Source organism: Nelumbo nucifera, chromosome 6 (genome assembly GCF_055504915.1).
Source record: "Nelumbo nucifera cultivar China Antique chromosome 6, China Antique-T2T, whole genome shotgun sequence".
Lineage (NCBI taxonomy): Eukaryota > Viridiplantae > Streptophyta > Magnoliopsida > Proteales > Nelumbonaceae > Nelumbo > Nelumbo nucifera.
Window position 1 is genome coordinate 11,920,194 of NC_142654.1, and position 103,079 is coordinate 12,023,272.

A 103,079-nucleotide genomic window follows, 5' to 3' on the forward strand; every position below is an offset into this window, starting at 1 on the left:
CCTCAAATCTAACCCCCTTTAAAGTTTCTTAAAGACTCCCTATGGTACCCTCTTCTTTGAAACCAAGCTTCCAAACATACATTTTATCCTAAAAGGCCATTGTTTTCTCTTTGATCAAATCAAGATTTCAATTCAAGTCTCCCATTGGTAGAGACCTATGACCCCAACTCTACCTCCTTTCTTGACTTTATCCCTCAAAACTAATCCTAACCATTCAGGTTTCTTATCCCAAATGCATCACCAAGATTAAAACCTTTTTCTATTTGTTAACCCCTCAAATTGCTTAAACACCCCTAGACGTTGACCCTTCTCAAATCCACCAAACCCTACCTTTAAACATTAGACACCTTGAACCCATTGCACATTAAATTCCACCCTAAAACAATTCCCTTCCCCCTTTATTAAACAAAGATTCTATTTAAGCCTTTCTCATTGGTTGGAACCTCCAATCTCATATTTTGTCATCATGACACCACTCTTGATCCATTAGCCCTTTCTATTAGATTCTAGATCTCCAAAAAACCCTGCCCAAATTTCACATTAAAAGCCCTTCAATTAACCCCTGATCAACCCAAGATTCTATCCTATCCCCTCTCATTAATCAAAAGCAATCTAACATTAAGGTAGTGTTTGATAATATTTTTCATACCTTTGAAGTCTGAAAATGTTGCTTTTTGGACGCTAGAGGTGTTTGGAAGTGTATCTAAATTCGGGTTTGAAAATTATTTTTAGATCTGAAATAATAAGACATGGGCCAGGCGCTGAACATGTTCAAATGCATTTCAAACTTGGCCGAAAGTCCAAAATACCTTTGAAATGTTGCTTGCATTTCTCCCTCTCACTGCTCATCTTCTCCACTTGACACAATGTTGAACCAGTGATGACAAGTGACTCCTTCAGCAAACTAGCGGCGGTGAGTTCCGGCCTTCTTCTCTCGCCATTGTAACTCCTTCGGCAAACTAGTAGTGGCGAGTTCTAGCACTCTCTCTCTCTCTCTCTCCTTTCTTCTTCTTCTTCTTCTTCTTCTTCTCTCACCGCTACAATTCCTTCGGCAAACTAGTGGCGACGAGTTCCGGCCTCTCTCTTTCTTTCTCTCTCTCCTTTCTTCTTCTTCTGTTGCCGCTGTTACTGAATAGTCTAATTTAGGGGTAAAATAATAAAATTAGTGAATTTCAGATGTTGAAGGTTTTATCCAACACAAACAACCTTCTTTTTTCAGAGCCTCTAAAAAGTCAAAAAACAACTGTCTCTTTACAGATTTCAAACACTTCTAAACTTTTAATATCTTTTGAACTTTTAAGATTTAAAATTTTAGATTTATCAAATGCCACCTAAATCTCCATTCTCTTAATATTTCTAGACCAATTTGATGCCATCATCAAATTCATTGTCCTCAAAAACATGGATCCACCAAATTTTACTTAAAAACACTTCCATTTGCCCCCTTAACTACAAAGATCCATTTTAGTAATCTGATTGGCTAACCACCTTGCATCCTCATACTGTCATACACCACGTTATTGCATTGTAGCCATCTAAAAAGAATCATTGAAAATAGGGAATCTTTCTGCCTAAACTCTTCACCCTAAATTCCCATCCTCTTCTTTCACTCACAAGATTGTCCTTGTCCTACACCAACTTTAACTCTTTTGCACCTAAACTTTGTTAGAATGCCTAAAATACCCCTGAATTTACAATTATAAATGGGGAGGGGGGGAGGGCATTCATAAGATTATCAAGAAATGTCATCCCCCTTGGTTCTTATGGCCCCTAGTTGCCACATCACCCTCCTTCTTCCTTACTCTCCCCCCTTCCTTTTTAACATTGAAACCTCCTCTTCTTCACATATCTTTCAATCATTTTTTTCTCTTCCATTCTAAAATGTGAAGAAAATCCTCACCTTCATCAAAGGATGCCCATTGTCAAGAAACACATTTCTCTTTCAAATGTGTTTCAACTCCCTTTCTCTTCTTCTCTTATAGTGTTTTTACTATGTTTTGATTTTCAAATGTGAGGATTGCAAGGGGTATGGATACAGAGAGAGAGGGAGAGAGATTTCCAATTGATAAGGGCAGATTTGGCCCTCCACCGACATCATGACACATGGCATATCAGAACAGTTGGACTACATCCCAGCATCACCTAGGCGGCAACTTGCCTTAGCCAAAATGGGGTCCCAGTTGGTGACTTGCCCCTGCCGCCAACCTAGCGACCTACTTTTGCTACTGACCTGATGACCTGCCTCTGCCGCCGACCTAGAGACCTGACGACCTGCCTCTGTCGCTAACCTGGTGACCTGGCGATCTGCCTCTGTCACCCACCTAGCGACCTACCTCTCTAGAAGCTTGCCAGTTATCTCTGAACCTTTCGAGATCACGCCGCGTAACCGTAGGCCTTATTCTTATCCCGCCCGAATCGGAGGGAAATGGTAAGCTTTATTAATTGGCACGTTATCCTCCTTCCAAAGCGGAACGGACCCCTATGTCGTGGGCCGAGGATTCCGGGATCGTTTCGCGAGACCCACAACAACCCAACTATATAAGGGCGTCAACCCCTGAGACCCAGGTAGATGCGCAATTCAGTTTTCGCAGCTCTCCAGCTCTCTCACATTTAGCTATCTTAAAATCTCTGATTCGCTAACTTAAGCATCGGAGTGCCCACCATGGGTAAAGCAACCTGGGCACTCTAACATTGTTTCCTTGCAGGTCGCATCAAAGCCACCTCTCCAGCTCGTCACCACTCAGCTAGGCATCAGAGCCACCTCTCCAGCTCGTCACCACTCAGTTAGGCATCAGAGCCACCTTTCCATCTTGTCACCACTCAGTTAGGCATCAAAGCTACATCTCCATCTCGTCACCATTCAGTTAGGCATCAGAGCCACCTCTCCAGCTTGTCACCACTCAGTTAGGCATCAGAGCCACTTCTCCAGCTCGTCACCATTTAGTAAGGTATCAGAGCCGTCTCTCCAACTCGTCATCACTCAGTTAGGCATCAGAGCCACCTCTCCAGCTCGTCACCATTCAATTAGGCATCAGAGCCACTTCTCTAGCTCATCATCATTCAGCTCTTCACCATTCAGTTAGGCATTAGAACCACCTCTCCATCTTGTCACCATTCAGTTAGGCATCAAAGCCACCTCTCCAACTCGTCACCACTCAGCTAGGCATCAGAGCCAACTCTCCAGCTCGTCACCACTTAGTTAGGCATCAGAGCCACCTCTCTAGCTCGTCACCATTCAGTTAGGCATTAGAGCCACCTCTCCAACTCGTCACCATTCAGTTAGGCATCAGAGCCACCTCTCTAACTTATCACCACTCAACTAGGCATCAGTGTTACCTCTCCAGCTCATCACCACTCAGTTAGGCATCAGACCCACCTTTCCAGCTCGTCACCATTCAATTAGGCATCAGAGTCACCTCTCCAACTCGTCACTACTCAGTTAGGCATCAAAGCCACTTTTCCAGCTCGTCACCACTCATTTAGGCATCAGAGCCACCTCTCTACCTCGTCACCATTCAGCTAGGCATCAGAGCCACCTTCCAGGTAGGAGCCAATCAGCTAGGCATCCAAGCCACATTCCGGGTAGGGATTATTCAGGTAGGCATCCGAGTCACCTGCCAGCCAGGAGCTGCCAAAATGCGCATCATCACCAACCATGATTGGTGGTGATTTGCCTCACCAGGTCCAGTTGTTGGAGGGAATTCGGATTCAATCCTCACAAAATTATGTCAACACCATGCCCATAGCCTTTTGCAATGGTGCATTAGTAATATCCCCTTATAAATAAAGAAAATATAAGCAAAGAGATATTCCAAATGTTGGGTTATAAGTGTTGTGAGAACTAATTTCTTGAAGACGAAATCTGATCTATGTTGGAGAAGGGAGGTGCCAACAAAGTTGGAGGGAGGGAAGCATGACATCAGGTTAAAGAAAAAATAGGGTGTGGCAAAGTCACTTGTCTTTTGAAGAGATTGAGAGAGCAAGTTAGCTTGGAGAGTCCTAGTAGCAAAAGCGCAAGGAAGCTCTCACCTCATGGGGCATGTGTTAGCTTTCAAAATAGTCACCACTTAAGCCATTAGATGATATGGTCTACCAAGGACATCACAAGCTGATGTGTCGATTGGACTGGATTTGGTCCAATCCAATGTGAGTCCATTACAAATGGACCGGGTCCAATCCAGTCCAATGAATATTTTGTACCATTAAGGACTAGTCCAGTGACTACCCAATCTGTTCAAATTTTTATTAATTTAGATTGGTTTCAACTCAAACTTGGTCCATTGACACCTATGTTCTTATCTTTTATCAATGGAACAAATATTGGCTCAATCCAATATAAATTCATTATGGACAGACCAGGTCCAATCCAATATGTCATATTGGTCCGTCCAGTCCATCCAAATTCAATATGTCTTATTGGTTCATCCAATTCGTCCAAATGGATTTTGATTTGAACAGAGTGCAACCCAAAACCGGTCCATTAACACCCCTAGTTGCACTGAACCTTGGCAATTGATCGGGCCTTGACCAATGTATGCCACATCTCCTACCTTGCTCGAGACTTATGGCATCATCTAGCACTAGCTCACTAGTTGTATGGATGGGCTTTAGGTCACCGCTCCTCAACTCATCTAAGATTTTAACTATGTGGCGATCTTTTACCTGAACAGATGTAATTTTCCAATTGGCCACATGGTAGTTCAACCGGGGACTAGCCTAAACAAACGACATAGGCCATTTCAATTTCATACCCCTATTTCTACAAACCAAACAGACCCTTAGGCTATGTTTGGTTTGAAGGAAAAGATGGGGAAATGTAGCCATGTAGGGAAACCTTTACAAAAATTTCCCTTCATTTCTTGATGATGTGCGATCTGAAAGCTCCTAGCTGGAAGGTTGCCTAGACGTTGTTCGCGTGGCGAGCTGGATCAATCTGCAAAACGGAGATCAGAGAGACCGGGGTGGATGACCTAATGAGGTCGCTTCGATGCTTAAGTTACTATTCTTGATGTGGTTGTGAGCAAAAAGCTTGAATGCTAGAGAGCTTGAATGCAAATAATCACGCGTACCTGGGCCCTAGAGGGTTTTTGCCCTTATATAGTTGAGCTACTGTAGGTCTCACGAAATGATTTTGGGATCTTCAGCCTGAGTAGATGAGATCCGTTTCTGCTTTAGACAAGGAGTAACGTATCAGTCAATGAAGTCTATCGTTACCGCCCGATCCGAGTGGGTAAAGGATAAGGCTTGCCGTTGCCTGACATGATCCTGGGAGGTTCGAAGTCCACTAAGAAGCTTCTGGAGTCGATTACGTGTCACTTCGATTCCTGGGCCCCGAACTGGCTTAGGTGCCAAGGTGACTCTATGCCGAGGTGGCTTTGTACCAAGGTGACCGAACACCCGAGCTCTGAAAACTGTTGACTAGGCTCCTCTTGCTGAGTTGTCATCCTACTGACAGATCACGCCCATGTGACCTTTGCTTACTAGGTCGTGTCAAATTACCCCTCATTAATTGCTCCCCACTACTCGTGCCAGGGGTCCTAACCCGACACAGGGAGTTCATGACGAGCCTAGGTGGATTTGGCATGATGTCTAGGTGGTACGGAGGGCGGACCTTCGGTTGGACTTGTTCGACCATTTGGCTCGACCAGGAAGTGACCCAGATCGCGTATCAGGTACGCATGGATGTCAAGCTGATTATAAACTCTGCGGATGTCAAAACATGCGCTCAACTGATTGCAACCTTAGGTAGTGTGCAGTCGGTTTTCCTAGGAGTCGTTGGATCGCGCAAATCTCAACCATTGATCCCCAGATATAATGGCTATAAATAGGGGCCGAAGGGCCCATTTTATTCACCATAAACCGTGAATCTAAAGTCCTTGAGGTCACATTCAAGTATCCCAGATCGGTGTCAGCTATTCTCGAGTCAGAGGTCATCCTGCTTTCTTCAGTCTTCTTTAGTTAGTTCGTCTTCCTTTACTTTCGATTCCATTGTCCTTTCCATTAGCATGCCTAGTCTTAGTTTAGATAACCTTTTAGATGGGAGCGGTGAATCTGATGAGGCCAAGGTGGGTACCTCGGCACAAACCATGGAGCCTCATCCTGTCGAAGTGGGCACTTTGGCATAGGATGTGGACTCCAGCCCGTCCGAGGCGGACTCACCTCGGCGAGAGTGAGAAGCCTCTGGCAAGTCGACCTCCACCTCACACCGAGGTCGCCTACCGGACAGCTTTGGTCCGTCTACAATGACAACAAACAGGCTCCTATCTTTAGTAGCTCGGTACAGACTCCCTAATAACTTAGTATACAGTATTCCCTTAGGCAACTTTCCTTGGGATCATGGCCATGACGAGATCGTGGTCTTTGAGGAGCAACTCATAGTCGAGCTGCATCTTCCACTCCACCCTTTCATAGTCGAACTCGGTAAGTTTTTTTATATCGCCATAGACCAACTACATCCGAACTCCATCCGTAAGATCGTAGGTACCATTTCCCTTTTCCACGACTATAACTGACCTTTAGACCTCAACATCTTCTCTTCATCCTCTCCATCAAGAAGGACTCGACCTATGTTCTACCCAAGCACAGGTGAAGTTATTACATGTCTCCTTGCCCCAGGTACAAGTTGTTGCACGAGCTCCCAAACAAAGTCCCGACCTGGAAGAGATGTTACTTCGTGGTCTGTACACCGAGGGGAGACCATTCCCGACTCACTAGAGGGCAGCCATCCAGGACCCCAACGTCAGATTGGACCCAAAGACACAGGAGGGGGTCCGATCTTGGGCGAAGCTCGACCTAAAGTTTGAAAACTTTGTAACCGAGGAGAAGCTCGTACAAGCTAGTCTAAGTCCTGGTAGGTCGCCAACCATTGTACTTGTTTTCTTTGTTTTGTTTTACTTTGATGTTGCATCTAACTCGATTCGTCATCTTTTGCAATTGCCATGGCTGACATCCCTGCCGACGAGCTCTTCAGGAGCATGCAGAAGGGGAAGAAGAAGAAGAGGGCCTTCAAGAAGGCTTGCCTGCACACCGAGACCTCCACCTTCGACATCGGCGCCTTCGTCCCCGAGCACCCACCAGTCTCCGAACAGTCTCCTGTGATTGACTTGGTTGAGGAGGACTAAGGCAAGGCTACTCCGCCTCGTGTGACCGAGGAGACCACATCTTCAAAGTCCCAGCACGTGTAGGCGACCACCACTCCGCTGAGTAGTGATACTTCTACTCGAAGCATTTTGACTCCGAAGTTCGGCCTCCTCAAAAGCAAAGATGCGATATTCGCTGAGGAGGTCGCTCGTTGGGCTAACTTACCGGTCACTCAGCTCGGGGCCAGAGCGGCCACACACTGTATGGTGGTAGGTACTCAATCTTTGGGTTAAATTATAGTTAGATTTTTCTCCATACTTAGATTTTGGTTTTTCCTTTGGCAGGTCAACTCCTCGATCTATGCCCTAGCCTACCAGTCCGAGGTGAACTTGAAGCGAGCTGTCGAAGCCGAGGAGTCCTCCCAAAGTGCCCACTCTGAACTCAACTTAGCTCGCAATGAGATCAACCAGCTGAAGAATGACGCGCGACTTTGAAGAGAGAGCAAGAGGTGGAGAAGAAGGAGCTATTGACTCTACTAATGGTGGAGAAGAAAGAGCAAGAGGTGGAGAAGAAGGAGCTGGAGGAGCGCGAGGTGACTTTGAAGAGAGAGAATGAGAACCTTGAGGAGTTGGTATAGGAGCGGACTGAAATTCTAGTTCAGGCAATGGAGGATGCCAAGGTCAAGGTCGTCGAGGAATACAAGTCTTCGGCGGAATATCGCGAGAAGCTGGTCAAGGCCAGAACAGCAGGCTACCGCAAGGTGTTTAAGCTCAGTAGATGGTTGACCCGGTGTGAATTTCCCCACCTCGACCTCAGTGACATCACAACATTCAAGATCACCAAGGAGTTGGCCGTCGAAGCCACTAAGGACCCGGACTCCGAGGAAGAGAAAGACAACGACTTTCTCGACGATGAGACAGCTGGAGAGGGAGAGGGAGCTGATGCTGCCGAACCACATGGAGATAGATCTTTCCACCAACACCTCTATTGGGGATGAGGAGCCCCGAACTGACTAATGCCTCTTTTCTTGGACCCCCTTTGTAAATACTCGACATCCCGAGCCTCCGAGCTCGGATAAATAGTTGTAATCTTTTTGTTGTTGTTTTTTTATTATATACTCGAAGTGCTTTATCAATGGAATACAAGTATTTTGCAAAACACTGTGTGCAAAAAAAAAATTCTAAGTGTAGATTACTCCTGAGCTGACGAGCTTGACTCAAATAGGAATAATCTAATCGTCATTGTGCGCTGGGGTGAACAGACATTGTAGGGTACATGCCCGACCTATCTGTGCCCGGGCTACTTTGCCTTGCCCATGCCGAAGCAATTGGGTTTTAATGAGCCTATGCCGAAGAGGCGACTGAGTCTTAAGCTGCCTATGCCGAAGAGGTGACTAGGACTTCTCTGCCCATGCCGGAGAGGCAATTGGGTCATATATCATGCCGAGGTCTCTTGTCAGCTTGGCACCATAGCTTTTAGGCTTCTAGGAGTGATTTAAGGTCCTCTCTCCAATTCGTCATCCATAGGATCATCTCGGTGATCCTATGGACTTAGTCGTTTTTGCTTACATTGAGGTTTATAGAAAGTATCTCCTTATGTTGTTAATGTTCCAAGCTCGAGGTACCTATTTCCCTTCCATGGTCTTGAGCTCATAGGCTCCTTCTCCGAACACCCGTTTCACCCAGTAAGGTCCTTCCCAATTCAGACCAAGCTTACCCACGCCGGGCTTAGGTACCATTACCTTACGGAGGACCAGGTCGCCAACTCGGAATAGTCACTTCTTGACCCGGGTGTTATAATACTGAGCTACTCGCTGCTGATAAGTTGTAGTTCGAATGTGGGTCAGATCGTGTACCTCCTCAACGAGGTCCAAGTTAGTTCTGAACTCGCTATTGTTTGTCTCTTCGTTGTAAGCTTCGAGCCGCAATGTCGATACTTCAATCTCTACCGGGATCACGGCTTCCATCCCATATGTGAGGTTGAAGGGTGTCTCGTCGGTCGCAGTCTTGATGGTAATCTAGTAGGCCCAAAGGACACTAGGTAGCTCGTCCACCCACAACCTTTTAGCTTGCGCGAGGCGAGCTTTCAGTCCATGGAGGATAGCCCTGTTCATCACTTCGACCTATCTGTTTGCTTGTTGATGTGCTACTGAAGTGAAGTTTTGTTGAACCCCCATCTCGGCGCACCAGTTCTAGAATTTGATGTCCTCGAATTGCTTCCCGTTATCCGAAATCAAGACTTTGGGCAGTCTGAAACGGCACACAATGCTTTTCTAGAAGAAATTTTGCACATTCCAGGCTGTAATGCTTACCAACGGTTCAACTTCCACTCACTTTGTGAAGTAGTACACTACCACGACCAAGAACTTCCTCTACCCGGTTACCGGAGGAAAAGGACTGAGGATGTCAATTCCCCACTATGCAAAGGGCCACAGGCTAGTAAGATACTTCAAATCGGCAACAAGTTGATGGAGGATGTTGGCATGCCTCTAACATCTATCGCATTTCTTGACGAGCTCGAGTGCGTCTGCCTTCATTGTGGGCCAATAGTAGCCCTGCCTTTATGCTTTTTGGGTGAGGGCTCTACCCCCCAAGTGTCCCTCGCAAAATCCTTCATGGATATCGTGAAGTACGAACTCAGCTTCTGAGGGTCGTAGACAACGTAGGTAGGGGAGCGTGAAAGATCTCATGTACAACCATCCGTCTATAAAGACGTACCAAGCTGATTGATGCTCTACCCTTTGAGCTGCATTGCGTTCTGCAGATAGGGTCCCGTGGAGTAGATAATCAACGAGCGGGTTAATCCAACTCGGTTCCGCTTGCAACACGGGAGCAACCACTTCCGCCCCCTAAGAATGTTGGGCCAAGGCAGGTCCTCTATGTACATAGTTTGCATGGTGTTGTCGCTGGTACTTGATAGTCATGATAAGGCGTCGACCTCAGCATTCTCAGACCTCTGAATTTGCCTGATGAAACAAGAGTTGAAGCCTGGTAGGATCTCCCTGGCTTTGGTTAAGTAGGCCGCAATAGTCGAGTCACGTGTTTCGTAGTCACCATTGACTTGGTTAACTACCTGTTGTGAGTCACTGCACATGATGAGATGTTTTGTACCCATTTCCTTCGCTAAGTTTAGCCCGGTAATTAGTGCTTCATACTCTGCCTCGTTGTTCGATGCCTCGAATCCGAACAAAAGAGCATACTCCAACTTCACCTCGCTCGGGCCGTATAGTATTAGTCCAGCACCGCTTCCTCGCTGGTTGGACGAGCCATCTACGTGGAGGATCCATGGCTCCTCGTCCCACGTCAGTACTGCTCTGACTGGGATTGGTGCCGCGTTGGTTGATGCTTCTGACACGTTAGCGGGCTCAGTCGGTTCGGGGGCCGGTGTGCTGAACATACATTATGCTATGAAGTCCACCAAGACTTGGGATTTGATTGCTGGTCGTGGCTCGAACTGGATGTCGTACTCGCTAATTTCAATGGGTACAACTTCAACTCATCTTCTTACTCAGGTCGGGTCAAAACCGGGGCGGTAGTTAGGTACCTTTCCAGATCATAAAACACGAGCTGTCACACTTCAGTTGATTTGAAAGTTTCATTCTTCTTAATTGCCTTAAAAAAGGGGAGGCACCGACCTGCCAATTTAGACATAAATCGATTTAGTGCAGCTACCTGGCCAGTCAGCTGTTCTACCTCCGTGATTTCCTGGGGTGGTCGCATTTCTAAGATAGCATTGATTTTATCTGGGTTGGCTTCGATGCCATGTCGGTTCACTATGTAACTGAGGAATTTGCATGACGTGACCCCGAAAGCACACTTGTTTGGTTTTAACTTCATAGTGTATTTCCTTATAATTTGAAAAACAACATCTAAATCATTGAATAAAGATCTAGAAAATTGGGTCTTCACAACCATGTCATTAACGTAGCATTCCACTTTATTACCAATCAACGATTCAAAAATTTTGTTTACAAGTTGCTGGAAAGTTTCTCCAGCGTTTTTCAAACCAAAGGGCATAATTTTATAACAGTACAACCCGAGTTCGGTTACAAAAGCAGTTTTATCTTGGTCGGTTGTGTCCATCCTAATTTGGTCGTAGTCGGAGTAAGCGTCCATGAAACTCAGCAACTCATTCCCTGAGGTCGCATCAACAGGCGGTCTATTCTGGGCAAGGGGAAGAAATCCTTTGGATAGGCTCTATTTAGGTCGGTGTAGTCGATGCACATGTGCCACTTGCCATTAGCTTTCTTTATAAGCATGAGGTTGGTGACCCAACTCGGGTAATGGACCTCCTTGACGAAGTCTGCGGCGAAGAGCTTCTTGACCTCCTCATCGACTACCCTCCACCGCTCCGGGGCGAGGTTGTGTTTTCTTTGTCTATCTGGCTTGACTAAAGGGTGCACATTAAGCTTACGAGTTATCACACTAGGGTCGATTCCGAGTATTTCTACTGCAGACCAGGTGAAAACATATAAATTATTAAGTAAAAAACTTACTTGCTGTGTTCAGAGCGGTTCGCTTATCAATGCACCGATCTGGAGAGTCTTGGTCGGCTCGGTTTCAGAAACCAGTATGTGGATCATCTCTTCTATCGGGGCAGCTCGCTTCTTCGTGTAGTCTACTGGTTGCTCCAGTTCGATGTCTTCTACCAGTTTTGCCTTTCCCTTGAGGGCAGCCACGTAGCACTGACGGGATTTGAGCTGAACGCCTTGTATGACCCCTACTCTGTAATCTGCCAGAAACTTCATCACGAGATAGTAAGTCGATACTATCGTGCGTAAAGTGTGTGTAATGGGCCGACCTATAATTGTGTTGTAGGGGGACGGAGTTGTGACCACCAAGAATGTGTGCTCGAACCATACAATATTCAGCCACGTGCCCGCCTCTACTAGTATTGTGACCCAACCTATAGGCCTAACTTCTTCTCCGCTGAGCCCTATTAGTGGGGTATCCACTGGTTCAGATTGCTTTGCTATAATTGTAACTTGCCAAAGGTTCCTTTAAAGAGGATATCAGCCAAACTACTTGAGTTCACCAAGATCCGCTTCACCTTGAAGTCATTGATGATCAACTTTACGACTAGGGCATCATCATGAGGATACTGAATCTCATGAGCATCGTCCTAGGTAAAATAAATGGGTTCTTCAATCCGAGGTCGCTTGGGTGGGTTCTCTACCTTGTGCTCTAGTTCTCGGACTGAAGTCTTTACTGCTGCTGTTGTGCACCCCGCTACAATGGATCCTCCAGTAACCATATTGATCACCCCATGGATCGGTCTTTCTTCTGGTAGCGGGCAAGGTGGCTGCTCGTTTTTCTTGTTGGTTTCCGGGGTGTCTTTCTTCTGATCTCCCTGTCGGTCCCCCTGTCCTTTCTCCTCATACTAAATGTATTTCTTCAAGTACCCACGGAAGATGAGTTCCTCAATCTCATCGCGGAGGTTTCTGCAGTTCTCCGTGCTGTGACCATGGTCCTGATGAAAGTGACAATAAACATCCGGGTTCCTGGTCATTAGGTCTCCCAATAGCCTATGTGGCCATCTGACGATGGAGGAGTCTTTAATGGCCATCAAGTTCTCTCCTAACTTCGCATTAAGGGGAGCATAGTTGGTTCTCTCCACTGGTAGGGTTCTGGAATGCCGACCCGACCTATAAATTCGTGAGGGGGACTTACTCCTCAAGCTTGGGGACTTGCTCTTTTTCCTTTTCTACTTGTTGCTTGTTCCTTCTTCCTCTCTCTTTCTCTTTTCACCTTGTTGGTTGTCGGTCTTCTGGTTTATTTCCTCTTCTGTACTGATGAATTGATTGGCCAGCCTGAGGAACTCGGTGATGTTTTTCGGCTTGTTTGCCACGACGTGCCACTTGAACTCCTTATGAGTAATTCCTTTATGTGTTGCGGTGAGGCGTACTGCTGGATCAAGGTCTGATATCTATAGGCATGTCTCGTTGAAGTGCTTAATGTAGTTTCGAATTAATTTCCCTTCCCTCTGCACCACGTTCAGAAGGCTCTCCTACAACTTCAGGCATTTCTTACTGGTGATGAAGTGGGCCGTAAACATGTCTGCGAACTGCGCCCAGCTTCTGATGGAACCTGGCGTGAGGTTTCTATGCCAGGTCCGAACTACTCCTTTGAATGTGGTGGAGAAAGCCACACACATGCATGACTCGCCAGCCCCGCATTGGGGTCAAAAGACCTATCACACTTGTCTAGTGGTAGTACCTTGAAATCTTTTGGCATTGGGGCCGCCAGGAGTTCGGGTGACAGGGTGGATGGCTGGCTCAATAGAGCAGGCGCCATTCTCGTGGCCACCGAGCTTACCTCTTCTCTTTCTCAGCCTTGATCTACTGGATGACTGGGCTTCACTGGTGGACTATTCCTTGCTAAGGAACTGCGAGTCTTGCGACGTCGCCGTTGTTGCTTCTTTGGTGGTTCAGCGTTTGTATTGCTAGCCTCAGTGTTGTCAGGTATCTCGATCTTGCTTCAAATGGTGGGGCGAGGTGGTTCAGGGGTTTTTCTCGCCGCTTCTTCTTCACCGCATGTCCGATGTTGGCTGTCGTGGGGAACTGAGGGGTCTCCTCTCGAGCCCGCGCCTCAAGGCCCCGATCTGACGATTAACATTATCTTGACGTGGGAACTGCTATCCTTAGAGTTCTCTCTTTGGGAAGCAAGGAGAATACGCTAGTCACCTATATACCCCATGGCGGGGTCTGTCCCGAGGGAGGGACCGGTACCTGTAAAGTTCTCTCACTATGGGGAGGAGACTGGCAGACATTCTGATGAGCCCGGTGCTGATTCTGGTTTTGAGTCTGCCCTTGATGTTGATTTGTTGGCTGGTTCGGTTACAGTGCTGGGAACTGCTGCTAGTACTGTTGATAGAAATAATACTGCTGAAATTGCTGGAATTTGTGGATCTATTGCATTTGAATATGCATCGTCCGGACGCTTTGGACGAGGTCATTAAACTGGGAGTGCTCGACCCCGGGGGAATCACAGAAGGCTCCGAAAATGTAGTGCTCACTTGGGGGAGCGGGACACTCACCTGTTGGGTAGTGTGCGACACAGACAGTGATGGAACCCTGAAGACAGTCAGGGGGATGGTGAACTGGCCGATGGTCACCGAGGAACCCTTGGGAGTGACTGTTTGCTGCTCTTGCCCCGTAGTGACGTTCATGTCGCTCTTTCCGTTGTGGCTGGACGATGCCATTGAGGCTGAGATTGGGATTGAGATTGTGACTAGGATTGGGATGACCTTTCGATCGTTCCCACAGATAGTGCCAATTGATGATGTGCGATCTGAAAGCTCATAGCTGGAAGGTTGCCTAGACATTGTTCGCGTGGCGAGCTGGATCAAACTGCAAAATAGAGATAAGAGAGATCAGGGTGGATAACGTGGTGAGGTCGCTCCAATGCTTAAGTTAGTATTCTTGATATGGTTGCGAGCTAAAAGCTTGAATGCAAATAATCGCACGTACCTGGGCCCTGGAGGGGTTGATGCCCTTATATAGTTGAGCTACCGTGGGTCTCATGAAACAATTCTGGGATCTTCGGCCTGAGTAGATGAGATCCGTTTTCGCTTTAGACAGGGAGTAACCCAGTCAATGAAGTCTACCGTTATTGCCCGATCTGGGTGGGTAGAGGATAAGGCCTACTGTTGCCCGACGTGATCCCGAGAGATTTGGAGTCCGCTGAGAAGCTTTTGGAGTCGATTACGTGTCACTTCGATTCCTGGGCCCTGAACTGGCTTAGGTGCCGAGGTACCTCTATATTGAGGTGACTTTGTACTGAGGTGACCGAACACCCGAGCTCTGAAAACTGCTGACTAAACTCTTCTTACTGAGTTGTCATCTTACTTGCAGATCGCGTCCACGTGACCTTTGCTTAATAGGTCGTGCCAAATTATCCATCATTTCCTTACTTTTTTTCTTCAAACCAAACACAGCCTTAGTGTTTGATCATTCCGATCAACCGAGGAAAAGGCTTGTGGTTGGCGGTTGCCACACCCCGTTAGGATTCCAGCTTCCTAATCCTGGAGCGGACTGCGGACACCCATAAGGCTTCCTAACCATGTAGCGGGAACTAGAGCTATACTACATACACCACACCACCAATTGCTTTCAACGCGAATTTCCATGAATGGGTCCCATTCCTTCATAATTTCTCTAAAGATGAGACACGTGTTTATAATGCCAAATTTAGCACAGAAAAGAATACATCAGTAAACCACCGAAAACGTTAGGTGGCACGAACTACACGAGGACGTTACGTAACGCAGTGGTACATTTTAGCCAGGGCCAGTACAATTTATCCATCCTGTGCACCAAGGTGGGCAGTACCCTCCTCTCTCCTCTCCCAAACGCTCTCAGCCTATCAGATCCAACACCCTTCTCTCTTCGTCGGGCGTCTCTGAGGCTCTGACTCTTTCCTTTTTCCCTTTCTGGCTCTCATGTTTCCACGTCGTACAAACCCAACACCTTCATTGTACGATAAATAACACAAATAATGCATTCACTGGAAAACTCTACGATCACTCCACGTGGAATTTTCTTTCTGATCCGCGATTGTAAATACAAAGTCAGTCTTGCTGTCACTACATGCACACAGTACTGTATCGGACCGCTTGGGAGGTGAAGCGGTTTCCTATGTGGATGGCAAGGTTAACGTGGCGTGCTTGGGTAGATCGGGTTGGGAGGAGGCGAGGTTTAGTATGACGGGGATGACACGTGACAATCGAATAGGATATAGCTTATAGGTGCGATCAGTCGCATTTTTTCTTTCTCTTTTTTCCTCCTACGGTAGGAGGAGCGACTGAGCCAGAGCTTCTTCGCTTCTATTGCTTTTTTCGTCTACTTTTTATCACTCTTCACTGACTCTATCACTATCTCTCTTTGATGGCTTTGGAAGAGGAAGTGCAAAGGGATGAAATTGGGGTTCTGTTGCAGAGGGTAAGCTCTGACGTCGCGGAAGACAGATTATCCGGTTCTTGCTCATCGTCGTCGTCGTCGTCGGCGGCGGTGGCAGAGGCGGAGGCGGAGATGGAGAAGACGCATTCAGGTAACGGTTCAAAATGTAGAGTGGACCGGATGGTGAAGATTGAGCTCGATGCGGCGCGAGCTTTAGCAGATTTTGCGCATTTAGTGCGGCTTGAGAGCGAAAACCCTAGCGGTGAATCGGGCGGGAAGTGGGGGAATAAAGGGAGGAGGTCGAGGAAGAGAATTAAGAGTGAGCCTCCGGCGAGGGACTTGGGGAGCGTGAAGTTTCAGTATTCTAAGGTTAGGTATTTCGATCCTGTTCGGGTTTCGTCGGATCTTTTCCTTGGGCCTTCTTTGTTAAGTTCTTTTGATATGTTTTTAAACTGTTTTGATATGATTGGATTTGCTTTCTGTATATATTCACTATGGTTAAGTTGAAACTCTCGGACTTGTGCGATAGCTCTGATTTTGCAGGTTCTCTATATGTTCTGATGGAGATTCCGTGGTAGGTAATGAGAGGTAAAAATGGGTCCGGTTCTTGTTCTAGGCACGTACGCGGGGATGGGGAGATTGATCATGTGCGTGGAATTAATTCCATTTACCTTCTTTCCAATTTAGCTTGTTCCATGCTTTTTTTTGGTTCTCCTTTTTGTTTCGATGATAATGGAATTTCTTGTCTCCAATGTCCAATCCATGCTAATGTGCTTTGTTGTCTCGACCCAAGTAATTATTGAATGCTTGCTGGTATATTTGAGTGTGGGCTATGTGAGTTAGTGATTTAAGACTAGTGCATCAAATTGGCAGCCACTTGGGGAACATGCAGATTTTAGATGAAACCTAGACCAAAATGAGAGGACATTTTAATTATATTAGATTAGATATAATTGCCCATAACAGAAAAAGAAAGAAAGTTAACTCTAACTGGGTAACAAGTCCTTTTCTCCCGATATAACTGATCAAAAGAAACACAAACATGATACTGAGAGAAACGGAAAGTCTGGATTGGAAATTATCGAATGATATCATCCATGATTTTAGTTAAGAGTCCTAAGGGCACAGGGAGTTTAATTCCCTGTCCTTGATGGCTGCTGCTGTATCTTAGCGACTTGTGCTTATCACATTTTAACCACACACTGGGTTAGGCTGAATACGCAGAGAGAAAAAGAAGATTATACTCCTTAATCATTTACCATCATACATCAATGAGCAACTGTAACCAGAGTTCAGACAAGGGCGCAATTGGGGGATCCAGGCCCCAGGGCTCTGTTGTAAATCTGTAATTCCTGTTTTGTATGTTTCTTTTTTTGTCAGCATTATGCTGTTTTGTTTGTCGTGTTCCTGCTGCCTAGTTTGGAGTTTGGACAGGCAAGGATTCCTTCACTTTTTTAATAGAAATTCTGTTAATTCATCAAAAAAATGCAAGTGTATATGATATATTGAATGTAATTCACCAATATGCCTTATTGATAGTGTTGACGTAATCAATCCTCTTAGCTTGTATTTCTATGTATAGAATTGACATTATCTTTCTTTTATCACAGGATGATACTATGTTAGATCAGAGGCATCATACCCAAAATGCCATAATAGAAACAGTAGAAAGAGTGAAGGTTGAACAGGATACTGGAATACCTAGATCAAATGCTATATTGTCCACAGGTTGTGCATCATTTGTTAGAGGCAGGTCAAAGCGAAATTTGACTGAGGTACTGAATATTTCTAGTTCTCACACATGAAATTCTTCCAATATCCCATACTTTCGGCTGAAGCTAGCTCCATGCAGGCTGAAAAGGAAGCACGGAGATTACGTAGGGTATTAGCAAATAGGGAATCAGCTAGGCAGACCATTCGCCGTAGGCAGGTAGATATGTGCTCATTCAATAATAATATAATATTTATGCTCCTTTTAGGAATTTCTGTTTCGCTTGTTTGGTAGTATTTTGTTTTAATTTGGTAAATAAGGTAATGGTTTTTTTGATGAATAACTAACAGAAATGTTATTAGTACATGCATTAGGAAGAAATATACTCATGCCCCTTACAGAAATTTCTGTTTCACATGTTTGGTAGTATTTTGTTTTAACTTGGTAAATAAGGTAATGTTTTTTTTTTGGTTTTTTTATGAATAACTGACATAATTTTATTACTATATGCATTGGGAAGAAATATCCAATGGGATTGTTATCCACGACTAACATTACCAGATAAAAAAGAAACAGAAAAAAATAGCGAAATAGCAGTACAGTTACACCACCCGACTCCAAAACAACCTGTCCCTTGTGACCAAGGTTTAAAATTTCGATACGACACGCCCGATACAGGGCATATCATATCGTATCTTTGAAAAATCGATACAGGATATGCATGGAAATCGGATGTTTTGTCTTTTTTCATGCGTATCGGACCCGTATCGGGGGTGTATCGAGGCATATCGAGGGCGTATCGGTAGCGTATCGACGAAAAAGATACAACCAAAAACTAAAAAAAATTAAAGGGGGAAAGCAAGCTTCTTTTCCCCGAAATGAGCCTTCTTTCACCCCCAAGGCCCCAAATGACTCTAAAACTCCAAACTTCATTCCTTGAGTGCTAGATTTGCAAAAGTTTGCAAGAAACAAGTGTGAATCATTAATTTTTTAAAAAGATTTTTCAAGTTTTGAAAAAAAAATGGCAAAAATAGGTAAGTTTTATCAATCTTTTATAATATCCTGTGATTTCTTTTTTTTCTTGAATGTTTAAATTTATGTTGACCTACATTTCTTACATTCAAAATCACAATTTTTTTTTTGTGTTATCAGTAGATTTATGGAAATTTCATGAAGATATTTGGAGAAAATATTAACTAACAAAAAATTTGAAAATGTAAATTTTTCTCTGCCTATAAAGACTAAATATGTTTTAGATCTATGGATTTATCTATCATATCCATAGAGCAATTGAAATTTCTTCTTTAATATTTTTTTTTGATTTTTATATTTTTAGAATTAAAAAATAAATATTAATTAATTATATTTTTTCATTTGATCACAACAATTGAATATATTATAATTCTATGGATGATCTATCACATCCATAGACCAATTAAAATTTCTTCTTTAATAATTATTTTATTTTTATTTTTATATTTTTAGAATTATTTGATCACAATGATTGAATATATTATAATTCTATGGATGATCTATCATATCCACAAAACAATTGAAAATTTTTCTATAATACTATTTTTTTGAATATATTATTTAATGTTTATATATTTTTTATAATTTTTGGGAATAAATAATAAATAATAATTATTTAAATAATAAATACTTATTAATTATATTTTCACATAGAAGTTGTGCCAATGCATGTTTTATGGTTTGATAGGAGAGTTGAGTTTTTCTCATCCCGTAAAACATTAAAACTTAAAAATTATAATTTATAAATTATAGTTAAGCATAGGATTTTTAATGAAATTGTAATTAGCTATAATATATTTCTTCATAAAACCATTAAAATATATTAATTTAATGTATACACACCTCATTGAGGTCTTATATTTAGTGTTGTTGATGTATTTTTATGATTTATTAAAGTATTTATAGTGTTTCCAATATGCGTATCTTAGTTTTTCTCTGGTAAGCATGTGTATCCAAGGCGTATCCTGATACGTCTCTTAAAATTGCCTTTTCAATACACTTGGCGTTTCTAATACTTTGAACCTTTCTTGTGGCTCCATGTTTTACCAATACATCAGAGCAACCCATATGCAGATCTTGGAATCGATGATACAATTACTCCTAGATCTCTCTTTCTCTCTCTTACACACACACACACACACTAGTCACTACATATCTATACTTCAAAGGAACTGGTTCCCCCTAATCCAGCATACTACTACCTTGGAGTCCCTTTCAATGGTCAGATTTTTGAGATTCATGGCTTTGGCTTGTCTCACCCCATCCAAAACTACCCACATCTCTGATTTTCAGGGAGTCTCCAACTATGGAATCTGGGAACAAAGCCACAATATTTCCTTCATCATTTCTAAAAACCCCTCCAATGCCCACCAAGCCAGGGTTTCCTAGGTTGCAACTATCAAAGTTCAATTCCACGAACATGAACTTGGAGAAGTCCATCTAATAAGGGAGGAGTTTTAATTGTAGAAGAATAAGCCACTATGTTCCAATTTTTTATGATATCTTCTGTAGAGAAAGGAGAAAAAACTCCAATTACTTCACCCAATGTGCAACTTTGACTTATATATTGTTTAATAGACTTCTCCTTATTGTTGAACAATCAGGAGTTTTGTTCCTACCAAACCACCCATAGAACCACTGTTTTTATGCATCTCCACATGATTTTGCTTCATCTTTTGGGTGGACTAAAATGTGCATTCGAAAAAAGAGGCTTCTTAGATCTGTCGGTGCTGTCCATTTACATCCAAACTGTGAAAAAAGTTCCTCATAGCATTCACTAATTGGTAGGAGATTAGTAAGTGAAATGTTTTCTCCCCATTTGCTTTGCAGAGAAGACATTTGTATGGAGATAGGTACCAAAAAGACTTTTTCCTTTGCAAATTCTAACAAGTATTGATTCTATCATGGTAGACCTCTCAACAAAAGCCCTGATTTCAGGTTGGACAAGTCCTTTCCAGATGGATTCAAGAAGGAAGTTTTGGATTTCTAGAGAGGGCTTTGCAAAAGGAGGCACAAGAGAAAGAACACAATGGTTCTAAGGTCCAGATTTGTATACAGAGTGATAGGATCAACAAGAATATTTCCAAGTAAATTAATCAAGGGAATAATCTCCGAAGTTTGAAAGTCCCTGATTCCCCTTCTCAAACCCAAATTCCAAATCACACCATGAATAGACATGGAAAAGCAATTGGAGACCATATAATCTTTATTCAAGGCAAGAGAAAAAAATTGTTGGAAACAAATCTTTTATAGGTTGTTCCCCTCACCAAATCTTTCAAGTAAATTAACCAAGGTAATGGTTTATTAATTGAAGAAGAAAGTGGGTCCATGTACAAAAAGTATTGTATGCTGGTATCCACATGCACATGATAACCTATATAAAGAACATTTTATAGATCAAAGGAAACAACTCTGCCAAGCTCTCATGAATATGGATCTTGATTTGCCTTTTCGTGCTCATCTAAGGTGATGTAACCGTTTTTGGTCACGTACCATTTTTTGGGATGTGTAAAATTTTTTGGCTAAGTACCTCGTGTTTGACCTGGTGGTGACGTGCCTTGGTGATGAGCTACTTGGTGGCGAACTTCCCGGGGGAGAACTGCCTGGTGGCGAACTGCCTGGTGATGCTCCCTGGTGGCGAACTGCCTAGTGGCGAACTGCCTGGTGGCGAACTGCCCGATGGCGAACTGCCTGGTGGCGAACTGCCTGGTGGCGCTGCCTGATGGCGAACTGCCTGGTGACGAACTACCTGATGGCGAACTGCCTGGTGACGAACTACCTGATGGCGAACTGCCTGGTGGCGAACTGCCCGGCAGTGCTCCCTGGTGGCGAACTGCCTGATGGCGAACTGCCTGGTGACGAACTGCCTGGTGATGAACTGCCTGATGGCGAACTGCCTGATGGCGAACTGCCTGGTGGCGAACCGCCCAGTAGTGCTCCCTGGTGGCAAACTGCCTGGTAGTGCTCCCTGATGGCGAACTACCTGGTAGTGCTCCCTGATGGCGAACTCATCACTTGACTTGCTCCTAGGCGGTCTGCAACTCAGAGGATGGTGGAGCTCCCTAGTGCAGCGCTACCCGACTACCCCCCGCGTGAGGTGATTTTCTCTCCTTTGTAGACGGCGAGAGTTGAGGGACCTGCGGGAACTGAATCAGAGGACCCGGGGGTATTTTCTCGGCAGGGACTCTCCGACGCCTAAGTTAGCATTCTGATTACAGAGGGCTTGGAGAGAAATGAGAGAGCTAGAGAGCGGGGGTTACCATACTCTTTTCTCCTTCTCTTGGTTTTGGGGGTCGGAGTCCTTATATAGTGGTGCCCTCGCGGGTTAGGTGGGTGAAAAGCCTTCAAATGGTAAGACGTCATATCCCGTCAGAACCGGGGTACAGTGATGAACTCCTCGAGGTTGTCAGGCTGGCGCTTGTGCCAGGCGTCCAGGTCGGTGCCTGGGCCAGGTCGTCAGGTTGGCGCCTGTCAGTCGACGGGTTGGTGTCCGGGCCAGGTTGCCAGGCCGGCGCCTGTCTGTCGGCGGGTCGGTGTCCGGGCCAGGTTGCCAGGTCGGCGCCTGTGTCAGTCGGCGGGTCGGTGTCCGGGCCAGGTTGCCAGGTCGGCGCCTGTGTCAGTCGGCAGGTCGGTGTACGGGCCAGGTTGCCAGGTCGGCGCCTGTCAGTCGGCGGGTCGGTGTCCGGCCAGGTTGCCAGGTCGGCGCCTGTTCCAGGTCAGGTCATCAGGTCGGCGCCTGTGTCCGGGTCATGTTGTCAGGTTGGCGCCTGTGTTCGGGCCAGATTGCCAGGTCGGCGCCTGTGTCCGGGCCAGGTTGCCAGGTCGCCGCATGTGGCAGGCTGATCCGGCCAAGTCGCGCAGGTCGCGCGCAGGTCGTGCACAGTTCGCGCGCAGGCCGTGCTCAGGTCGCGCGTAGGTCGTGCCAGGTCGCGCGCAGGCCGCGCCAGGTCGCGCCCAGGTCGCGCCAGGTTGCGAGGTGCCACGTGTCGCAATTTCACTGGAGGGCCAAATCTGCCCTCATCAATTGCCCCCCACTCCCGAGCTGAGAGTAACTCAGCGAAGGGAGTAGATTTCTTTTGGCCCGTAAGTCGACGAGCTAGTAAGTTTTGATCCAATTCCTTAGGCTTTGGGAGCTGCCTGTATGTGGCGAGCTGCCAGTAAGACGAGGGGGTCTCTGCCGGTTTCAGTAGTGTAGCCCTTAGGCTCTGGGGCAACTTATAGTTCACTTTTGCTGATTTTGTTCCTGCTGAGAAAGCGATTGGATATTTAGCAATAGTGTGGCCCGCAGGCTTTGGGAGTGACTCATAGTCTACTCTTTTTGATCTTCGCCCGTGCCGGAGAGGCGACTGGGTCTTAAGCAGTAATGTGGCCCGTAGGCTTTTGGGAGTGACTCGTAGTCTACTCTTTTTTGACTTTTGCCCGTGCCGGAGGGGCGACCGGGTCTTAAGCAGTAATGTGGCCTGTAGGCTTTTGGGAGTGACTCGTGGTCTACTCTTTTTTGACTTTGCCCGCGCCGGAGAGGCGACCGGGTCTTAAGCAGTAATGTGGCCTGTAGGCTTTTGGGAGTGACCCGTGGTCTACTCTTTTTTGACTTTGCCCGTGCCGGAGAGGCGACCGGGTCTTAAGCAGTAATGTGGCTCGTAGGCTTTGCTTGTGAGGTGTCGAGCTATGATTGTGTTGCATCAGCTTCGTAATGCTGGTCACCCACTCCTACAAGAAGCTACTAGGGGCTCGACCTTCGGGGGTAGCACTACTAACTTTAGGTTGCCAGCTCACACGGGAGCCTTGGAAGGCTCGACCGGTAAGGGCGCCTATGTAGTTTGTTGGCTGTCAACTCCCGCGGAAGCCACGAAGAGCTCATCTTTGTAGGGGGACCTTGCGGAGAGGACTGATGAGGCATCATCTGAATCGAAAGTAAGGTTGGTAGAGCTACTTAGTCTGTTAGCCCCCTGCATAGTTTTTGAGTTCATAAAAAATGTAAACTATAAAGTGATATCTTCAAAAAAGTGAGGACTTAGCTTTGGTAGGATGAGAACTTAGCTTTTGTAGGATGAGAACTTAGCTTTTCGTAGCGTATTCCCACTGACGGCGCCAATTGATGTAACCGTTTTTGGTCACGTACCATTTTTTGGGATGTGTAAAATTTTTTGGCTAAGTACCTCGTGTTTGACCTGGTGGTGACGTGCCTTGGTGATGAGCTACTTGGTGGCGAACTTCCCGGGGGAGAACTGCCTGGTGGCGAACTGCCTGGTGATGCTCCCTGGTGGCGAACTACCTGGTGGCGAACTGCCCGGTGGCGAACTGCCTGATGGCGAACTGCCTGGTGGCGAACTGCCTGGTGGCGTTGCCTGATGGCGAACTGCCTGGTGACGAACTGCTTGATGGCGAACTGCCTGGTGGCGAACTGCCCGGCAGTGCTCCCTGGTGGCGAACTGCCTGATGGCGAACTGCCTGGTGACGAACTACCTGGTGATGAACTGCCTGATGGCGAACTGCCTGGTGGCGAACTGCCCGACAGTGCTCCCTGGTGGCGAACTGCCTGGTGGTGAACTACCTGGTAGTGCTCCCTGATGGCGAACTCGTCACTTGACTTGCTCCTAGGCGGTCTGCAACTCAGAGGATGGTGGAGCTCCCTGGTGCAGCGCTACCCGACTACCCCCCGCGTGAGGTGATTTTCTCTCCTTTGTAGACGGCGAGAGCTGAGGGACCTGCGGGAACTGAATCAGAGGACCCGGGGGTATTTTCCCGGCGGGGACTCTCCGACGCCTAAGTTAGCATTCTGATTACAGAGGGCTTGGAGAGAAATGAGAGAGCTAGAGAGCGGGGGTTACCATACTCTTTTCTCCTTCTTCTCTTGGTTTTAGGGGTCGGAGTCCTTATATAGTGGTGCCCTCACGGGTTAGGTGGGTGAAAAGCCTTCAAATGGTAAGACGTCATATCCCGTCAGAACCGGGGTACGGTGATGAACTCCTCGAGGTTGTCAGGCTGGCGCTTGTGCCAGGCGTCCAGGTCGGCGCCTGGGCCAGGTCGTCAGGTTGGCGCTTGTCAGTCGACGGGTCGGTGTCCGGGCCAGGTTGCTAGGCCGGCGCCTGTCTGTCGGCGGGTCGGTGTCCGGGCCAGGTTGCCAGGTCGGCACCTGTGTCAGTCGGCGGGTCGGTGTCCGGGCCAGGTTGCCAGGTCGGCGCCTGTGTCCGGGTCATGTTGTCAGGTTGGCGCCTGTGTTCGGGCTAGATTGCCAGGTCGGCGCCTGTGTCCGGGCCAGATTGCCAGGTCGCGCGCAGGCCGTGCCAGGTCGCGAGGTGCCACGTGTCGCAATTTCACTGGAGGGCCAAATCTGCCTTCATCATAAGGCATTCTCCAAAAATGACGAATTGCACCCTAAGCCAAGGATCAAAGTATCAGTATCGGGTATCGTATCGGACAGTTTGGATATGGATACGGATACAAATATGGATATGCTTTGGAAATGCATGGATACGGACGAAAGATATGAAAACACATGGATACACTAGGAAAATAATACATATTTTGTAAATACATCAATTACACTAATTTTAAAAGTCAAAATAGTCACAAATAAAGCATAAATACATAAAGAAATATATTACTAATACAACAAGATACATAAATATCATACAAATTTGTTGATAATCCAACAATCAAGAGTCCAAGACTCATATTATATAGTTTTTACAAAGTAAAACATGCACAAAACCATTATTATGTTAAATTCTATAAGTCCGAGATACAAAACATATGGAATTGGTTCTCTTCTTTGTTTGGTTACAGATAGAACCCCCCCTTAGGTGTGCTGAACCTTTTTTACTCTAGCTTCTTCCGACAACCAAGGAAAAGGGGCAGGGTAATGTGGAGAATAACAAGAGCTGCCATCCTATGGTCAATTTGGGAAGAGAGAAACAATAGGATCTTCCTAGGGCAAGAAAAATCCAAGGAAGCACTTGTTGAGGTTGTCACCATCAAGGTTATGCATTGGCTGAAAGTACATCATCTCTTCAAGGATTTCTCCTCAGCGGACTTAATTAGAAATTGGAGTGTTATAGCTATATCCTCGCCTTCCTCCCTTGTCGTACAATATTGTTGGGTACCACCGCCTCAGTTCAAGGTGAAACTAAACTTTGATGAAGCTCCTTGGGTAATCCAGGTTAGTTGGGAGTTGGGGGTGTGTACAAAAACGAGGAAGGAAAAGTCTTGACCCTTTACTCGGGCCCAATTGGGGTGGGAGATTCATTAAGGGCAGAAGTAATGGCCTTACTTCAAGATTTGAAACTGGCAAAACAATGGGGCATGCAACAATTAGAAGTGGAAGGAGACTCCAAGCTGGTAATAGGGTGGATGCAAACTGGAAACCTGGGAGTGTGGTCTCTTAGACAGCCTCTAAGAGAGGTTATTAGCTTAGCAAGGGAGATTGGGGTGCACTTTAATTGGGTAAGAAGGTCAGCAAATGGAATGGCTGACACTTTAGCTAAGCAAGGAGTTACTAGGGAGGCTTTGTTTTGGGCCTGTTTGTAAGTTTTTGATTTTCTTTTTCCATCCATTTTGTGGGTGGTAAGCCTGTAATCTTTTCAATTATCTAATGAAAGTTACCGTTTCCTATAAAAAATTATTATATTTTAATTACTATAGCAATTATTTTTTTTGATGAATGAAAATAATTTATTAAATCAGAATATAAGGCAATATAGGAAACCCATGAAGAGGCACGGGCTGTTACTTCTTCTAACAAAGTATTACATCACTTAAGAACCGGATAAGCAGAAATAAAATTACATAGCAGCCCAAAACAAATGATCCCTTGAAACCCCTTGCTTAGCTAGTCCATCCACTAAGGAATTTGCTGATCTTTCTACCCAAAGAGAGGTAACTGTCATAATTCTTGTGAGCCAATTGACTTTCCTTAATAAATCTCTATATTGCCATATAGCTGAAGCTGGCTTTGTCAGCCATTCCACAACAATTCTAGAGTTTCCTTCAACTATCAAGTGTTGAACTCCTAACTGTTCAGCAATCTGGATGCCTTGTACAGCCGCTAAGATCTCTGCTTTATTTGAGTCTCCTATTCCCACAGGGCCTGAAAACAAAGCTAGGATGTTGCTCTTTCTATCTCTTAGCACCCCTCCCATCCCTGAAGGGCCTGGGTTTCCTTGGCTACTACCATCAAAATTCAGCTTTGCCCAACCTTCAGGCGGAGGCTTCCACACTACATCTGCCTTGTCCCTCCTAGTATGACTAGTGGCTACTGCCTTCCAGTTACTCCAAATGTCATCAAAGGAAAACGTATGAAATAAGTCCAAAGTTCTTAGCCAATGAATGGCTCTAGTCAATATACAATCCTCAACAATTTGTAAGCTTCTTTCCTTTTCTTTGAACACCCTAAGCATTCCTTTCTTCCCAAACTGTCCACAAAGCTGCTGTAGTACATCTCCACATCGTTTTTCCTTTTTTTGTAGGCCACACAAAACAAGAAGGATCGAACAACTGACTTAATTCTAAGGATAGATTCCACCTGCATCCAAACAAAGAAAAGATCCAACTCCAAATAGCTATAGAAAAGGAACAAGATACAAATAAGTGGGAGCAATCCTCACCACTAGCCCTGCAAAGTACACACCAGTTAGGGGACAAGCACATGAAAGGCCTTTTCTTCTTCAAGCAATCCAGAGTATTGATTTTTCTATAAAACACCTCCCAACAGAATATTATAATTTTAGGAGGAACAGGTTTGAACCAAATCTCCTTAGCAGGGAAACCCAACTGTCCCATGGAAGGGCAAAGGGACTTGAAAAAGGAAGCACAAGTGAAAAAACCTTTTGGATGAGGGGACCAAAGTCTCACATCCGAGCGAAGAGGGTCTAGAAAGACACTGCCAAGAAGAGACAACAATTCTGAAGCACTATTAAGTTCAACATCCCTCAAACCTCTCCTAAAACCAAAGTCCCAGCTTAAGGAAGAGGGTGAAGTAATAGAAGGAAGAAAATGAGAAACAATTTTTTCCTTGTAAAGGGAAAGAGAATAGAGAGCCTGGAATTTGTCCTTAAGGGCAATGGTACCCACTCAAGTATCTTCTCAAAATAAAACAGAGTCACCAGAGTTGACATCATACTTGACCAAGTTGAGAAACCGAGGGAAGACACTCTGAATTGCTTTCCAAGGAGATGCCAACATAGCTTGACGTGATACACCCGCATCCCAACCATTTTCCCGTCTTCCATGTATACTAGCTATCACTTCATGCCACTATCTCTCCCTTTCTCTAGGCCACCTCCACAACCACTTTCCTAATAATGCTTTATTCCTTTGAGCTAACCTTCCTACTCCCAGTCCACCCTCCTCTTTACTCCTACAAACTATTTCCCAATTGATTAGATGATCTTTCTTTTCCTCCCCAGGCTCCTACAGAAAAGATCTCATTATCCTCTCCAACTTCTTAGCTTCCCTAATAGGAATCCTAAAGATAGAGAGAAAATAAACCGATAAATTTGTTAGGTAGCTCTCAATAAAGTCACTCGATCCCCTATGGAAATGTAGTTCTTTTTCCAAGAAGCTAATATTCTCTCAAACTTTTCCAGAATTGGGGTCCAAAATCTACTCTCCTTTGGGTTAGCCCCTAGAGGGAGACCTGGATACTGCAAGGGCCAAGAAGAAATGGGACAACCTAAACAATCTGCCACAAACTGCAAAGTATTTTCATTCAGATTAACCCCTACCACACAACTCTTATCCAGGTTTATCTTCAAATTGGAGACATTCTCAAAGTGTTGTAACAATGCTTTGAGATTTCTCACTTCCCGCTTGTCACCCCCTTCACAAAAAATTATGATATCATCGACAAACTGCAGGTGGGTTACCCGGGCATTGTTCCTTCCAATCCTCCAGCCTCTAACTTCCTCTTCCCTTTCTGCTTTAGAGATTAATCTACTGAAGACATCTGCAACTAGGGTAAAAAGAAAAGGGGAGAGAGGGTCACCTTGTCTAAGGCCTCTACAAGCTGGGAAAAAGTCTTTCACCACCCCATTAACCAAAACAGAGTAATGGTAGGAACTAATACAACCCTTTACTCAATTGCACCATCTAGCTCCAAACCTACAACACCCTAGGATCTCTAGTAAAAAACTCCAATCCATAAGATCATAAGCCTTCTCCAAATCTAGTTTACAAACGAAACCTATATGAAATTTATAGCAATTATTTTCTATTTTTACTTTTCAACATTAACAAAAAAAGCCAATTAAGTATTAAATTTTGAAATATTTGATAATACCAAAATTACTATCATATGAAATTTTTAATTTTTCTAAGATACATATATTATTATCATATTTTTACTTTTAATCTTAACTAAAAGTATATCAAAATTATTAAAATTTCTAAGATACATATCATATGAAATTCATAATTTTTAATTATTAAAGTAACGATTCCATTGTTAACATTTTTATTTTCTTTAGTTTTTTTTTCTGAAATAACAAATCATTTTTTATATAAATTTAAATTAGTGGATTTGATTAGTTCAATTTAATATTATATTCTTGAATATTTTTTAACAAAATTTTTTATTTTTGTAAATAATAAATGCATTATATTTTAGTCTAAATTAAAATATCAATGAATAATTTATAGACAAATATTAAAATTTGAAGATACATATAATGTACAAATTTATGAAATTTAAAAACTAAAATAATTATCTATTATTAATATTTTTATTTGTATAAATTTATTGAGAGTAAAAAATAAATTTTGATATAAATGTAAATTTGGTAAACTGTTTACTTCATTAATGTTTATAAAATAGTAATTTTTAATAATATTTTTTATTTTAAGTTAGAATTATTGAACATAAACATATATGTCTTTGTCTAGGTTCATGTTAATGTTAAAGTTAATAAAGTGTATTTTGTTTCACTTAGTATCACAAGTTGAATGATGACATAGTGGCTTAGAATGGTAGCGTGAAGTGGCATGGGTGCCGAGACTTGAGTTCAAATCTTCATCAGAACATTTTATGAACAACACAAGAGATGCGCGCGTATCAGCGTGTATCGGTCTGTATCAGCCAATACGGTGCAATACACACTGATACTGGTCTGTATCTTGGCGATACGCACGTCTGGACATGTATCGTACCGGTCGTAGCATATCCCGTATCCGATCTTACCAATACCGATACGATACGCCCGATACAGGGCTTATCGTATCGATATTTTAATCCCTGCCCTAAGTGTAGTGTTAAGTGGGCAAGGGTTTGCTAGGATGGTTCTCGTAAGGGACTTGCCATGGCAACACCCGACCATGGGTGTCAAATAGACAAGGGCTTCCACATCATTTTGAATGGGGGTGGGTAAAGAAGCTAATCCAAGAAACATGACTTTGTTTAGCCATTTGGAATGTAATAGGAAAAACTATGGAATTAGTAGACACTATAAATAGGAGAAGGGTTAATATTGCATGCCTACAAGAAACTAAATGGAAGGGTTAAAAGGCTAAAGAAATTGATGGCTACAAATTATGATATATGGGAGAGGTGAATAATAGAAATGGTGTAGCGATAATTGTAGATAAGGGCTTAAAAAATGAAACTGTAAATGTTAAAAGAATTGGGGATAGAACAATTTTAATTAGACTTGTTTTAGGTGAGAAAGTCATTAACATAATTAGTGTTTATGCACACCAAGTGGGTTTAGAAGAGAACATTAAAAAGGAAATTTTGGGAAAATTTAGAAGGATTAATCCAAGAAATTTCAAAGGAATAGAAGTTTTTTATAGGAGGAGACTTAGATGGGCATGAAAAGAAAGAAGTATAGGATGTGATATGGTTACATGGAGGATTTGGATTTGGGGAGAGGAATAAATCAAGAGGTGTAATATTAGATTCTGCAGTAGCTTATAATATGGCAATTTTAAACACATTTTTCCAAAAGAAGGATGAACACTTGATAACATTTAAAAGTGGATCAAACATAAGTCAAATTGATTTTTTTCCTTAGTAGGAGAACATAACGAATGATGTGTAAAGATTGCAATGTTATTCCGAGAGAAAGCTCAACAATACAATATAGATTAATGATGGTAGATGTGTGCATTAGGAAATGGAAGCAAAATAGGGAAGAAAATAGGTGTCCAAGAATTAGGTGGGAAAACCTAAAAGGAGAAAAGCTATCTCAATTTTGAAACAATTTGATAATAGAAGGGAATTGGAATTTAGATGTAAAGATTATAATGATATTTGGCTTGAAATGACAAACAATATGAAGAAAGTAGCAAAGGAGGTCTTAGGAGAATTTAGAGGGAGATAGAAAAGTACTAAAGAAACTTGGTGGTGGAATGAAGAGATTCAAAATATAATCATACAAAAACGAGCATGCTACAAAGAATGGCAAAAAGATAAAAAATGCAAAAAATTGGGTAAAACATAAAACCATAAGGAAGTCAAAAGAAAATGGATGAAGCTAAATGTAGGGCTTATGATGGGCTTTATCATAAATTGGGCACTAAAGAGGGAGAAAAAAGAATGTATAAACTAGCAAAGCTGTGATAGAGGTTATAACCTTAATGGTGACATTGGGTGAAAAATTAAAGCTCTTTGCTGACTTTAAGGTTGAAGATTCCTTCAGCTCGTAGGGACTAATAGTTTACTGTTCCTCTAGAAGACAAAAAGTACATGAGGCCTGGTCACCTCCATGTGCTGGATGGAAGTTGAACTTTGATGGTAGCTGCATGGTCAATCCTGGAGCATTGGGTATTTGTGGGGTAATCAGGGAAGAAAATGGATACATTCCAGCCATGCATTCAGGCCCTGTTCAAAATGGAGACGTGGTGAGATCAAAGTAGAGAAAGCTAAAGAAATGGGAATGACAGCCTGATTATTGAAGGTGATTCAAAAATAGTTGTGGGTTGGCTGAAAAAGGGGGAAGGAGTAATATGGCAGGTAAGAAATGAGTTCAGGTGCTTCAAACAGATATCTAAAGACATGGTGATCCAAATAAAGTGGATTAGGAGATCTGCAAACAGTATGGCTGATGGTTTAACTAAACAAGGAATTCAGAGACAATCCGTGTTTTGGGCTGTTTTGTAAATATTGGGATAGTCTTCTTGGGATTGTTATCTTCGCCCATAACTTGTTGTTGTATATCTTCATTTTAAAATTAATTGAATAATTTTTTGTGGTGCTGATAAAAAAAGCAAAGCTGAGGGAAAGGAAAGGCAAAGATTTAAACCATGTTAGGTGCATTAAAGATGAAGAACAAAGATTCTTGGTAAAAGATGAGGAAATCAAACAAAAACTATTTTGAAAAATTATTAAATGAACAACAATAAGTGGGTGCTAATGGTGGAGAAGCTAGCAATACTAATAGTGTTAAAGATAATACATACCCTTTGTAGAGTTAGACCTACTGAAATAAAAGAAGCACTAAATAAGATGGAGGGAAAGACTTTAGGATTGGATGGGATTCCAATAGAAGTGTGGAAAGGTATGAGAGAGGTAGGATTATTATGGCTAACTATGCTATTTAATAAGCTAGTAAGAGAAAATAGGATGCTTGATGATTGGAAAAGTAGTAGTATGGTGTCTATATTTAAGAACAATGGTGACATACAAATTTGTAATAATTATCATGGGATTAAACTCATGAGCAACACTATAAAACTTTGGGAGAGAATAATTGAACAAAGATTATGACTTTAAACAAGTGTAGCGGAGAACCAATTTGGCTTTATAGCAGGGAGATCGACCATGGAAGTTATATTTCTTTTTAGACGATTGATAGAAAAGTTTAGAGAGAAAAGGAAAGATCTTTATATAGTGTTCATTGATCTAGAAAAGGCTTATGATAGAGTTCCTAGAGAGATCATATGGTGGGCCTTAGAAAAGAAAGGGGTTCAAAATAGGTATATAGACCTAATTAAAGATATGTATGAGGGAGCAATAACCAATGTTAGAACACTAGTGGGAGAGACTTCAGATTTTACAGTTATGATGGGTCTTCACAAAGGTTCTACACTTGGCCCTTATCTATTTGCACTAATCATAGATGAATTAATTAAACATGTTCAAGAAGAGGTTCCATATTGCATGTTGTTTGCAGATGACATTGTTTTAATTGATGAAATTAATGAAGGATTAAATGCAAAATTTAGCTTATGGACAAATGTCCTAGAAACAAGAGGTTTTAAAATAAGTAGGACTAAATAGAGTATATGACACGTAAATTTAGTAATAATATGAGTGTAAATCAGATTTAATTGCTGATGGGTTAGCCAAGCAAGGGGTGAATGGGGGATCTTTCTTTTGGGTTCATTTCTAATCTTGTAGTTTTTGTTTTGCTAAAATGGGGGAGTTAAGAAAGTTATCCCCCCCCCTCTTGTAAGTAAAGTTTCTTGTTCTTAATAAATTCTGCCGTTATTGATAAAAGAAAATATGAGTGTAAATCAGGAAACACTTTGGATTGGAAACCAAGAGATAACTAAATGTGACCATTTCTGGTACCTTGGTTCAATACTTCATAACAAGGGAGAGATCGAGGAGGATGTCACCCAGAGAATTAGAGCAAGTTGGGAAAAATGGAGGGGTGCATCTGGACTTTTGTGTGATAGGAGGAATACTGCTTAGATTAAATGTAAAATTTTATAAAACAGTTACAAGGCTAGCTATGTTGTCTGGATAGGGTGAAGAATCGTATCTTCATATTCCTGAACTAATATGTACAAGAGAAGGACCTCCTTAACCACACTTGCTACTTAGAGAAGTGTAACTCCTAATTGAACCAGCACCAGACCATCTTACGCTATTTTAAACATATATCAACTTAGATCAAACAAATGGCTTTCATAAGCACCTTTTTAATTTTCATACATTTTCTTTAATCTAGGTAATGCTTTGTTTCCTATGTCCTTTTTTTGTTCTATTCCTATATTTTGTGGATAATGCAAATTAGGTTCAGTATATTCATTTGAGCCTGAATTCTGTGCCTTTGTGCCTTTGGCATATCTTGGTTACATAATTTTCATGATGTACTATTGTGTGATAATATGTTTTCAGGATATTCATATTACTATTACCACAAGTGTGTTTGCCTTTCTATGAAGGCAAAGTAATTTATTTTTTAAAGGACTGATGATTACCTGTGATCAAGGTTCAAAGAATCAATACACCCTGATATGGTGGAAGGGGTGTATTGGTACTTTGAACCCCATACTTATTTTTTTTTTCTCAAAACCTTTTCAGAGGGGTTGGTTTAAGGCATGCCTATCCCTTGAAATGGGGTTTGAACCCAAAAGATGTGTATTTCACGTATCAACAAGCCACCGATACGATATGATGTACCTGATATGGGACATACCATGTTGAAATTTTGAACCTTGCCTGTGATTGCAGCCTTATGGAACAAACTGATGATGTGAATGCAAGAAAGATAAAATAGAAAAAAACTATATATTACTAGAATATATTAAATTATAGAATGAGGAATATGATGAAAAGCTGGATAGAGTGATTTAGTAGCTAATAGTTGCTCCAATTTTAAGCAAATTGCAGAAATCTGGCCTCAAAAGAAAAAGAAGTTTCTTTTTCTCAATCACTCCATAATATATGGATGGTTGATCGAGTTGGATGTTAAATTCCTATTCTAGGAAATAAAAAAGATCTCTTGGGAGTTTATTATGCTATTTGTTCTTGATCTGATTTACTCGAGTAATGAGCCAGATAAGTTTTCCAGGAAGCATTGTGATCTGCAGGTAGAGCAACGGATTGGAATGAGAATATCAATGTTATCTTCAGGATATCTGTCAACCAATTAAATGAATATGTTATTAACATTTTATATATTTGGTCTGTTATCCATACATGATAGACATAGAAATGGAACTTGGCAAAAAGTTTGTTAATTTGATTGGTCAACAATGGTACAAGTAATATCCTTTTCCTTTTTGTGGAATAATTATATGAGATAAATCAGAGAATCTAATACACTGTTATTTCATTTTTCATGTCTTTTTTTTTAGTAAAGGTATTTCATTTTCTATGCCAATAAATATAATCTGAAATTTGTGTTAAATGCCTATTTTACTTTTTTATATTATCTATGAGATCGCATTATTTGTTTTAATATAATTAGATTCTCCTTATGTTCATAATTTTTCAGTCCTTGTGATCATTCTCTTATCCCAGGCCATGTGTGAGGAGTTGACAAGAAAAGCTGATGATCTAGCACGGGCCAATGAGAACATGAAGCGGGTATGTGGTCCTGTTAATTCAGTATATCCTTATCAGAAGCATTTCTATTTTATGGGCATGATAAACAAAATTCGGAGAATTAACCAAGTATTTCTATTCTTTGCACCACATTTCAGAGCTTTGCTCTACCCCTTTTTTCTCAATCCATATTGTCCTTGAATTCCTTTCCTAGGTTAACGTCACGACCATTTACTGAACCCATTCACATTTTTGTGACACTTTTACTGAGAGAAGGAAAAGGATTTGGCTGTGAAAGAATATAAGTTGCTGAAAGAAAGAAATGAACAGTTAAAATCACGGGTAAAACTTCCACCTGATGCTGTATATAATGTCTATTTTTTCAACATTATAATAATTCTTATAGCTGATCCCTTGCATTCTGCAGATAGCCAAGAAAGTAAAGGCTGCAGTGCAAGGAACACCAGAAGAAACTGCATCAACCCATGTTGAGATACCAGCACCTTCAGCTTCAGAGCTGCCATTTCTCATCTACAATGGGCTCCCATTTCCACCTTTTATTTGCCCCTCCATCATCCAAGCGTTTAATCCTGTCCAAATGCAACCTGTTCATGCTACCATGCTGCAAGATCAAGTGCATCCCATCTCATCACATGAACAAGGAAACACCCCATTTCCTAACGAGCCAAGAACTCCCTTTTATCTATTGCCATGTCCATGGTACTTCCCTCTTCCTGACCATAGAAACCACCCCCAGCCTCACCCCATGGCCTCATCTGGTTCGAGGGATAAACAAGAAGATGCTTCTAACAATGACCAGCGTGATGGGGAATCTTCAAAAGAAATATTAAATGTAGATAGCAACAACCCATCTTTAAACATGGAAGTCAAAATAGATGTTTCAAGTTCTACAGAAGCAAACTCTGGGAACAATCCTCCTGAAATTGAATTCCCGACAGCTGGAGGTCAGACATTGGGACCTTATCCTCAGGGAGCAATACATATGCCTTCGCTTCATAGATGCACCAGACGTGCTTCTGCTGCCAAGGGTGAGAAAGAGGTCCATCCGCATTCTACTTGCACAGATGAACCTGTTTCTTCAACAGCTAGTCATGCTGCAAGTCCTTTGCGAGAAAAGATACATGCACCTACAATGCACTCGAGTAAGAGACTGGTGGATGTGGCTGTTGCAGCTGCGGCTCGAAAGAGGAGGAAGGAACTCACAAAGCAAAAAAACCTCTGTGAGAAAGAGGTCCATCTACTTTCTACTTGCGCAGATGAACCTGTTTCTTCCACAGCTAGTCATGTTGCAAGCCCTTCACAAGAAAAGATGCCGGTACCTACAATGCACTCGAGTAGCAGACTGGTGGATGCAGCTGTTGCAGCTGAGGCTCGAAAGAAGAGGAAGGAACTCACAAAGCGAAAAAACCTCCTCTGTAAGAAAGAGGTCCGTCCACATTCTACTTGCGCAGATGAACCTGTTTTTTCCACAGCCAGTCATGTTGCAAGCCCTTCAGGAGAAGAGATGCATGCACCTACAATGCACTTGAGTAAGAGCCTGGTGGATGTGGCCGTTGCAGCTGAGGCTCGAATGAGGAGGAAGGAACTCACAAAGCAAAAGAACCTTTGTAAGAAAGAGGTCCATGTCCATCCACATTCTACTTGTGCAGAGGAACCTGTTTTTTCTACAGTTAGTCATGTTGCAAGCCCTTCGCAAGAAGAGATGCATGTACTTACAATGTACTCGAGTAGGAGATTGGTGGATGCGGCTGTTGCAGCTGAGGCTCAAAAGAGGAGGAAGGAACTCACAAGGGAAAAAAGCCATTGTGAGAAGGAGGTCCATCCACATTCTGCTTGCGGAGATGAACCTGTTTCTTCGATAGCTAGTCATGTTGCAAGCCCTGTGCGAGAAAAGATGCATGCGCCTACAATGCACTTGAGCAAGAGACTGGTGGATGCAGCTATTGCAGCTGTGGCTCGAAAGAGGAGGAAGGAACTCACAAAGCTAAAAAACCGTTCTGAGAAAGAGGTCCATCCTCATTCTATTTGTGCAGATGAACCTCTTTCTTCCACAGCTAGTCATGTTGCAAGCCCTTTGCAAGAAAAGATGCATGCACCTGTTAGACTGGTGGATGCTGCTGTTGCAGCTCTCGCTCGAAAGAGGAGGAAGGAACTCACAAAGCAAAAAAATCTTCATGGTCGGCAAGAAAAAGTGCATGTACCTACTAGACTGGTGGATGCTGCTGTTGCAGCTGTGGCTCGAAAGAGGAGGAAGGAACTCACAAAACAAAAAAACCTTCATGGTCGGCAACTACGGCTACACTGTTGAGGGCTTACAACAACCTGTTTCTTGGAGCTTGATTTGTGATCAGCATCTGGATCTGAAGTGACTTATAGATTTGATTCTAGTGAACAAGTGTGTCACTAGAATTTTAAGAGATTGTAGAATACAGCACGAGTCGAAGATTTTAATGGAACAGCGGAGATTTTGGTTACTTCGAATGCATGTGAATTGACCGTATAGTTTATACTTTACCCGTGGAGGCATCAATTTTTTGAAGGAGGCTGTTGTTCACTGTAACAGAGCGTATCGCCATTTTGTAAGGCTTCAAAATGGAGTTGGGAAAGGGATTAGATGGGAAGATCCGAAGATTTAAAGGAATGATCTCTGCATATCTTCAACCTTCCAAGTTCCAACAGCTGTTGTGTAATTTTTTGTGGGAACTACAACTTTTTTATTAATTTGCAGTTCTGAATGATTCCAAGTTTTGCCTGAGCTATTCTGGTTTCCTATGGCGTTCATCAGTTCTGCAACCGAGCATGGTCATATCTCTTGCATTGCATTGTATGGGCCCTCGCTATTTTTGGTAGCAGCCAGCAGCCTCACCCAGGCTCCGAGTTGGACAGAAGACACGTCAATCTGGTTCTGGTGTGGGACCAGATTTGAGTCATTGGAAGTGTTCACCTATCGGGGCTGGGGGATAATTCTGGGTTAATGGGGTTTAAGGTGGCAGCGGGTCAACTGGTTCTGGACCTTCTGGTAGGTAGGACTGGGGTAGCCTGGCGCTTCCAGTTTCTGTTAAGTTATCAGTCTTAAATCCTTGGAAAATTTGAAGAGCAAAAAGTCGTAATCTTTGAATTTATTATTTTATGATGAATCTTAAGGGTCAGTTTGGAAGGAGTATAAATGCAAACATGAACAGTGCAAACATATACAAAATATAAGGTTTTGCATTCGTTTTCTTCCAAACTGAGCCTAGGAGTTCATATTGTTTTTGGACCAAGTGACAGGAAATGTCTCAAAGACGTCAAACAAAGAACAAACGAGAAACTTAGAACACTTGGTTCAATGTAAGAATGCTATTCCGCTTTCCAAAAAAAGGTAAATTACAAAGACCCCCTGTACTATAGGTTCTGTGATAAAGGCCCTCTGTACTTTGTTTTGCTACAAAGACCCCCTGTACTATGACCGTCAGGCAAAGACACTCTTCCTTACTTTTCCATTGAAATCCACCGTTTTAATCTCCATACTTGCATTGTAATAAATATTCTAACAATTGGAAGAAAAACACTGTTGATCTCACCTGACCTCAGAATACACGAACAAACCCCAATTCTTGCTTCTCAAGCCTTCAAGGTGCCCTTACCGAGCTCTGTTTCCAAGATCAGTGACCTTAGGACATGGCTCAGCGTGGCAATCACAAATGAGCAGTCCTGCTTAGACGGGCTACAAGAGTTGAACAGCACCACCTCTGCAACAGTGCTTGAAGAGTTGAGGGTAGCAATGAAGAACTCGACCGCTGCAACAGTGCTTCCAATCCATCGGAAGCTATTGGATGTGGGGTCTGACTCTGATGAGTTTCCGGCGTGAATGCACCCTGGTGACCGGAGACTGCTGTAGGAGACGATTCCGTGGATCCGATTGGTCATACATGCACACACACACAATCTGTACTCTCTTTTCTTGTCTTTGTTCATGGACTGTTGTTGTAGGCTGGAATTGCATTACCAACAGTACGAGTTGTCCTTATGGATGTACTCCAAGTATTCGAGATGGCGCTCGGTTGGGCTGGACAGAGTAAATTAAGTAAGATATTTCGTCTTGCCAGCAGGGAAGAACCCCGGGTCTGGTTGAGATGGAGAGATGAGCCTGGAATCCTGAGCTGGATTCAGTAGGGGACCATCACCACTTGCCTGAAGTACGCGGCGGCGGAAGACCATTCCTTGAAGCTGAGGTGGTCGACGTATAAAGTGGACCAGGAGCAAATCCCAAAACCAAGGTCAATATCACCCCACCTTTCAATTTCGTTTCTTCCCTCAACGAGCGCCAAGCGGAGCGGCGGCCATTGCAAGAACCACAGAACCATGATAACATTTGAACGGTTGAAAGAGTTGGTGCTCTCTGTTTGTTGGTTTTGATTCTTCAACAACAAGGTATGTATGACCAATCGGATCCACAGAACCATCTCTTGCAGCAGTCTCCGGTCACCAGGGTGCATGGACGAATTGATCTATGGCGTCTTCAAACTGGGTTTGGCAATCACACAGCGTGGCCACGAGAAGAGGATCGCCGTTGACCTTGGGGATAAGCTTCGTGGGTAAAGAAGCGAGCTTTGAGAGCTCGGTAAGGGCAACTTGGAGGGAGAACTTGAAGAGCTCATTTGGATCTGTTGTTTTCTGGGCAACCAGTGAAGAAAGGCTTGAGGAGCAGGAATTGAGGTATTGTTTGTGTATCTGAGCAAGGGAAGATCAACAGTGCTTTTTGAATATTTATTATAAGGGTAGTTTGGAGATTAAAACGGCGGATTTCGACGAAAAACTAACGGAATTGTCGCAAAACAAAAGTACAGAGGGTCTTTGTGACTGATCCCACAGTACAGGGGGTCTTTATAATTTACCCAAACAAAACAATCTGTCTATTCTTAAGTGGTGTTTGGTATTGTTGTGAGCTGTGCTGTTTGCTTTTCGAGGCAGGACAATGACACATACACAACTGACAACACCACACCCGTTGAAGTGTTGCAAAGAGAAATTACTGATCCAGTGTATCAGGGGTACATATGAATGGATGGGCTATTCCAATCGGATGTTTCAGATTATTTCCAGTGTACCAAGCACATTCGACTGACTAAGCACAAGGTTAGCTTCATGTTAATAAGGGTTCCTTCTCTGGCAAACTTGTTACCTGGAGCTGGAAGAAGCTTAGGATTAAGCACATGAACTCTGTTTCAGATTATGTGCTCAAGATCCAGTTATTCTCCAAGAGTTATATATTAACAAAAATAAGTTAAAATACTCATTCCACTTTGATGCAATAACTTTTTGATACATTATCACTTGTTGAAAACGATATTCATTGCACATGAGGGTTGTTGCAGTCTGAATCTGAATCTGGATAATAAATAAAGAGAAGGAAAGAAGATGAACCGAGGCAAGCGACAAATTGAGCTACTTCAAGTAATGTCCTCTTTTATTCTTGATAAGTCAATGTCAGACCTATTTTGCCAGGCTTCCTTGAAACTATGGTATATTTTCTTGAATTTGGGTAGAATACTAATAACCTCTGTAAAGGTGTATCATTTCAGTCTTGGCTTATAGGTATATTCTTTTGAGTCTTTTCCAATACCATGAATCAAATGACTTTTTTCTAGGTAGGGGTGCAATTCGGATTGGCCCAAGTTAACATTTTACACTAGGGCATGGGCTTGGCTTCAGGTCAGGTCTATTCAAATTTTGATAAAATCTCAACCTTAACCTGTCCAAGTTGCACCTCTACTTCTAAGTCTTAAAAAAACCTTTTCTCTTAGAAAACCTATATATTACTTAGTTTCAGTCCTCATTAAATCTACCCTTTTCCATCCACAAACCCCTTGTTCATCATTGTTTTGGCTAAACTATTCAAATAACAGTCAAAATATATATTTTTAAACTAAACAAATTTCACACATATGAAATCATAACTCATTTATAGAACAAAAATCATATGTTTTTAAACTACGAGAGTTGGGCATGTAGTTCAAGGACATACCAAAAGAATTTGAGGCTTGGTGTCTGTATGGAAAATGCCAATGCTACAATGTTTAGGCCAATGCCCTGTATATCTGCCACATCCAAACTCAAAATTAGAATCCTGAGAAATAAGTTTTCACAACATTATATTATTTCTAGTCTAGGAGAAAAAGTAAGGTTATTACAAGAAACTTACAAGTAAATCCCTTATAAAAAGTAAAACCAAAATGGAGAATGCAAAAGGGAACAATAGCAAGATAAAAACACAATCTTTGGGGTATTGAAGAAATATAATCACAGAAAAGGAAAAAGGGTGGGTGGAAATTATGGCGAAATGACTTAAACCTCACACAACCACTGGTGTCTTTCTCAATAGTGGGAAGACTGAGGACTTGTTCATTTCCTCTTAACTCTTATCTCTTAAGAGGAATTTTACAACTTTAAGAGAAGAATGGGTGTTCTTTCCTCTTATCTCCTATGTCTTAAAGAGAAATCTTACAACTTTTTGTTTTTCAATGATACTCCCAAAATACAAACAATAATTCTCATTTATGAGGTTAAAATGGACATTTGACAATTTTCAAAATTTCAGAATTCAGAACAACATTCTTTGCATTTAGAGTTGAGAGGAAATAAATTTTATAAATACCAATATACCTCTTAATGTAATTAGTGCACTTTCAGATGTCAAATATTAGAAAAAACAAATAGGCCCTGAGATTTAATAGATCATTCCCAACCATGTGGATCATTTGTGGTTGCCAAAAAATTTGGATTGATGTGAAAACCCACATTCATGTCCCTTAATCTCTTTGAACCTGATCTATCAGGTTCTCACTGCTCTCAACCTTAAGCAAAACCAAGAAAAAAATTAAACAAATCTAACAGAACTGAACCGATCAAAATCAACAGACCATAAAACTACCAGCAGTTCACGTTTGTGGTTGGGTTAGACCCCAAGCAGCCACTGGTGTCTTCCTTTGTAGGAGCAAGAAGACATCTAGTCATATCGTCATCCCCAAACCATATGAACGGCAATGCCCTCCAAGCTAAAGGACCATAAATAAAACGAGATAAAAGAAAGAATGAAAAAACCGCTTTTGAGGTAGGGTTGAAGGTCAACCCAAGACCAATCCCAAAGGTGCAAATCTTGTGTTTGAGTCTGACCCATTTTGAGGTCATTCCTGAGTATATCAACTAGGCCCAACCTATGCTTAATTCAACATAAGTGGGGTTGGGTTGAGCTGGGTCGGGTGGGTTGATCAGGTTTGAAAGAAAATATGATTACACTTTTATATGATTATCATTTAGTGAGATTTATGGCGTAATTTAAGAATAAATTTGGTTGAAAATATGCATTCACAAATGTACATATGCATATTTTATACACATATAATGTATATACAATTAGAAAATTATGATTTTATATAAATATAATGCATCTATGTAGCGGTGGCAATTGGGCGGGTTGAGCTCAACTCATCTAACCCGCCAACCCATTAATGATCCAGTTATATAAAATTAAATGGTTTAAGTTCAACCCAAACCCGCTTTAACCCAATTCAATCCGCCCAAACTCTCTCTCTCTTAACAAATAAGTTGGTCATAACTCATAGCTTGGTGGTAATTGTAGTTACTATTTACACAAGCATTGAAGGTTCAAATCACATTACATGCATGTTATTTTTACACAAGCAGCGAAACCATTTGACTATGTTTGGATTTCAGGTTTGATCGAGCCACTCAGGTTCAAACCGGTCAGACCAACTTGAACTATCTAATTGGATTATCTTCGAGCTAATCACATCAAGGGTGGTTGAACCTTTAGATCTGGATCAATCTGGTCAAACCGGACCGGATCGGTTCAGTCAATGGTGGATTGACTTGGACCATACCATATCAGGTTTGTGAGGTTTGGGACCGAACCAACTGACCCGAAGCTGGTCAACGTAAGTAAATCGAGTCAGTCCAGATTCGGGTAGGGTTGTGTGGATATTGGTCGTCCGGATGATCTAGACTAGGCAAAGCACGTGGACACCGAACCATCCTGCCCGAAATCATTTCAGATTCGAGTCGACCTGGATCGGGCCGGGCTATGTGAATATTGGTTGGACCAAACGACTCAAACCGGGCAGAGCAAGCGGTACCAAACCATCCTGCCCGGTGTCTATTTCGAATTCGAGTCGACCGATCGGTATATGCTGAATCAAGTCAGGCCGCGTTGAACTGATTCGGACTCGGGTCAAATTGATTTAGATTTATGTTGGATGAAGTGTGTTGATTCAAGACAAAACTAAATTTAGTCAATAATTAATAGAAAATTAATGCATTAATTATAAATTATTTAATTCAAATGAAGAAAATAAAAAAAAGGCTAAAGAATTACTACTTATATTTGTAATGGTTAATCCAATGGTTACCCACAACCCAATCCAACCCAACCCATTTAAATGGACAGGTTGGATGATCAACCCATTTCCAAACCGCCAAGTAAATGGGCGAATTGGGTGGATTCAGTGGGTTGGGTGAAAAATTGCCACCCCTACATCTATGTATGTATTTATTCGAGTGGGCTCAGGTTAGGTATGACATGGGTTGGATTGGGCCAAGTTAGGGTTGGGCTTGGATTACTTGAGGCCTCAACCCAAGTTTAGGCTAGGCCTGAGTTTTTGGTCGAGGCCCAACCTACAACGCAAAAATGCTGTAGCCCTACCAAAAGAATAGTAATTGCTAGCTAGTTTATTTGAACCAACTAGTTGCAGATCTGTTCAAACTACTGAACAAACAATAGTTATTGTAGATCTGATGCCAAAGCCCGATCCGACCTAGCCTACAACCTAGCCTACGATCAGCCCTAGTTAAGAGGGATTTAAGGGGAAAAGAAGAATATAGGACCTGAGAGGTTTTTTACTTTTTTTTTTTTTATTTCAACTTTTTATATCTTTTTATAATTTAGTTTAAGTATGAATAAGTATAAGCACATGTGTGACAAATGAGAGAAGGATTTTTCTGTGAGCATTGAGGTAAGAGGACTCTTGGCCTCCCTCTTTCCTCTATGTGTCATAGGTATAGATTCGATAGACACATGCCAAGAGATATATATGGAGAGAGAGAGAGACTCCTGAGCAGGTAGGTTTGTTCTTTGTATCACCACTTGCCAAAAAAGTTATGACTTGTGAGACAATATGGCTCTTTTTCATTGTGAAGGTACGTAAACTGGTACTTCTTTACTGAAATAATCATTTATTTTATTCCTTTACAACTTATTTAGATATCATAATCAGATATATTACTGGTGAAAGAGTCCAAATACGACCCCCCCTTCCATGATGAAAAGAAGAAAAAAATCAAAGTCACCTTTTGAATTTATTATTGGATTTCTTTGTTAATAACCAAACAAAGCTCTTGACCAGATCAACTGATGGCCTGGTGACTCAGTTGGTAGGGTCTCTAGCTAGGGCTGTAAGTTGAGTTGGCACCGATTAACATTTTATACTTGTTCAGGCTTACCCATTCAAATTTTTGGGAAAAGCCCAACCCAAAACCTACCCAAGTTCCACCCGTAATGGAAGCAGAGACTCGGGATCAAATCTAGTTGGCTTGGGGCTACTCCCATTGTCTAGCCCCATGAGGCTACATCAGGGCATGGATTATAAAAAAAAAAAGAAATTAAAAAACAATTAAAACCTCTTTGCCAGAGATTATCATAGGTCCTTAAGACAGGTGAACCTAATTTAATTCAAAATCCAGAACTTAAAGTTTAGTAGTTACTGTGATATTTCAGTGAGATCAGAGTTTATGAACAAATTCATTCTTGGGCATTTAAAGGGACTGAAACATGTTACAAGTAATACCATAAACATGCTATCTGAAACTTTTCTTTCGTATTTTCGAGGACTATGTTGCTGGTTTAATGAAGTTTTTGTTTATTTTTTTATTTTTTATTTTCCCTTCTCGGCCTACTGTTCAGTAATTAACCATTATCAAGCATTGCCCAAATCAAGGAAATTTGTAAATTCTAATTAGAGGGGGAGTTTTCTAATGTTTACATATTCATATATCATCCGAATTGAATGATGATCCCATGCAGCGTTACTCCATGGGGCTGGGGCATCTGCATCTCCACATGGAATGGAGCATACGTTTTTGGCGGTCTGAACCATTGGATATATCACAAAGGGCCCACCTTGGTAGAAGTTTTCTTGACTGGTAAAAATGTCAGCTCTGACCATTTAGCCACATAGCAAGTTATATAGTCTGATTTCTCCACATCAAACTTGAGTATTTTTTTTTTCAAAAAGCCCTTGAGACTTGAGTAGTAATTCACTACAGACACCACAAAGAGCTGACATTATGAGACGACTCTCCGACTCATATCTTGGTCTTTGATTGCAAGTAATTGTACAGACTACAGATGACATGTCGCTCGTCGTTTTCCTTGTGAAGGGAACACATTACTTCTTTACTGAAATTAATTATATCATTTATTTTATTCCTTTACTTTGCATATCAACTTGTTTAGATGTATATCAGCTAACTATTATAGTAAGATATATATTATTGGTGAAAGAGTCCTTATACGACATTCTTCCCAAGAAAATGAAAAAAAAAAAAGAAATTGGAAGCCTCCCCTTGAATCCATCATTGGACTTCTTTGTTAATAATCAAGCCAAGTAAATGCTCTTGACCCGAGATCATCCTAGGACAAGTCTATGACTCTCTGTCTCTACGTTGGGCAATGTAACAATTTAATCCTAAAAAAAACCCAAGTGGGCCGGTTAATAATTTAATTACCTGACAATCCAATAGGACTTCAAGTTGAGTTGGTTCAGGAACTTAAACCACTAGCCAGATGGAGACTAAACCATGTATTTACCATATATCTGAAGATGAATTATACATTATCAGTGTTTGTGCATCTTTATAGGATCGAAAGGTTAATGGAGATCCATTATATTTTATGAACAACTTCTTTCTGGGGTATTTCTTAATTGGGCATTTCTTGGACTAATTAAGACAAGTGATAAGTTCGGGGAGTCACTTGATTTAATTAATTTTCTTCCTTTAATTATAGGTTGCATATATATGGGGAGTGAAATCTCTCTGGTATTAATTGGTGGTATTTCTTGTATGCATAGAGTTTCTCCCTAGATCTGAATCCAGTATTTTAGTACCGTCCATGAAAATGTACACATTCACGCAAAGGCAGCAAGCAAGAAAGCTAAGCAAAGCAACAATAAAGAGATACATTGAATTGAAGAAGACCACGTGAAGTTAGGGGGCTCTCTAAGCCCACATGCCAAGTTGCATCTCTTTCACTCAACATAGACTACCCGCCCCTCTACAGTCTACAGTCTACACCTTATGATTTGTATAAAAGGGGGGGTGAAGGGAACCAACCATCAACACAAAGCAGCTGATATTCTAACCAAAGTTGCTACTGAGAAAGTGATCATTCTAATATATAGCTAAATAAATGGCTCGAGCCATGGTGCGCCTTGTTGTTTGTCTTTTCCTCGTTTTCATGGTTGTTTTGGCCGAGGTAGCAAATGGCCAAGGCAATGGGAATGGGAATGGGAATGGGAATGGGAATGGGAATAGAAATGGAAATGGAAATGGAAATGGGAATGGAAATGGAAATGGGAATGGGAATGGCAACGGCAATCAGGTCGCCAAGGCAAAATGCAAGGTGAAGTACTCGGCCTGCTACAATCAGCAGTTCCCATGCCCTGCCAGTTGCCCCTACTCATGCTTTGTTGACTGTGTTACCTGCAAACCTGTTTGCAGTAAGTCCGCTTTATCATTCTCTCTCCCTTAGTCCCTTTCATCATATAAACCCTTAATTATGATATTGGACTTGAGCATAGGGATTGAAAGTTGGGCTGGTTCAAACATCGGTTTGAGATTGGTTCTCTTTTCTATAGAAAAGGGTCCGACCAAATTAGACAGTCAATCGACCTTTGGGTCTAGGCCTTTTAATTTGTATTCTTCGAGAATTTAACACTTTTGAGTGTTCATGTCATGCACAACAGGTTGCGACATTCCGGGGGCTGTGTGTCAGGACCCCAGATTCATAGGCGGAGATGGAATTACCTTCTACTTCCATGGCAAGAAAGATCGTGACTTCTGTCTTGTTTCTGACTCCAACCTCCACATCAATGCCCACTTCATTGGCCGTCGGAACCCCAACTTGCACCGGGACTTCACCTGGGTTCAGTCCCTCGGTGTTCTCTTTGACACCCACCAAATCTCTGTTGGTGCCCTCAAGACCTCTACATGGGACGATGCTGTCGATCGTCTCTTCATTACTTTCAATGGTGAACCCATCTTCCTTCCGGAAGGTGAAGGTGTTAAGTGGCAATCAACCGTGGCACCAGGTGTTTCTATCACTAGAACCAAGGACACCAACGCTATCAGCGTTGAAGTCCAAGGGAACTTCAAAATCACAGCAACAGTTGTCCCCATCACCGAAGAAGAATCCCGAATTCACAACTATGGCATCACCAAGGATGATTGCTTTGCTCATCTCGAGCTTGGCTTCAAATTCTATTCACTCAGTGATGACGTGAACGGTGTGTTGGGTCAGACATACAGGAGAGACTACACCAGCAGGGTCAAGATATCAGCTGCAATGCCGGTGATGGGTGGTGTGCGTGAATTCTCCTCAACCGATCTCTTCTCCACTGATTGCTCAGTGGCTCGCTTCCGACGAGGACAGTTGCCAATAATCGGTGCTTCGGAATATGCCAGTATGGAGTGTGGAAGTGGCATAAGTGGTCGCGGAATTGTTTGCAAGAAGTAGAGAAAAGAAGAGATGGATTAATATGAAACTGCTGGTACAAACCGATATAAGTGTGTGAGCGTGTGTTGCTGTTCGTGTTTGCTGTTTTGTGTGTTTATGTTTGTGTTCATGTGCTTCTGTTTGCTAGTTAATAATAAAGCAGAAACATGCATGTAGTAAGTAGCCCTTACAGTACCAAAAAAGAAAAAAAGGGTAGTGCCTAGCTAGCTGGTTCAAATGATTGAGCCAGCAGCACATATACTATTGAAGACCTGATGTAAGAGATGTGCATTCTAGACCAAAAATGCATCTACATTGGCTACTTCATACTATCAAATAAATGGATGGTTTCCTAAGAATACAATTAATTATTCTTGCTTAATTTTGGACCATTCAAAAGTAATTCAATCTTGTTTTCTAGATTCTTTCTTTGGGTTTTCATTCTTTGAGAGAAGAGTCATTTCCTTGGGGTTTTAGAGGTTGGTGGCATGGGTGGGTAGCAGAGGCCTTGTCATCATGATTTAAATAAAATGGAATTGAGTCAGGAATGGGGGATTATGTAAAAGCCTTAGCCAGATTGACTGGACGATGCATTATGATCAGTAGTAAATCAAATCAAGCTCTGGCATGGTATAGTCATTAATTCGTTTGGCAATTATATTTACTTATTTACCCCTTCTGCATTTGTTCCAATAGGCTCCATTTGTGTGAAGTGCAACTTTATTTGCAATAGTACAAATGCCTGAGAGTACAAATGAAAGAAATGTAAATTCTGGTTTACTCTGGATTTGGATTTCACTTTACTTTGCTTCAGGTTTTATTTCACTACATTTACAATGCAAATATAAGTCAACAGTTGAAACAAAAATATATCAGGATGTGCATTATTCAAAGCATTTGCAGTCCCATACTTTTTCGCCAGAACAAATGAAATTGCACTTGCAAACCAATCAACCCCGAATTAATTATCCTTATCCATTCTCCCCTTTAAAACCATGCGTGCATGTTGAGTTAAAGCACGTTTCTTATTCTTTACATCAATATTTTTTATTTTGTTCTTTGCATTCAAACAATTGATAGAATTAATGTGTTGAATCTTGCTTTCAGCTAGTATACTACTTACCATCCTGGATATATATCATTTATTCCCTCATGAAGGTTGAAATCCCATCCATTTGATTGGTGCCTGCAGGTTGAGTAGCTATGTTTGGTTTGAAGAAAAAGGTGGGGAAAGGAAAAGTTAAGAAATTCATATAAGGTTTGTAAAGGTTTCTCTACCTTTTCTTTCCTTTCCCTACTTTTTCCTTCAAACCAAACACAGATTTTGCTATTTATCAGTTCGGAGTTTCATGCTTTACCAATAAAACAAGTTCAGTACTCGATGATGAGTTGAGAAAAAGCCTTTTCTTTTTTTTTTTTCCAAGTTGACTGGTCCAAAGGATGAGTTTTGAATTGAAAAAGAAGAGGGAAAATGAAACTATTTTTTTGTCGATCCAAATTTCAAAAATAATGAGAGTTGATTGCGGATCTGCGGTGAATACACCAAGCACAAGCAGATCATGAAACCTATATATATATAGAGAGAGAGACCTACTGAAACTGAAAGCTAGACCCTTGATCAAACACCAATATATAGAGCACCACTTTCTACTCTTGGACTGCCCAAAAGCTTAGAAAGAAACTTCTGTTACCCCTAAAGCAAGTCACCACCAAAAAAAAAAGGGTCGTCTAAACATCCTTCCCCTTCCATCTCTTCCTCTACCGTCGAAGTGAACATCAACCTTCAAATCGACCGGAGAGATTATAATATACACGGTTTTCACTTCATCTAACTCTTCATGTATACTATATATGACTTGACTGTTACGAAGTGATGGTGGTGGTCAAGAGTTCCCACACTCCACACGGAGCTTCTATCTTTTCTTTTCAGTTAAAGGAAGTTGAATTAAGAGGTTGTTTGGTGAAGCTGGCTGGTGCATCAAAAAATAGGAGATCCAGACTCGTTCTGAGTTAGGTCGAAGAGATGAAGCTGGAAGGACAAAAAGGTTCATTCGATCCATGGAGCCTGCATCTTTTTGTTTAATTTGTTGGAAATTGAGATCACGGAAATTTGGAGGAGAAGCTCTGAAGCGTGTCTAAAGACATTGTCTTTAGAGCATTATTTTCCCCCACTTAGTTATATTGAGTTTGTTGTTGGGTTATAAGCAAATTTGTTTTCAAGATACAACATAGCTTTGGGTGAGAATTTGCAATCAGCAGTGTTGAAGAATCTCCGAAAAAACCTTTTGTGAAACAGTAGCTGATCGAACTGAGAGAGACAATAGTGATTTTCGAAAACTTATATTCATTTGCTTTATTCATGCTACTTATATAATTTCTGAAGAGTTGTGGAGAAAAGGAGGGTGCTGGTTCAGAAAAGGCTTTGTGAACAATCACAATTTCAAACCTTGTGATTGTTAAAAATGTAATTAATAGTTAATGATTGTTAACTTTAAAAGTGCGAGCAAAATGCACCTCTAAAGTGTCTCATTGTGTCGCGTGTACGCACGCATTGCGTGATAGCAAGACTCCATACTCTCCTTTTATTATTCTAAAGAAATGTAAACAAGCTCCTATTAAAAAACTCAAAACATGTTTAATAATTTTTCCAATGTTGAACAGGTTGAAAACTGATTTTAGTATAAAAAAACTATTTTCCAAAATACATGTACAGATGTATTTTTTCCATGTAATTAACCAATCAAACCTCATTAAATTTAATATCTAATGAGATTAAAATCCAACATAATTAAAAAGATAACCACCGGTTTAGCATTACTTCTCGATGAAAGGTGGTAGCTAGGATGTGAGTTAAAAAGAGGAGAGTTCAAATTTCTAGGCTTCTTTTGTCCAAATCCCTAAGAATATTTACTTTACTGTGTAAAAAAAATAAAAAAACTACTTTATGTTCCATGTCAAACGGTTATAATCTCTACAACTATATAACCCTCACATATAGTTGTTTATCGACTTTTGTAACCTCACTATCTATTACCCATTAATAAAAATGAGAATGGTTCATTATTTGTCGTCAAAAGACTTTGATTTGACATATCCCTTTTTACCCATATTATCAAAAGAAATTTTCATTTTTACCCATAAGAGCTATAGTTTTGTTCCTTCTACTTTAAGTTTGATGATAATAAAAGAGCCGATTATGCCAAGTCAATCAGTTTTGTTCCTTTCTCATCAAAATCGATTTTGCCAGAAGGGATAGTTGAATGATTTTCGATCAGGTAGGACAAATAAGATGCCATTAACATGGTTCAGGCATTCCAACAACATATTAATCTAGCAGTAAAGTACTTCTACCTAATTCATTTTTAATTTTAATTATAACTTTTTCTCTAAAAATAAAAGATGTTGTAGAACCCATCGGATTAAACTTAGTCATGCATGTTTTTCTTTTCTTAAACAAATCCAGTTTGAATGCAAGACATTTTCCTTCAGTTCTGATAACATTCTTTTTAGAGGACAAACTCTATATGTTAATGAGTTTGTTCAATTTACTAACTGAAAAATCTATATGAGGTGTGGATTGGGTGGTTACTAAAACGTACTCCATGTGTTTGGTTGATTGCTCCATAGACATTTTGCCATCAATTACTAAAATTTGCTTAAGATATCTAAGAGTCATATGAACCCATGGTTTCCTTAGCCCCAAGTAGATCATAGATGATCATTTACCCTTTACATTTGATGCATTGAGATAACTCCTTCCATTCAAGTTTTTATCCAAGGGATCTCCTATGATGAATCCATTATTCCAAGGAAGATGAGAGCACTTCTCATGGATTAATCACCTATAGTCCAATAAATACAAAAAAGACAACAATGTGGCAAAACAGAATTATTTTCTTCAAAGGTCTAACCCCAAATATCAATCCTCCAAGTTTTGGTAAAATCTACTTTTGTTAACCAATTGGCACCTAACAATTTTCATCTGCTGAAACATCATAAAAATAGAACTTTACAAGTTTTGAAATGAATTTCAATCTCCTATGTGGCCCATGTTTTACAAGTCTAATATTCAAAGGATTAGCTTTAGGGATTTATTTTTGCTCTATGGGGCTATGCAATGGAGGGTAGCCCATTGTGATTTTTACACGTGACTCACCTATGATGCCAATTGTGGTTATTACTCCAAGGACGATGGCTGTACAAAACTTATCTTCAAGTATGATAACAACTGTAAGTAGGTTAGAGGAATATATAGTAGTACTATGGAGAAAGTTACTAAAAGGGTAGGGTGTTGAGATATATCCTTCATAGATATAATCTATCATTTTGCTACTAAGGTCTACTTTGAAATTTATATTATTTGACTTTGTAGATTTTAGGGGGTTGTAGTCTTCTATTTTGTGAAACAAGGGATGAACAGAACCTAATTGGTTGTTGCATTTAAATTAATATTATCTATTTGAGTATGTGGATTTTAGGACAGTTTTGACTTCAACTCTTTGAATTGCTTACTTGAACTTTATATTATTTGAGTTTGTGGATTTTAGGAGACTATAATATCCTATTTTGTGAAACTTGGTATGAATTGATATTTCAGCATTCAAATTTATATTATATTATTTTTCATTGACTACATGATTTTATCATTGCTCTTTAATTGCTATCTTGATTTCAGGTTGAAAAGGTTAGAAAGATTCTTTGGCCTGTATTTTAATTTTTTTTTCATTTATTCAATTAATGTGGACATTTTCTTTAATGGTTATTTCTTTCTTTATAGGATCCAATAGGCCACTTAGCATTTATTTAATTTGTTTTCCATTATAACTAATATGATTTAACTAGTCTTTATTTCTTTTATTTAATTTAGTTGTTTTTATGGTTATCGGTTCATTACAAATATGTTGGGTCACTTAAATTACATAGTTTCTTCAGAAGAATCTTTTTTAGTTTCTACTAATTTGTATAATTTGGTTGGCCCCACAAAAGTTATGTTTTTCTTATATTTTGAAGATGAAATAAGAAACCAATTATGGAAAAATAATGCATGCATGTGCCCATTAATTACTTATACAAGTTGTTATACCCATGCATATATAGATGGGTCCTAGCATTACCAATGAAATTGGAGATCACATTTGGTGTTTTAGATGCATTCTTGACATAAAATAGATTTTGGTGATGGAGTTAGGTTTGAACCCATTTATCTTTTTTGCCTTTTTGCCTTGATATCTAATTTCATAGGGCTTCATTTAGAATACTTGCATTATGTGTAAGGAATTGTTTGATTACAGTTGAAGTAGTTGAATTGATGAATGGTTTAATAATCTGTCTTGTAGTGAATAAGTCCAGGAGGTTGCAAGCTCCTCCATGGGTGAAGTTGAGGTGGTATTGATTACTAATTTCTATACCCTCAGATTTTTTTATTATTTGGTAATGTATCCATACAAATCAATAAGTCATTTAGTTCATCCATTTAAGTTCCTCTATGTGTGTGTGTGTGCACGTGAAAGTGAAGTAATGCATATTGTATTCAAAAGTCAAAATGTCTCTATACAATAGAGTGCTACACACTAGGTGTATACATTTCATGACATCATGCGATTAATCCATGACAGGTTTACAAAAGGGAAACTACAATTAAGGAAAAAAAATTAATCGGTCTGCGTTTAAATAGCCTGTTAGTTGTCAACTAATAATTAATTGAACTGATAAATAATCTTTTTCTCTTTTTACCCCAAAATTTTAGCTATATGATATCTTCCTTTTTCTATTTATTTTCTAGGTCATTATTTTCACATTTATGATGATGTTTCTTATGCCAATTTAACAGGTGCTTGCTATCAACTAAGAATTATATGAGCTTGAAAGATCCTCTTTGACCAAAGGTGTGTTTTCATGATCTCAATCCATAGTTTATTTCTCTTGTAGTTTTCAAATATTTGGTTCTCAGGCATGTATTAGGACTTTGTGTTGTTGGTGTTGGGATCCCATCGTGTGCTTTGGATGGTTTAGATGCTAGAAACCAAACAAAATGAACATTTTGATGATTGGCTTAACACCACTTGTCAACATTTATTATGAAATGGTTAATTGATGGATACCCATTGGACAACAAATAGTGATATGTTTGTGCTTTACATGCATTGATAGTTAAAAGGTGTGGCAACATAATTACATTGGTTAAAAAAGGTCACTTTCCAGAATCAAGTATGTTTCAAACCAGTTTAGAGGTGGTTTGATAATGGCTAAAATAACTGAACCAATTTCTGTTGAAAATTAAGAAAAAAGTCTATACATTTTTAAATTTGACCAAAGACAAGCTAAGAAAAGGATTTCAAATTCTATTAAACAAAATGCTTCAAGAAAAATCAGATATGAAATTTATTTGGGCAATTCAAGACTTGTACAATTCTATGTTGGATTGAGGAACCAGTGTTTGCAAAAACCATGGCATCATCACAAAGCAACAGTTGAAAATGTACTCAAGATATCTAAACTCCAAGAGATTCCTTGAAGGGGGTAGCCCATCCCCCAAATCTACTTTGAGGTTACATTCATCTTTCATTTATTTGAGTTATTTGTTCTAAATGGAGAGTGGAATACAATAGTAATAATCTGAATATCTTACTTGCAGCCACACCAATAAAAAAATCATATAGTTATGGATTGCCCTCTAATGGATTCTTAATCAAAATATTTAGCATAGATTAATCAAATCAAAATATGTTTAGAAGATTTAACTAATCTTGCTTGCTTCGTGGACAACCTTTTCTTTATTGAATATGGCTATTGTTTTGAACTGTAATCGATTTTTTTAGTGGCCTCCCTTCTCATTCAAGATCTCTTTTTATGATTATCTTAAATAAAAACTCACTAGCTGAGAAGTAGCTAGAGTTACTAATTTCTTCCACACACTAAAACCCAATCTAAAGAACACAAGCCTTGCATATTTAGTTCAAAGGAACTTAAAATCAATTGGTACATACCTGAAAAAGGTTAAATCCTTAAATTCAAAGGCCCTACTAGGAGTCAAGTCACCATAAGTGCTTTTAAGTGGCTTTTTAGACTTCGGATTTGTTTCACTATCAAGATTTGCAGTTTGTGGTAAAGGAGAAAAAACATGATATGGCATACATACGTAGAGATATTCTTCGATTTTTTTTAGGTAATTAGTGTAACAGAGATGGAAGAAAAAGCTTAGTATAACAGACATTATTTGGATTTGTTCTTGCAAGGAACAACATATCTACAGGAAAGAAGCCATCATGCTTAACCAACAATGATGCAATATGCAGCTAAGATCTTATGAAATGCATGCCCCAAGAGAAATTTTATGAAATTAAAAATAGAGATATTATTTACCTTTCTCGTTCCTTTGAATATAAATTTATGGAATTAGAAAATTGATCCTAGAATTTGGCATCCTTGATCTCCTAATCAAGTCAAACTAAATTTTGATGGTTACAGTTATGGAAAGAACACATTGGGTACACGCCCCTTGGATCAGTGCAAGGTTCAAAGTATCGTTATGTATCGGCCGATACATATCTCTCTGGAATTCTTCTGATACGCCCCTACAGTGGGTGTATCGTGGGTCTGACCGGTTCAGGGGATGGAGGGGTCCTAGACCGGTTCCTTTGGACCAGTTTTGAAAAAAAAAATAAAAAAGGTAAAAAAACGAGTATCGAAACGCCCGATACACCCCTACCAGCGTATCGGGCGTATCAATATTTTGAACCTTGGATCAGTGTGTTATTTTTATATATCCATTGGACCTGATTGTGTAATGTAGGAAGAGTGGGAATAGACTTGATCTATTTCTAACTTCAAACTCTTTCCCTTTCATGCTTATTGTTAGTTAAAAAGATTTATGCTAAATGCTTGTTTGGTTCTTGAGAAAATTGCTGCTCATCATTTTAAAAGACAAGAACAAGTTTATGGTGAACTTGCACGTGCAACACACGTGCCCCACCACTAGTTATATAAATGATAATATTCAAATTCAGAGGCCTCATGGTGAATGAGTGAGAGGCCTTTCTTTTAATTTTCTTTGCTTCCTGTTTAATTCACTTGGTATCAGAGCTATAACGGCATCTAAAAACTCAATCCTTAATTTGCTTCGCTTTGATCAATAACACAAGTTCCAACTCGATCACTAGACACAACAACATTAATATATAATTGGAAAGTCCAGTTTTACCCGATCCTCCCTAATTAAACACTTACAAATCAGTGTGGCCAACAATATTCCTCAAGCTGTAGGTCTCAATACATTTAGTTGTTACATGTAGTATGGAGTATACTTGCTTGACCCTATTATATATGGGTCTCCTTACAAATCAGTGTGGCCAACAATATTCCTCAAGTTGTAGGTCTCAATACATTAGTTGTTACATGTAGTATGGAGCATACTTGCTTGTTCCTATTATATATGTGTTTCCTTCTTGAGCCTGTTGTCTTCTCTAATTAGTAATTACAGCTCCAACTTCAACAATTAGTGAGAAAGGGCTCCTCTCCTCTCCACTATCAATCTATACATATATAATAAAATTGGACAATCCATGTAAGCATATCTCTCTTTTGAGAGAAGCTATTTATCTATTTTCTCAAATTGTTGCATTTTTGCTATTTTTTTTGTTTTAAAAATATAAAAAAATAATCATTGCCTACTTTGATTACATTAATAAAACTACACACTAAGAGAGAGAGAGAGGTCATTGGGTTTTCCAATGCCTCTTATTTCAATGCATGTTATTATTACATTTAAGAGAGAGAGAGAGAGGGGGGAGGGGAGGGAGTTATAACAATTACTGTATTTTAAAATTTATAGTATTAATAATAATTACAATAATTTTAATAATTAACAGTATTAAGTATTAATCGTATTTATTAAAAATAATGTATTTATTAATTAATAGTATTTTTAAATAATTATAGTATTTGCTCAAAAATAGTATTAAATAATGTATTTATTAATTAATATAATATAAGTTATAATTTATTAAAAAACTATATTAACAAATACAATATTTATTAATTAATAGTAATTAAATAATTACATTATTTTATTAATTAACACTATTAGTTGTACTTTTAATTAATACAGTATTATTAATTAATTGAAAGTATTTATTAAAATACTGAATTTATTAATTAACAGTATTTTTAATTAATATAGTACTTTTAATAATTATAGTTTTTTAACAAATCAACATTATTTATTAAAAACAATGTATTTTTATTAATAGTTTTTAATAATTACAATATTAATAATGTATCATATTTTACAGTATCTTCAATTATTGCAATATTATTAATTACAGTATTTATAAATTTACAGTGTTTATTAAAATACTGTATTTATTAAAAAATATTAATATTTTTTATTAATTCATTGATTAACAGTTTTTTAAATTGTTAGTTAATTTAAATTGTATTTTAAATAATATTTGAAACTATAAGTAATATAATTAAATTTTAAACTATAATTAAAAGTAATTATATTTAGATTATTTATTTAAATATAATTTAAGCTATAAATAGTAGAAAATTACATTTAATGAACAAAAATTAGCCAGAAAATAACCAAAAATAAAGTACCAATAATTTTGTCATAATTATGAAAAATTATCCAAGAAATTATCAAAAATGGATTAACATGATTTCCAATAAATATGATAAATTACCAAAAATTAAAAAATATAACCATTAAAATTAATTTTTGAAAATATGTACTAATTATCAATAATCTTCAAGAAATAAATGTAAATAGTTCATACTGTTTTGAAGTACATTTATTTTTTTGTATAAATTATAAAATATATAATTTAAACATTATAGTCTTTGGCTATGATGATATTAATTCATAGTATTACAATGAAAAATAAAAAAAAAAATGTATTTACTATTATATATTTTCATTATTGCACGAATCCCTGTTAGTGGATATGTTTATATATAAAAGGCAAGGAATATTGCCAATTGGCTTGCACCGGCATCAGAGATCAAGTATCTACTAATGATATGATCTTGTGCATATATACAACTCCATCTATGGACTGGGACCCGAGTACAACTCTTTAATTAATTTGTAACTTCTATCATCACTACCTATATCCGTTCAGTGCTGATCGAACATATTACAGTGGATGTGGATGATTATCACGTACGGTCTATTACCAATGAGCCATTAGATCTGGTTTCAATATATAGCAGCATTAACATTAAAATTGGAGTTCAAATCAACCCCCCACAAGATTGCTCCTGACTACGTCGCATAGCATATTTTCACCGTGTATTAAAAACATCTTCCGATAATGATATCATCATTTTTGATATTATCATTGAGAGATGTTTTCGATGTACGGCAGGGATATGATGTGGGACGTTATAGAGGGCAATCTTGTGGGAGTTGATTTGATGTCCATTAATCCTGCACCTGTGGAATCCATGACCCCTGCTGCTGCTGGTTCTGTTTATTAACGCACATACTTCTGGGCCTACATCTCCAGCTGGGTCCACTACCACTAATAGCTGTTTAAGTGGACAGTCTGAACCATTTCACATGCATATGGACCCATGGCACCAATTGAGCCCACTAATACCTCTTCAAGTGTCAGTCCACTGTCCACCTCCCTGGCTGTGGGGCTGTGGGCTGTGGGCTGTGGCTGGCCTCCATTGATGAAGTATTGCAGCAGCGTGCCCCCATCGTTCCTCCATCTGATTCACCTCTGCATCCTGGCCACGACATCCTCCTCCTCTGAACCCAGTTCATTCTCAAACTGTCGATAAGTTTCTACAATGGCGTCACGTCAACCCATATATACCATGCGGGATGAGTTTAATGCCCATCCCCGTGGCCATGTTAACATCGTGGGCTGCAAGTGGATTTTCGAACTCAAGAGACACTCTCACGGATCACTTCAGTTGCTATCTACAAATAGGGTTGTGGGTATCCTTTTGAAACCAACCAAACCAATGTTTATATTTCTGTATTGTTCCAAATTAAATCAATTGCTTAACTGATTGATATGTTCGATTATTCAAAATTTCAGCGTTTTATATATTTATAATATATATTATAAATAGTTATATATATATATATATATACATATATATATTAAAATTGGTCTGTCCACGTCACCATATCTCTCCTTGCTTCAAACCCCCTTTCTAATTTTCTGTTTTTTTGATTTTTTTAATTCCACATAATTACCCATTAAACCAATAAGTAAATCACATATGTTTAAGTATTTCTAACAACCATAAAGAAAGAGGGATTTGCTTTTCTAATGTTTAGCCAAGTGACACCACTTTCCCCCACTTCCTCCTAAATTGTCTCTAATTCCTATTTATCTCCTAAATTATCTCCAACTCCTATTTGTCTCTTAAATTTTCTCTAATTTAGTAGACAGATTCTCTCCTAAACTATCTAATTCCTATTTATCCTCTCCCCCACTTTTTATCTAGATCTATCTAAAAAAAAATTCAAATAAAAAAATTCAGAGCTATTTAAATGCTATAAGGAAATTATATGATAAATTTAAAATATTTATTCAAAACACAAAAAATTAATAGATTTAATAATATTCATATTATTAATAATTCAATATTTTTCCAAAATTCATCATGAAATTATGTAGTAACAATATTAATTATGATTTTACAAATTATTCAATTTAATTGTTATTCAAATAATAAAAATTTAACATTAAAAAATAAAACATTATTTATTTATTTAATTAACTAAAAATATAAAATTAAAAAATTAAAAAGCTAAATAATATAACAAAATATTTAATATCACATAATAACATTAAAATAAATTAAATTCAAATAATGAAAAATTTTAAATAGTTACAAAATTAATAATGAATTATTTAATAATTCTACAATTATAATTTTATGGATTATTAAATTCAATAAATAATTAACATTTTAAGAATTTAAATAACAATATTATTTCAATTACTAAATAATATTGTAAATAACTATTTCACTTATATCAATTAATAATTATAGAAAATAACTATCGACAAAGTTATATTTATTAGTAATAATTTTACTATAATAGTGTATATTCATTATATATTTATATATACTATAATTAATATTTATTTTATTTTCAGTAATTACTTATTGTTTTTCATAAATATGCTTTCAATAATTATTTATAAATATATTTTTATTTTTTTATTCAATAGAAAATTATCAATAATTATTGGACATTAAAAAACTATTATTTAACTTTTGATATTTAATTTATCATATTTATTGTATTTTTGTTATAAATTTATTTTTAGTAGTTATATGTTTTTTATAATTTATAGATTAATACTTATTAGAGATTAAACTATTATTTGAGATTACACTATTTATTGACTAATTTAGTATATTTTCAATATTTATTATATTTTTGTAATTATTGTATTTTATTATATAAAATCTATTATATTTTCATTATAAACTTATTTTCAATGATTGTGTACATTTGCTATAAATTTTCAATAATTATTGGAGATTAAACTATTGTTATTTATTAGAGATCAGACTATAAATTTGGTTGAAATTAGGAGTGTTCAATGATTGGTTCAGTTCAGTTGTAGGCTGTTTCGCCAACCAAATCAATCTAGTCAAGTCAGCAATTTGTCTCTCGAAACTGATTGACCATTAATGAAAAGCCACCAACTCGGGTTGTATCGATTTGGGTCTATTTTTAGTTTAGTTTGTTAGTTCAAAAGAATTAAACTTAAAAATTCACTTTAAATTTCATAAATTACAATGATATTATTAAAAAATAAATTACAAAAATTAAATCTATAAAGGACTTTAATATATATTTATTAAATCAAAGCCGATCTAAAGTGCTAGAAAACCGACCAACTCGAGTTGAGTTTGATCGGATTTTTATTAAAAAATTAAAATATAAAACAATTATATACTCTTATATATTTCTATTGTTTAACTTTCGGATAACAAAGCCCTTTCATCGCACGGGTCCCGTCACCATGCCTCTCCTTACTCCGTTATCCCCACCTTGCATTCTTTTCGACTTTCTCTCATCTCCCCTTCCCACCACTCCCATTAAGCCATGTCACCCAACTACCTTAAGATATTCCTATAATCTCTTTCCTAAGGTATATCATTTAAACCAATAGGAAAGTATCATGTTACCCCACTCCCTAATCAATTCCTAAAATGCATCCCCCCAATCTATATCCATTCTCCCTCATTTAAAATATTCATATTAATTAAGAAATAGTTAAATACGGTTAATATTTAATCCCACCCATATTCAATGAGTATTAAATAGTGTTATTACCAAAAGCTACAGTAAATTACCAAAAATTAATAAATATTGCTATTAATTAACTCATTAACAACATGTTATAGTAATTGAAAACTCTTTAACTATTTTTTTTATAAAATTGAGAATTATATTTAACAATTATCAAAAAGTATAAAATTTTATTTATTGTTATTATTATAATTAATAACCAAATACAAATGGGGGAACAAAATATTATAATGTTAGAAAATGAAATTATTAATTAATTTATATTGAAAAATAAAAGATAAATTAGTGTATTTTTATTAGTAAACTACCAAATAAAAATTTAAATTTTTTTTTCAATAAATCCCCATAGTTGCACAAATGTAATAATTTTTTCAAAAATTTTCATAAAACTACATTTACGTAAAATAACATTTTTGAAATTAAAAGATATAATGTATTTAAAAGTTTATTTAAAATGCATAATTAGAATATTTTGAAAATTTTAGGAAAATTTATTACATTTGATAGATTTTGGAAAACCATTGAAAAATTATGTAATTTTCATTGAAAAATATTAAAGATAAATGACTATGGGAAATGTAAAACTATAATTTGAACAAACAATTACAAAAATTATTAAGATAACTTAGTATAATATTGGAAAAAGGAAATTTTTGGTTAGTTTGTATTAAAAATTATAAGATAATTTAGAATAATTTTGTAAGTAAACTATTTAAAAAGAAAATAAATTATTTTATAAAAATTAAAAAAAAATTGAATAAGTTTTCAAAATTACACAAGAACAATAAATTTTCCAATGTTTTCATAAAATTATATTTTTGAATATTAAAGACAATTTAGTGTACTTTTAGAAATGAATCATGTGGTTGATACTCAATATAACATTTTGATCATTACTATCATCAAATTGAATATTGGGTTGATGGGGACACTGTTTTCAAAACTGGATCAAACCAGATGGTTAGACCAGAAAAATTGAGAACTAGACACTATTTCACCTCAAAGCCGCCTTTTGTCCAAAAACCGTTTTTTTCGTTAGCAAACTGTTGACCTAGGTGGTCGAATCGTCAACTTGGACAATAGTTTTTTGCCTTTTTTTGTTTTTCTAATTTATTTTCGTCAAAGCGGGTCGTCCGTTTGGACTGAACAGTCGGACCATTCGACCCCAAAATGGTTCCCTATCCAGTCCAATTTTAAAAACCTTGGACGGGGAGTAGGTGCCTTGCCTTGAGCTTGGATTGGTGTGTGGCATGGCCTGGTCCATGGACCACCCCGACCCACGACACGTCACGGGCCTGTGCAAGCTCGGGCTATGGGCCATGCCGAACCGACCCCCAAATTATCCTAGAGGAAGGAGGCATGGCTCGGGACGCTTCGTGGGCCAACACAACACGACTTGCACTTTGTGCGAGCCACATGTGGGTCGTGTTGTGCTGACCCAGCATGACCTAATTTACACCCCTACTTGAACCCGCCCAATACTAGGGACGGGGCAGGGAAATTCGAGGATTCTCCACCCTTGTTGAGGAGTGGGGTGGCTTGCCCCTGAACTCGCCTAGCATTGAGGAGTGGTTACCTTGCCCTGAACTTGCGTGACACTAGGGACAGGGTGGGGATGGGGTAGATTGTCTTGACTTATAGGGCAGGGAAAGGGATGAGGTGCCCTACCCTGAACCCACCCCATTGTCATTCCTATATAATTATTAATTATTAGTGGAATTAATAAAAATGTTAGCGTTTATAATTATTAATTTTTATTTATTTAAAATTAATCAAAATTTTATTTAAAAATAATAAAAGAACAAAAATTATTAAAATTACTACAAATTAGTAATAAAACCAAATTTATTAAAAAACATTTGTTCATGTTCAATTAATAATAATTATTGTTTATAAATCAACATTAAATGGAAAATAAAATTATTAAATCTTTCAGATTTTTTCGTGCATCACACGAGTCCCTGCTAGTATATATATATAAAGTAGAGCTTGTCATGTCATTAGTCCTACGAGTTGTCTATAGGGGTGTAAGATTCCCTCTAAGCACTAGGAGTTGCCATCTAGCATGGCTTATCTCCTTTTTTTCCTCTCCTTTTTATTAGGAAACTATCTCCCACTGTCTCCTAAATTATCTCTAATTCCTATTTATCCCCCCCCCACCCCCCACACCACTTTTCATCTATATCTATCTAAAGAAAGTTTCAACTAAAACATTTAACAAATATTTAAATATTATAATAAAATTATGTTAATAACTTTAAAATCTTTATTAAAAACACAAAAATAATTATAATAGGTTTAATAATATTCATATTATTAATAATTTTATACTTTTATGAAATTCATAATGAAATTATGTAATAAAAATGTAAATTATAATTTTATGGATTATTCGATTTAATAACAAAATAATTATGAAACAAAATATTTAAAATTACATAATAACTTTAAATAAACGAAATTAAATAACAAAAAAGATAAAATATTTAAATAATGAAATATTTAACATAACTAAATTATAAATAGATAAAATAATAAATTTTAAAAATATTTCTTAAGAGTAGAATAATAATTATAATATATTTCATAACTAAGGTAATAATAGTTTAAATTATAATTTCATGGATTATTAAATTTAATAAATATTTATTATTTTAAAAATTTAAATAATGGTATTATTTAAATAATATTAATAATTAAGTTATATATTATATATAATAACTAAATAATATTAAAGAAAACTTGCCCCATTTGGGGTGGGGCATGGTATTATTTATGTTTTATATACTATTTTTGAATAAATTTTAAATGTTTTCAATATAAAAAATTGAATATTAAATCATATTTTAAGCATTATTTAAAAACAAAAAATAGATTAAATAAAAATTTTTGTAGTAGTTTTAATAAGAATATAAAATATAAATTAATGAAAAATAAATATTATTGAAATAGTGGAAGCAGATTAAATAAATGAGAGGTATTAAAGCTTTTTATTAGTTATTTATTGTATTTTCATTATAAATATATTGTGAACAATTGTGTATTTTCTCTATAAATTTTCATTAATTATTGGAGATTAAACTGTTGTTATATGTTAGAGATTAAACTATTAATTTAGCTGAAATTAGGAGTGTTCAGTAGGCAATTCAGTTTGGTTGGAGATTGTTTGGCTAGCCAAACTGATTTGGTCATGTTAGGGAGTTTGTCACTCAAAACCAACCAAGCATTATTGAAAATTAACCATTGGTTAATTAATAAATGTTTAAATTTTTAATATTTAGCATAATTTACATTAATCATTGTAATTTAATAATTTTTCATTAAATTTTTATAACAATCATTTATTCATAAAAGATGTTACTAATTGGTGTAATTTATTAATTTCTATAAATCAATAATTATATTTAACAATTATCAAATAATCTAAGGAAACTCTTTAACTAATAATATATCAATTTTAAAATAAATAATAATTAAAAAAATAGGAAATTAATCTACAAAAAAATAGTCTCCAAAACTATTTAAATAATAGTCCATTATTATTATTCAACTAAATAATATTTTGGAAAATTAAATTAGGAAATTAATCTATCAGAAATTGTTTCGTATTTATTTACATAACAATCCAATATTATTATTTTAATAAATAATTATTAAATAATTTAGGAAAATTATTAAATCTATCCACACCGGTCTAGGCCACGTGGTTGACTTCAACCACTCTTGGTTTTACATTAATTAACAATAAATGATTTACTTTTAATTAAAATTAGTGTAATTTACCATAATTACATTAATTTACTATAATTATATCACATTGATTAATAGTAAATAATTTTGGCTTAAAAAGTAAATAATTTACATTAAATAGCAATCCAGTATTATTATTTTAATAAATAATTATGAAATAATTTAGAAAAATTATTAAATCTATCCACACAGGTCTAGACCACTTGGTTGACTTTAACCACTCTTGGTATATATTAATTAACAATAAATGATTTACTTTTAATTAAAATTAATATAATTAACCATAATTACATAACTTTACTATATTTACCTCACATTGATTAATAGTAAATAATTTAGGCTTAAAAAGTAAATAATTTACATTAATTCACATTAATTTATTGTTATTGTAAATAACTAATTTACTATACATTTTTGCTAATCAATAACAATTTCAATAATTTTTCAAAATTATCATAAAATATTGTAATTTAATTTATTGTTAATTAATTAGTTATAGAAAATTAGTAGAATTGTAGGGATGTCAATTTTCTCTGTAAAACTAGGGCCCTACCTTGCCCCACCCTGAATGGGGCAAGTTTTCTTGAATTTTAAATAGGGATGGTGAAGAGAAGGTGGGGACAGGGAAAATATTTTTCTCCAAATCAGGGATGGGGTTTGTATATAATTCCCCAAACCCATTGGTAAATTAGTAAAATATCAATAGATTTAATATTTATTTTTAAAATCTTTCTAAGTTTTCCTCATATTCTTATAATCCTAGTATCCCAAAATTCCATTTATATAATATCCCCAATTTGTCATAATCCAATTCCTAAAATACACCAAATTCCCATAATCCTATTTGTAAAACATCCACAAATTAGATTATTTTTAGGTGCTTGCCTTTGGATGGGGAAAATTTGGGGATTCCCCATCCCTAACAAGGAATGGGTGCCTCGCCTCAAACCCACCCCACCACCAGGGATGGGGCATGGATGGGGTAGAGTGCCTTAACTACGGGGGTGGGTGAGGACAGCTTGGACAAGGAAGACTGCCCCATTCCGTGCACCGCATGGGCCCCACTAGTATAGATTAAAACAAGGAAGTCTAGAAATTTTCTCTTTTTTTTGAATTTTTTATTTTTTTAATCCATGTCATTTTTGAAACTACCAAATAGAAACTTTACTTTTCCCAAAAAAATCTTCCTAAAATCTCTCTCTCTCTCTCTCTCTCTCCCCCCCTTCCCTCCTAAATTATCACTAATTCTTATTTATCTTCTCCCCCTACTTTTTATTTGCATCTATTTAAAGAAAGTTTGAATTAAAAAATTTAAGAATTATTTAAATATTCTAAAAAAATTATATAATAACTTTAAAATATTTATTAAAAATATGAAAACAATTATAATCTATTTAATAATATTCATATTATTAATAATTATATATTTTTACAAAATTCATCATGAAATTATGTACAAACAATATAAATTATGATTATCTGGATTATTCAATCTAAATGTTATTCAAATATAAAAAATCTAACATTAAGAAAGAAATGTTATTTAAATATTTCAATAACTAAATATCTTAAATAACAAAATATTAAAATTAATATTTTAAATCAATTAATAATATACTTTAAATAGTTACTGAATAACTTTCAATTATAATAAATAGATTAAGATTTTAAATATTTAATTAAATAAAGAAATATTTTAAATATGAAATAATTAACATAACTAGATTTTAAATAGTTAAAAGAACAAAATTATGTATTAATAGTACTACAATTTTATGGATTATAAAATTCAACAAGTAATTAATATTTTAAAATTTAAATAATGATATTACTTAAATAAATAAATAATATTATAAATAACTAGTTTCATTTATACCAATTAATAATTCTAGAAAATAACTTTCAAAAAATTATTTTTTATTAATAATAATTTAAAGAATTAATCTATATATACTAAAATTAATATTTATTGTATTTCAGTAATTACTTATTATTTTTTGTGATAAATATATTTTCAATAATTATATATAAATCTATTTTTGTTTTATTATTTAATAGAAAATTTTCAATAATGATTGGAGTTTAAACTACTGTTATTTAACTTTTAAAATTTAATTTAGTATGTATTTTCGCTATAAATTTTTAATAATTATTGGAGATTAAACTATTGTTCACAGGTTGATTTGGTTATGTTATAAGTTGCTTGGCTAACCAAATCAACCTAGTCAAGTTGGGGAGTTGGTCACTCAGGTTATATCGGTTTGGGTCAATTTTTAGTTTGGTTGGTCGGTTTAAAAGGTTTAAACTTAAAAAATTAAATTTAAGAATTAAGTTTAAATTAAAAAAAATTACAATGGCATTATTAAAAAATAAATTAAAAAGTTAAATTTATGATATAAAATATTTTAGCGTAAGAAATATTAGAATTTTTCCACTTTCTTGTATTAAAAAAATATATTTAAAATATAAATATTAATATATCTATGGTCGGGTGGTTCGATTTTAGTCAGTTTACAAATGACCAAAGCGAAACTGATCCAGCCAAGTCGGGTTGGGAAGTTGTTGAACCAAAGCCGACTGGAAATATTTGAAATCAGGTTGGTCAGTTTCATTAGTTTAATCAGGAATGACAACGGGGTGGGGCAGGGATGAGAAGCCTCTCCCCATCCACGTCCCTATCTCCATCCCCGCTAATGAGGACAAAGTTATCACCATCCCCATTTCCACGGGGATCTCCACTCCTTGTGATTCTTTATAATGTCAACCCAAGGTTTTAAATTTTGCAACGTATCGGCCAATACGTATCGTTTCAGAAGAGTTCCGATATACGAAACATGTATAATTACGTGATTTTGTATTTTTCCGTCCGTATCGGACCGATATGGGTCTGCATTGCCTTTGTATCGGATTATTTCGGGTATGTATCGGCCGATACAACCCGAAATGTGTCGATACATATCCAAAACGGGCCAATATGCATTATGTATGAGCCAAATTTAATTTCCCTCTTCTTTTTAAATTTAAATTTAAATTATCTCTTCTCTCTCTCATTAATATCAATTTTAATTAAGTCTTAAAGTTTGAAACGTCACTAAATGCTAATATAATTTAATTAAGTGATCATTTAAGTTACCTTTGATTACAACATTTAATATGTCATTAAATGCTATTTAAGTGAAATAACTTGTTAAAAATCACAAACCAAAGGTAACAAGTTTCGAACCCAAGTCATTTGCTTATAACAATAATTAATTAATTGTTATGCCAACCTTAGTTACTTATTAAAATGATATGCTTTTTATACTTAAAGTAACCTTTCTTGTCTTGGTGGATGTTTCCCAACAAATGCTATAAATTTGATTATTAGTATTTATATAACAATAAGATGAATACAAGTTATATTTATTTATTAAAAATTAAGGTATATATTAACTTGTATACATAATAAATATTATCTAAATCTATATATAATAAATATTAACTAATAAATGATTTCAAAAAAATATTAACTAATAAATATTAGTATATATATACACGCATTTTAGTTTTTCTATTATTTTTCAATGGTTACTAATTTTATCCCGATACTTTATATAAATCATTAAAGAATGGTTTTTATGTTTAAATAAATTAGTTATACTCACATAAAACTCATTTTTATTATTGTTCATATTTTTAAGGAATTTTTTTTTTGGATTTTCTAGTGTATCCAAAGTGTATCTATACGTTTTTATTATTATTGTTCACATAAAACTCATATTTTTCGTTTGTATCTATACGTTTCCAAAGTGTATCTCGATATGTCTCTTAAAATTAACTTTCCGGTACACCTTGCGTTTCCGATACTTTGAACCTTGTGTCAATCATTACATTTTTATTTTTTTTAAATAAAAAATAAAATAATTAAAATTTACAATCCTATTAGAAAAGATTCAAACATATTCAACCATATTTTTAAAAGTATTAACATATAGACGTATGTGTACATATATACATATATAAACACATGTGCATATATACATTTATATTAGTGGGGATCCCATGGGGCGGGGATCAGGGTCCCTGTGTGACAGGGAGTGCTCTCCCCATCCCTGCACTGTCCCCACCAACGGGGAGGAAAATTTCCCATCTCCGTCTCCACGGGAGGAAAATCATCCCATGGAGATTGGGGAAATGAGGAAAATTGGCATCCCTAAGTTTGATAAACAACACTATCTAAAATGAATTATTGTTATTTTTGCATTATAAAAATTATTAAAAGTAGTATATAAAATATAAATAATTATTAAATATTATATAAAAGAATTGTGTACTCTTACATGTTCTATTGTTTATATTTAATTTAAGAAATCCCTTACATCGCATGGTCCCTTCTAATATTATATATAACCGATAGATTTTTCAATTTAGTTTCTTCGGTTCAATTTTTTTTTATGGGCACCCATAGGTATAAATCCCGTTTATTTGTTAAAGGCTTGACCCAATAACCTGGGGGCTTGACTACACCAAATATGAAATATATAGAGTTGAATCGTTAAGTTAGTCACAATACGCGCCATTTTCAATAATGGCCATCCAACCAATCTAGATCACCTGCCAACAAAACATGTTCCAATCCTCTATCAATATGATCTTACACCACACATCTCTTAAATGGCGGGTCTCATTTTTATGATGGGTATCAATATCATTGTGAGATATGCAGTGTTAGATGAAATTGGTAAGGATTGGAATGTGTTTTAGTGGTAGAAGATCTCAACTCCATTCAACCAACTTGATGTATAAAATACTTTTCTTGATGTTGATGCCGTTATTGGAGAAGGCATCGACATGGTCCAGTTGCCACCTGCCAGACTCTGCGGACCCCACACTTCCTCGCTTCGTGTGTAAATTGCGGAAAGCCCTTTATGGGCTCAAACAGGCCCCATGGGCCTGGTTTTTTCACTTAATTATAGGCTTTATCTTATTCAGATGAGGATTTAAAAAAGGATCCATCTCAGACCTTTTTCTCTTTATTCTGAATGATGGCCCCAATGTTTTAACCCTATACCACCCCCAAAACCTAGGCGGGAAGCAGGAGACCTTACCAGTTACCAACCAACCAGTTAATGTAGCGTTTGCTTGTTAATAAGGTACGCCAATGCCTTCTTGCATGCACCTACAAACCATCGTACCGTGCCTATGATAATTAATGGGTACTATCTCTCATGGTTTGGTTTGGTTCTTTGGATGTCTTTTGATGATTGCCAGATGATTGAAGCTCCACAAGTGTGTTTGGTCAAGGTAGCATACTATGGCACGTCTTAGCATTGATGAGCTACTGTGGCCGTTCATGTTTGGATCTGCTACCCACACATCACAACAGCTAAAAATTGAAAACATCTCTCATGTAATTGCATATTATCATTTATGGGGAGATGCTCCCATTGCCCTTTGGATTGGGCACGTTTTACATTCCCCCCATTGTCACTGTGATAACACTTGTGCTCTATATTTTGCTGCTAATGTACAAATTATTCGTGATATGGTTCTCATCCGCTAACTGAATGTAGGGGGTGTCAAATGGATTCGATTTAGTCTAATCTGATCTAGTCCGATGTGAGTCCATTATAAATGGACCAGGTCCAATTCAATCCAATTAATCTTTTGGATCGGTCCAATTCAACGTCTGGACCATCCAATCTATTCAAATTTGTTTTAATTCTATCAACGGATCAGATATTGGCTCAATCCAACCCAATCTAATATAAATTAATTACAGATGGACCATATCCTATCTAATGTTTCAATTATTCTTGGTTTTAAGAAACACTAGTAATTAAGCATGTGTGTTGCACGCATGATTTTTTTTTTCATATTAATTACTTAAATTTAAGATATATCATAGTTGGGATAGAAATTGAAAATTAATAAAAGTAACAATATGGCTAAAAATAAACTTAATACTTGTTTGTAGTAAATGTGCACCTACAGAAAATTTAAATTACAATAACAATTATTATTATTATTATTATCTTTTGTCTTCTATCTTTTTTTAAATATTTATTATTCAATTATGACATCATGACTTTCTTTGAAAAGTTGGATCATTGACCCACCGTTTAAATAAGAAAATAGCTTTGCTTTCGAATCAATTTTAAATTATATATTTCATCTACATTATATACACATTTTTTACTTATCACACTTAATTTTTGTTTGACATAATTAATATATAATTTTTTTATATATTCTTTTGATTACTTGTACTTTTATATTATTTTTTAAATATTTATTATTTAACTATTATATCATCGATTAATCCATTTGACCCAAACCATTAATTCATGACCTAAAAAGAAAAATAATTTGATTTCTAGATTGATATTAAATTTTGTATTACATTTCCATTATTGATAAAATTATATCTTATGTATAATATTTATTTTTGTTCAATATAATGAATGTATAATATTACATACGTATCCATAATTTTATTTTTATAATTATATAACATTATATCTTATGTATAATATTTATTTTTGTGATTCTTTGTATTTTCTTATTTATGATTCTTTGTATTTTTTATAATTATATAACATTATATCTTATGTATTTTCTCATTGTGTATAATGAGAAAAAACAAAGAAGCCTTAAATATATGATTCAATGAAGATGAATGCAAATTAATACCTTAAGTGTTGGATTTAATGAGAGATAATTGAATGCATTGAATATCTTAAAATTAACTCTTTTCAATTCATTTAATATCAATAACTAATTATCCTATTTGCCCTTATTTTTACTCAACAAATTTAAATATAAAGGGGTAAATTTTGTCCTAAAAAATTCCAAAAATATTATATATGCCATTAATGCTTTTTAAGGTAGTATAGATATATCCAATGCAGCGTTATTCCATGGTGCTGGGGCCTCTCCACATGAAGCATACGTGTGTGGGGTTTTAACCATTTGATGGATCAGAAAGGGCCCATCATGGTATAAGATTGGCTCTGACCATTTAGACTGCATTTGGCATTCCTTATTTTAAGGATTTATATCCTTTTTTGCTGTTAAAAACTCAGGTCCCATTTGGTTCATGGGAATAGGGGTATGGAATCGGTTTATTCTGATTCCAACTGTTTGGTTGGGCAGAATCGTAGTCCCACTCCTATTGATAATAATTTTCATTCCCATTCCTTTCTGAACCAAACAGATTATGAGAATGGACCTTTCCGATTCTGATTCTGAAGGATTTCGATTCCAATTTCGACTACAAACCAAACGGACCCTCAGTAATCCTGAATGCATTTTAACTGTAAAAAAGAGATAAATCCTTAAAAGAAGCAATGCCAAATATAGCCTTAGCAAATACCTAGACAGGCTGATTCTTTTCATCAGACTTGCTTGAGTAGTAATTTACTACATAAGCACTGCAAATAACTGTTATTAATTTATTTCTCATATCTTTCTTCATTCAGAGCATCAGATGGAACAATGGTGAACCCATTTTCTCTTTCTATCACCACATGCCAAGCAAGTTATGAGACGATTCCCCGCCTCATATCTTGATCAATTGCAAGTCATTGTACAGACATGTCAGCTCGTTTTCCTTGCGAAGGGAACATAATAATTCTTAACCGAAATAATGTCATTTATTTTATTCCTTTACTTAATTTGTAAATCAACTCACTATTTTAATCTGATTTGTTATTGCCTTGTTGGTGAAAGAGTCCATATACGACCCCCTCCCAAAAAATGAAAAGAGAAAGCCTCCCATTGAATCCATCCCCAGGATTACTTCTCTGTTAATAAGTAATGTAATCAAGCCAAGAAAATGCTCTTGGCCACAGTAATCCTACGACAGGTCTATGTTTCAACATTGGGTAATGTAATAAATTGAATCCAAAACACCAGGTGGGTTAATATTAATTACTTCAAAAATTCAGTACTCCAAGTTGAGTTGGTCCGATCAGGAACTTGAATAACCACTATATATCTAGATGAAACCCCATATATATTAGGGATTATTATCTCTACTTGTGCATGCTTATGTGAAAGCTAAGGTTGATATAATGGAAATTCATGTTGTGAACAAATTCTTTTTTGGGTATTTCTTGGACGACTGAAACAGCGAGGTGAGAATCAAGTTCAGGCAGTCACCTGATAATTCCATCTTTCTGTGATATATTAATTGATAGTATTTGCTATAGATATATGCATGGATGCAGTGCTTTAGTACCCGTCCATGAACATGTAGACATCCACGCTGACAGCTGCAATCAAGAAAACTAGGCAAAGGAAAGCAAGAATAAAAGAGAAACATTGAAGAACCACGTGAAGATAGAAGCTGTGTACGTACGCCCCCACATGCTAAGTTGAACCCTTTTTCACTCAACATATATAGAGCTTCTACGTACAGTCATCACCAAATCACATCTATAAAAGGGGATGAAGGGCACCCACCATCAACACAAAGCAGCTAGCTAATATTGTATCTCAGTTCCTACTGAGAAATTAATAGTAATAATCATTTCTAATATATATATAGGCATACAAGGCAACATGCAAGGTTGAGAAGTACTCCTCCTGCTACAATCAGCAATTCCCTTGCCCTGCTACTTGCCCCTACTATTGTTTTATTGACTGTGTTACCTGCAAACCTGTTTGCAGTAAGTCCGCTAGCTTTACCATTCTCTCTCCCTTTCATCATAATCCCTTAATTATGATATTGGACTTGATCAGCAAAGGTATTGAAAGTTGGGCTGCTAGCTTCAACCTCGGTTTGAGTTTGGTTCTCTTTTCTATAGAAAAGGGTCCGACCAAATTAGGCAGTCGATCGACCTTTGGGTCTAGGCCTTTTGTATTAATTCTTCGAGAATTTAACACTTAATTTGAGTGTTCATGTCATGTACAACAGGTTGCGACATTCCGGGGGCTGTGTGTCAGGACCCCAGATTCATAGGCGGAGATGGAATTACCTTCTACTTCCATGGCAAGAAAGATCGTGACTTCTGTCTTGTTTCTGACTCCAACCTCCACATCAATGCCCACTTCATTGGCCTTCGGAACCCCAACTTGCACCGGGACTTCACCTGGGTTCAGTCCATCGGTGTTCTCTTTGACACCCACCAAATCTCTGTTGGTGCCCTCAAGACCTCTACATGAGTCGATGCTGTCGATCGTCTCTTCATTACTTTCAACGCTGAACCCATCTTCCTTCCGGAAGGTGAAGGTGTTAAGTGGCAATCAACCGTGGCACCAGGTGTTTCTATCACTAGAACCAAGGACACCAATGCTATCAGCGTTGAAGTCCAAGGGAACTTCAAAATCATAGCAAGAGTTGTCCCTATCACCGAAGAAGAATCCCGAATTCACAACTATGGCATCACCAAGGATGACTGCTTTGCTCATCTCGAACTTGGCTTCAAATTCTATTCACTCAGTGATAACGTGAACGGTGTGTTGGGTCAGACATACCGGAGAGACTACACCAGCAGGGTTAAGATATCAGCTGCAATGCCGGTGATGGGTGGTGTGCGTGAATTCTCCTCAGCCGATCTCTTCTCCACTGATTGCTCAGTGGCTCGCTTCCGACGAGGACAGTTGCCAATAGTCGGTGCTTCGGAATATGCCAGCATGGAGTGTGGAAGTGGCATAAGTGGTCGCGGAATTGTTTGCAAGAAGTAGAGAAAAGAAGAGACGAGATGGATTAATATGAACAAAGCAAGTGCGAGTGCGAGTGCGAGTGCGTGTGTTCCTGTTCGTGTTTGTTATGTTGTGTGTTTATGTGTGCTCATGTCCTTCCTTTTGCTACGTAAATAATAAATGGAGAAACATGAAGTAGCCCTAGCATTACCAAGAGAGTGGTAGTGGCTAGCTAGTTTATTTGAGACAACTGGTTCCAGATCTATTCAAACTATTGAACAATAGATATATTGTAGACCTGATGTAAGAGAAAAATACATCTCGATTGGCTGCATCTTACTATCAAATAAATGGATTGTTTCTTAAAGAATTCAGTTCTTGTTTTTGAATCATTCAAATGTAACCCAATCTTGTTTTCTTCATTGGGTCCATTTTCTGGGAAGAGTCATTTCATTTTCCTGCTGGGGATTTGGGGGTTGGTGGGTGGGCAGCAGAGGGCTTTTATGATTTAAATTAAACGGAATTGATGCAGTAATGGGAGATCTGGTGAAAGCCTTAGTTCAAGCTTATGTCAGGTTGACTGGAAGATGCATTTTGATCGATCAGTAAATCAAATCAAGATCTGACATGGCCATTAATTAGTTTCAAGGTAATCTTTTGGCAAGAATTTCTTAGCCTCTCTGCATTTGTTCCCAAAGCTCCATTTGTTTGAAGTGCAATTTTATTTGCAATATATAGCACCAATGCATGAGAGTGCAAATTAATGAGAAAAATGTAAGTTCGATCTTGTTCATTTTGGATTTGGGTTTCACCTTACTTTGCTTCGTGTTTTATTTTTCTTCATTTGAAATGGAAGCAAATAAAATTAAGTCAAAAATTGAAACAAAAATAAATTAGAACATGCACTCAAAGCATTGGAACTCCCATACTTCTGCACCAGAGCAAATGAAATTGCAGGAAAACCAAGCCCAATATCCTTGTCCATTCTCCCCGTTTGAACCTTCAATAATTTCCCTGTCGAATTAAAGCACATTTCTTATTCTTTACATCAAATAATTTTATTTTTCTCTATCTTAAGCATCCTATACTTTTATATTGAAACCACTTCCCTGCGTTCAAGCAATCGATAGAGTTCATGCTTTGTATCTTGCTTTAAGCTAGTATACATGCCTATCTTCATTTCAAGATCTTAAATACAATTTGAACATTGAATCACCACACAAAGTACAAGATATAAAGAAATGATCCTGAAAGAATATATATATTATTAATGGGATTCCATCTGATCTTCAAAATGCCTTGAACATGTGGGATTGGACTGGCACGAGATTTTATGCTCCAGAATGGTCTGAAATGCTCAAAAAAACACGCTACCGAACACCCCATTAAGGGCACATTAAAAGGATTCATGTAGCAGATCCCATATTGTTAGGACAAGGTTTAGTTTAGGGTTGACTACCAACTTAGTATCTGAATATCATTCTCTCGTGGAGGTTTAAATTCCAGCCATTTTGATTGGGGCCTGTAAGGTCTAAGCTTTGGTATAAATCTTGCTCTTTAAGAAAAAGATCAGTACTTTAAAGATGAGGAGTGGAGAAATTTTTTTTTTCTTGCAAGATGGCTGGATGAGTTTTTAGTTGAAAGAAAAAGAAAATGGAACTATTTTTCTTATCATTATCAAGACTTCAAAAAATAACTACAATTAATCATCAACATTTCCATAAGGATGTCAATAGGTCGGGTTGATATGGGTTTTTCCCAACCCAAACCCACCCACCCCGACTAAAAAGAGAAGGAATATTGAACCTGACCCAACCCCGACTAAAAAGAGAAGGAATATTCTGTTTTGCTGTGCTTAATTAAACAATAAAGGAAGTATTTGTTTAACTCGAGAGTCTGGAAGTAGAACATCAACCTTCAGATGGATCGATCACTTCTCTCCTGGATCTGTGGATTATAAATCAATGTGGTTTATACTTTTACTGGGCTGTGCTTTTATCTTGGACTTAAAATTGGGCTTGGGCTTGAAAGTTTTGGTTTCGGTTGGGCCATGGACGGCAGCCAAAGTTCGACCCAACCCAGTTAGATAACGTAGTGGTTGCAATTGCTCGGGCTTTATGTAAAGTTGGCAATAACGTGAAAGGGCCAATATGCCCAGTGCAATTCCACCTGGATTAGTGGGAAAGGATTAGCTGACCTGAACCTGGGAAATTGGGTTCGTTCAACCCAAGGCTTGGGCTCTAGCTTAAAAGGGTTCCGTCAAGTTAGTTCAAGATTAATTATACACGGACAAGAAATAAATTAGCTTGGTTGGTTAACCAATTTAGATTATGAAAAAAAAAAAAAAAAAAAAAGAAGAGAAGAGAAGATGAAGAAAAAAAATAACAGTTTAGATCAATCTGTTTATCACTCTTTCAAACTTGATGGTAGAGTGGCCATAGGCCCTTGTTTGATCCTCAACATGTTAGACTATCCAATGATTATGTGACAAGACACATGTTGATGAAAGATGATTATTTTATGGTTATCTCTATGCAATACTTTCACACACAATCATTCACTTCTTTTTCTCAAATTATTATCTATTTATTTATTTTTTATAAAAAAAAATTTCTTTGATTGTTTACTTGAAAATGTTTTATGCATAGAGATAGGAATGTTATTGGATTGCTCTGGATCCTAATTCCAGCTCTAAATGGGTCAATGGATATCTATTTGACTTGGTCTAAGCTGGATGACCAAGTGGTCTTCCCTCAAACGTTCAAATTTGTTAAGATTCCACCTCAAAAATAAGGAAGGGAACGTTGGGTGAAAACCTCTATATAAGGCTATCTCATAATGATACTTTGGAACCACCTCAAAAATAAAATGTATGAGTTGGATCTATGCAACCAATACATCGTATTCAATACTTGGGTTGTTTTTTGATGCCATTGCCATTTCAGGCTCAATTTTAAAGAAAGAATGACATTTTATGTCAAAACTTATTTAGTTGGTACTTATGCTGTCTAGGTGTAGGTGTCGAATAAGTGTTTTGAGCAGTATTCTGTTTGGTATTGGCATTGCTATCTAAATCGTTTATATGAAATATCACTCTACTATACCGATTCTCACCAAATTGTCAAATTTAAAAATAAATAAAATCTTTTCTGATGATTGATTCATTAGCACACGTAGTTAACATTTAGATACAGATCTAATGGTTCTAGGAACATGAAACCAAAAACAGAACTTTTGTTTGGAGATAGGATTTATGGGTATTTAATGGTATATCTATCCATCTTTGTTAGTATGCAATGCACTAGAATATATTTCTACACTGCCACGTAGAATGCCAACAGAGAGCCATGTCATTGGACTGTTTCTATAAAGGGGCAGATGAAGGAGGAAACGCCAATTTGATGTTTCTCCCAACACCCCTAATTTATGTTTCTAATAGAAATTAACATTTTAGGACTTTTTTAACTTAAAATAGTCTCAACCAAGCAGAAAATTGATGTTTGTTATTCAAAAAAAAAAAAAAATCCTATGTGGCAGCTTTTCAAGCTGAAACAAGATAATCTACGAAACATCACATTCCCCATGTATTCACTGGAATACCATTTTATCATCAATGGATTGGACAACTAGTCTAGTTGTTAAAATGTATTTTTGGGCCAGATTGTGATGGGCAGGACAACTAGTCTAGTTCTTCTCAACCGATCTCTTGAATGTTAACTGATTGCTCAGTCACTTGCTTCCAAAGCAAATTCAATAATTTGCAGGCCGGTACGGGGCTGGTGGGGCCAGAAGAGGGCCTAACAGTGCTTGGACAGAAAACTTAGGCCCAGGCCCAAAAAATTTGACTTGGCTAGAAAAGATAACCCCTAGTTTGAACTATTTTCAACACTCTTGCAACCTCACATAGAATCCAGCTGCACAAGAATATCTCCCATACAAGTATGTTAAATTTATGAGGAAATGTATGCAGCTGGATTCCCATGCTTTCAAACACATGCATTGTTTTCTGAAACAAAGCCAATTCTGCTTCTAAGATTTTTTTTTTGTTGCTGATGTTAACATTCACCTTATAGAACACCCTTTAAATTGTCAAACACAGTACACTCTTACGATGGGCCTCTTCAAATTCCAATGGGCTAATCTCAACCCAGGACCTAGATCCCTCTTAATGCAAAATGCTTAGAAATTGGAAGTATGAAGAAACTATGCTGTCAGAAACACATGATACCTGAAGAGCTTTGATCAATCAAAAGCCTCATGAATTTTGATAAGTATCACCTTATTCGTTATCACTTCTATGATACCTGTTGATTGGTTACAATTTTTTTTTAGTATTATAATAGAAAACTAAATATTTGATTTTGTTTTGACGGTTTAAGGCCAAATGCATTAATTAATTTGAATTGCTCAGTGTACAATCAGATTACAGTGGTTGAGAAAGAAAATTTGAAGTTGTAGAGGATGTAAACACGGAGTCAATGGAACTACTTTTTAGGCCTAATAAACCAATAACATGTACTGGGTTGGAATTGACAAATGAAGAAACAGAATTTATCAGGGAATGTCATTGTAACTAGACCTGTTGATGGGCCGGGTAGCCCGATGGCCCGGCCCAGCCCGGCTCACACCCTGATCAGGCTTGGTTATGTCATTAGGCCCGCGGGCCTAACCTTGGGCCTAAAACAGTAAGCTCAATTGTGTTTCGGGCTGGGTTCGGGATTTGTCAAAAAAGTCTAGCCTAAGTCTGGCTTGACCCAATCCGACTCAGCATTATATATTTTATAAAATATATAATATGTATTTTATATATTATATAAAATATATAAATAATATAATATTTATTGAAATATATATTTATAATTTAATATATACATTTTTTATTCTTTTCTTTATAATTTCCCTCTCTCTCTCTCTCTCTCTCTCTCTTTCTCTATTCAGCCACTTCAGCAGTAGTAACAGTATGGGCTAAATTTCGGGCTTGGGCTCAGGCCCAAGCCCGAGCTTCGAGCTTTTTATGAGGGCCGGGCTCGGCCCCAAGTTGTAGGCCCGATGATTGGACCAGACTCGGGCTCGTGCCTTAGAAAAATCTATTAATATAGAGTGAAAGCCCAATCCGACCCGGCCCATGAACTGGTCTAATTGTAAATGAGCCATAGCTTTCAGGAGACTGTGTGGATAGAAAATTGTGGGCTTGTGGGTGGACAAATCCACATGTAAATTAAAGTAATTGCTGTCCAAATTAATACTTAAAGGAAGCTGGCCCAAAGCAATTTGGAGCACTTAAAGATGAATTCAGGACCAGGTCTTGGTAAAAGCCTGACCAGCCCTAGTTCATGTACTGATCCCAAGTCAAATCCTTGGCATGTGATTGTCATCTATTCTTTTTCGGCTTGATAATATTAATTTTTTCCCATAAATTAAGTATAGACAGGCCTAATGCAGATTTCTGATTTTCACAGTAGAGTTATAAATATTCAAAATGTTAATAATTCATATTCTATGTATTAACGCTCGTCCGTGAATTGACATCAATTCCGAATTGACACCTATCCCAATAATACTTTGTGCATATAAATTCTGACCCAGGGCTGAACCGTCTCTCCCTAAATTAAATAAGATGTCCATTACCCATTGTTCTACCTATTAGGACCTAATCTGATTCAAATTGGCATGTAATTAGGTCAGATTCAAATTGGATTCTGTTACATTTGAATCCCATCCGACTACTCAAATATCGGACTCGGACTTAATCTCATTCCACCGTATTGTCACTAAATATGTATATAAATATATAATATCTATATACACATTAATATATTATATATAATTAGGCTCGAATTTTTATTTTATCAGATGGGTTAAATCCGCATCCAATCCAATTACCAAGCAGATGCAGGTCTTGTCATCCAGATACAAGTAGTTAATTTGGACGTTGGATCAGATATTGGATTTGAAAGACTGGACAGAGCCAAATCAACAAATAATTGATCACATGGAAAATAGCTTTCCTCTAAATCTAACCATTCGTTTGATTTCGCTTTCTACACACATGTTAACCTAACCTAAAACAAACAAAACCCTTGTAAGTGCAAAAGTTGGGCACCAGATAGAATCGTCCACCTAAATAGTGAAGCTTAAGACAAAACTCCATTAATTTGAACACCAAATTTGATTCTTAATCTCTTACCTAACACAGAAGCCTTGAATGCTTAAAAAGCTTTTGGCACTAATGATCAGTAGCCCACCTACATACCAAGTTGGTATCAATACTTAAATCAATAAAACATTTGCCTTCTGCTTTACCAAGGGCTGAACCCCCTGCTGGTTTCAACTTTCAAAGGCATCCCACACATTATAGAGTGAAATATTCATGTTAGGTAACAGTGGCTATGTGTCTATCCTTATCAATGCATTATGCGTAGATAACCAATACCGCTTGCTATAAAATACTATTCCATTATAATATTGGAAAAAAGAAAGAAGAAGTGGATAGAGATTCTCGGTTGAAATTAATTTGAGATAACATCGATCGGCTAGCTAGAAGATATATAGTTCCAGTTGGATGATTTGGACCTATCTTTGATCCTTCAAATGAATTGTATCAGATATCGTAGGTCTGCATCAAACAGCTGGATTGATTTGCCCCTGGCTTTTCATTTATAATATGTTGGACAACACAAGGGTAAGTATCAACAGATGATTTATTTAACCATTTTACCTACCACCAAAACCCCCAACTAATAATAGGCTTCAATTTGCAATTGATTTCATAATCAATTCAAATTGCATCAATAGATCTAGTCAGTTCATGATCACAACAACCTCCCTTCCGACCCCTCAATGCACTGAAGATTTCAGAAGTTGTGTGATCTCACACATGTGATAATAAACAAAAGTTTTTCTTAGCTTTTGGTAAAAACTCAAAAGTCTGATCAACTCCAGCAGCATATTAAACTCAGGGTTCACTTAATTTGGCATATAATCTTGTCTTGTGGGTTGTTTTACATTGCTTCCCTCCCTTAATTATATGTCTTCAATCTTCAATTATGTTCCATTTAGATATGTTTTATCTGTCCTCTTGGGTTGCTAATATGCTTGATCATTAGCATTTAAGGCTTGCCCATTAATTTTGTTCTGATAAATTAAAACAAAGCTTCAGGAGCATCTCAATATGGGAGGTTCTTATCAAGGGGAGCTTGAAGACAAGCGGTTGTACCTACAAATTAACAATATTTCACTCTTTAGGTGAACTGTTTCATCGGGGAAAACCACATAGAAAACTCAAAAAACTGGTCTAGAATCAAAACGAACCCAAGAGCACACTGGGCAATTGTGTCATAATTGGCCTCCTTTAATTTTCCATTTAAATGGGAATAATAATAGATCAAGGGTTCCTACTTCCTAGATGAAGATTTCCCTCCAAAGTTTTTAATTAAGCAACTGATGATATTCACGGTCCATTTGGGAAGGCTTTAATTAATACCAGTTTCACAGGGAAGTAAATTTCTTTATAGAATGAATTGAAAGTATATATATACATATAGAAACAATCCAGGTTAATTGTTTTGGTTAATGCCGAGCAATCAGTTAGGGCACAACTAATTACAAACAAAAAAAGTAAGTATAGAAACATTTTCTCTCATTCCAAAAGAGATCCCAACTGGTCTGGGGTTCCACGTTATTATCTGAACGAATTGTTGGTTGAAAATAGTTTTCTTTCTTTCTGTTTCTCTTCTTCTGTTAGGGAAGTTGGTTGAAAATTATGTTTTCCTTTTATTGTTTTATTTATACATGTTCTGTGGGGTGGTGTTTGGATGGAGATACTCTGGATATGAGATACCTTATCCTTCACCAAACAATACCCTATAAGAATCTTGTCACAGATGAATAATTTATTACCATTGGAATTTCGATCTGATTCCAAAGACAGGGTCTCAACAACCATTGTAGCCATAATATATCATCAACATCTCTATTCTAGGGTTGGAGTCATAATTTTTTTTTTTTTTTTTATTAGAATTGGGTCAAAAGCTAATGGATTGGAGGACCAAAAGTTAACAAGTATGGATAGGGCTAAAATATAAATGGGAGTTATCAGAATTTTTAAGGCATATTGGGAGGGCCATGGTTCTCCTCTGCCACCCCTAGCTCCGACCCTAAACAATGTTATCATGAAGGACAAGGGACATGTTTCTAAATTCTAATGTATGGCGGAAATGACTGTTAGGATTATATTGATTGTTGGGACCCAATCAGATCTTGTTTTCACGGTGTTGCTTTCCTACATGTGTGGTGTTGTATTCTCGTATCTTCTAAGTCATGTTTGGTTGGATAAACACTACTCACAAATGCGCCATGTGCAGCTGCTGTATTGTACTTCTTGCAGTTGTGCAGTCTTTTGTAAGCACTTATCTGTTTAATTAAAATTATAATAATTTATTATTTATTGTATTATGTGCCAAAACATTTCATTCTCTCCAACCCAATGTTAAAAAATTAATTAGTATAAATAAGAAACTTAAATGGTAATCTTATTCCAATGCCAATTTTTTAGACCATTAAAATTCCAATTCTAAATTCTGATTTCGACTCCAAGTCAAATGGGCCCTTAATTTTTAAATTTGATAACAAAGTTGAGAAGTTGAAAATAATATAATAAAAATTAAAAGATTTTCAAAATTTAACTACGGAAAAGTAAGGATGAGATTTCTGATTCACACTGTTGTTTTCATTTTTTTTACCCGTACGGCCGTACCCACCCATGAAAGGTAAATATACCTAATATTTGAGTATTTGATTGTTACCCTCCACCTCAGTTCCATTCTGCGCAGAGTAATAAGCACAACGGGCCACCAAGAAGTTAAGAAGGCAAGAAATAGAATCAATAAAGAAACAGAACCCCATAGGTCTGTTTCCAGATTGAGCCACAGGAGAAATGAGAAATGGGAAGAACATTCAAAAGTACAACTTAATAGGTTCATGCAGAAACTGCCTCTGGCATGACAGAGATCATAAAAAATAAAATAAAGACTATTGTCCATCTTATTTACACCTGGCCATGGCCATGCATCTATCACACTTGCCCACTGACACGAGATACTCATGCATGCATGGATGCTCGTCGTTCAGACTCGTCCATGGAAGCCTTACTCCTTGCATTTCTTCTTAATCTTTCTGGTGGATTACAGTTTAGCTCCTCCGCCTTCTCTGACGAACCAGAACGGGTAGACCGCCGCTGACGGTAGCGGTGAGCCCCGGGGCAAACCTCGGTGAATTGTCGGGCTCATCCACTTCGATCTCGAACCCTCGAATCACGGCAAGCATGACGCTTTTTATCTCCACCAATGCCAAATCTTTGCCTAAACAGACCCGAAATCCAGCTTGAAAAACTGGGTACTTAAATGGACTCTCCGGCCAGAAAATACCCTTCTTCAACCACCGCTCCGGCTTGAATTCAAGACAGTCGGGACCCCATACCTCTTCCATCCGCCCCATTGCATAAGGATGGTAGGTCACCCTCGTTCCTCTCTTCACGACTGTACCATCTGGGAGGACATCATCCTCCTGAGGGAATTTGGAGTCGAATTGAACCGGTGGATACAGCCGCATACTCTCATAAACCGTTGCTTGTAAATAATGCATATCTCGTAGTTGTTGGAAAGTCGCAAGCTCCTGGGTTGGTCCCATAACTCGGTCCGACTCTTCCAGGATTGCCGTTGTGACTTCTGGATGCTTTGCCATCAACCAAAAAATGCTGGTCAGTGCAGCAGCCACTGTGTCACGACCGGCCAATAAAAAGCTCACCACGATGTCTCTCAAGTACGCGTCGTCGTTCACGGTACCCATGAACCTCGACAGAAGGTCCAAATGAGTGGAGAATCCTAGTTTACGCCGCTGCTTAATCACCTCATCCGCGAGGATGTTGATTAATCTGATGGCCTTCTTCAGCTTCTTCTCCGACCCCAAATTCAGCAGCCGCTTTGCCTTCCAGACCAACGGCGACAGAGATAACGCCCGCTTGGCGCACAGTCTGGACGCTAGATCAAACGCCATGGCAAACTCCGACATGGGAAGCGATAACTCGAGGCACCCGGGGTCTAACCCAAAAGAGAACCGGCAAATGTTATCGAACGTAAATCGTTGAAACACGTCCTGTAAATCCAACACGCGGTCTTGTTCATCACTCGCAGTGGATGACAAGAACGGCAGAAGCCGGTGCTTGATCTCGCTGGTCACTATCTCGAAGGCGAACGATCTTATTGAGACGCTGCCAAGCTCCAGACTGGCCATTTTCCGCTGAAACTTCCACGTATCACCGTCGACGTTGAAGATGCCACGGCCCAAGAGGTCGCCCAAGATGGCGGAGAAAGGCTTCCCTTTTGGATAATTGTCGAACCTCGTCTTGAGCATGTACTCGACGTTGTCTGGGTTAGCGGTGATGGTGTTTCCGAGCACATGAATATGGATCGTCCGGCTGGGGGAGTTCTTGAGGAGATGGGTATACCAATCGCAGAGATTATCGAATTCAGTCGACCAGCTGGAGGTGACATAACCACGACAGACATCACACTTACACCAGGCCTTCAGTCTCACCAAGTAAGGCAAGAAAGAGAAGATGGAGAAGCAAAGAGCGAAGGAGAAAAAGAAGTAGCAGAAAGAGGACTGCAGGGATTGCAACAAAAAGGAAGCTTCGTACTCCATTATTGATCGATGGATGACCAAAAACCAACACAGACAGTCTTTTTATATCCAGTCCGATGTGTGCATCGTCGACAAAGTTATTTTTCAGTGCTTTTTTCTCGCTCACTTCCCACCCAAACGAGACATTCAGGAATAAAATAAAATAAAATAAAAAGAGAAGGCAGATAACACGTGCTCTTAATACCAAAGTCGGTTAACTGATGAATCTGTTTTTCAATCCATACATCAGGGCCCAAAGTTGTTCACGTGCTCTTATCGTTAGTTTGGGTTGGACTTTGGACTTTTGGAGTGACCGAGTGAACGTTTCCTTTCTGAGGAAGAAAATTGAAAATTCCAAAGAAAATGTTGCTTAGCTCTGTTTGGAGCTAGGAAACAAACGATTATTTTTTTATTTTTTTGAGGATAATAAATATTTAAATTAATTCTTTTTGACTAGCTAACTTAATCAATTTCAATTCTTTTTCTACAAAGTTTGTCCGAGCTTCATGCATGTTTCTCGTTTTTCTCGTTCTGTTTGATGTCATTAAAACCCACGTGGCATATTGCATGGTAATGATGTGGACACAATTTTTGGGTTAAAAAAAAAACAGTTTGTACTTTTTCATTAGATGAGTTTGACATTCACTGTTAATTGATCCGTTTCCTCTTTTTCTTTTATTGTGGTAGCCAAATCAGCTTTCATTCGGTAAGTCTTCTGTCTAATAGAGATTATTAATTAGAGATCTAGTATGATTCAGTCACAACAATCCCCTAGTAGCCAGTAGAAATAAGTGGGTTGAAGGGACTTCTCTTTTAACTAATTGAGCACTAGAAAAATTTAAAGAGGGCACCTCTACTTAATTGAGCATTAGAAAATAGGCTAAAGCTTAATTATTCTCCTATCAAATCCTCCTTAATTATATATTACTATTTAATGGTATATTTTTCTTTATACTTGATTATTTAGATCATAGTTTACAATGAAGATGACTTTCATAAATAAAGGTTTTGATTTTCTAAAGATTTGTTCAGTTCTAATTATTATAATGTTTAAGGAAATATGAGATGAATAATTGTTAGGATTAGGAGTCCGATCAGTGTATTATCTTATCCTTTCGTTATCACGAATAGTTCACATAGGATAAGGAAATATATGTTTGAGTCCCTGTAAACTTAGGAGTTCTAGTTGCCATAAGCTTAAGAGGTTTGGTGGTTGTATTCATGTGTATATATATTTGAATTCTCAATGAATAAAAGACAGAAAAGAATAAACCAGAAAAGCTTTGGTTTTACATGGTATCAGAGCCACGAAACAGGAGCAAGAGGTTTGCGTTCCAAGACCTCTGGAGATCAGTGGCGGCAACAACGATTGTTCGGCGCTGGCAAAGGACAAGCTTTGAACTCCAGATTCAGTTCGATACTGTGCTTTTCGCAGGGTTCTTCCGATCTTCGCATTTGGTATTCTCTTGGACGGTTCTTCTTGTGCGAGTAATAGAGAACTCGTTCTCCTTCAACAGAAGTTCAAATCTTCGCCTTTGGTTTTCTCTTGGACGGTTCTTCTTGTGCGAGTAATAGAGAACTCGGTCTCCTTCTACAGAAGTTCCAACCTTCGCCTTCGGTCTTCTCTTGGATAGTTCTTCTTGTGCGAGTAACAGAGAACTCGGGGGTTCGTTCTCGAACGCACTGATTTTTGACAAGTCTTTGGCATGTTTTAGGGAGATCCTGAGATCGGTTCTTTGTCTCTTGTGGCACCGATCGTGGGCTTTCAGACACAATAGTCGGCATGACTGAAAACTGAGAAAAAGAGCAGGGCGACAGTCAATGGACAAGGAACGTGATCTCACCCTACCTTCTATCAACCAATGACAATCCAGGTAGCATTATCACACAGATCCAGCTTAGAGGTGACAACTATGATGAATGGGCTCGAGCGATAAGAACGGCGCTGCGAGCCAAGAAGAAATTCAGCTTCATCGATGGATCGGTGAAACAACCTTCAGACGATTTGGAGAAATTGGAAGATTGGTGGATGGTGAATTCCATGCTTGTGTCATGGATTCTGAATACGATTGAACCTAATTTGCGTTCAACCGTAACATACACTGAGATTGCGAAGACGCTCTGGGACGACATAAAGGAGTGATTTTTTATTGCTAATGGACCACGAGTTCAACAACTCAAATCAGAGCTGACGAATTGCAAACAAAGAGTTATGACGATTCTGAATTACTATGGCAAACTCGAGATGATTTGGGAGGAATTGGGAAATTATGAGCAATATCCCACTTGTTAATGTGGTAAGTGCAACTGCAACATAAGCAGGTCATGGGATAAGAAGCGAGATGAAGAGAAGCTTCATCAATTTTTGATGGGGCTAGATGACACGGTCTATGGAGGTGTGCGTTCACATATACTAAGTACAGAACCCTTGCCAAGTTTGAATCGAGCCTATGCCATAGTGATTCAAGAGGAGCAAGTCCAAACCATGACTCGCACAAAGGAAGAGAAGATTGAAGCTGTGGCCTTCGCAGCCCACACAGGGAAGAGGCAAAGCGAAGGCAGAGACAAGAGCGTGGTGGACAGAAATAAGGAGCAGGGGCAGGAGGAAAAGGTCGTGGCAGCCCAGTCAAGGCCAATACAGCCAAAGCCTCTACGTAAGGCAATGCGTCTCAAGGAGAATCAATTGATGCAGCCAAGACTAGGTTAAATGAACTGAGTAGTGAGCAGTAGAACATGTTACTCAACTTTTTTGAACACACAGAAAGAGGGGAGTCAACGACTAAGTGGTAAGAAAAAATTGTCAAAATGGATAATAGACATAGGGGCCTCTCATCATATGATAGGAAGCCTCGAGTCGATGAGATACATAAAGAATGTCATTCCGTGCTCTGTTGGGCTAACAGACGGGAAAGCGACAATAGCAGAGAAAGAAGGCACAGTTGCACTAGACGATCATCTGAAACTGACTAGTGTTTTACATGTGCCTAGTTTGAATTGCAATTTACTTTCTGTATCGCAATTGATTGAGGAATCGAATTGTATTGTCCAGTTCACTAATAAATTCTGTGTGATACAGGACCGCACTACGGGGATGCTGATTGGAGCGGGTGAGCAGCGAAAGGAACTCTATTATTTCCGGAGCATTGCATCAACAAGAGCAATGAAGACTACAGAGAGCAGGACGTGCGATATTTGGCATCAAAGGTTAGGGCATCCTTCTTATAGAGTTGTTAAGTTGCTGCCTTTTATTAGTACTAAGAATAATAATGATGACAGTATTAAGGGTTATGATGTATGCTTCCGAGCTAAACAATGTCGAGAAGAGTTTGTTTTTAGTAATAATAAAACATCCGATATTTTTGAGTTAATTCATTGTGATTTGTAGGGTTCTTATAGAACTGCAGCTTCTTGTGGTGTTCACTATTTCTTGACCATAGTAGACGATTTTTCTAGAGGCGTTTGGATTTATCTTCTGGTTGACAAGACAGAAGTGGGACGAGTTCTTTGAATTTTTTTTTGCTATGGTTCAAAGGCAATTTAACAAACCTGTAAAGGTGATCCGTACTGATAATGGGACTGAGTTTGTTTGCTTGGCTAGTTATTTTGCTGAAAATGGTATTATTCATCAAACCACTTGTGTCGGGACCTCTTAACAAAACGGGAGGGTTGAACGCAAGCACCGCCACATACTCAATGTTGCCCGAGCCCTATGCTTTCGAGCTAGCTTGCCTATTGATTTTTGGGGGGAATGTGTCATGACCGATGTTATTTGATCAATCGGACACCGTCCATTCTGTTGAAGGGAAAAACTCCCTATGAAATGTTATTTGGGTGACCTCCTTCTTATGATAATATGTGAGTTTTTTGTTGCTTAGCATATGTGCACAATCATGGACATGGAGGGGATAAATTTGTTAGTCGAATCAGACAGTGTGTTTTTGTTGGGTATCCTTTTGGAAAGAAATGATGGAGCTTGTATGATTTAAAGTCCGGCATGTTCTTTGCATCAAGAGATGCTAATTTTTTAGAGCATGAATTCCCGTATGCACAGCCAAACAAAAGTACAAGGCCAATTTAATTGTGGAATAGGTGGGGCAGATGAGGTGTTGGTACCATCCACTTATTTATCTTGACTAGCAAATGACGAGATGGAGGCTAACCAGCAAGGTGCACTCACTGAAGAAGGAGTCCGTGTAGAAGAAGGAACCCGCGTAGACCCAAATGCAAATGCTGGTGAACCCATGCATTCTTGTGACGCCACTACAGAAAATGCAAGCGAAGACAGTCCTGATGTCAAGGGGGGAGGCGATGTTGAGCAACAGTAGCACTCTGAATTTCAACAACAGCACTACGAATTTCATTTGGGGTGTGGGCATCGACAGAAACAGCAGTCCACAAGGTTGAGAGATTATGTGCTTCACACCACACAACGCTTAAGTCCCTATCCACGTCCCTTAGCTCACTCGATCAATCACACTCTGCATGTAGTCCTTATCCCATAAATAACTATGTAAACTGTAACAATTTTTCTCGTCAACATCCATAAAATTTGATATCGAAACATTACTATTTGCCATAACTAGAAGATTGGACATAGTACCAAACACTACAAACGCCTTGTAATCCAACCGTGGAGTAATTATTAATTTCAAGAGAAGAATATATGCATGACAGCTTTAGCGAATATAACCGGTGGTCTTAGTTGCCATCATTATCATCATCTAAACTTGTCCCAACCATATGGGCCGGGTTGGCCACATGTTCAACCCTGTCCATTCCATCAGTACGTACCATATGATGTTTAATTAATCCTGGCCACATGATTAATTAGTCGACGTCCCTCCAACTTGTTAAACAGATCACTTCTTGTCTAAAGGCCCTCATCTATCTAAACATCCCCGTATGAATGAATGGAATCAAATATAGGATCGATGCATCCAATCAAATCAATTCCATCTAAATTTTTTATGGTTTATTTTGTATGTTCATCATTCTGATAAAAGAGCACATGTATAAATAGCCCAGGAAACTTAGCTTCCATGTATTTATGTGCGGTTGGGCCTAAAGAGACTCCGGTGATTGCACTCGCCAGTCGCCATCCTGCGGTAGAGAGGTTCAAACTGGTCCAGTTGTTAAGATCTCTAGCTGGTTATGGATCGAACATGGATGGAATCCAATTCAAGGGCACGGACGGGGACGGGGTGGCCACAGTTAATTTCATATCGCGTAAAGTGAACAGTATACCTAGAGGCTATCTCTTTGAAAATGTCGAAGTGGTCAAATTTAAAACAAGATAACACACATGAAATGATTATAACTATTTAATCGGTGGGTTCGACTATGATAACGGAAAAACTTGAAACCAATTAATCCATATCATAAAACTAGTGCCTGATCACATCGGTCAGATGATATTTGTCAAAATTCACGGCGAGATTTTTGATGGGTCAAAGCCTTTTCAATATCATGTACATCAAAACATATGGTCACAGTTCCACTTCACATCATATAAAGTGAATAGTATTCCTAAATCTTGGAAATGCTGACGTGGTCAAACTTAAACCAAGAAAATGCACATGATATTATTATAATTATTTAACAGATACATCAATGCAGTATACTAACAGTTCACTTCACATCATATAAAGTGCACAGTATTCTTAGCTAGAGTTAGGCAGCATTTGCCTTGTTTATTTCGTGGAAAGGTGTAGAGGTGGTCAAACTTAAATCAGGCAATACCCATGAGATGATTATAAGTATTTAACTGGCATGGAATGAGTCTGAACAATCATAATGTCAAACATTGTAACGTATCCCCTTCGTCATGCACCATTACAAATCACATCATGAAAATGATGAATTTTATTTAGGCAAATTAACACCTCCATTAGTATTTCATTAAGGCAACGTTTGGTTAGGGTGGAAAATCGAATTGGGGCAAATTTTATACTTCGATTTGATTTTATACATGTTTGGAAATAGTGTAATTTTACACCGTAAATCGGTGTAAAATTCATTTTTAAAAATTTTTACATCTATAATTGATGTAAAATATATATTGAAATTGTCGGTGTAAAAATAATGTCTCTTTTTTGTCGTTTTTTCTGTTGTTGGCGTAGATGCATCTCCGTCAAACATCCAGAGGAAAAACCCAACACGGCAACGGCAGTATGAGATTTCTCTCTCCCAGGGCAGCAGCGGTAAAACCCAATTGCAGCGGCAGTATGATCTCTCTCTCTCTCTCTCTCTCGCTACAACCAGTTGCAACGGAAAATCTATGAACACACCTCCGACCTTTTTCTCTCCATCTATCTCTCTTTTGTTCTCTCTCTTTCTCTCTTATCCTCCTCCTTTTTCTTCTTCTTCTTCCTCTGCTTCCCTCCTTTTGTGTCGACTACAATAGCTCCCATCTCACTGAATTTACACCTTGACAACCAAACATAATCGGTGTAAATTTTCAAAATCTACCGGTCCCAATTTCCATTGGTGTAAAACTGAATTTACACCTAAAACAAGTGCAGCCTAAGAAAATGGATGGAAAATGTCTCCTTTATTTCACAATTTAACTCGGGCCATTTGAGTCAGCCATGTTTTGGGGGCCAAGTCCCCTTTGTAGCCTAGGCCTGGATTCCCATGCCATCCTGCCACTGGCCCAGCCCACATTACAACTCTAACAAATTCAATTAGAACTTAAATACTTAATGTGTTGTTTGATAAATCTTTTAAGAAGATCTTTTGAGATGACCAAAAGACATACCAAGCTTTTGAGGTCTTATCTTTAAAGATCAAGATCAATTGATAAGATTGTTAAATGAAAGATGTTAGATGTGGAAGGACAAGAAGTTTCATTTGAAGCTTTTTGATTTTTGGTCATTTTGGGTTTTCATGAGTTTTTGGGATGTGAATCTTTCTGGCTTCCCTTCTTTTGTTGCCAAATGGAAATGACTATATACCTTTTAGTATAGCAGTCTTTGAAACGCTCAAAAGATCTTCAAAAAAGACTTACAAAATAGGCCTTATCTAGAACAATTTGGTGGTTTTGTGAGTTCCTCTAAAGTAGAGATATCAATGGACTCCGAAAATTCGATCAAATCCAATTGTCTTGGATTTAGATGTTAAAACTCGCATTTAATTAATAATTGGATTGGATATGGATTTAACCTCATCCAATCTTATTAGAATTTGGATCCAATAAAAAATATTATTTTATATTTATATACATTAATTATACATATAAATTAAAAATAATTATTTTTTATTTTTTTATCATTTTAAACAAATAAAATGATTGCAAATTAAATTCAAATTTAATCTAAAATCCAACATAATAATAAAAATACATAAGAGATACGAACTTAAAGCCCTATTCTGAAGGCCTAGGATTTCCAACCCTAGGTCGACCTGACTGGTAGGATGGTCCTGGACCTTCTGGTCAATCTGAATCAAGAATCAGGATTAACGGTGCTTGGTGGGCTAAACAATAAATAGTCAATTTGCAAAGCTAAAAACAGCAAGATGGAAGCCCTCCCAAACTGGTTTATGCTCCTCTTATGGTTGTCTTCTGTCATGGATGACATATATGTGCAAATGCACGGCACGTGGAAGTTGCTTAAGGCTCAGTTTGGAAGGAGTATAAATGCAAATATGTAGAGTGCAAAACATTATATTTTGTATTATTTTATATGTATTTGTACTGTATATATTTATATGTGTACTCTTTCTAATTTGAGATCAAATCCATTTTATTGCATGTACTAATTCAAGTTTATTTTGGTCAAAAAGTCAAAGCCCCTTCAATCCATTGGGCTGTGTTTGGTTTGAAGGAAAAAATAGGGAAAGGAAGAGAAAGGCAGGGAAGCCTTTACAAACCTTGTATAGGTTTTCTTTCATTTCCCTTCCTTTTCTTACGTTTTCCTTCAAACCAAACATAGCCTTGGGGAAAAAAGTTATGAAAACAAATCCAAATTAATCAATGATAAAAATTGGACCTATAATACGGGATCCGCTAAGAACTACCAGAAAGAAATTTGACAAGTTCATAGGAAATGGTGTTTATCATTTGGTTAAACCGTAAACAAATTGAGTCATTTGTTTTGAAGAATAGGAAATAAAAATTTTTATTAAAAATACAAAGGAGAAAAGAGAGAGAGAGAGAGAGAGAGAGAATGTACAGAGGCCTTTCATAGCGAAAGGAGATCAAATCAGCCTTCTACAAGATTGCCCCCCGACAACGTCCCTGCCGTGTATTGAAAATATCACCCGATGATAATACCAGAAATATTAATGATGTCATCATCGGAAAATGTTCCTAATACACGACAGGGATGTACTGTGAGACGTTGTGAGGGACAATCTTGTGGGGGCTGATTTGAACTCTAGCCAAAGCACACCTTCGAACATATATGTCCCAGAACATAAAAAATCAAAGAATATGACCGCCCATCAAGCCAAAGGGCCTCTAGGCTCTAACCACAAACAGAGCAAAGCTGCCTACGTACCCAACTCTTAAACACTTTTTCACACAGGGCCTGAATTGTCTTTCCTGGATAAGACGAACTAAAGGCCTACCGATCAACAAGGGCCAGCAGAAACCTAAGCTATCACCAACAAAAAAGCCAACACTGCTCTAACCATAAGGTCTGCCCCTCCCACCTCTCCCTCTAATTGCCTTTCCTTTTCTTTTTTAAGTCAGCCTTCACAGATGCATTCAAGTAGAACCGATCACCCTTTCCAAGATTGGGCCCTACCTACTTTCATCGTCAGCCAATTCTTTCAAAATTTCGATAGCATATCTAATTCTCCTACCGGAGTATTGTCTTTTGCAAAATGATCTTCAGTCCCACTTTTTTCATCATCCCTTTTGTAATTGTGTAACCATAGTTGATATATATTCTAATGTTGTGTTTGACTTGATTTACGATATAATAAGAAAGAAATACAAAGTTGAGAAATTTTACAAAAATCATTAACAGTTTTCCCTCAATTTTCTGTATTTTACAACTTTGGCCCGATTCATATTGGTTTGACCCTCAACTACCTATTTAACCCAGTTGAATGAAGAATCAGATAGTAATAATCAAGCAACCGAAACACATGTTATTGTAAAGAAGACGTGACTGTAGAACGAATGATTGGTCCCCAACTCCCAAGAATCAAATAACCCTTCCTATATTACTCTTTCTATTCAAGCCATAAACCCCCCAACAATTTAGTTGATGTTATATCCACAAAAAAAAAAAAAAGGAAAAAATAAAAAATTAGTTGATGGAGAGAGGGACACGAATATTTACTTGATTTATGATTCAATAGTTTGAGCTAGCTTCAAGGATTTGAATCATAATAATAGGAATGGTTGGATCCTTTGTTGAATATTGAGAACTCCCAGCCTCAAGTGGGGAAAGGCTTCGACCGAGAAAGAAGTGAGGGTACATTCAGATGAATACGTGGAGGGTAGAATTTGGATTTCCGAGAAGATTGATCCATTTCATTCGTTTGTCACATTAGATGAGGATTGGAATATGAATATTGGTTGTTTTTAATTCAAAGTGTAAATTCCACCGACTTGACTTGACCATATGCTAAATCCCTAAGAGGGGAGTGGATGGTAATTATAAAATCCTCTTTCGGGCCGGCAGAATCCAAAGAGGTTGTAAAGAATCTAGAAATTAATGTGTCAATTTCATTTTCCATCTCCACCCCTTGACTGTTAGAGGTAGATACAAATCAAACTTTATGAGTTATTATTCAAGATTAATTTGTACAAAGTTTTGATCAATTTAGTGCCAAGCTCAAGTCCAATACATATATATTACTCAATTGCTAACCAAATTAAGCTCAAATGATATCAAGTTTACCTCATGAAACTTGTGAGTCTAATTAAATTTATATAATAAATTATCTTTTTTATATATATAATAAGAAAATTCGTGACTATAAATAAGCTTGACTCATGGTCAAGCTCAAATATGTGAGTTTTTTAATTAATATTTCTAGCTCCAATCCAACTCAAACACATTTCTAATAATTTCTTCTTTTTTATTTTCAGAGCTGAACTCCAATATTCTAACATTGGGCTCATTTGATTTGATATAAAGAAAGAAAGAATAAAGGAGTTCAGAGAAAGTTCTTACTTCTTAGCGTATGTTTGGTTTTGTGGGAGTTTCTTAAGAGGCACTTTTTTAGATAAATGTTTATTTGAAAAATACTACTTTAAACTTTTTTTTCTTTTTCTATTTTGTTGGATGCTTTATGGGCATTTCAAATGATACCCTATAAAGTTGCTTTCCACCTCAGATGAAGTGTGCCACATCAGCATTTCATTCAAGAAATGCCTAAGCATTTGGGCGAAACACAAATTTGACATTTTCCCAAATACTCCATATATATAAATCAAAATGTTTTAGTTTTATAGTATTTATTAGATAAATGGTAAAATCAAACAATGTATGGGTTTGGTTCCATTTGTGTTTATTGAGTAAACAATGCCACATAGGCACTCCATCAGCAAAGGCCTCATTAAAAACAAACATTGATTTCTATGCACCTCTCCTGTTTCAGGAAGTTTCATTTTGGAGCTTTCAGAAACAGGTAGGCATTTATTGACACTTTGCTAATGTGGTGCCTAATGGCGTCTATGTGTCATAAACACCCTCATTAATTGCTTTTCTCGGTTTTGCAGCCACACAAGTACAAAACGTTTATTCAATAAATGTAAACGAAACCAAACACCCTCAATGGTTTAATATGCAATAAACACTCATGCTTATGTGGCACTATCTTTTTAATAAACGCCCACAAAATAAAACATATACTTAAGGGAAATTGTCTAAAACTCACCATGAGTTTTCAACATTTCTCTTAAACTCACCACAACTTTTCAAAATGTCTAAAACTCACCATGTCAGTAAGTTTTTATTTTCCAAAACTCACCTTTTGTTAGTGCATTGTTAATGCTTCTTAACAGAGGTGTCCATGTCAGCATAAATAACAATTTTCATGACCAAATTACCCTTGAATGGTGAGTTAGAGGGAAAATGGTCTTTTTTAGTTTTCAATTTTCTTGTTTTTTTTTGCATTTTTAGTGTTTTGTTATAATTTCCAATGTTTTTTATAATTTCTGTTTTTTTTTACATTTTTTTATTTTCTACAATTTATAAATTTTCCTATATTTTTGTTATTTATTTACAATTTCTGTGTTTTTCTATATTTTTTTGTGTTTTTTCTACAATTTTTATTTGCTGATTTTTTTTCAATTTCTATAGTTTCTATAATTTGAAAATAATTTTTTTTGTTAGCAATTTCTAAAATTTTTTATATTTTTTTAATTTCTATGTTTTTATGTATTTTATATTTGAAATTTTTTTTTGAACATTTTCCTTTTTTTCATGTCTAAATATTAAAATGGTAATATATTAACACCCGCTAATTTATTTTGTGTATATTTTCTATGAAGTTTAAAATGGTAATATATTAATAGCTATTAGCTATGAAAAGTTGTGGTGAGTTGTGGTGAGTTTTGTGTATATTTTTTAGCTATGAAAAGTTGTGTATATTTTGTGTATATTTTTTATATTAATAGCTATGAAAAGTTGTGGTGAGTTTAAGAGAAATGTTGAGAATTCATGGCGAGTTTTAGACAATTTCCTAAGTATTTGTGTGGATTTTAGTCCACCTCAAAATTCTTAACCCCATCGTCTAGGTGGGATGAATTAATGCAAAATCTATGAGCAGGATGTGATTTATAGAAGGGCTATAATTTTAGAATTCTGCACGTAATTCCCTGTATTTATGTGTGCCATTGATGAAAACCACAAATTCCAAAGTAGACTTGTGTAAACACAATTGATCATTACGTTGGTGTGTGTTGTCATATTAAACCCACATGCCCCGTACAATGCATACACTTGAGCAAGCATATCAAAATGATTGTTTGGGCTTTTATGTTGTCATTCAAAGACCATGACAATGATGATCTTGTCCAAGGTTTAAAATTTCGATACTATATGCTCGATACGGGGCATATCGTATCGTATCTTTTAAAAACATATGCGGAATATGCATGGAAATCGTGTGTATCGTCTTTTTTATGTGTATTGGACCCGTATCAAGGCGTATTGGAGGTGTATCAAAGGTGTATTGGGGTGTATCGGAAGTGTATCGACGAAAAAGATATAGCCAAAAACCAAAAAAAAAGGGGAAAAAGTAAGATTCTTTCAGCCCCCCCAAATGACTCTAAAACTCCAAACCTTATTCCTAAAGTGCTAGATTTGCAAAATTTTGCAAGAAACAAGTGTGAATTATTTTATTTTTTGAAGATTTTTTCAAATTTTGAAAAAACATGGTAAAAAATAGGTAATTTTTTTCATTTTTTTATAATATCATATGATTTCATTTTTCTTGAATGTATAAATTTATGTTAATGTACATTTCTTACATCCAAAATCACATTTTTTTGTGTTATCTATGGATTTATGGAAATTTCATGAGATATTTGGGGAAAATATAAATTAACAAAAAAATTGAAAATATAATGTTTTCTCTGTGTGTAAAGACTAAATATGTTTTAGATCTATAGATTTATCTATCATATCCATAGAGCAATTGAAATTTCTTCTTTAATATTTTTTTTGATTTTTTATATTTTTAGAATAAAATAAATAATAATTAATTATATTTTATCGTTTGATCACACCAATTGAAATTTCTTCTTTAATATTTTTTATTTTTATATTTATAGAATTAAAAATAAATAATTAACTAATTATATTTTATCATTTGATCACAATGATTGAATATATTATAATTCTATGGATCATCTATTATATATATTCCACAAGGCAATTGAAATTTCTTCTTTAATAAATATTTTTTGAATATATTATGTAATGTTTATTTATTTTTTATATTTGTTGAAAATAAATAATAAATAATTAATATTTAAATAATAAGTAATCATTAAGTATATTTTCACTTAGAAGTTGTTAATTCATATTTTATGGTTGGATGAGAGAGTTGATTTTTTCCCATCCCATTAAACATTAAAACTTAAGAATTAGAATTTACAAATTATAGTTAAGTATAGGGTTTTTAATGAAATTATAATTAACTACAATATATTTCTTCATAAAACTATTAAAATATATTAATTTAATGCATATACACCTCATTTAGGTATTATATTTAGTGTTGTTATGTATTTTTATGATTTATTAAAGTATTTATAGTGTTTTAAAGCGTATCTATGCATATCTTAGTTTTTCTCCGATACGCACAAGTATCCAAGGTGTATCTCGATACATCTCTTAAAATTACCTTTCCGATACACTTGGTGTTTCTGATACTTTAAACCTTGGTCTTGTCATCTTCCATTAATTTGAAGAAGGGGCTCTGAATTAGTTGCCCTTGTTTTCAATTGGACATTGTCTCTGCCATAAGCATTTTTTTAGGGTTAAATTGCATATTACATTGGGATAGTTTTATTTTGATTCTCAAACTTTAAAATGTGCCACTATAATTGTTGAATTCTTGCAAATTGTCACGTTCTGATGTCTTTAGTTATCAGACACCTGTAATGTTACATCCGATTTAAAACTTTTAAAATCTCAAAATTGCATTTCAAAAAACGACATTTGTTCATTGTCTTTTATTCTTGATACTAAACTAGAATAACGATGAACAGAATCCTAAATCCACAACCAGTTCACTTCCTCTCCCAAACACCATTTCAAAGTTCTAACAAAGTCATAGTCAGGAATTTCTTGACTCGATACCTAACAATAATCTTGGACAAACAGAGCAAGTCCCCTTGCATGTGGAAGAGACCAATTCATCAATTCTATAAATGATTTTGATTGTTAATGGCAATAAAGGATAGTTTTTTTACTGTCCACTGGGCACCGTAACATCATTAGCAGTGTTGAACTAAAGTTGCAGTTTTTGGGAGTTCAAGTACTACAATAATATGTTTTAAAATTTGGGTAATATAGTGATACTTTTCCTAAGGTACAGAGTATTAATATGCAATTTCCCTTTTTTTAATACTACTACTGGTAGGTGTCTTTGTAAGTCTAGTGGTCACCACAACTAAATCAATGATGAAATTATCAAATACTAGGATCATTTTTTATTTGGTTGTGTAAGATTCTTATTGGAAGTTGCACCTTTTTTTGTTTGTTATTTGTTATGTTTGGTTTGAAGCATGGTTTAAAGTATCGATATATATCAGCTGATATGTATCGTTTCGGGACCCCTTCAATACATCCCTATAGTGAGGGGTCTGATCGATTCAGGGGGTGGAGGAGTCTTAAACCGGCCCCAAAAAAAAATAAAAAAAAAAACCACAAAATTCTGTATCGATTCACCTAATACGCCCCTACTAGCATATCGGATGTATCGATATTTTAAACCTTAATTTAAAGGAAAAGAAGAAAAAAATAAGTGAAATTATTACTTCTATCCCAAGTCTTTTATTGACCTGCCCTTGGCTCTTCTGGTTCTTAATTACTAGGTCTATGCTACGATGAGTCAAAAATTGTAGCAATTGACCCACCATCAATTGAGTAGTTTTTGGGGACAAATAAGTGATTCATATTTTAAAATAGCTAAGAATGTTCAAGTGAGCAGAGGTTATGTACGTCACTTCATCTAGCAACTGATGGTGGCTCAATTAATAAATTTCTAACTAGCTCATCTCTTAGCATACAAAACTTATCTTCATGATGGATCAGAAAGACACCATATTCTAGATCATTCTGATCTATAAGTTTTGAATGGATAATAGAACAAGAAATTTTACCCAAAAAAAATAAAAAATAATAAATTTTCTAATTGGTTCAAACATGACAAATTTTATTCATTTTCTTTTTATTCTTTTACCAATAAAACTCTTCATACACGATTTATAGCCACACGTGTCAAAGATGATTGTTGTCTCAAAAGTACAATCCCATTAATGTATAAGTACGAATTTGAGATGTGTGGCTGTAAATCATGTGGAAAGGTAGATAGTGTGTTTAAGTCCAATAAAAGGGAAAAGAAAAAGAATTTCAGGGGCACAATACAATTGTAATCTCATGTATATCCCATTTTGATTTTTCTTTTTATAAAAAACATATTTCAGTTCAGTCAGTGTCACAACTCACAATAATTAATTTAAAATGAGAGCATCAAATGGATAGAACCGGTATACCTAATCCGAATTTGATAAAATTGAAATTTTGGATTTATATTTTCAATGGAATTTATGTTGAATTGAAATTAAATATTGAAAAGCATTAATAAATTGACCGGACTGAAAATTAGTTTTGTATTGTATATGATGATAAACAAACTTGAATCTCAGAGTCTTTATTAGAAATACAAATTTCATCTTCATAGGATCCTATGTATGTTTTGTTTGAAGCATGACAAATTTCATTTTCTGTAAATTAAAAAACCTGTTTCAGCCAAAGTGTCACAACATGAACTTACTAAAGACGTTTGTTAGAACAATCAAAATATAATTGCACCCACCTATGTCTGTATATGTCTGTAGTCAATAGTATTGAGCAAAACAACCGTGCCTCACCATTCTGCTTACCCTAATAATATCATTCGTGTGATTTTTTCTTTTTTTTTATCAAAAATGAAGAGTTTTGATTGATCGATCAAATCCCTTTTGACATTATGTTTTTCCGGCATCATAACTAGATTTTTCCAATTGAAAGAGAGACTAATTAAAAGGATAATTGATCTTGACATGGCTTATAGTTTCAGTTTCATTTATTTACTAAAATCTATACTCTTAATTTGTACACAATTTTGTATTTTGTATTTCTGGAGGAATTAATTATTAGTCCAATAAATGGGCAAACTTGTCATTATTAGTTTAACGAACGGAAGCATAGGAGAATTTCATCTCAGTTTGGGAGGAGTGCAAATGCAAATTGAGGCTTAAATACGGCATATAAAGTTTTGCATTGAGGAATTATTAGTTTAATAAGTCGGCAAGCTTGTCGTGTCTTATTAATTAGTGTAACCAACTGAGCCGTCCCGGAATTATGAATTAGTTGAACAAGTCGGCAAGCTTGATGAATATTGTTTGGATTTAGAAGCCGGCCGGCAGTTTGAATGGAAAAGGGAGAAAGACAGTTGGGTTTTTGATTGACAAGACTCAAGTCAAGAGCTGTAATTCCAACACGATACAAACATATGGGTTATGGGTCTTTAAAAATAAAAACAGTCCTTTGACATCACCTGGGTTGTACTTAATTAGTTATTTGATTTCCTTTCCAGCGACAGATTGTGGGCTGAGGAGAGGAGAGTTGAGTTGAGAGTTGGGACACAACAAAAGGAAAAGGAAAATGTGTCAATTAGATGCATTTGAAGGAAAAGAAGAAGAACAAAGATTATTCATTCATTGTTATAGAATATATAGCCGGTGGGCGGGCCACTGGGAGGAAACAAGGATCACATGGACATGCTGCCTTGCCTTAGGAGATGGGAAATGTGGATAATGGTCACGCGGTTCGCACGTGACGGACGAAAAAGACTGATGCATACATGCTTTTAATTACAATATTGCTTTATTGGTTGATGAGAGAGAAAAGTCCAGCAGTCAGCAGTGTGATGGGTGGCATTTAGTAGCAACATAATTGTCATAAATCGTGCATTGCGATATTCAATAAATCTTTGAAAAAAAAATAAATCGAGATGGACAACATGGCTTTGGCTTTGTCATCCACTTTGGGTAGTATTTATTCCTCTTTTATTACTTATAAGAATTATTATGGCCCAATTTGAAAGGAATACAAATGCAAATATGTAGAGTGTAAAATCTTAAATTTTGTATTATTTTGCATATATTTATATTGTATATATTTGTATTTATAATTGAAAAGAGTATAAATATAAATATATAAATATATATATATATATATATAAAAATAATACAAAATACAAGGTTTTACTTAGAATTCATGAAATAGGAAATAAAATATTATTTTATTTTAGGTATTTTTTTTCTTGTAGTGTTTTGAATTAAAGATGGAATCACTTAACCAATAATAACAGCTTTTGAAATTAATCATTAAATGATAATCTCTTGTGGAATAATAATGACAACAAACAAACCTTGACATTATTCATTTCTTGTTTTTAGGTCAGATGCTTTTGCTTGACCATTCTAAGAGTAAACTAAAGCCCATTATCAAAAATATGACTGAAAAATACTCCTTAAGCCAATAACAGCATTTTTTTACCTGTTTTTCTTTGCTATTATTCAAGCTTGCTGTAAATCTGAATTCAGAAAAAAAAAAAAAAAACAAGGCATAGCAACATCAAAATTCCTATCAAATACTTTTATTCTTATTAGATGAGTGTTGTGAGTCCTCGTTCATTCATATGTCCTTATTAGAAGAAAACTTATTGCACCAAAGGTTGGTCAGATTAAGAAATAAGAATCTTAATAACAAATAAGAAACATAGTCCCTTCAAAGGTTCAATCCTAATCCTTGATGTCCACTCCACTGGTGTGGAGGACTTTTTCTTGTTCAAGGTTAAGCCCTTAATTTGATATGAAACACTATTACAGTTGTACATATACGAGGGAAATTAAACCAAGTGGATCCTCTATGTCTATCACTGGCGGAGTTAGGAATTTTCTCTTGGGGTGGGGGACAAGTTAAACAAGAAAATGAGGTGGGAGTAGAGGATATAGGCTGTGTACGAAAATGGGGTGAAAAGGTTTGAGTCTATTATGGATTTTTTTAAAGAAAAAATAAACAAAAGTTTTTAATTTGAGGAGTTGGAGGAGCATTAGAGAATGATCCTTAAAAGTTATAGTTCAAGTTTTGGGGCGGCCAAGGACCCACTTTTTATATATAAAAATATTGATTTAACAAAAGTTTGGGGGAAAGGGGGAGAATGATTTAACAAAAGCTGTTTTTCCTCTAGGATGACATGAGGATGGGTTACACGTTAACAAGCGAGTGCTAGCTAGGAAGTGTCCTTCCTGGAATGACTGAAATT

The 103,079-nt window shown here is 37.4% G+C and overlaps 3 protein-coding genes and 1 pseudogene across 4 annotated transcripts; 3 read left to right on the forward strand and 1 right to left on the reverse strand.

Annotated features, from left to right (window-relative positions):
* The first annotated feature begins 15,845 nt into the window (after nt 1-15,845).
* On the forward strand, nt 15,846-37,709 carry LOC104588109 (uncharacterized). 2 transcript variants are annotated; one of them, XM_010245932.3, is made up of 6 exons: nt 15,846-16,345; nt 17,587-17,751; nt 17,829-17,906; nt 34,906-34,971; nt 35,206-35,271; nt 35,357-37,709. In XM_010245932.3, the coding sequence occupies exons 1-6, from the start codon at nt 15,965-15,967 to the stop codon at nt 37,256-37,258; spliced, it is 2,658 nt and encodes an 885-aa protein (XP_010244234.1). In that variant the 5' UTR covers nt 15,846-15,964; the 3' UTR covers nt 37,259-37,709. The 2 variants fall into 2 exon arrangements, with proteins under 2 accessions (XP_010244234.1, XP_088746568.1); XM_088890442.1 differs by lacking the exon at nt 15,846-16,345 and adding an exon at nt 16,440-16,623.
* Nucleotides 37,710-46,365: 8,656 nt separating this feature from the next.
* Nucleotides 46,366-48,060, forward strand: LOC104588119 (uncharacterized). The gene is made up of 2 exons (XM_010245940.2): nt 46,366-46,724; nt 46,971-48,060. The coding sequence occupies exons 1-2, from the start codon at nt 46,415-46,417 to the stop codon at nt 47,738-47,740; spliced, it is 1,080 nt and encodes a 359-aa protein (XP_010244242.2). The 5' UTR covers nt 46,366-46,414; the 3' UTR covers nt 47,741-48,060.
* A 3,850-nt stretch (nt 48,061-51,910) lies between these two features.
* LOC104591316 (uncharacterized) lies at nt 51,911-74,435 on the forward strand (annotated as a pseudogene).
* An 8,836-nt stretch (nt 74,436-83,271) lies between these two features.
* LOC104588126 (cytochrome P450 94C1) lies at nt 83,272-85,203 on the reverse strand. Its single transcript, XM_010245948.3, has one exon. It carries the CDS (start codon nt 85,092-85,094, stop codon nt 83,583-83,585), a length of 1,512 nt encoding a protein of 503 aa, XP_010244250.1. The 5' UTR covers nt 85,095-85,203; the 3' UTR covers nt 83,272-83,582.
* Between the last annotated feature and the right edge of the window lie 17,876 nt (nt 85,204-103,079).

Bases quoted from the DNA above. Each gene is read 5' to 3' on its own strand.
- LOC104588126 (XM_010245948.3), bottom strand. From the start codon at position 85,094: ATGGAGTACGAAGCTTCCTTTTTGTTGCAATCCCTGCAGTCCTCTTTC.
- LOC104588109 (XM_010245932.3), top strand. From the start codon at position 15,965: ATGGCTTTGGAAGAGGAAGTGCAAAGGGATGAAATTGGGGTTCTGTTG. The intron at 17,752-17,828 runs GTACTGAATATT...AGCTCCATGCAG, and splicing joins CAAAGCGAAATTTGACTGAG to GCTGAAAAGGAAGCACGGAG. The intron at 17,907-34,905 runs GTAGATATGTGC...CTCTTATCCCAG, and splicing joins AGACCATTCGCCGTAGGCAG to GCCATGTGTGAGGAGTTGAC.
- LOC104588119 (XM_010245940.2), top strand. From the start codon at position 46,415: ATGGCTCGAGCCATGGTGCGCCTTGTTGTTTGTCTTTTCCTCGTTTTC. The intron at 46,725-46,970 runs GTAAGTCCGCTT...CATGCACAACAG, and splicing joins TACCTGCAAACCTGTTTGCA to GTTGCGACATTCCGGGGGCT.